This window comes from Varanus komodoensis, unplaced genomic scaffold (assembly GCF_004798865.1).
Source record: "Varanus komodoensis strain SLA01 unplaced genomic scaffold, ASM479886v1 scaffold1, whole genome shotgun sequence".
In the NCBI taxonomy this organism is placed as follows: domain Eukaryota; kingdom Metazoa; phylum Chordata; class Lepidosauria; order Squamata; family Varanidae; genus Varanus; species Varanus komodoensis.
This window is the reverse complement of record NW_025335268.1, coordinates 128,005,653-128,113,878: the sequence shown is the minus strand read 5'-3', so window position 1 is coordinate 128,113,878 and position 108,226 is coordinate 128,005,653. Positions and strand designations below refer to the sequence as shown.

The window sequence follows — 108,226 nt, the reverse complement described above, 5'->3', positions numbered from 1 at the left end:
AACAGGCATAGGATTCACCCTACGTCAATCTGTCTATCTCAGCACTGTCTGCTCTGGACAATACATTCAAGTTCCGGGCCAATTCAGTTAGGCTAAGCGCTCTCGCTCTCGCTCTCGCTCTCCCTCTCCCTCTCCCCCTCCCTCCCTCCCTCCCTCCCTCCCTCCCTCTCTCTCTCTCTCTCTCTCTCTGTGAGTGTGTGTGTGTGTGTGAGAGAGAGAGAGAGAGAGAGAGCCCACTGGATGCTTCCCATGCCTCTTTATATCATGTAAAAATTCTCACCCAAAGGTTATTGAGGCCATCGCAATAGAAGCAACCCAGCTGACCTTAGGAGGAGGTCACTTTTCCATTGCCGCACGTAGTTCACAACATTCTTACGTTGAAAGACCTTTGTGCCTGCCCCGTTGTGGTGGCCTTTAACCTGTTCTAACAAAACTGGAGTTTGGGAAAAATCCCTCCTCGCAACTATACCGCCCAAGGCAGTCTGTGGGAAAATCATTAAGAGTCCATTTGAAAGAACGAGAAACCTCTTGCTGTCGCCCACAGAAATGAAAGCTTGCCTTCACTGAAAGTGGGAACTTTCATTGTTTCCTTTCCATAAGACTGTCCTAATATCTGGATCAGCTCCTTAAGTGTCTGTGGTGGTTTACATGGCCAGCTCCTGTTAACTTTGTGCCAACTACAAATAAAACAGAAAACGCTGCCTTGTTATTCACAGCTCCGTGTTAAGCTGCCTACCTGAAAACCATGGTTTCCGTGGCATTGTTCTTCTGGTGCATCAGTGGGAAACTTTCTGGGAAACCGAGACTCTAATGCCTGGACTGAAGAAACAACACCCTCCCACACACACTTCCTTCCCAGGGAAATGGATCTGTTTGGATATGCTGCTCCCAAGCCTGCCTAGGTGGAGGCTCCCCAAAAGAACCATGTATTGTAGTCTAACTGATATTCTGCACAATGCTCATCTCTGCAGAATCTTGAGCTGGAGTTTCAAGATGCCTTACTGTCTGGCACCTGGGTGGTTGACCAGTCAATGGGTTTGCTAAAAGCAAGTGCCTGGCCTTGGAGGACCTCAGGCAGGGCATTTCCATTGCAATGCCAGCATCCAGCATGTAGCAACTAGCATCTTTTCTGTTTTTAGCAGACAGCTGCATTTGATTGTAAAATGGAGATTTCTTCTTAGATCCTGTATTACTCAGCTCTTCTGGAAGAATAAAAAGGAGGTTATTGAGGCTCAACAGGTAGTGTAGTAAACTTTCACAGTGTCTGAAAGCTGAAATCATGTCTTGCCAATGCCTCCTGGCCTTGAGTTTGTAAAAATAGCACCATGATAACCCTTGAAGTTGCCTTCCCCAGTCATTCTGCAAATAAGGCCTGCTTTTACATTAAGAGCAAAGCTATTTGCCTTACTGAAACAGATCATTCCCAGGGAGGGAGGGAGCCCAGGTGCATTCTGACAGGCTCTACCATAGTAGGACAGAGGAACTTTGTAAAATCTGGGGCAAGAGGCATTGGCTTTCATTCTCAGGCTGGGATGGAGGAATTGGTGCATCATTTCCCAGGCACATTTGGTGGCTCATGGAACATCCCTGGCCTTTTCAGGGGACCAATCAGCCACGGAGAAGGGACGTATGAGCTTCATCACATCTCATTTCAGGAAGCTTACTTGGCACCGACAATTTCACATGTTTGGTACCAGGCATGGATGTACTTATGCCCCATGAATTTTGACGTTAGCTATAGCCAACTATTGTGAGCAACCTATATGATGTTTATTCTAGGAGTGGGCAGAGCTTTTGTGTATTTCAGATGAACACATTTCATGTTGTTTTATGCTTATGCTTTATGGTATGTATACATATTTGTATTATCGTACTGGTTGTAGTTTATATTGATTTCATTTTTCTGCTTTATTAGTAGTGGCTTTTATTATTGCATGTTCAAATTGCCTGGAGATGGCTTTTTGCACTAGGAACATCAGTCTCTCCTGGCAAATATATCATCTTGAGGTATACTGAGATTAGGAGAAATGTCAGTTATGAAATGGCTCCAGGGATGGCTTTTGTGAAAACTGTACAGGGATAATCAGGGCTGGTTCAAGCCATTTTGCTGCCTGTGTTGCACGATGCCCTCCACCATCCCATGTACAAAAGCCAAGAACCCTGGAGGCTGGATCTTACTGTAGCCTCGGTGGTGTCTTCCACAGCAAATGAAGGCAGCAGAGTAGCCTCAGGCTGGCCATATGGCACATACAGGCTTGTTTCTCCTCTCCTCTCCTCACCTCACCACTGCTCCTGGACCCGTCACATCTGCCACCTGAGACAGCCCCTTTAGTCCATCTAAGATAGGAGCAGCCTTGATTTTGCACTGATAGTATAGAATGCACATATCCAGGGAAAGTCACTGTTTTCAACACCCAAACATTTTTTAAAATAAATCAGGGCTAAATAACTGAGAACCCTCCAGATGCTTTAGACAACACTACCCATGTTTTCTTAACAGTGGCCTTGTGGGTTGGTGTTGTTGGAAGTTGTCTGGGATGTCCCTGGGATAAAACTTGAATGGGGAAAGTACCACAAGTACAAAGTACCAGAAGTGCAAAGTGCTTAAAGATATTTTGAAGCAAAAATACTAGAGCAGGTTCATACGGAGAAGTATGACAAGAAGAAATCCATGCCACTGCCTGATTTTACCTCCTTCTTAGTTCTGGTCAGAATTAATACAGAATTTCTAGGCAGAGATTTCTGCTCAAATGTTGAGAAACTGCAATCCTATTGATTTCCATCTTCATTACAGCTAGGGATAAGACCAACAGTGCCCACATTCTAAATATAAGACATAGAAATTCCCCGAGCCTCCCAAAACACTATTAAATGAAAACAGCAACATGACCTACTTAGAAGTATTTTTAAATATATTCTGCAATGTGCCTAAGAGGGATTTTGATTTGCCTCACTGAGCTACGTACATGGAATAAATGGTGTGCATGTAGTATAGTGTGTTTGCACAAACACACATCAGTGGGCTCCAACCAAGCTGCCCTGTGCCAGGAAGCAAGGTCAAGTTTTATACCTCAAAGATGTCCCCTCCCCTCCTGATTGGCAAGATTTATTACCTCCTTCCCATGAATTAAAACTGTGCAGAGACCCAAGTCAGGCTCAGAAAGTTTCCCTATAAAAACTCAGTGGACTTGGCCTCTCTTTTTATGCAAGAAGAAAACACAGCTCCAGAAGGAAGCTCCCCATACCAAAAGCAGAGGTACAATGCAGCAGTACTGGGCCTTTGCAGCGGTTATCTGTTTCTTGTGTTTTTCCAGTGATGCCTTCCAAAGGTAAGGCCATTCTTTTGAGTCAAAACCAAGAAGGTGTACATTGGAGAACTCTCTTGTGCTCATGCTAAGTGCTGCATAGCAGCACCTAGGCAATTAAAGCCCCTGAAAAGGGGAATAAGAAGGAAGGAAATTGTTTTCTTTTTCATTTTAAGGCCACTGTTGTATATGAATGATGTTAGGCAGATTGCTGGCTATAGAGCAACATACATAGGAGAAAAAGTTAACCTCTCTATCGATATTGAGGCTTGTATCTTTTCAATGGGCTCAGGTTTTATTTCTTCTTATTTCCAGAGGGCAGCTGCCTTTGCCTATTGCAACAAAAGCAACAAAGAATATTTTGGCCTCTTAGAGATTTACTAATTTATTCTGGCATAAGCGTTGGTGGACCATAGAAAATTCGCATCTTCAGATACTGTCAGTTCTGTCACATCCTCACCTGGAAGAATAGACACCCAAATCCAATGTATCTACATTGATCTATCATCTGAGATGTTTTCAATAAGTTTTGAATATGTATTACAATAGGGTTTGTAATACATATTGTTGGTCTTGTGGTGACTACTGAAATCAGGTTGGCCCACGCAGTTACGGGTGGCAATTCAAGCACTGGTGTATTTTTGAGGAGCTACCCTGTCTCCTCTTAGCATCACTCTCCATGCAACACTCAAAGTGTAGCTTGTACTTGACTTTCTCCAAGTATCTGCTGCTGTCTAGAGCAACTGAGTGGCCTGCGCAAAGCCTGTGGATCAGCTTGTTGCAAAAAGATTGCCTCATGATCGTAGCAGTGCTGCCAAGTGGCCCTGCTTGGTCTTTCTGATCAACGCAGCATTAGCAGAGTCAGTTCTTACAGCAGTGGCCACTGAGCTCAGTAAGGATTGTTGGAAGAAGGGGCAAATAACACCTCCCGATGTGTTAGAGTTATGTAACAGCCTGTGACAAAATGGGTGTTTGGCACACAATTCTCAGTATGTTTGCTGTTCTCAATTTCAAAGCAGATTATGTTACACAGTGGGCTGGTTCAAAGTTAATGTTGAACAGGGCTGGCCATACCATTAAAGAGAAGCAGTGGTTTTAGTGGCAAATGCCAGAGTTAGCCTTCGGTCAGGCAGCCCACTCTAGTTAGCCTGCCACCTTCAGGGCCAGCATAGAATGCTATCCCAACACCAGTATTTAAAAACAGATCCATCTGCCAATCCAGTCAGGTTGTACATAGAGTGGGAATGGGCGCCGTTTTGCCTTTTGCCTCAGAGCGCAAAACGTTTCAGGCCAGCCTTGATGCGAAACCAGAGTTTATTATAAGAATGAGCCTTGGGATCAAACACTATCCACCTCCACCCCAGGTGGCTACAAGGGGGAGTTTGAAAGGGTCCGCTTCTATTTTAGAACAGCCAGAGCTTGCAGTGTTATCGAAACCTGGATTAACTGTGGTTTAGAGTAACTCTGGTTAATGGAAACAAAGCTAGTGAAGAATTAAGCACAGCTTGTGATCATGATAATCCCACCCCGCAACAACTGCACCAGAGGAGGAGTATACAGGAATCCAAGATTTGCTGCAGTTTGTCCTCAGAACGCCAAACCTTGGTTTAGTGTTATGCAGACAGAGTGCCACTGTGAGAACGGGGTTGTGAAAAGGATTAGGAACATAGGAAGCTGCCTTGCACAGAGTCAGGCCAACTGGGCCAGCACTGTTGACTCTGCCTGGCAGCTGCTTCCAAGGGTTTCAACTGGGATACCTTTCCCACCAGAGTGGAGATATTTCTGCAAACAAAGCACATGCTCTACCACCAAGTTAAGAGACCTTCATCCTATCTCTATCTCAAACTCATATTCTGGGATTCACAAACTATGGCTTGGCTTGATAGCTAGTTCTTGTTTCTAGTAGCCCTCAAACTTTGGCCACTGGGTGGTATAGAAAAGGAGTAAATAAATGAATAGACCTTCAGGCTACCTCTAAGAGGCACAATGTCTCTCCTTTCCACCACTTTCCTGGTTCTGTTTACAGGAGAGCAGCAGTAGCTGGTTTGGTGGGGGGTACAGAAGTAGCAACCCATCACATAGCTGCTCATTCCAGAATGAAATGCCATGTATTCTGAAAAAGATGCTGTTTGCTCCTCCGTATTTCCAGCATCTTTCAAAATATGTTTTCCCTATGCTGGAGTCTTTCCCTGATGGCCACTAATAATAGTGGCACCCGATGTCAACCTGGTATTTGAATGTCTGCACAAATGGGAGGCATGACTAAGTCTGATAAACAGCTTTGTTTTATCGTTCTCTCTCTCTCTCTCACTCTCTCTCTCTCTCTCTTCATACCTTTCAGGATTTCCCTCAAAAAAATGCCCTCAATCCGAGAAACTCTGCAGGGGATGGGCCTGAAGGTGTCCGACGTCCTCACTTCCTTGCAGCATGGCACCTACTATCTTGGTGAAGGGACCCATAACAGAACAGCACCAACCATCCTCACAAACTACCTGGATGTGAGTTTGACATGCTCCTGAGCAACATAATCTGAAAATCGGTGCAAACCTAGCAGTTTCTATAGATACGAACGCATGGACCTGGCTTTGCATGAAGTGGAATAGCCTTTAATATGATACATAGAAATAGCCAAGCAAAGTTACACAGAACTGGACAGATTATGTCCACCCTGTCTGAGTGCAGGCATGTCTGCTACCACCCCTTAGCTTGGCTCCAGCCATGGTGTACCCCTATAGTTCCTAAGGAAGACATCTGCTCATGTTATTCCCCTGGGAAATCTGTCTGTCTGTCTGTCTATGTACTTCTCAGCCTATTAATCTCTCCTGGCTTCAAACTGGCTTAACTGCAATGTTATGCACTAGTTAGGAAAGTCTTCCTCTAGTGATGGAAAATGTTACTATGGTCATCTTTAAATGAAAGGAGAGCAGTCAATGTGTTTTATAAACAAAGTAGCCCAAATCTCACATCCCTAACGTCCCTTTGGTATGCCTGCCAAATTTCAGTTGTCTAAGTGTCATGGTGATTTGTGCTATGGCACTGATAGATGGACAAGTGCACACGCACACACCCCCTTCCCATATTATAGTGTCATGAAATGAGTTGTGAGGTAAAGTTTTAGGAGTCAGCAGTCCCACCATGTTCTTCTCTCACAATGTGTCTTCCAGATGCAGTATTACGGTGAAATCAGCATTGGCACCCCAGCTCAGATCTTCAAAGTCGTCTTTGACACAGGTTCAGCCAACCTTTGGGTGCCATCCCACCAATGCTCGCCGCTATTCAGTGCCTGCAGTAAGTTTTTAAACCTATAGCACATACTCACAGAATCACATGCCAGCAACATCACATAGAGGTTTCTAGCTTCACACTTTTTCGGGATCTACGACTTCTAATTGTTCTGAATGTAACAGAGGTTGTCATGCTGCTTCCTGCTCCTTCTCAAAATCAAAATTAACAAATAAGAAGTTGGGAGGAATCCTCATGCGTGTGCACAGGCTGCCAAGTATGGTTTTGTACAGATGTTCCACATGGGATTTTGGATGCCGTTGTGAGGTGGTGTGCTGCCTGCCTTAGTACAGGCATTTTCATTCCTGGTACAGCAGATTTGCACCCAGAAATCAACTTTTCTTTGTTGTTTGTGCGCATCGACAATTTTTAGCAACTTGCAGCCATGAAGTGTAGGAGTGTTAGAAGATAGCAGTCCTAAAAATTGCCGACGTGCCTGCTGGATAGTTATCAGTCATACATTAGATGTGAAAAGGTAATATTTAGCATGAAAGTTCAACAGGAAGCAATGGAATTCACTGCCAGGAAGCAATATAATGGAGTAATGAAATTAATCTAATGAAATTAACAATCCAGAGCAGTTTGACCTTTGGATATTTTCTAGTTGGATACTACATTGTTAATTGCTCATTCAAAGATCTTCAGAGTGCTAAAGATTGAGATGAGGCTGTCAATCATATGAAGAAGAAGAAACACCAAATTGTAGGTAGAGCAATCCTATGGCAGAGGGAGGAGGAAGAACCATGGCAGAAAAATGGCCTTTTCCACTGCCCTGCTAAGATAAGGGCATGCAGCTTTTTCCTGTTTGTTTACCTGTTTCTGGCTATTTTCTTTGAGTTTTTTTTTCTTTCTTCACTTCCCGATTCCAATTCCAGGACTGGTCTCTTGTTCTCTTCAGGCATTTTTCAAGGCATGGGAGGGCTTTGTATCCCATGGATCCACAACCTCTCATGTTAATGTGTCCTTTTTGTGATCTCCAACTGTGAGTTTCTGACCATGGGAATGGATTGCCTGCAGACATTTCCCACAGAGGAGGTCTGGGAGGTTGCGCCTCCCTCCCATAGAAAAAAATCCTATGGCTATTAGAATGCCTTCCCAGGCACCACAGCATTTCTGCCCTAATCAACAGCTGTGTGACTAATTAATACTTTAATCAACTGCACTGAAATAAAAGTGCATATTGCCAACATTTCGGTATAGTTTTGATTACTTTGAGGATCTGAATTGGAAATTCCATAATCAGTGTGTGTGTGTGTATTCATTCATTCATTCCCTAATAGAGCCAGGAATCCAAAGTCTGTGTGTGGGATTCTTCTCCCATTTTTGATGTCTGGAGAACAGGGGAGCCTCTCCTGGTGCACCCCTAAGAAACACTCCCCTTTTGCCCATTGGAGCAGTGACAGAAGAACAGCCAACATTTTAATTTATTACAGCATTTATATTGCACCTTTTATCCCATTTGCAAAATACCAAGTCTTTCTCCACCACCTCCATTTACATTTTCAGAGCAACCCTTTGAGGTAGATCAGGCTGAGAGTAAGTTATTGGCTCAAAATCACTCAGTGGGCTTCATGGTCAGGATGGACTTAAAGCCTGGGTCTTTTGAGTCCTAACCCAACACTTTAAACATCACACCGCACTAGCATGTTGTTCCAGGTCAAGGGAAGACCTCTGGAGTGAACCTCCTTCTCCACAGGTGGACCACTCTCTCTCTCTGCCTACAGAGGGGAAGGGCAACCCTTCCAGGGTGTGTGCAACTGCACCACCCTAGTGGCAAACCTATGCATTCTTTCTTGGGAATGAATCCCACTGAATGTAGTGGGATTTATGTAGCAAACTGCACTACAATTAAGGCACTCATTCATTGTGGGGTGTGAGCTGTTTCTACAACATTGATCTTACCTATATGGCAGTAGTACAAGTCTTTCTTTCTTTTAGTTTCCCACAACCGCTATGACTCCTCCAAATCAAGCACATACAAGCCAAACGGAACGGAAATTGTGGTCCAGTATGCCCAAGGATACATTAAGGGTTTCCTTAGCCAAGACATTGTCAGAGTAAGTACTGCTAGGGGATGACTTTCTCCCTTCCTTCGTACCTTCCTGTTATTGTGGCCTGGCAGGTACCAGGCTGGATTCTTTCATACAGAATCAGTGGCTGAGGGTTACAGCCCTTTGAATGCAAACATGGACATTCTCAACAGGCTGAGCTGCCTTGCATATGGATGTCAATAGCTCACGACTATTATGCTCTCCAGTGTCTCCCAGTGATGAGAAGTTCCAGGGGCACAGCCTTTACCCAGGTCTGGTTTCCATTGGAAGGAGACCACTGGCAGCTCCCTGCCTTTTGCAAGATTTGTGTCCATTCTGAATATACGAGTTGAGCATAGGCAGAAGCACAGCACCAAACCCCCTTCCACCTGTAGAAAAAACTGGGTTCCTCAATTTCAGAGGAGTTGTCAGGAGCAGCATTCCAGGTAGAGCCAAAGGAGAGGCCCAATACCAAAACTGCCAGCATATTTTCTCTAGAAGCTCTTACTTCCAATAACTAAGACTCAGGAGAGGCAATTCAGCCTTTACAAAGGAGGAAGACATGTGCAGTCAGCAGTTGGGGGCAAAGAAGTGGGTGTGGCCAAAGAGCTCCAAGGTAGGCTGGATTGCAAAGTTTTAAATTCCTGGTTTAAACACTAGAAGAGACAGCAAACATGTTGTTCCCAAATCAGTTCTCTAGGGAAGCAGTCGACACCCTAAGATAGAGTTTCAGTTTTTTACCTGGTTCACAGGTAACACCAACCATGGTATCTGGCATGGGGAAAGGAGGTGCAGGTGAGCAATGGGAAGGGATAGCACTGCCTGCCCCCTCCCCTCACCTGGTGGAGCCAGCACTCAGCTGAGTACCAGTTGTCCATGTGATAGGAGGGATGGAGGAGCAAACTGCCTTGCACCCCCCTTTCCCCATGGGGTGAATGGTGGTGGATGCCAAGCCAGCCTGCTTGCCTCTCAAGAAGGGCAAGCAGTGGGCTGTTCTAGCCCGCCACTGCAACAGAGGTGGCAGGGGGTGGGATTCAGCCGCTCAGCCGCACATTCGCTCAAGCAAGCAAAGCTGGATGGCTGGTTCTCCCACAGCATATCCCCTTCCCAGGCCCCAAACGTGACAGAGCCTGGCTGTTTCTTCCATGCTCCTGCAGTTGCAGCAGGAAAAATAGGATTGCTTGTGAGCAATCCAGCTAGTCTACCATCAGCAAAGAGCAGGAAGGAACTGATACCAGCCAAGCAAAGTGCTGCTTTTTGGTGTTCTTTAGTCTTTTGGCTTGACTGTGATTTGGCAGGTCATCTGGGCTTAGAGAGCATGCCAAGTCGCAGGGGGTTTCCTAATCCCCACTACAAGCCATGCCTAGTTGGGACAGTTTCTAAGATACTGCAGGGTAGCCTACAAACCACCCCCAGAAAGCCTGGCTGTGGGGCTCAGATGACATGCTAAGCCAGTTCCCTGTTATTTAGTGTGCCACGTGAACCCAGGCACTGTTGTTCTTGAATTGTGAGTTGCTGTTACATACAATCCCTGAACTATGAACTATGGTTTCACTGTTAATCATAAATAACCCAGAATTCACAACCCAAAACCAAACCATGGCTTCCCTGCACTGTTCATAGTTGCTTTGGATGGGTTGCCTTTTGGCTCCTTTCAAAATTATATCCCAGCCATTGAGAAAATAAAACAGTTCTAATGGGAACAGTTCACTGGGCTCTGAATTCCTCTGGTTCTCTTCAGCAACTGTTTCCTGCCAGGGCTCCCCATGATTTCTTGACGTGGATATATGCATTCATGGCTGTGTATGCCCCTGAGAGGAAACCGTGAGGTACCTTGCCAAAACAAACAAGCAAACAAAAAACCCTTTAAAGGGAGCCAAGGGTTTGACAGCGCCTTTTAAAAGTGACGCATGCTTTCCCAGGATCCCAAGCACCTAAAGGCTCAGGAGCAGCTGAAAAGTGAGCTCACCCTTACGGCAGCCTAGTGCAAAAACAAGCAAACAAAAGAACCTCAGGAGAATCTTGTGGTAAAGTGGGTGTAAATCTGACCACCCCTTTGGGAGCAAAGATCACTCACATCTTTGGTTTCTCTTGATAACTTGTATTTTGAGGGCTGAAAGCCAAAAGGAAGAAAAAAGGCTCTTTCCTTCAGTGTCCAGGGTTGGTACATGTGTGCTATGCCAGCTGAATCACCCAGCTAAGGCTTCCAGTTGCTGCAGCTTTGGGAGTGTGCACTTCCACAGTTGGGTTTTTACAGAAAACTAACATTTTTTAAAAGAGAAATTTTAAAAAGTTTCTCAAAAACTGACATCACCTCCAATGGGCATTTTATAAGGACTTCCAGTATGTATGTATGTATGTATTAGATTTCTTTCTCACCCCTTAACTGGAATGGTTCTCTGGCCAGGTTGCAGAATATAATAGTATAATAACAAAATACATAATAAAACATCAATGCATTACAAGAATAAAATTGCAACATCTAATACAGAAGCAATACAAAAATCCCCGCAATAAACCACAAAATGCACACAATCCTCAAACCATTAAGAACAGTAGTGGTTAACAAAAAATCACAAAAGCTAAGTATCAGGCTGGCTTTCTTGTTCTCCAGTGGGAGAAAAGTTACAGGGAGGAGAAGTTGCAGTGAGCTGAAAACAAATTGTCCAGGGGAAGGAGAGAGGAGTCAGTCCTGCTGCAGGTTCCCTGAGAACTTGGTGGGAGGAACAAGGGGAGAGAAGGAGACAGAGGTGGCTAACACGCCACGGTGAGCCCAATTGTCTGTTGGGTGTCCTGGGAACAACCAGCCCACTGTGGTTTATTTCCAAGTGGGTCTCATGACATGTGAATGTCCCTGGTCTGTCTGGCAAAGACAAAGTATAGTTTGTCCTATAGTATGGTTTACTGAAACAAGCCAACCTCAAAATATCCCTTCTGATTGTAGGGTTTTTTTTCAGTTCAGACTAATTGTAGTTCCCAGTTTAGAGATAATAAACTGACCTTTGCTGGATCAAAAAGATGCTTCCAATCTCCTTGGTTTTGCACAGAGCAGTGGAAGGGAAGTGTTTGAGTAGGTTCATTTGCATACATTTAAATATGTCCAAATTTGGCTAATGTTTAACAGCTTTTGGGCTTGTGCTTTTACTAGGGGGCTGCAGGTAGGCAAATACACCAGTGGGTGGACAATGGATACTATTAGATTTCTCCCATTGATGCATATGTTTTGTTCAAATTAGTGATAGTGAATGGCCACATGTATACTGATTGAGTAGCTAGTGGGACTGATGTAGGAATGACTCGAACTATCCAAAGTGTGTGCATGTATTTGTACACACGAGTGAGTGAGTGAGTGAGTGAGTGACAGACAGTTTGAGCATGCATACATGTGTGAAAGAGATACCTTATTTCAGTTGCCTTGGTAATATTGAATGGTAGTGATTCAGTGTGAAAAAAGCACTGCTTTTTTATTCTTTACCAGTTATTCTTCTTGTGTTCTTCCCTCCAGGTAGCTGAGATTCCTATTGTCCAGGTGTTTACAGAAGCCACAGTACTAAGTACCAAACCTTTCATCTATGCCATGTTTGATGGGGTACTTGGGATGGGGTATCCCAGCCAGGCCATCGACGGTGTTATGCCAGTGTTCGATAAGATAATATCGGAAAAGGTCTTGACAGCAAAAGTCTTCTCTGTTTACTACAGCAGGTGGGTGATGATAGGGACAGAAAGTGTATATGCCAGACAACCAGAAGCAATACCTAGCTCAGCCAGGCATGTGTGCTCTGGAGCCAGTGACAGAGGTTGAGACACTCAGAAGGACTGTTTCAATTCCCTCTGTTTCCACCTCATAATTTAGCCAATGCAGAATAAATATGTGGGTTAATTTGAGCTGAAGTTTGTTGCAGCTTGGCCCTAAATTCTCTCTTGAATTGTAGTACTCATGATGAATGTTGCAAAGATCAGGAAATGAGAATGTCTGTGTACATACAGAGTGCATTTTTCTCAACAAGTAACCACAGCAGCACACCTGAGATTTGAGGGGCAACGGAAAAGCACTTTTTGTTTTGGATGTCTCAGCCCACCAAGGACTTTGATATCATCGATCCCCAACTGCAACTTGATTCTAGAATAGATTTTCAGTGCCAGAGCTCATTCTGGGAAAAAGTAAAGCCAACGTAGTTTGCTTTGGCAGCATTTGGTGTCTTTATAGTACTTTCCTTACAAGGTGGGGAAAAAACATCCCCAGATGGTGTTGGACTATAAATCCAATCATTCCCAGACAGCATAGTCAGTAGGGGATTATGGGAATTGTCATTCAGCGACATGTGGAGAGCCACACATACCCCTCCATGCCCTGCATGAGCCACAGATTTCCTATAGAGTACGAAAGTGCCAGCATCATTATCCCTATATTACAAAAAGGAAGCTGTACAAATCTAAGGCAATAAAGGTGAAATCTGAACTCACAGGGCTGGATGTCTACCCAGCAATCATCCTCTTTCTGATCAGCTTTACCACTGCAGACAAAGTGATTCAGTGAGAAGAAAAGTACAATGTTTCTTGAATTGTCACTTCACAGCAATCTCTCCCTTGTACCCTGAGACAAAGTGGTAAATTCTGCTGGAAGTTGCTTAGCATCCCTGTCTTTATTAATATATAAACGTCCAGCCTCACTCGGCACAGTTGTGTATGCCCATCTCTCTCCTATTAGGTTGAGCTCCTTCTAGCACACTGGAATAGGAAAACCAGGGCTCACAGGGCTGAAGATCTGGGATATTGCAATTAGCAGGACAACAACATCATTTGCAAAGCCCCACCCCATCAGTCTTTCCTGATCCTTCTGAGCTTAGTTGCAATTCTCACAGTACTTGTGGGAGGAATGAAATTTCTCAGCAAGAGTAGATTGTTGTGAACTATCCCTGTTAACAAGGTGTGTGTGTGGGGGGGGGGGGCACCCTAGAATGGGTAAGAAAAACCCATCACCTTTGCAGAACTCCAGGTTTGCAGGATAAAATGGAGCGGAAAAAACTTATACACCACCTTGGGTTCCTTGTAAAAGGAAAAAAGACAGGATATAAATGTAATGTAGTAATAATAAAAATGCAGAATATGTTGCCATTGAACTGTGAGATACTGTTGGATTATGGGTTGCTGTTACATGCAAAACCTGCACTATGGTTGACCATGGGCAGTTATCATGAGCAGCTAGGAGGGTTCACAACCCAACAACAAACCATAAATTCTCTTTCTGGGTTCTTTGTGGTTGACATGTAACAGTGACCGAGAAATAAACTGGCCATGACTCAACAGCAATGTAGACACAAGCAAGGCCATAATGTAACAGCTGCCTGCATTCTGGATTATCCCCGGGGACATAGGTATGGGGGCTGTTATGGAGACCACTGGAATTTCAAATCAGACTGCCATGCTGCTGAATATTGCCAAGCATACAAATTTCCTCGCTTTTGCTGACCAGAATCTGACAGGATGTGGAGTATATTATCTTCCCCCTGTGGGCTTCTCCTTTTGAGGCATGGGAGTGGGCAGAAAGGAGAATGTGATTCTGTTTGTGATTTTTCTCCTAGAAATGCTGAGTTGAACATGGGTGGAGAGATTATCTTGGGAGGCAGTGACCCATCTTACTACATCGGTGACTTTCACTATGTCAGCATTAGCAGGGAAGGCTATTGGCACATTGGTCTTAAAGGGTAAGTGCTATGTAAAAATGGAGCGATAAAACAGGATGGGATGCAAACAAACCCACTCTCTGGAATCAACTAAACATCTATACAAATATTTAATTAGCATTTTGATATCCTGGGTGGATTTTCTGGGAAGAAAAGAAAAGAAGGAAAAGGTAATGGGAGGACATGAGATGGTCACAAACAATCCCCACCATAAAAATTCTGTGTGAACGAAGCAGGGTGATTGCACACTGAAAGCCTCATCTGGAAGTACCAATATGTCAAATTAGAACTCTTTACCGTTCCTTGTGCTACTATAGATGGGCTAGTAACAGTCAGTTTCACCGTTTCTTGAAATGTTGCTGCCAGTCCCTCACTGGCTGAAGGCGCCTTTATTTGCTTTTCCCTTCTTACCCTTGGCTCTTGCATCTTGCTTGCCAGCAGCTGTCTTTTCCTAGGCCTCCTCATTCCATCAGCTCCTTTCCCTGCCCCCTCAACAACCTCCTCTTTGCCAATATCTCACTCTCCCCTTCTCCCCACCCTTTTCACAGCTCATACTCCAAAGTCCTCAGGTACAGTGCATGCAAATACCATGCAGGCCCCGCCTTCCAGGACTCCATTTTGTCTCATTGTTCTCAAAACCTGGCATGAATCAACCCTCCATCAATGCCAGCATCAAGCATTGTGTGAAACTCCTACCAACCATGCATTTATTGAACTTGAGTTTCTTAGAGAAAAAAATTCCCAACTCTTACTGGGCTTTAAAATGGCATCCTTTAAAAATGGTTATGAACAATACTGAAAGCATTACTTCGTTATTACCCATGATTCATTATAAAATAATCCCAGAGCAGGGTACAAACAAATAAAACACAATACAGTCATGCAACACTGACCAACACACACACACAAAGAGAGGACAGAAGGAAAAGACAGAGGCAAAGGAATGAATGATTTTTCATATATTAACTTAAAACATTTCATTTAGTTAGTCTATGATGCTACCCTAAAACATATACTGATTGAAAATCCTTCTGATGCCATTATCGTCTGGTGTTCTTTGCACAAACCTCACCAGCCATCAAATGCCAAGTTTTAGCCTCACATGAGATAGCTCTATTCACTATTTAGGAAACTACTGCATGCACTAACATATATATCAATATGGCACAGATCAAGGGTACTTGTCCTTAACTGTTGCATAACCTGTCTGCAATTAAACTTATATGAGCTACTGAAGCATGAAAGGATCTCAGGAGGTTCAAAAAGTAGTAACACCGAAGGACAGCATGCTTTGGACACATAACAGGTTGATGAGGGTATGTGGAAAGGAGCATGGGAGTTTGTCTGAAGCCTGAAATGTTGTTTTGCTTTCTTTACAGGGTATCTGTAGGGAGTGAGATGCTGTTCTGTCATGAAGGCTGCACAGCTGCTATTGATACAGGGGCTTCCTTTATCACTGGCCCAGCCAGTTCAGTGGCTGTTCTGATGAGAGCCATAGGGGCTACTCTGGTTGAAGAAAAAGATGTAAGTAATATGACCACGTCCTTCTAAAGCTTGCCTTCTCCTCTGGGGGCAGGCAAGAGAATGGCAATCCAAAAAGTCATTAAAAAAAAAAGGCAGTGGAATCTCAAACCTGACTGCCATGTGGGCAAAGCACCTCTTGGCACCCTAGAGCTACTAAAGCTCTAGGTGTTATCTTTGAATGCAAAACTTGCAACCCCAGCCCTGTCCACTTTATCTGGTTTACTGAAAAAGTGAAAGCCCTGACTTATGTCACTTTTACTGGAAGATGGCTTATGGGAAACAGATTAATATATAGGCAGGAGGGCAGGATTCACTGAGAGTGGTAGGCCAGGGGTGCAGAATCGCAGGGGCCAAATCCTCTCTTCCAGGTTTCCCCAGAGAGATGCTTCCTTTTCCCTCCCCCCGCCCCCCAACACCAACTGTTTGGTGGTTGCTTACTTTTTGTGCAGATTTCCCCTCATTCTAAATGGTTGAAATACCCCTCCTGCAGCTTCAGTACTAGCTGCAAGAACTTTAAGCTAGAACATACCAGCATTTTTGGCCTTCCCCTTTTGCCTTCAGCCCCAACCATCCTCTCAAAATGTGTTCCCCAAGAACTTTCTGGAGATGCAGGTTCTTTTCTTCTGATTCTTGTCTTCTCTCACAGTATGTCATTGAATGTAAGAAAATCCATTTGCTGCCTGATATCTCCTTCCATCTTGGAGACAGAGCCTACACACTCAGCGGTTCTGCCTATGTGCTCCAGGTAAGATGCTAGATAATGGCACCAACAATGGGGAGCTGGTGGCAGGGGGGTGGGTGGGGGGAAGGAGCTGGAAGAGGCACACTCAGGGTGCAATTCTATGTGGATTTAGACAGTTCAATTCCTACAATTCCCAGTCGGTATGCTCCCCAGTATCCTGGGGAGTCTTGTAGTGGGTTTTCCTTTCTAAACATAGGGTTGCATACATGTGTGTGTGCATAATTATTAAAAATGGGGGATTACAAACAAAAAACCATACTCATTTGTGATGCCTAAGCACAACCAAAATGTTTGAAATGAAATTAATATGTTATATCTTAATATAAGCAGCCCATGCATATAAATAAGTATCCAAATGAAAATGGTGACTAACATAAATGCTCAACTGGAGCCAGAACAGCAGGATCTTCACTCCCTTGGATAATATGTGGTGGGGTTCATCTTTTTAGGCTTGGAATATGTTTATTTGCAACTATTTGGGCTCTCAGAATACATTTTTGCTGTCCCTCTGTTAAACCTATGTTATAGGAAAACAATCTAAATTTACCTGGGTATCTGGCATTATCTAAGATTTTTCAAAAACAAAAAGAGACCACTGCCCACTCATATGCCTCAGCAAAACGTTATCCACAATTTTCTTAAACAACACCTACGACAGCCAATATTATCCTTACACATTATATAATACACACAAAACATCAATCAGCCTCAATTTTAAAACTATAGAAAGCATGCAAGTTGAAGCAATGGCTTGATTAGGCTGTAGTTACTCCTTACAGGTAATGTAAAGAATGTCACACTGTAATCCTAATCCCTTAATTAGAAGGCCACATAAAATGCATTGGCTGTACTTCCAGGTTTACAATGTGATTCTTTGTCAAGCAGAGGAAGTCAGTTATCTGGGTGCCCTTCATCTAGGGGACTTTTGATGAAGGGATACAATGGCAGTGAACGTTCTCAAGATGCAGCCAGTGCTGTCTCCAGCTTTTTGAGGGCCCTTAGGCAAGAAACCCTTAACAGCTCTCCTCCCACATCCTCACTACCATTGCTGCAAGTTGTTATTGCTTCTCATCTTTGTTACCACTTACTTTCTTGACAGACCACTTCCCAACACCACAATTGCCTGAGTTAGAGCAAAAAGCAGCTGGAGAAAAGTAGAAAAAAGGTTAAAGGAGGAGCAAGTCTGGGGGGCCTTGCTGGGGGGCCCTTGATGCCAGCCATAACTTCTTTCACTTCAGCTACTTTCCAAAAAACAAAATGGCATGTGTGCTATTCAGACCTACATGCCCTCTGGCAGCCTCCCTCAAACTGGTGTCTTTCCAGATTTGTTGGGCTGCAACCCCTCCAATTCCCAGGCAGTATTGCCATTGGCTAACAGATCTGGAGGGCTCCAGGCCGGGGAAGGCTGCCTTACGGTGCAGAATCTGAGAAAAGGGAACACAAGCCAAAAGAGGGCTATGAAAGACAGCGGTGAGAGAACCAATTCTGGAAGGGAGACTTTTGAGAATGGCTACTTAGGGCAAGGCTCATTAAGCCATGAAATAGGGAAGTTGCTCATGGCACAACACTAAATGGTAAGATCCAAGGCAAGAAACTGTCTTGCTGACTCGCATTTCTTATTGGCTGGACCATTCTCTCTGCAGCATGCAAGCTATGGGAAAGAGCTCTGCGTCGTGGCCTTCTCCGCGCTTGACATCCCTCCTCCCCTGGGTCCTCTCTGGCTTCTGGGTGCTACTTTCATTGGGCAGTACTACACCGAATTTGATCGGCAGAACAACCGGATCGGCTTTGCCACAGCTCTCTGACACCATGAGAGTCCTATTTTGCAGAAGGGACTACTGAAACTGTGAAAGAGAATGGCTTAATAATATATTGTTTTCAAAGCAGAAAGTACTTGTGTCTACATATATGCAAAACTCACATTTTTCTGTTGCATCAACATGGGCTATACAGCAGTGATCACTTCTTCAGTCCAATAAACCTTGGACTTCCATCTCCTCTTCATATATCGTCCACTGAAGCTGGAGAGTTGAAAGTTTGAGATTTCCATTTTAAAACCAAGATACTTATCTTTCCATCTTAAATGATCTTCTATAAAGTAGATTGTTTTCATTGAAGAATTTATCTGTGTAACACAGAAAATGGCTATCTTTTGTGGTTACTTGCTTCCTTTCACTTTTGAGGGTTGTGACATCCATGCAAAAAGGGATGTTCCAGACTTGGCAAGTCTCCCCCATTTTCAGCTGAAGTATGACCAAGCAAAATATTGTGTTAAAAGCTAATGAATCAAGGTGAGAAAGGGAGTTTTGAAAGATGTGAAAGAAATCTTATCTATATTACATATTTAAACAGGTTTGAAACACATTTTCTTTATCATAATGATCTAGGTTTTACCCGAATTCACACAGTCTTGTGAAGGCATAGACAACAGAGATTGGCTTTTACAGCACTTTATTTTTAGAATCCATTGAATTGGAAGCACAAAAGGACAGAGTGCCCCAAACCTAAGAAGAATAGGACTTATTCTTATTTAACACCCATATTCTCATCTGGTGCAGTTTTCAATTAATATTTAAATCTGCAAGCTAGCCTTCCAAAATTTGGGACCCTCCATATGCACTTGACTACAGTTTCCATGATCTCCTCCCATTGGTTATTCTGGCTGTGGATTATGGATGGTGCAATCCAACACATCTGGAGGACATGGAATTAAGGAAGGCTTTTGGAATAGAGTATTACTGAGTCACTCAGTACAGTTGTCTGATAAAATCTGGATAACATCTACAAGTCCTAGCAATCTTGGTCAGGGTTAATGGGAGTTCAGCAACATCTGGAACATCACAGGATTCCCTCCTCTCCTCAAATTTTGCACTTCTGTAACTTGTCTGTCTTCCATCATGGCTCTAGATGCAGTTTCGAGATTATTGCCCACCTAAGCATTAGCTAGCCTCAGACCTGCTTAGATTTAGCAGGTGGTTAAACCATGCATCTGCAAACTATGCCCCAAGAAAATTTTTAACATCCAACAATGTGCTAAACTGTGGGGATGCCAAGTTAGGGTGGCATTAACTTCCTGTAAATGTCAGAATCAAGTCTTCCATTTATCAGAATAACCATGGTATTCATCCATTTCTTCCTTCCATGATTCTGTCTCTGCAATTCTGAAGTAAGGAATGGGCAAGGCAAAGAGCAACTGAGTGTGCATCACTTTTGCATCTAAAGAACTGAATGTCTTCTTGTAGTCTTACATACTGAACAGGAATAAAATTAGGTGCAAACTAGGGCTTGCTCTTTTTGCATGATGCTCCTTTAGGATGATCTAAGTGGAAGGGAAAAGAAGTTTATTGTAATATGAGATGTGCAGCACAGATGCCTTTACTTCCATGTTAACAATGAATTCCACAGTGCAGAGCACATAACCCCTGAAGGGCCCCTAGTCATCTGTCTCAACTATGCATACAATGAAAACTGAAGATTGTAAAGTAGGTGGATTAGACGCACTTTGACTTTTCTCAAAAGCAGACTTTCAGACTTCAAAGTCAGGGCGTCCTCTCTGAAGCTCTTATAGAAATATAGATGCTACTGCATCATTTGCAACCCTACACATAATTGCTCACGAACCAAACAAAGCAGAATCACTAAAAAACAAACAAACACACCCTACTCACTGTAATATATACACGAGTTTGACTAATGACTAAAAAACAATAGCTGTACGTACAGCAATGACCCCAACCAAGAAGCATCCTGGTTCTTCCTGGGTGGCCTTCAACAACCGAGAGAGAAGATGGACATCAGTCCGAATTACACATGGCACTTTTGATAACCCCAGGCAATGTAGGATTTAATTCTTCACCAAAATGAAATCACCACTGAATGTTTCTGCCACTTGTTCTCTTCAGCTAAAGCATCCAAAAGACTCTTAGCCCAGCCTATTATCACCTCTGTCAATAAGTGACAGGATAATTTCCTGGCTTCCTTTGTGAAGAAGTTGAAGAAGATTTTGGATGAGAGCCGCAACCCAGAAATATTAACACTTCTGACTGTAGCCAGCAAGGCAATTAGGCTAAACTGAACCCCACAAAGAGCTAGGACAATTATAACCACTCTGATTTAAATAATTAGTCATTCTAGTTCATCAGAAAAAGGAAAAGGAAAATGAGCTTGAATTATAAGGTGGATATTTGAGAAAAGAATATTCTGTCCCCTTTTAGAAACTGGCACACTTCATTTTGAAAAGAAGGGTACAATCCGACACAAGTTCAGCAGAAAAAAGCCTTTCTTCTGTCTAAATTTATGTAGGTTTGTGCCTTAAATCAAATTTAATTTAGTCCTTCTCTTCAGTTTGCTCACCTGAAGGTTTTTCAAGATATGATTTATTAAAGTTTAATAATCACAAACAGTGAATAATGAGATATACCTGATTACTGACTTCGTGACTGCAGCGTGAAGTGGGTACTAACATGAGTTAATGCCCCACCATATAAAAAACTAAAAGAATGCTGCACACAGCAATCTAACAGGCCTGAGAAAAGGTTCTAGCTAGTGTTGCCATGTACACATCTCCAAAACAGAGGACAAATATTTAAGGTGCACATATGCTAATTTATAAGTAAGGATGTAAACTTAGGAACATTTAAATAGATCTCACCTTATTTAACTTCTATACTGCACAAGTAGAAGGAAGCAAGAAACAGACTGCCTCAGCCAGGTATCTCAGCAGGTAAGCAAGCCCTCTGCGGGCTGTATCTTAGTGGGGAAGATTATGCCCAGGTGACCTGTATACCTGCTCAATCAGCTGTCTAGGATGGATGGACAAGAAGGCAGTCTGCCTTCTTATGTTTCTTTATCTTTAAACAAAACTTGAACTCAATAGACCTCAAATAGAGGATATCTTAGAAGAGCCCTCTAGAAAACAAGAACCATGGACAGTTCTTTGCAGAACAAGAGGTATAGCCATTTGGTTTCTAGCCTTTGATCCTCCTTAACATGCTTGTTTGGTTTTAAAAATATATTCCTTGTGTTTGTTTGGGTTTTTGTATTCCCCTTTTCATCCAGATACAAGTTTAGCACTTAGTCTGCTCTTTGTAAAAATAATTCAGTCTGTGTTTGATGAAAGAGAGAGAAAAATTCAAAATACCTTTAGGTTTCTGCTCATGTATCTTAAAGTAAGTGGGTTTGGAATTTGCAACTCCTATGCAAGCACCATAAAGGGAAAGGCACTTGGTATCATATCATGCTTCTAAGCTTTCAGAGATACCTAACAGTGGACACTGAGAGAAGGCGAACTCCCCACATTATTGCTTTCATGCCAAATAACTATACTAGAAGTGTGCAGTCCAAAGGTTACAATCCAAAACACACTTAGTAGGGAATAACCCACTGAACATGGAGGAACTTGCTTGAGTAAACACCTCTAGGGACTGAGTTCTTATTCCTGTAGGTTGAAAGCATCAGTTTCACAAATGGTAGGATCTAATGGAGTCAATTGTGTCTTGCCTTAGGGACTTGTATAAGCTGCAGACATTGAAGGGCAAATGTGAAGAACACTTAAATATTTCATGTACATCTGCCTTGCAGTATGAGGACCATCACTGTTGTTTACAGAGGTTCTTTGCCTTTAATGGGATGTAAGGAGAAAAAAAAACTCAACAAAGCAGCTTTTCCATCACCACATCTCCATGTGAAGAATATCTTCATCTGTTAGATTTCAGCTTGCCATGCAGCTGACTTTAAAGGCACAAAGTCATATTGGAAACAACTAGTAACTGAAGAAAGTGATTGCTGAGTTACAGAGCATTCTGCTGTTTTAACCCAGGGTAGGCAACCTGGTGCCTTCCAGATATATTGAAGTACAATCTCCATTGGCCGTGCCGCTGCGTGAGCTGAAGTCCAAAATGCCTAAAGGATACCACACTGTCTACCCAGCAGAATGAACTGCATTACATTCAAATGGCCTTTTTATTCTCACGTGTCTATTCCACAAGACAGCATACAGTCTCCTTATCTTTATCCTCACAACAACCCTGCAAAGCAGGCTAGGGTGAGCAATAAATCATCCAGTTAGCTTCCAGGCTGAGCAGAGATATGAACCTGGGTCTCAGTAGCTGTAGCCTAAGCCACACTAATCACTATGCCTCACTTACCTCAATCACTACTAGTACATCTCTCTCACCCCACCCTTGAACAGACCTTTCACATTTAACCACTGTGTGATAAATGGAAATTACTCTTCTGGCTTTCCATTTTATCCACCATATTGGGATAAGCTCAGTGTGCCTCTGCAGCTGATGGGGAAGCAGGTGCTATTACACCCAAGTCTTACTTGTGGTTTTCCCACCGGCAACTGGGCATCCACTGCATAAACCAGATGCTGGACCAGAGAGGAGCTTGATCCGAACCAGCATGGTTCTTAAGCCACACCTTGTCTGTCACACACCTTTTGGGCTGCCTGGTCCTAACTGCGTTCCCTCAAAAGCCAGAGGGTTTTACTTGCAGACACTCTCCGAAGACTGGCAGGCAGACAGCCCCAGGCAGGGCTGATGCTAACCCGAACCCGAACCCTTGCCTACCAGGACGCGCAGCAAGCCTCCTCGAGCCGCCTGCTAAGCGCAAGGGGCGGCTCTTTCCGTGGAGCAACGCTGGCGTGCATCTCGTTTGCCTTGAATCCCTCGCCTTTGCCGCCAGCTCGCTGTTGCTGCCGCCAGGAGCTGTACCGAAGTACACCTCACCTGGCTGGCTGGCTGGCTGGCTGGCGGCGGCATCAGCACGGGCGGCGGCACCCTTTGAGCTGCCTGAGCAGCCCTCGCGCGCGCGGCGGCGGCGCTTCTTGCCGGCCCGGCAAGGAGAGGCGAGGCGAGGCCGGCCGCGGCGAACGCTTCCTCCCGCTGACATCACAATCCGGGCAGCGCTGGATGTTCCAATGAGATTCGTCTGGGCGGGGCGGGGCACGGCGGGGATGGCGGAGTGACTCATGGATTCCTCTCGGCCCTGGCTCCTCCCCTCGCAGCCGCTTCCCGGCCCCTCCACATGGGCTCCCGAGCCGCCCTCCTCCTCCAGCCGCTGAGGGGGTGGAGTTGCCGCTGGCCCCTAAGGGTGCGCTGCCCTTCCTTCCGTTTCCCGAACTCTGCCGCCCCGCACCTGAAGAGAGCCGCGTGGTGGTCGGGCTGCCTATGGGGCATGGAGGAAGACGACGAGGAGGAGAGTCGACGCGTCCCCACGAGCTGCTACCCGGCCATCCAGCGTGTCAGCATTGCGGTGGATGAGAAGAACGTCCTGCCGGGGGCTCTGCAGCTGATCCGAAAGCTGAGACCACAATGGGAGACCGAGCGAGTTAAAAGCAAGGTACAAAACACAGAAGAGCAGCACGGAGTTGGCTGGTTGCAGGCGGTGGCCGAAACAACAAAACCTCCCCAAACACTCTCCCTCTCGCTCGCTGGGACGAGGATCGGGTTGGTTGTAGGAGGGCAGTCGACGGCAGTGAATGAGGAGGGGCGTGGGAAGGGGGGAATGATTAGGGGAAGGACGTGTAATTCACCTCCCAGCCTTTTTAGTGCATTCAACAAGTCTAGGTTGGGTTTTTGATACTAGGGTGGAATAGTTCTCTATTGAGGTGGACCCAACACATTATTAATGCCTTATTTTAGTCTCCATGGGCATTTCTTGAGCGAGATAATTTCATAATGATTATTCACCCCACTTCACAGCATCCTTTAATCACGTACAGTTGGATCCATGCTTCGAATGGTTGCTTTGAAATGAATGAAGCCCCACTGATTTCAGTGCATCTACACCAAGTATGAGTAAATTTGGATCTAACCCCTTGTCATATTGGGATGGTTTGAGGATGGCTCTTTCCCACTGTTCCCCTTCATAGATATGGGCCAAGTAGGAATCTGGATATGTGACCATAGTTTGAAGTATAATACAAGGTGATGAACTCACATCACAACCTTCCCCAATGTGGTACTGTCCAGATGTTTCTAACTACAACTCCTGTTATCATTGCCTAGCTGCTTAGGGCTGATGGGAGTTGTTGTTCAAAGCATCTGGAGAGCAATATGATGGGGAGGCGGATTATTACAAGGGTGCCGTCCTGAAAATGTGGTGTACCACTCACCCACTCCGTCCCTCATAATTTCTTAATAATGTTACTCTGCTTCCCCCCACCACCACCCAAAGAAGGTATTTCAGTGGTTATAAGCAATTGATTTACAAATGAATAGATTACATATTGTATATGTCTCGTTAAGGTTTCTCATTCTCCTCCCCTTTTAAGCATGGAGATCAATTACAAGGGAGTTCATGTGCAAGCCAGTGTAATCCAGTGTTCAGAACAGGATTTGACATTCACTGCCTGCTTGAAGCCAGTCGGTGTAATTTCTGTTTTCTGTGACTCAGTGTTCACATCTGCAAAACAGAATGGAAGGAACATATATCTTTCCCCATTAATCTTAGGGAATGGCACCAACGAATTGTCTTCAAGCCTGGAGTACATTCATTTTACCAATCTGGGACATGCAGTCTGTGCTAGGCACTGATCTCCCATACAGATTTACTCAATTGGCTGCATGCAGTCATATACAATAACAAGCTATCTAAGTCAGAGCTATCCACACACTGAACAACATCTCTGAGTGATTTGCTACATGATGTTGCTCTGTGCTATACCTTACTGTTTTTTTCCAGATCCTGCTGCCCACACTTCCAAATGCATCCAAGCTTTAAACCAGAATTGTTCAGGAAGCAACCATGTAGCCAAGTCTTTTGACAACTTTGAAATCCCCAAATGTTACAGTTTTGGGGAGAATCCACTTGTTGTTCATATCAGCCTATACGACAGTGAAACAGGAAGGGACCTTGCTGTAAACACTGCATGTGATTTCTTCTCCTGCACAGGTTCTGTACAGTTTCCTTTTCCATTGTACAGTCCATGGAAAAATGGAAAATGTTCTGTTTCACTACACCTATTTATACTAGTGCAGTGTTCATTTGTAATCTATGGCATGAAAGACCCATTTCATTAAATGCAACACACACATAGGCATTGTAGTTTATTTCATCCTTTCTTTCCCTTTAATCACTTTAGGTTTTTTTGTAGCACAAAGTAAATAAGCAAACACACATGCACACACCCCGTACCTGAATCAGAAGATTTAATAGCATATTTTTGTGTCATGTCAGTGAATGTAACTTGGTTCATATGAGAATAGATGTTCAGTAGTTCTGCATACAAGCTGCCTGAATAAAACTGGGATGCTGAACAACCTGCTCTAGGTAAGATGGGAAAGGCACACTAGGTTTACTTATAAAAGGAGTGGTACCCTGCTCAGATAGTGGATCTAATCATCTGATTTTAACATCTTGATCTCTTAAAGCAGGGTGGGGAATGTGGCCTACTTCCCATAGGCACTGTGGCCAGTGTCAGGGATAATGGGAGCTGTGGTTCAACATCAGCTGAAGGGCCACAGGTTCCTCAGCACTGACTTGAAGGTACATCTCTTACATACTTGAAGCTTATTTTTTACACCTAGTAGTTTATTCTCATATTTGTAGTCTAGTTCCATATTATCAAAATGATGCTGAAGTTAATGCCTACTTCAACAAGGCATGAAGGATCACTGCTTTTTGCTGTAAAGAAAATAATATAATATTCAATATTCCTTTTTGTTGAGTAAGGGTACTTTTATTGCATCATTGCACTGCCTCAAATATGGAATTTTACAGAGTCTAGATGATACTGTCTTTTACTTGTAACAGTCCTGTGTTTTCCTAGCTGCTTCATCTGTTATCTTACCATAGAAAATGATAAAGGCATCCAAAGAACCTGTTGGCTATGGGGTGGTATAGAAGTGCAATAAATAAAATAAAACAACAAATAAAAATCTGTCAAGAAAAATGAAATAGTTTCACAGTGCCTTCTAAGTGGCTAGGTGCCCTCCATCAGGAAGCACCCTAAGGGAGTTTGGAGGATGCTACCTTTGAAATGATGATCTGTGCTGAACTGTTTTGTCCATGTGCAAAGCAGTAGCTACACTGTACCCCAGGACTATCCTCACTTCTTTCAAGTAGCAATGGACAAATTCGATTTAGTAATGGGCAGAGAAAATGGAAGTGTTTTCCCCTAAAAGTGAAAAGAGGAGGTTGTTTTTCTGAACCATTTCCCGGAATTTAACAGACTGGATCTAAGGGAATGCTTCCTTCCTTAGGTGCTTCCATGAACTTTTCCTCCTCACCACACATTCATGAGCTCGTGAATCCCACCTGCATTGCCATTGCCCCTGTCAGGTGGTAATAAACAGTTTAGTTGTAGGTTTCTCAGGGAAGCCTCAGTTCCTCCATTTCCCAAAACCTGGGTGCTGTTTTTGCTTTGTTCGGAGTGCCATGGAAGTGGGGAGGCACATGCCCACTTCCATTGGTCCAAACCAATTAATTGTTGGAGGCTGTGTAATTTCGTAAGTAGAGTGAGCATCAGAAGTCAAACAAATTGCTTTCCTGAACTAGGTCATTGTGAGCTTGTGTGATATCACTACTTTTGAGCATCTGAGTGGAAAGAGTGCTGCTCTAACTACCTGCCCTAAGATAACAACAAACTTTAACTGGTCGCATTTATTTATTAAAAATATTTGTATCTCACTTTTCCAGTAGAATATTGCATGAGACAGCTAACACTAAAGATACTTTTGAGATGTGGATTTTGGGTTTTTTTATTGTCAACACAGCTACATTTGCTTTTTGCATAACGATACAATATTATGTTTTCAGTGGTTTTATAACTCTGGTGCAAAAGTATTTGAATATAAGTTTCCTTCTCCATGTCCTTTAAAAGGAAGGGAGCCAACACCACCTGTGGGGACAGTGTTGTTTTGAAAGGACAAGAGTTGCATTACTTATGTTTGTTCCTGTGCCCAATTTGGCTGGATGCTCTCAGCAAACAAACTCCCAGCAAGCATGGGGAGTTAGTGTCAGAAGGATCATTATGAATTTATAAATTGTCACATATAATCAAAGAGAGAGAGCAGTGTGGAGATGACTGGTAAAGGTCATTTTCAGAGAACCAGGGAAGAAGACACTGAAGTCTAGCCTGTAAGCTCATTGGGGCAGAGATTCTGTCCATGTCTGACATACCTGTTTAAGCAGTGCTCAAATGACAAAAGAGGGCTTTTGTAACTGTTTACTCAACTGCTATTTTAGAAGGTTACAGGTAGAGCCTCATTCGGCTAAAATTTGGCACATGGATGTTGTCAACTCATCCTCTTTTCCCCCATAAATCAAGCCCTGTCCTATATTTGCCAGGATGGAGAAGCTGTGAAGGGGAAAGCAGTTGAGGAGTGAAGGTAGGCAAGATGGGTGCAGCAGAGGAGATGGGAGATACCAAAACAGGAAAAAGACCCCCCCCCATAAACACTTCACTCTACCCCCATAAGATTACATGGGTCCAAACAATTTGGCTGCTAAGGTGGAGTGGACAAGGCTACCCCATTAGGAGTAATTGTGTATTTCACATACATGCTGAGTCTCATTAAGGCTTATTTAAACTACAGTGAGCCAATGCACCTGCTGAGCACAATTTGAATATGCAGACCCCCAGTTGAGGTTGTCATGTTGTGCGAAACAAACCATCAGAGCTTATGTAAGGCCAAGAGTGATGTGAAGATTGCTTAACCTTTGCATATATCCTGACAGCCAAACCTGGACAGCACGGCAAGCCTTCCTCTGCCATCAGGGCTAATATATTCAAAATGGCGTCTGACACATGCTATATTTTGCTGGGGTCAAATAGCCTAACTGTTACACTGGCAGCTGAGCTGGCTCATTGTCTCCTGTAGCATCCAGGAAGCTTGTTTCACAACAGATCAAGAAAGGGGAAAGGCTGGATTTCTGGATCATTGCAACTGCTACATCAGAGGACTTTGGAAGATTCTCTAGTTGCTAGTTGCTGAATCCCAAAATAACTGAAGCTATAATCCTACACAAACTTACCCAGAAATAGGTCCCACTGAACTCAATAGGACTGGCTTATGTCTAGGCACAAAATTGCACTGTAAGGCTCTGATATCTCTAAGTTGCTTTAGCCTGCCCATCCCCTATCTGTTTCCTTTCAGATGCTTTGGATTACACCTCCCAACATTCCTGACCATTGGCCATGCCACCTGGGGCTGCTGGGAGTTGAAACTCAAAACAACTAAAGGGCACCACATTGGGGAAGGCTGCTTTTGCAGGTTGAATCCTGATGCTGGATCTGGCTGTGATTACTGGACGAGGCCAAGCAGGCGTCATTATTATATTATATAACATTTATTTTTATATATTCATATAACTATATGAATGCTATGTTATTAATGCTCTGTTATCAGTGTGCATGACCCTTTACAGAGTTCAGGAGGACAAGTCCGTGCCCTTGTGACCTTACAATCAGAAATGGGTAGCGAGGGGAACAACACAGTAGAAGATGCAGGGATAAGAAGAGAACGAATATGTGGTTGTTTCAGTGGCACGTGCTTAGGCTTAGCTGCTGAGTTACTCTAGGGCACAGGAGCAGTTGCAGCAGGCAAAGATGGCATATGGAAACCACAAGAGAGAAACTTGAATTGAGGGTAGTGATTATGCATGAAGTACCATGTCTCGTGGGAGTTGTACAAGGTGCCTTGTTTTGGTGTCTGAAAATGTTGCAGTAATTGATAGTGCATTTTTGGCATAAGCATGCATCCTGAGAAAATACGTTTTTTTTTCCTGTTTCCTTTCTTTTTCTTTTTGCAAATGGAGAATTCTGCCTTGGCAGAAATTACTGGATTTGGGATTATAATAGGTATGATGCAGTTTGTGACTGTACAGCAACCTAGATCAGCCTTTCCTCCAGCTGATAAATGCTGGATGTTGTAAGCTGTTTTATAAGTAGTCAAGCATTTAGCAGTGGACTGTTAAAAGCATAGTGGGGCAGAATATAGAAAGAGAAACTGCAGGCAATATTAACTGAAAAAATTATCTTTGAAAGGCTAAATATTTTCCAACAGGATAGAAGGAGTGCAAGTTATACAGGAAAGAAAATAATATTTGTACAAGGCAATTAAGGATTGATAGTTAAGCTGCCAAAAATAATGTCATGGAATGCACTGGGAGGATAATTGGCAATAATCCTATTAAGGCATGGAGGGGGGAACCCTCAATAAGCTTTATAGCAAAGAATGGTTGAAAACAAAGCCAGAGTTCAGATCCTCATCGAGGGGGTATCAGTGGGAACATAAGAAGAGTCATGCCCTTCATCTTTCACAAGAACTGATACACCTAGGCACAGTGCCTCTGATACTAGAGGTAGCAAACAGCCATCAGGACTAGTAGCCATGGATTGCCTTAGCCTCCATGGATTTGTCAAATCCCATTTAAAGACTCCATCATTACATCTTCTGGTAGCACATTCCCTAGTTTATGCAGTGTGAGAAGGTGTACTTCTTTTTATCTCTCCTGAACCCCACACCATTTAGCTTCATGAGATGTAAGAGGAAGAACAATTTATCCATTGTCTGCACACCTTGCATTGTTTTGTATTCCTGTATTATGTCTTCCTGTAGTCACTTTTTTAATATTTCCAGATGTAACTTTTCCTCATAGGGGAGTTGCTCTCAATGTTTCTACCATTGCAGAAATGCATGGAAAGAAAACTATTTAAGCAATGCTTCTACCAATGAACTGTTGCCTTCTTCTCTCCCATTCCCACCTGGTTCTTTTGGGAGGTGAGCTGGCATTGCTCTGACATTTCTAAGAGATCAGTGGATTGGTCTCTTCTATACTTAGCCCCATACTCTTCTGTTGTCTGGGATTCTGCCCATTTTTTGGTCATGCTGGAGTGTGTCAAATATCCCAGCAAAGAGATCAAGAGAGACAGTATTCACCCACATAGGCAATGAAAACAGATTGGATCTTGGTGCAGCTGGCTCACCCCAGTACTGCTTTACGAGCTATAATAGTTACTTCTGTATTGTCCTCAAAATACAGATTGGGGAGATTGGGACTGATGGTATGAGGATGTGCTGAATGTACTAGCAGTCCATGCTCAGTTTCCCAACGTGTGAGTAGAATCACTATATTATAATATGGAAGACAATGGGCATTCTCAGATTAGTTTTTGTTTTACAGAGTCCTGTTTTCTGGACCTGTTCTGGTTAGATGCCAATTGATTCAATTGCAGGGTGATTTTGTGGCCTTCTGGACAATATCTGGAGCACCATAGGATCATTCAAATTTTCAGCTCTAAGGGCTGGGCAACAGCTGTACTAGGTCACAAGAGCAACCTCAGAGGGGGCTTAGGGGGCATTCCAGACCAGCACTGCCAAGATATCTCATCCTGGGGCACCTCAGTTTCTTTCACTTCCTCTCCAAAGTGCTGCAGTTGGCTGCCCAGAATCAAGTGCAAGAGCCGTGTGAAAGAACCTTTGCCTCTGTGCTTCTTGCACCCCGCACCAGATGCTTGTAATCCTGTAAATTCAGAGGAATATGGGAGTCTTTATATGTTAGTTCTGGTACCAATCGTGAATTCTTTGGCTATGCATGTTCTAGTGTATGTTCACCCCGAGCCACTATTTTGTACTTAGCTCAGGTTGGACCTCAGGATTCCAGTAAAACAGCAACAACAAGCTAGATCCCATAAGCCTGGAGTCAACCCACCTCTCTCTGTCTTAGAAAAATGCCTAAGGATCTAATACTGCCCTGAGAAAGGTGGTATTCTGTGCATGCTTGAGTATACAGAGACAGCCTGGATGTTGAAGTCCAATCCAGTCACTTGTTTTTAAGCAAGGGAAAAATGAGAATCCTGTATGCTCAGGCAAGCAGCCAAGTGAGGGAGAGGATAGAACAAAACCATCTATCCAGCTGTGAGATGCAGGGAAAACAATGCTGGCATCCTCATCCGAGACGTCTCCGTTGATCTAGGACTTCAGTGCCACTCATTCCATTTGTGTCTCTGGATCCTACCTTTTTGTTGTTGTGCATTGCCAAATTCAGGAATGTTTCTCTGCATTAGGGAGTGTTTGTCAAGTACTCCTCTGGTTATGAGTACTATTGACTGGTTTCCTCCACTCCCACCCCAGCACTAGAATCTTCCTTTTCAATTTAAAATGACCACAAAGGCACCTTACACTTAAGAAAGGAAGTAGGGGGGAGATGCCCCAAGCAGCCCTCTCCTTCATTACTCTTGAGTACTATACCCTCTCACAAGTTCTCAGTCTTTAAAAATTGATTTTATTGTGAATTTCAAAAGTCCTTTGTGCCGGGCTCTGATTGGTGGGACTTCAAGTTTTAGGAAAAGGACGTGTGAACATAAGAGGGACTGCACCAGATCAAACCAGTGGCCCAGCTTGTGTAGCATTCTGCTCACACAGTGGCCAACCAGCTGCCCACAGTTTCGCTCTCGCAGGACATGGATGCAACAGTGCCATGCTGCCCAAGTTTCTCAGCAACTTGTTTATGCAGACAAACTGCCAAGAGGTTCCCAAAATCTTCCCTCCCTTGCATTAATATGTTTTGCATTCCTACCCTGATTTCACGGTGCTTGGATTCAAATGGAAGTTTGTAATACTTGCTTTTCTGTGCTTCTGCACAAACCTCCCTCTTGCAGATGGAACAGAAGAATGCATAACTCCAGTTTGTACTTGTCCTGAGCTGAATTGCTCAGCTCCAGCAAGACGCAGTCTGGGGAAAGGGACTGCCCACATGCAGGGGGATTTTCCCTTCCCAGCCATGAAATCTATCTGAAATGCTGCCTGAATGTATTAAGTCACCCTTCCCCAAGTTGGCATCTTCCACACAGTTTCAGCTGCAGCTCTCACCATTCCTGGCACACTGTGCCTGGGGAAGGTGGGAGTTGTGGTCTGGTATTTCTGGAGGGCACCATCCTTGGTGTGTTCTGAGGCCAGGCTGGGTTATAATTCTTCATGAGTCTAGCTTCTCATTTTATAGATCCATGCTGTTCTAATATTAGAACTAGACTGGCATCATCTTGTCATTAGGAGAGGACAAGAGCTAATCAGAGTGATATTGTGCTGCCCGTCCTTTTGCTTAGCCTGTGCAGCAACACTGCAGAAGTGTTTGCCTTCAGCATCCTGTTTTTCTCCTTGTCTTAGAGTTGGCGCTTGCTGACTCTCATGGTTTACATTTCAGATTTGCATTCAGAGAGTTCTGGATAGCCTGTGTAGTTTTCCCTCCCTGCAAATTATAACCTCACATCTACTCTGTGAAGTTGGTTAAGATGAGAGAACCTCGTGGCCATGAACACCACTGCTGAGGAGGAGTTCGAACCCCGATTTCCCTGTGGTTCATCCAGAAGCCTAAGCCCTGCACCATGTTGGCTTTCAGTGCATAACGCCAAAAGATATCTACTAATGAACAATGCAAATGGATTGTCCCAAGCATTTGTTACCATGGTTTCCAGTTGGGTCATTTTCCTACTGTACCTTTCCAGACTTTCAAGTTCTCTAGTATTATTTTTCACTGGAAGTGAAGTGCTCAGCACTTGCACATTTTTGAGGCATTTTAGCTGGTCCTAATAGAGATAATGCCCAACTGTGGGTTAAGGATTTGTTCCCACATGGACTGAGTATCTTTGTTTTTATGTCATTTCTTAAGATATCCTCTGATCACCTTGCCCCATAGCAAGCTCAAGTGGGAATAACTCATTAAATAAGTGGGTTGTGGCCAATGATTCCCCTATTTCGAGTAGATCTGTTGAAATAAAGAAGACTTAATTTAGTCTCACATTGGATACAGCCCAGCATAATTGCTTCTCCCCATCCTCAGCCTCAGTCCTGATAGTACTGCCACAGCATGAGCTAACATTCACCCTGTCTTCATTCCTCACCAAGCTCTTCACTGAAGGCATCACCAACAAGCTTGTGGCTTGCTTCACAGAGGAGAACATGGGGGATGCCGTCCTGGTGCGGGTCTATGGCAGGAAGACGGAACTTATCGTGGACCGAGCTAATGAGCTGAGGAACTTCCAAGTGCTTCAGGACCATGGCTGTGCCCCCAGCCTCTACTGCACCTTTGAGAACGGCTATTGCTATGAGTTCATGCCGGGAAAGGCACTGGGACCAGAACATATCCGGCAGCCAAATATATTCAGGTGTGTGTGGCGTGGAGGGACAGGGAGATCATTTTGCAAAGGGTCCACAATATTTGCTTTCAGCATTTATTGCATTTATTTAACTTTTATATCGCCCAACAGCTGAAGTTGTCTGGGTGGTTTCCAACAGTTCCTAACTGGATTGTGATGCAATTAAAAACATTGCTGTAATACGTTTTTTAAAAGTCTAAAATGTTTTAAATTGGTTAATAGCTAAACAATAATATACCAGTTAAAAACACCATGTGTGTATACCCCCATCAAAGCATTGGATAATCTGCACATGAACTTACCTGCATCTAGTTTGGCTTTAATCTAATCAGGTGTTGTTGAAACACCCCTTCTCTCTCATGTGGTACAACAACCTTCCCTAACCTTGCGATGTTTCGGACTACAGCTCTCAGGTTTCCTGACCATTGGCCGTTCTGACTGGGGCTGATGGAAGTCCAAAATACCTGAAAGGCAACAGAGACTGATACAGGACTGAAGAAATGCAGAGCAGCATTGCTGCTTGGAGGTTACAAAGAATACTTCCCACACAGTGGCTTTGTCATCTTCCTTCTCTTCTTCGGAGGCATAAGTCTCAGTCCTGAATCATTTGCAGGGACTGAATGCCCTCAACTGATTACATTCAGTCCTTAGATAAATATTCTGATGTGTCCTTGTGAGAACAAACCCAATTTTGACTGACGAAGACAAGGATGGCGATAGTAGGAAGGCGTGTATAAGGACAGTAAAGTGGAAATGCCATGATGGGATGGTTTCTTTTTCATAATGATATTATGAAATTAATTTGCATTAACAAAGCTATTCAGAATTACAATTTTAAATGTCCAGAAGTTGGCGCAACTTCCATTGATATCAGAATGTGTACTCACTGAATTGCTGTGTCTCTGTGATTTATTTTAGGTTAGTTGCCCAGGAAATGGCAAAAATGCACAGGATTCACACCAATGGGAGTCTCCCAAAGCCCTGCCTGTGGCACAGACTGTTCAAGTACTTTAACATTGTGAAAACTGAATTTTCCAGAAAAGCATCACATTCCAGGTAAAGAACCTGAAAGCCAATCTCTAGTAAGCACATTAGTTACTAGCAGTTCTTGTCTACTCTGCTGCATGTATTTTAAGCATAGGGTGAAAGCATAGGGTGCCAAGTAATGAACTGGAGAAAGAGAACTTGTTAGAGTCAATTAAAGCAAAACACTTCACACAGCAGAATGGCAAAGTCATTATTGGATGCTAGACTTTGCCACCAAAATGTCATAATAAAAAGGACAAACTTTTCGATGTGCTTGGTGGTTTTTCCAGCTTTAAGTTGCTCCATGTACACAGTTCATTTTCTTGTTGCCAAAATTCATGGTTATTCCCCCCCCCTTTAAACAGTTGCCTTTTTAGATAGATGATTTTGACTAATGAGAACTTATATTTACCTATTTTAGAAAGAAGAATTGCATCCTCTGGAACTGATTCCAGAAGGTTGTTGTGCATCTCCTCTCTTCCCTGAAATAGATTTCTGTCTCTATAATGCCTCTGACATTCGAGGTATCTCCAGACACTTTAACAGAGACTCAGGAGTGCACCCCATCTTTTCGAAGGTGTTGAAGCTTTGTTTTAGCATTTTCTATTCAGAAGTAGATTCTCAAACAATACCTAAACGTTTAGACTGGTCATGCAGCATGATGTATTCATGCCTGGATATAACCCACATGGTTTACCAGCTTTCTCAGTGCTGTTTCTTACGGTTGCATCCTGCCTCCATGGGTGTAGATGGGGGAAAGGGCAAGAGGTCCCAGCACAGCGCCTTCCAGATTGCATCTTACATACATTGAGCATGGCCAAGAAATATGCAGCTGCAGTCAGGCCTGATAGTGTACAAACTGGCCCATTGAACATTAATGACTGGTCCATCGTAGCTTCAGTGACATAGTGAATTGTGCCAGCAGCACTTTAAATGATTCTTTGCAGGCTCAGATCATTGTTACACAATCAGAGAAACTTGGAATTGTTCATTCAGCGGCTGGTTATATGGAATCCACAACTTCTGCTTCCACAGAAAAGGTGCCTAGGGTATTTCAGGGGTGCCACCTTGCCAGCAATCAGGTCAGTGTCAGGTTGCATTGAATCCCAAACCTTGCCATATGGAGAGCAGTGGTACTGCTGCTGTTTTCAGTTATCCCAGTATGAAATTAAAGGGAGACAACAGCCCTTAACATCCAGCGCCTTTTCTTTTCCTTAATTTTTGATGTTACTAATCTCTTGATCAGTTCAAGACTGACATGCCAAATTCATAAAACTGGGCTGGGGAATCTCAAGGCCAGGGACCAAATTTGGTGCTCCTGGGATTCCCAGACAGCCGCACCCCTTCCCCTGGTCCCTTTTTCTTGCCCCCAACCACTGATTATTTAATGGTTTCCTAGCTTTTGTGTGAGTTCCTGCCCTTCCCCCTGCCATATCCTTTAGAAGGTTGAAATGCCTCCCCTAAGGCTTAGTTATCGGCATCAAGCATTTTAAGCTATAGATATTTTTTGTCTGCTGTGCTGCAATGCAGCCCTCCAAGAGTTTCTCCAAAATTACGTTCTTCCTTGCCATAAAAGAACATTCTTTTGAGGAAGCCGATGAGGCATTTCAGAGACAAGATTTGATCCCTTAGATACTCACTTTAGTAAATAGTGGTTCAGAAGTTAAAAACAGAGACATTTTAATCCTTTAAAATGACTCCTCAAATAAGGGGGAGACACACAGGGTCATTGACTCATTTTATCTCCATTGATGTGGTCATTTGGGGGTTCGAACAGCTCCAGAACAGGCAAAATTCAAATCCAAGCAGATCCCGGCATTGTTGTTTTAAACTGTTTTGTATTGAAAGTTAACTTTCATGGGATTTAACTCTCATGGGATAATCCAGGCACAGTGTGTCCTGGGAGCCGTCTTTCTCCAGTGTGTGAAACCTCCCTTACAAATTTTACTAATCTTAGAAAATCCATCTCTCACACTAAGAAAGGTTTAATGTCTGCACGTGGACGTGGCATCACTTTGTCTTCCTTCCCAAGCCTCCATCAGGAAGTGCACATTCCCAGCCTAGAGGTGCTAGAAGAAGAGATTTGCTGGATGAAAGAACACCTCTCCCAGCTCCGCTCTCCAATAGTCTTTTGCCACAATGACCTTTTGAGCAAGAACATCATCTACAATGAGACAGAAGGTTTGTTGCCTTCCTATCACAAATGCATGAATCTTTGCAAAAACCTCCAAGGTACAAAAATCAGAGAAGTAATCCTCTTGTCTCTTCCAGGCAGGTTGAGAGAACCTGCCCCGGTCTCAATTATTGCTGTCTTTATTTGTTCAGGTCATGTCCGTTTCATAGATTATGAATACACCGGTTACAACTATCAAGCGTATGACATTGGAAATCATTTTAATGAATTTGCAGGTGAGTTGAAATCTCCTCTTCTTTCCCTCCTCTTGCTCTTCCTGGAAGCAGGAAATACTGTTTCAGATCCTTTATATCTTATCTGACGGAGACACGAACTGAATGTACGCCCTTCTTATTCCCAGAACACTGCCTGATAATGTGAGTTCTTCAGGGAGACAGAAGGTTCCTAGAATCTTAATTTTATCCTGGAACAACTGTAATGCGAGTACTGATATTATTACCATTACCTGCCACGGTTTCTGCTTTTTAGTCAGCTGCCCCATGTTTGCAAAGCACCACCTACCAGCAAAGGCACAAGGACTACCTTTCTCTCTGTACCCGGAGAGTACTTTTCCTCGGTACCTTGGCCATGCCATCAGCCACTGGTGCTATCATATTTCTTGCCAACAAGTTCAGGAAAGCATGGAAGGCACAACTTGAATACGTTGATGCTCAGTGTGGGATTTTGGATGGTTATGCTTTTTCAAAAAATCACAGACTGCTGACAAACAAGGATACTACATGTTAAACTTACGGTTTTTGCAGTAAACAGTGATTTTAGATTGTAGTAAGATTGTTTTCCTCCTTTCTCCACCCTCCCCCTGCTCTCGTATTCCTGACTCAAAGGATGGATTAGAGGCAAGCTCCTTTTGAAGGACTTGCATGTAATTATCCAGGTCTCTATATTAATTCTCTGTTGAGCTTTTATAATACAGGAAATCATTGTATGGCTAATTATGTCTGCTACCATCTCAGCATGTGCTCAGTTCCATGAGAATCATAAAAGCTAAGCAGGGTCAAACTGGAAGATTTTCTGGAGGGACCCACAAGAAGTATAGAAGATTGGTACAGAAGATTCAGTCAGTATTTCTTGAGAACTAGTACAGAGTGGAAAACCAGCTCATTTGTAACTTGGGGTGCTTCCAGATGAGACTTTCTTTGTATAAGTGCCCTGTTTCATTCATGCAATTTTACACAGGGTCCATTTGCAAGTCTCCTCTGTTTTCCTACCACGTCTTCTATCATTTTTTCTTAGCAAGAAAACCTATTAAGGGGAGAAAGATGGAGTAACTCAGCCTTCCCCACCCTAGCATCCTCCAGATGTGTTGGACATGGCTAGAATAGCTGCACTGTGTCTCTTGAATAGCACCTCTAGGAACCCTTCATTTGGAAACACCCTGAGTCATTGTTTGTGCCCAGTGAAAGGGAGAAAAACATTAGGGAGACAGGAAAGCAAGAGCATAAGGACTAGCCAGTTAGTTTCCTTCACGCAAAGCCTTTGCTGATTAGATATCTTTTACTCCAGTCCAAGGAGGCCCACACAAGTCTGTTCTTGGCAAGACGTGCAAGGAAGTGAGGTTGCTCTCTTGGACTGCCCCTTCCACATGTTTCCCCTTCTAAATCCCCAGGTTCTCCACTTACCTCCATTGGTCTTGATTCATGTTTGCATCACATGAGAGGTGTCTCTTTGTTCAACTCTGTTTTGCTTCTTCCATTTTAATGGTAACATTTGCAGCAATGCAACTTGAACAGTGGGTGGTATTTCGCTAGCATGGCAGCCTCGCACAGCAAGCACACCTCGAAACTGGTGCTGTGCAAAATGCCCTGAGGCTTCCGTTTTCAGCAGTTTGTGGTGGGTGCAGGCAAAATTAAGACACCAAAGAAAAAGGCTGGGGAGGGGAAGACTTTTGTCAAGCATTATAATGGGGAGTGAGAATGCAAGGTTCCCATTACCTAATTGTAAAAGGTGGCCAGGGGTTTTTTTTCCCATTCCCAAAATGTCATAGGACTGGACTCCTCACACAGAGGCTTTTAGCCAGCAACCCTTCCTGGAATGACCTAGGAGAACACCCGATGTCTCCAGAGTATTTAGGAACTGCTGATGGCTGAAATTCTCTGTTCTGAGTCTCAACCTGCTCTAGGCAAGAAGGGGGCTTTTATAGATTAGGGAGGGGAAGCTGGAAAATTAAAAAAGAGCTTTCCTAAAGGTCTAAAAGCCCATTCTGGCTTGCAGTTCCTGAATGCTCAGGAGACTATACAATGTCATGTGTTCTCCTGGGCATTCCAGGAAGTGTTCCTGGGCTAAAACGCTACATGAGGAGCCACAGTGCTGTGACAGCATCCAAGCCAGTGTGTGTGTGTGTGTGTGTGTGTGTGAGAGAGAGAGAGAGAGAGAGAGCGAGAGAGAGAGAGAGAGAGAGAGCGAGCGAGAGAGAGAGAGAGAGAGAGAGAGAGAGAGGAGGGGGGGGGACGGGGGGGGAGGGCGGGAGGGAAGAAGAAAGATGGTTTCGTCACTTCTTGCATTTGCATGGTCAAGGGAACCCCTGTCTACCCTTCCATTTCTTCGCTATGAAAAAGGCAACAAAAACACAGTCTCTTTTGCAGGGCATGGGTCCACAAAAGTAGCAGGAAGAGTTCAGCTGTCCTAATACTTAACATCAAGACAAGGCCTTCCAGTAGTTTTGCTGTGCCTGAGATCCCATCCTGTCTTGGCACAAGCTGCCCATCCCATCTCATATTTTATCCATTGCCAACTTCTGTTCCCAGGGCTGAATGAGGTGGATTACAGCCTGTATCCCTGCAAGGAGGTCCAGCTGCAGTGGCTGAGATATTACCTGCAGGCCTACAAGAAGCTAAGCCAGGAAGACCAGGGAGGAGGTGGAGGAAGCAAAAGCAGAGGATGGAGTGGAGGTGTGACTGAAGAAGAACTGGAGAGCCTCTATGGACAAGTGAACCAGTTTGCTTTAGTGAGTATGTGCATTGGGAAGAAAGGCCCACTAAAAAGGAAGATATGTGGTCCCTGCTGGAGGCGATGGGTGGGCAACTTGCATCGCTCTAAGGGCTAGTTTTCTGTCTTACTGACTCAAGAGGACCACATTACTGTATCCACCAGAGAAATTTTTTTTTCTCCTTTTTGTTTTGCTTACCATTCTAATTGTGTTTGCTTTTTAATTGCATTTTCCCTTCATTCCCTTTTTGCTAGCCGAACTCCATAATTTCTTTCTGCATGTCACAGACCTTTCTGAACATCTCTCTCAATTCAGTGTCCTTACTTTTTACTCGCTTTCATCTTTCCCTCTCTCTCCCTACACCTCATCCTTGTTTCTCTTCTCTTAATTGTTTTTAGTCTACCCAGTAACAAAAGGTTTTCTGGACACATTACATGAGAAAAGAGTTAAAATGCTACATAATTAAAATGATAATAAGCACCACAGGAAATAACAGTAAAAACTAGACAGAAGTAGCCATTCCAACACTGCATGGGCAAATCTAAACAATAAAAACGGAAATACCAGGCAGAAAAGAAATGCCTCCTTCTGACTCTGAAAAGAATGTGGGTACCAGGCTGGCCTTCTTGGCAAGAACATTTTGTTGTTATTATTTACTCACCTACAGCTCCATCACTTCCTTCTCCTCTTTGCAACCTGTAGCTCTCCTTTCTATCTCTTTTCATTAATACTGGTCTCGGTGTAACTCCAGTTACTTTATCACATTTTCCCCTTACTCACAGATTTCTGCTTTCTTCTTTCTCTATCAGTTTTGTTCGGTGCTGCGGTCAGATAATTTTAGGTTCAAGGTGCACCAAGGGTACCTTGCTCTCTCCCAGACCCTACTATGGCACCTCAACCCCCAAATGGTCGGACAGTTTGCATGCCCCTGTCTAGCATGGATTGCATCTTGAGATGGTAATACATGTTAGTGGCAATGGTCTCATTGGGGGTGGGGGGTTAGACGCTCATGTGTATGGCTTCACTTATTCCAAAATGTGACTGGACACACTCGCTACTGCACAAGGCCCTGGACATCTTGTTCTGCCTCGGCGACTCTAACTGCATCTGCCCCTTATGCACACATAGCACATACAGTCAATCTAGCCACATACCATACTATGTCCAGTAATAGTGAAGACTGTTTCTCTACATTTCACACAACAGAGAAGTCTCAGACAACATGTTGTGGCCTCAGGAGGGAGAAGGAACTAGTGGCGGTTAGGGCCTGCTGGGTCCTGAGCTAAATTGCCAAATGCACCCTTTGTTTCTCCCCTCATGTTCTCATGCTTCATGTGGGTGGCCTGTTTCGAAAATAAGCCAGTTAAAATTTGTATATTTATGGTCAACTTCATATCATTTTTAAAAAATGCAAACCCTTTAAAATACCTTCAGAATAGCTCAGTGACTGCAGGGGGAGACTGGGTTAGCACAGCCAAAGCCAAAGGCGTAGGATTCTCCCTGGTTTAAACTAAACCATGTTTTCTACTCCCAGAATCATATTTCCAGAGGTCAGTTTAGGACGGGAGAAATATATGCATTCATTGAATGCAGTGAGAGCATTTTCGCTCCACTGATCTTAAGTTGTCTGTCTTCACCTGAATTTTCACTCAGTTCTTGCTCACATAGTGCACATATGTGTCCTTGATAGTTTGTTTTATTTTGTGTCCCTAGGCCTCTCATTTCCTGTGGGCTTGCTGGGGCCTCATTCAAGCCCAGTTCTCTACCATAGACTTTAATTTTGCCAGGTGAGTGCATCTTTATGCATCAGCAAAGGAAGGTTAAGGCTGAGGGAGAGAAACCTGTGAGCGTTGCTTCTTTCTAGCACACAGATTCTGAAGTGGAAGGCCAGACATCCTTTCTATCATTTTGATTTGTGGGCCTGCTATCAGGATAAAATCTTAAATCAACAACCCTATACAGGCTTAGCTGGCAGCAGGTTCAGCTGAATGCATTGGGATTGCCTTCTGAGTAGACACACAGAGGCTTTCACTTTTCTGAAAGTGGCATTAATTTTTTTCTTAGAAACAAGGTCACTTTAGGGCCTTGGTAGCCATACTGTTGTCAGTTCCTCTAGCGATACAGCCTAACTTCTAGCTGGGCCTGAGCCTTAGAAGCTTTCATTCTAAACAGTAAGCATCACTCAGAACTTTAGACTGTTAATGGCAATCAGGCATTTGTGTCAAATACTTTGTGCCACTGAAAAATCTGCCTTTCAATCTCAGCCAAAATTAGTTCTCTGTAAAATGAGGACAGCAGTCATCTGTGGGCCTTGCAATTCTTTGAGGTTGTATAGGCTGGGAGAGGGCAGCTGAACAAGGCCATGAGTGAGCTAAGTCAGTATTTGAATGTAGGTCTCCACCAGCCCAGTGTGATACTCTACCTCAAGGTGGGCAACTTGTGATTTTATCAGTCCTAGCCAACGTACAATGAAGAGGGGTGATGAGAATCGGTAGGCCAAAACAGCTACAAGGGCACAAGTTACTCAAGCTTTGTTGTGTGTGAGTAGAGGTTTGGAGGGGCATGTGTATGAGTGTAATCGGGGGGCTGAAATGGATGTGTGAGAAAAAGAATGCGAAGTGTAAATGGCTATATGCATCATGTGTGAGGATGCAGTAAGTGGATGCATATGGTATAGAAATACAGGCACACACAAACAAGATGCATACCTCTACATTTTGCAGGGCGTCACCTATATAAGCTAAACTGCTGTGTGTAAGATATTCTGTGGAAGAACTAGATATACGAAATGCCTGTCTGTCTCTCTTTCTCTGTTGCTGTGCAGGTACGCAGACATAAGATTTAAACAGTACTTTAAAACAAAACCCGTGGTGACATCCCTCAAAATGTCAAAGTGAGGTTAAAGTCCAAAGAGTCTTCTGGTCCTCAAGATTCCATACTTATTTTCTCTGGTGTAGAGCACCTGCCACCCTGTCCTCCTGCAGCTGCTGAGCGGTCAGACATCATGAAACGGATGGAAAAGGAAAGTGCGCCTCCTATGAAGCCAAAAAAATTAAACCAGGCCCCTGGGACATGGCTGTGCCATCCATGGATTATCTGCCACATGTTGCTTCCAGAAGGTGATATTAGGACATGGCTGCTGACAAAAGATTCCATTCACAGAGTCTGGGGTATTAAGGAATGCTTCGAGGTTTAAAGTGTGAGAGACAAAGAGTGTTGGGGAGGGGCTGGCTTTGAAATTTATGCAGCCTTGAAGGTCAGCGTTGGATGGAACACTTTGTTCCTTGGTTGGGAGAAAAGTCTGACAAGTACAGAGTGTTCGTTTTTTGTCACAATCCATGGAATTCTCTTCTTTTGATCCTGAGTTAAATTGAGGAGTGCTTGCATCTCTTTACCAGACTGATAGGAACTAAGAGGAGCTTGAGTTCCTCTTAGATCTAGTCCTCTGCCCACACTTAGAGGCAGGATTCTCCCCATGACTGCTTCTTTCGAGCAATTCAAACAGAGAATCTGGAACAATGTTGTCTTGCCCATCAGTGATCTTTGGTACGGATGATATAAAAAGTGAAAAAGCACCCAAATGTATAAAGAATTACTTAGTGCTTAGTCAAATTGTGAGGTAATGCAGCAGGAGGTGTCTGCCCTGGACGTTTTTCTACAGGTTATTGGTGCTTTCAGCATTTGTAGCATGACCGCTTGAGAAGTGGCACAGGGCGGCTGCCATTAGAACTGTGTGCATATAGTTTAAGCTGTGCAGCTTTGAAGAGGACAGACATTGCTGCCTAAAACCTGATAAGGCAGGGAAATGCATAGCAGGTATGTCTTTAGTACATTGGCATGGATATACCAAGTTTACCTGATGCCCTGTCTTCAGGGTAGCCATGCATGGGGCAAGTTCAGCTGTCTGTCATCCCCCCCACCCCCACCCCCACCCATTGTTTCTTTAGGCCCCGAAAATGATCACTTTGCCACTTGGAATTGGTATCTTCAGTTTGTGTCATTTAGTAGTTCTAGAATGTGAGAATGCATATCCCTACATGAAATTGGATTGTGCTTTTTTCTAACATGTTTACATGAATAACAAGCAAGATGAAATTCGTTTCAATATAGTGGAGGAGAATTGCACCAGTAGCTTCACAATGGAATTTTTGACCCAGGAATGGCTACCTGTCATTTTAGCAGCACAGAGAAGAGGAGATGGATTCAACGGCAGTGCTGGCACTGTAGTGTACAGTAGCATGAAGAAGCTTCTGAGCTCCCGGTCCCCTCTGCAGCCCTCTCAGCAACTAGCCTTATTGTGTATGTAAATAGACTTTATATTATCCCTAGATAGTGATCAACTGGAACCAACTTGAAACATTCCTTATGAACTGTGAACAGCTGAACATGGTGCTTTCCCTCCCAAGAAGGCCGGTTGGGTTCCTCTGGCAAGAGGGCCAAACCTACACACGCCTCCCGTGGGTTCTCTAGTTTGAGTAAGGAGAACACGATATATCACAAATTCAGGTCCTGCTTTTTCCCCAAAGAAGGAGAAAAGTGATTGGGAGAGAAAAATGCCTGGGAATCCGGATTCTAGCATCCAGCCAGTCTTTAGATGCATGTACCGAGTACCATTTTACTACTTGCGTTTATTTTTCCCTGATGGGCTTTTATTTTGTGTAGTGAACCGTTAATACAGTCAAGAAAACATCATCTTTCCCTTTGTTATGATGTCTCCACTGCTTAGTTGAGGACTTAAATATCCCCTATGATCAAATTTTCACTGAATATGTATTTTGGAGCAAAGATAGAAACAGTAAGCCTCCTGCAGTCTTTTAATTGCTGTGCTCTTATAATTAACTTCCTACCTACAGGCTGCAGCTCCCAGGATCTGATTTCCTGTGGTTTGCCTGTCCTGGTATAAACTGGTATATAATAGTTGTTAAGAAAGGCCATTAAGTACCCCGTAGAAATCGCCTCTGTCCAAATAGGGAGCAGTCCCCTTTAGTCATGCAAGCAGAAGGATGGGAAGAAAAGCAGAGACTGATGATAGTGCTAGGATTTGCTGCTCTACTCTATGGAGGGGCCTGAGCTACTTAAAAATCCGCCCTTAGTGCAAAAGAAATGGGATTACATTTGGCCTATGGAAGCAAGTTGATGGCTCCCAAAATACCTGTTGTGGTCTGCACGGAGGTTCTCGTTTAGAAATGCCCCCCTTGCCCCACAATAGATGCAGAATATGATCTTGTGAAGGTGGCAAGAAAATACAGCAACAAAAGGCCTGCTCATTTTATGCAAAAGTGGGAATGGCTCATGCACATGAACGCAATGTGCTGGGTGAAGAAGAAACTTCCAGGATCTTGCCCATGATCAGATCAGATGCATGATCAGCAATTCTGGCAATCATAATTCTGCTCAGAGGCAAGTTCTATGAATCTGTCTTCGATGATGTCCTGTTCTCAGACAAATGGTCGCAGGGATGACTGCAACTTTAGGCAAAACCTCCGCATGGGGAAGGAAGAATTCTTGACTTCATGAAATGACTGAGCAGGTCTTGTGAAAGTACGTTGGGCCTTCTCTGTGCAACCTATTAGGAAAAAGCAGTGCTTCAAAAGCAGGGAGTATCATTTTCCCCAACTGCTTCCCCTGCAGCACACTCATGCTGCCAAAGCCTACCTAGTAGTTTCAAAAACCAGCTCAGTGCATATCTTCAGAGGATTAAATTCCATGTATCATTCTGCATCATTCTGGGGGCATTGCAGAGAGGTGGCTACGCAGCTCTAGTCATTCCAAGTATCTGAGGGATAATTGTGGATGCATTTTGTTTGTTACGCACCTGCTTATTATAGTGGCATTTCCCTGGACATCCCGCATCAGGGATTAGAGGGGCAATGCTTTGCCCAGCTGCAGAGAAGGGACACAGCCCTCTATGCTGTGTGTGTGAATGTGTGTATTTGCTGTTATGCGTCCCATCACTTTGCATCCTCTGAGGCTGCCTGCACTTCCTGAACGGAAAATCTGCTCTGAAAAAGCCTTGTGGGAGGAATTTCGGCTTGCTGCCTTCCCTGGGCTTTTGCTGAGGAGGCTACAGACCAGCAGAGAGACAGGATTCTGATACACACTCCTTGACCACCTTATATGTAAGATAAGCAGAAGAACCCTCAAGCCAGCCCATGACCTTTTCTCTGAAATGTTCTTCTCCTTTGAATTTCTATTCAAAAGCCATTTCTTTGCTATCAGATTGAGAGAGACTGATAAAAAAAAAAGTGTGGAAGAAATTTTTGGCATGCCGTTCGTTTAGACGGTGTGAACGCAGCAGCCGCTCACCTGTGGAACGTGCACTTACCATGCTGTGCTGCATGTCGTCTTCTCTCGTGGATCAAATGTAGGGGAAATGGATCCCTCCGTTGGAACCTGAAGGGGATGTGCAGAGCACTGATTGGCTAAGCATCCGCAACATCATCAAGTGCCCCCTTGCCAGAGCAATTTTACAGTATAAACAAACCACTGAAGTTTTTTTTTTTTTTCCATTGGTACCCTTTTGCCTAAAAAAGTAATGTGCTGTGTGATTGTTTTCATGGATAATTTTGTGAACATCCTTTAAACTGGTTTTTCCCAAGCTAGCACCCTCCAGCTCTGTTGGGATGCAGCTCCCATAATTCCCAGCCAGCAATGGCCGTGCGGTTCAGCATAGCTGGAGGACACCAGGGTGGGCAAAGCCACTTTAGACAAAGAGCAATGAAGACAGACACTGGGCTTGCCCCACAGGGGCCAAAGACAGCAACACCCCGCACACCATGCTGACTCGTGTTTTTGTGTATGTCCTTTCATGCCTGCTGTTTGATTTTAATGCCTCTGGACAGTTCTGTAGAATCCTGGAAAAAATTGTGCCACAGCCGGCATCTGAACACAAAAATGAAGACTGATGTGTAGGTGTCCATGTGTATTACTGTACTATGTACTTGAGAGATAAGCCTTAGTGTGTAATTGTGTAATGTAGAAAGGACTCCTTGAAATATGACTCCTTTAAAACTCTGGAGCTCTTCAGAGCTATTGTTTGTGTGTGTGTGATTTTTTTTGTTTTTGTTTAGTTGAGGTTGTTTTTAGGGTAAAACAGCCAAGTGGCTCGAAGTAACAGGGCTAAATGAGGACATGCCAACAAAGAAGCGGTCAGCAAATGAGCAGCACTTTCCTGGTCCAGCTGAAAGCCATCAGTCAATGAACTGGGAAAAGGTAATTTCCTGAGGATTAGAATTGCATCTCTTTACCTGAAGTCCAATATTCACTTTACTGGGAGGAAGTTCCATTGAGCTCAGTGGGGCTTACTTCTGAGTCAATGTGATTAACTGTGCTGTTCACCCATAACCGAGGCCAGTTCCGCTTGTCGTGACACACTTTCCTGTGAGGTGCTGATGTCGGCATGACCTTTTGAGATGTGGCATAACCACTTTTCTCATTAGCAGCCTATGTATTCAGTTCTGTGTATATGAAAATACAATATTTCTCTGTATGATGTCGTAGATGCTGACAATATCAAATCAATTGTGTATTCTCACAGGAGAAAGTGAAAATCAGTGGCATTTATTCCCTGAAAAAAAGGGAAGAAAGGAACCTTTTAAAACACAGTGTGTCTCTTTTTATCTATAAAGCCAGCGTGATGAAATTAAAAACTGGAGGGGAGATGCTTTTTTCCTAAGCCGTCTGGTATTTTTACATGTCATGTGTTTCACCGCAAGACTGATAGGCATTAGTTTGTTCTTGTTTCCAAGAATAACAACAAACAGTTTGTCCAATTTTACCTATGAAACAGAGAAAGGAGAAGCTTCTCTGATAGGATACAAATAATAAAACCATGTCTCTTGTGTTTCTGTTGAGCAAAAAGCAAATAATTAAGAGCCTGAATATGCTTCCTTTTGATAGAGAAGTAATGCATTCCAAACAGTGGCTTAAAGTGAGGGACACATGAAGAGCCAAATCGGGTCATTCCAAAGTCCTGTTGTTAACACAATGGCTAGCTAGATGCCCTTGGGAATCCCGTAAGCAGTATATGAGCATAATGGTACTCTCCTGCTTGTATTCTTAAATGTAAATGGGACTAAATTTGTTGTTATGCACCACCGATTCTTCTCCAACTAATGGCAACTCCATGCATGAAAGCCCTTCAAGATGTCCTGGCCAAAACAGCCCCACTCTGCTTGAGGACTCACATTAGTAATGATTTATTTACCTCATTAGTTTCAATGGGTTTAGTCTAAGCATGAGTACGTCTGGATCTAATGCAGTGCTACAAGGTTCCTTAAGACAAATGCTACATTCTGAAAATAATAATGCCCATTATTTGTGTCTCACCAAAATTACCACTACGACTTAGACGGCCATTCCATGGCCTTCATGCTGCTTCAGAATAGAATATTTCCTCATTCTTTGGCTAGTTCTGGGAGAGGAGAGCAGAAAACAACCCTTATCCTGTCCCCTTGGAAACAAGCCAACATGCATGGGTCCCTGACCAAGAGAAGACCATGGGAATCCTCAACACCCCCTCAGCCCCCTGACAAATTGCAAGAGTCATTCACCTGCCCAAGGTCATTTCCAACAGCAGGTTGCTATCCTTGAAAGCAGTCAGAAAACAATTCCATTACATCAACACTGTGTGGTGTGTTCCCACTCTGAACTTGTACAGACATTCTTATTAGGAGCTATGCACTAATGATGGAGGAGAACAAAGCCAACTTTCCCTGGTATGTTAGTATTTGAAGAATTGCCAGCGTATTCACATAGCTTTGAGTTGTTAATGCTTAAGGTTCCTAGCCACATTTTTTTTTTGATGGGTTGTGATTTTTGACTGGCAAGGGAATTGCCACTGAAACACTATCTCTGGCCTTTACTGTTACAAAGAAAATACTATTGCTAGATGTACCCGTCCAGGTGGAACCAAGGCAGGTAGGTTCTCAGGAGTCCAAAACCGCATACTGAAAGCATCCCATCTATTCCTTCAAATTGACCATTGGTGTAAGGTTTAAAAAACAAACAACCAAACCCTTAATTATCTGAAGTGGGGAGAGGGCAGGGGGAAGGATTATTTCAAAGTGAGATAAAATGTAATTTAGATGATTAAACCAGGCTGTTGTGTCCACTAGAAAATGAAGTGAGATCTATCCCTCCCCAGTTTAAGGATTTAGCTAAACTATAAGAGAGATTTCCACTATATGGGAAGCAGGAGTCTGGAAACTTAACTTCCTCACATAGAGATGAAGGCTGGAGAAAGCCAATGTTCCCCACCCGCCTTCCACTATCTGAATGCACTTTAAAGAATATTGCTACTCATGGTGTGTATACCCAGACCATATTTGCTTCTGAAGGTGTTCTGGTTTTTAAGAACCTGTTTGATGTGAGCCACTTCAATTCAAAAGGAACATCCTTAGACATGTGCTTTTTTCATCCACATGTTGGTGCATGTAGCAAGGGTGAGTATGAGATTTTTTTTTTAAGCGGAAAATAACTGAGCATGGATAATTAGTCAGGGCATCAGTTGTGTGTATGTGTGATCTCATGAAAAGCTTCAATCCTAAACTTGGTGTTCCACGCTAGGCTTTTATTGCATCATTCCTCAGCCTCAGTTACAGAATTTTGCAAAGCATCTAGAAGATGTCATCTTTCACTTATAGTCCACCTGCCTTTTCTGCTGGCTGCTTCCACCTTCTTGCTGCAAGACATTATTTATGGAGTGGGGGGGGGGCACGACACTTAATTGTAAAATGCCTTCTAACTAGTAGTGCTAAAAGACCAGTAAATTCCCACACTTACTAAAGAATAAGCCCACTGAACACAGTGGAACTGTCATTGGAGCCACCCAGCACCAGATTTTGTTCATTTTCTAGCCTTCTCCCCTGCTTTCTCACACTCTCACAGTACTGTAAGTAAACAATCACAAGTAAACACACACAGGGATCAGGCTGCATAACTCACACCTATAGCCTCCTAATCAGCTCTATTTTCAGTTTTGTCCAGTGTACATCCTTGAGTTTTGAGAACACTCAGGACACGTATCTTGTCTCTGGAGGCATATGCACATTCAAACAGGGACAAGGTCTTAGGACAGTCTTCCCCAAGCTTCTGCCTTCCAGACACATTTGAACTGTGTCACCCAGAAATCCCAGTCAATGGTCCTAGGTGGGAATTCTGGGAGTTGTGATCCAAATGTCTCTGAAGGCCAGCGTGTTGGGGGAAGGCTGTGCTAGGATGTCAGTCAAGTTGCACAACACTAAAAAGGACACAGATGTCTGCTCCAAAACATTGTCTTTATTATACCAAGAAAAAAGAAAATTCATTATAAACAAGTATGTTGAAATATACAGGTTAAATTACTAGTCTTATTAACAAAATAAAGCTCTATCTATATGTACAAATATTTGAAAAAACAAACCCAAAACAAGAAAACAGCAGCCAGTTGCTGGAGCACACCAAGAAAGGTTGGGGGAATGGACAAGTCTGTAAAAACAGGAAGGGGTAAAGCCCATTCCCAAGATCTTTCTGCCCAAGAAATGCAACAGCTCATTTTCCCTGCATGAGCCTGTTATATGCCCAGCTTTGCTCTTGCAAAGCTGTCTTAACATAAATGGGAGCTGGGGTGAATAAATAACTGGAGCAGTGCAAGCTTATCTAAGCCAGTCAGTGGAGCAAAAGCAGCCAACACATCCTATGAATGCTGGCAAGATGATTGAAAGGTTGTCATAGCAGGCTTAGAGGACACACGGGTTCAGAAGCTTGACAGGAACTTCATCTCCTTCAAATAGGAACAGAGCAGCCTCGGGAAATGCTCGCCTCTACCCAGGGACAACTAAATCTAATCACCCCTAGTAACACTAGACTCGCCATCACCAACTTGCCCTGCAACTCTGTTAAGACTACATCACCTATCATTCACATGCTGGAGGAACTCCTTTCTAGTATGGCATCCCTGAAGGAAAGCAAGGTAGGGAAGGCTGCACTAGGTTGTATGCACTCTCAAGATTGACCCAATCTGTTTCAGAACGCAGCTGGAAAGCTTGTCAACATGCTTCTCCCTGAAACAGGAAATGCAGAGTCAGCTCGAAGGGAAACAGAAATCCTGCACCTTCTCCTGGGACGACAACTCCCACTGCACGTTTCCTTATCGACACCTGTAATGGGATTGTGCTATTAGCCTCTGCTCTTTCATTGCTTTATATTTTTCACAAAAATGAAAAATAGCAGAAGCAGCTATGGGGGAACTATGGGAGGTTTACAGCTGGGTGATATCTTCAGGAACCCCTGTAAACGTGTGAATAAGGCATAAAAATGGCATTAAAAGCCTTGTCTGAATGTGCCTCAGTGTATTCATGGCGAAACACATTTTTGTGAACTGGACCCCACATCATCAGTTGCAAATGTCACTTTGCCTGCGATGGTTCCCCGGATTGGGTCATAGGAAAATAAAGCCTGATTTCTAAATAGGATTCTTAATTTTTTCAAGCAAAGAATTCTTTACAATGGCTTTTCATATGATCTTGGGTTTTCTTGAAAAGGCTTTATTGCTCCTATTGAAATTTGGTGGCAAGTCTGGAATGAGAAGCCACCATTAGGAGTCCATTCTCCACTCAAACCTCCTTCTATTTCTTCTTCTTCACAGGAGCTTACCCAGAACCCCCCTTGCCACCTTAATTGTCCACTGGAGTATCACAAGATCACAGTGGATGGAAAAGGTTAATCCTCTAGCTCAGGGGTCTCAAACTCAACTTACCTGGGGGCCGCTGGAAGTAGAGTCTGGCTGAGGCTGGGCCACATCAAGTATTCCACCACCGCGGTGGTGGTGGTGGGCCGCTCATCCCGTGTCTGGCCCGGGCGCCGCCGGCGCTTTGAAGGCCGCAGGGCCCCTCCCCCGTGCCCCGCCTGTCCCGGCAACTGGCCCGCGGGCCGCGAGTTTGAGACCCCTGCTCTAGCTCTACCAATTTGGCTTTTGGATGCCATTCCATATTCTGCCAGCAGAGAGCAAAAGCTCTCCACATTATTGGGCCTGTTTGCGATTGTATACTAGCCACCTCAGCCCAAGGACTCAATTCCATTTTGGAAAATTGTTCAGGGGCCACATTCCAGTGGTGGGCCAGATGCAAAAGTGGCTGAGTCAAAAATACTAGTCTATTTTAGCATAAAGCGCTTACTATCAGTCGCCAAACCTTAAGACAGCTGTGTAGTTTTTTCAGAATGAAGGGTAAAGCTGCACCAAAGCTGGGAAATCACCAACTGATGTGTGTCTGGGGAAAGAGGTAGAGCCCAGGGAAGGTAGCATGGCCTTTTAGGGAATGACAGAGGATTGGATTAGGACCCACAGACAGCCAAACTAGGATCACAGGCTTGGGATTCTGTATGCTTGGTCTAGTTAATTTGAAATAGCACCAGGGACATGCATTTTTTGTTAATCCCACAAAAAGAGGGAGTGGGCATAGGTGGGATGCAGGAGGAATTACCTGCATACATCACACACTCAGATTTGGGAGAATGTGTATGAAAAGCAAGTGACAACTTCTGCTCCTACTATGTCACCTGTTGCTGGACAGGGATTGGGGCAGGTGAATTTTCAAAGACATCCGCTGAGGCTCTTACGACAGGTTTACATAAGCAGTGTGATGTATCCAGAATCATGCATTAAAGATACAATCCTATACGTGTTTAGACAGAAGGAAAGGCTGACACCTCCCAGCATGCATATTTGTCTCCCATACAGCACACAGGTGTGCTGGATGGAAGCTATGCTGGCTGGGCCATGCCAGGAATTGCAGTACCCTTTTTGGCTAAACTTGCATAGGGTTACGGTGCAAGAGTCTCAGTCCAGCAGAATTCTCATCATCTCATGCAGATGCCCTGGAGGCTGTTTGCTCTGTGCTTGAAAAATGTGGCTAGGTTTCTGCTGCTGCTCCCATCGCTGTTGTAGGGCATCCTCTCCTGTTATGTATACTAAGAGTTGGCAAGCAAACATGCAGGAGGGAAACCGGCAGTGGTTTAATTTACAAGCTGGGCCAGGACTGCCAAGAGTAAAGAGGGCCCCTCCGAGACCTCGGTTGTTATTCATTCAAGTCCAGAGCTAAAAATGGCTCCATGGGAATTTACTGGCAGGGGCCAGTAGGAGTAGAAAGAAACAAACACAGGACAAAGTGAAGCTGGGTCCAGGAGAAGAGGCAGAATTGGCTGACATCTGAACAAAGCAGAAACAAGTATTCCACCTGACACTGCGTGTTCGCAACATGAAGAAGGAGAGCTCAGCTGAAGGGTGGCAACTCCATGGCTAGCATAAGCTTGTAAACAGTTGAGGCCTCTGTTCTGCTGGCTCTACAGCAGCTTTCAGGAGAAAGAGCCCGGGAGAGGGAGAGCATGCCTAAGCTATAGACACAATGGCCATCCAGCCCCTAAACACTCCCTGCTTATCTCCAGCACAACTCAATGCTGCACGGAAGACAAACACACATTGAGATGGAAGAGTGATCCTTCACCAGTCCTCCTGTCACTCCCAAAAACATGGCCCTCCACATGCTGTCAAAATTCTGTTCCTATGATCTTTTACCATTGGGTAGGCTGGCTCGCCTCTTTATGGATCACTACCTTGCAGTGGTGAAGGGGCATGTGTAGCACAATGAAGCTACGAACTCTGCTGTGCAAGGGCACCCAAGACAGTCAGGTCATAGCAGAGAGCTCTGACAAAGGGAGAAGGAAATGGCAACCCACTTGCCATGAAAATCCCATGGACAGTACCAAAAGGCAAAGCGATACGATGCCGGAAGATGAGCCCCTCAGGTCGGAAGGTGTCCAATGTGCTACTGGGGAAGAGCAGAGGACATCATAGTACTAGTAGCGCCAGAAAGAATGAAGCGACTGGGTCAAAGCCAAAAGGACTTTCAGTTGCAGATGTATCTGGTGTTGAAAGGAAAGTCTGATGCTGCAAAGATCTATACGCCATAGGAACCTGGAATGGGAGATCCATGAATCAAGGCAAGCTGGATGTGGTCAAACATGAGATGACAAGACTGAACATTGACATCTTGAGAATCAGTGAACTAAAATGGACAGGAGTGGGTGAATTTAATTCAGATGACCATCAGGTATACTACTGCAGGCAAGAATCCCTCAGAAGAAATGGAGTAGCCTTCATAGTCAATAAAAGAGTAGGAAAAGCAGTACTGGAATACAATCTCCAAAATGACAGAATGATCTCAGTTCGAATCCAAGGCAAACCATTCAACATCACAATAGTCCAAGTCTATGCCCCAACCACTGGTGCTGAAGAGGCTGAAGTTGACCGGTTCTATGAAGGCCTACAACACCTTCTAGAATTAACACCAAAAGATGATGTCCTTATCATCATGGGGGATTTGAATGCTAAAGTAGGAAGCCAAAAGATAACTGGAATAACAGACAAGTTTGGCCTTGGAGTACAAAATGAAGCAGGGGACAGGCAGGCAGAATTTTGTCAAGAGAACACGCTGGTCATAGCAAACACTCTTTTCCAACAACCCAGAAGACGACTCTACACATGGACATCACCAGACAGTCAATCTGATTTCGGCGTTGACCATGTGCTCTGCAGCCAAAAATGGAGAAGCTCTATACAGTCAGTAAAAACTAGACCAGGAGCTGACTGTGGCTCAGATCATGAGCTTCTTGTTGCAAAATTTAGGCTTAAATTGAAGAAAGTAGGGAAAAGCACTAGGCCACTCAGGTATGACCTCAATCATATTCCTTATGAATATACAGTAGAGGTGACAAATAAGATTTAAGGAATTAGATCTGATAGAGTGCCTGAAGAACTATGGACGGAGGTTCGCAACATTGTACAAGAGGTAGCATCTAAAACCATCCCAAAGAAAAAGAAATGCAAAGAAGTAAAATGATTGTCTGAGGAAGCTTTACAAATAGCTGAGGAAAGAAGGGAAGGGAAAGGCAAGGGGAAAAGAGAAAGGCACACCCAATTGAATGCAGAATTCCAGAGAATAGCTAGAAGAGATAAGAATGCCTTCTTAAATGAACAGTGCAAAGAAATAGAAGAAAACAATAGAATAGGGAGGACCAGAGATCTCTTCAAGAAAATTGGAGATATGAAAGGAACATTTCATGCAAAGATGGGCACAATAAAGGACCAAAATGGCAGGGACCTAACAGAGGCAGAGGAGATTAAGAAGAGGTGGCAAGATTATACAGAAGAACTATACAAGAAAAAGCTTAATGTTCCTGATAACCATGATGAGGGTGGTCGCTGACCTTGAACCAGGTATCCTGGAATGTGAAATCAAAAGGGTCTTAGGAAGTCTTAGCAACAACAAAGCTAGTGGAGGAGATAGTATTCCAGCTGAGCTATTCAAAATCCTAAAAGACGATGCAGTAAAAGTGCTACACTCAATATGTCAGCAAATTTGGAAAACTCAACAGTGGCCACAGGATTGGAAAAGGTCAGTTTACATTCCAATTCCAAAGAAGGGCAATGCCAAAGAATGTTCAAACTACTGCACCATTGCACTCATTTCACATGCTAGCAAAGTTATGCTCAAAATCCTACAAGCTAGGCTCCAGCAGTATGTGGACCAAGAACTACCAGAAGTACAGGCAGTTTCAGACAGGGAGAGGAACTAGAGATCAAATTGCCAACATACGCTGGATCATGGAGAAAGCTAGGGAGTTCCAGAAAAACATCTACTTCTGCTTCATTGACTATGCTAAATCCTTTGATTGTTGGATCACAACAAATTGTGGCAAGTTCTTAAAGAGATGGGAGTACCAGACCATCTTATTTGTCTCTTGAGAAACCTGTATGCAGGTCAAGAAGCAACAGTGAGAACTGGACATGGAACCACTGGTTGGTTCAAAATTGAGAAAGGAGTTCGGCAAGGCTGTATACTGTCACCCTGCCTATTTAACTCATACGCAGAGCACATCATGAGAAAGGTGGGGCTAGATGAATCACCAGTTGGAATTAAGATTGCTGGGAGAAATATCAACAACCTCAGATATGCAGATGATACCACTCTCATGGCAGAAAGTGAAGAGGAACTAAGGAGCCTCTTGATGTAGGTGAGCGAGGAGAACACAAAAGTTGGCTTGAAACCCAACATTAAGAAAACTAAGATCATGACATTGGGTCCTCTCACTTCCTGGCAAATAGATGGGGAAGAAATGGAGGTAGTGAAAGATTTGATTTTCCTGGGCTCCAAGATCACTGCAGATGGTGACTGCAGCCAAGAAATTAAAAGACGCTTGCTCCTGGGGAGGAAAGCTATGGCAAATCTAGACAGCATACTAAAAAGCAGAGACATCACCCTGCCAACAAAAGTGCGTATAGTCAAGGCTATGGTTTTTCCAGTTGCAATGTATGGCTGTGGAAGTTGGACCATAAGGACGGCTGAGCGCCGAAGAATTGAAGTCTTTGAATTGTGGTGCTGGAGGAGACTCCTGCAAGTCCCTTGGACTGCAAGGCGATCAAACCAGTCAGTCCTAGAGGAGATCAACTCTGACTGCTTTTTAGAAGGCCAGACCCTGAAGATGAAACTCAATACTTTGGCCACCTAATGAGAAGGAAGGACTCACTGGAGAAGAGCCTAATTCTGGGAATGATTGACGGCAAAAGAAAGGGACAGCAGAGGATGAGGTGGCTGGATGGAGTCACTGGAGCAGTCAGTGAGGGCTTGGGTGGACTCTGGGGGATGGTGGAGGATAGGAGAGCCTGGAGGAGTGCTGTCCATGGGGTCACAATGGGTCGGGCATGACTTTGTGAATAACATAACATAAGGCTGTCTTGGGCCAATGGGAGCTGCAGTCCAGTGACATCCCCACACATGGCCCACCTTTGGCATAAAGTTTGGCATCAAGCCAATTGGAAGAAAGACAGCTTGGCGCACTGCACTACCTTCCAACTCACCCTCTCCCCCCCCCCCCCCCCCCCCCCCCCCCCCCCCCCCCTTGAGATTTCCCCCTGCCTTTTTTAAGTTCAAAGCAGCTTTGGGTCTAAGCCCAGTGATTGCAGGAACTCTGTCCTTTAGCAGGGAAGGGAGGGGGAGCAATGTTCTAATGCCAGCTGCAGTACAAGATTCTCATTGAGTTATCTCATCTAGCCTGACCTGACCCCGGTGCATCCTCCTTTCCTTTCCCGAGGGAAGATGAATGAGCAAGAAGCCCTGCCAACACCATGGACACTGACACAGGCTAGATACTCGCTTTGGCTGCTCCATGCCCAAACAAATTAAAGAACAAAACATGAAGCTACCTTAATCCAAGTTGGGTCATCGATTCATCAAAGCCAGTCAGGCCTATTTGATTGCCAGTGGCTTTTCAGGGCAAGATCCTTTCTGCAGAAGATGCTGGGGATCGGCACAGGACCTTCTGCATGCAATGCACGTGATCGGCCTCTCAGCTATAGCCCCTCTCCTTAGATCAGCTTGGTACCACCATCCCAGTCTGATTGCTGCCTTTCCCAGTCCTCCGCCAGCACCCTGCAGAAAAGCCTACACGGCTCTCCCACCTGGCCAGGCCAGACAGCTTGAATGAAACCCTCCCTTGCCACCTTCCAAGCCAACTCATGGTTTGGGCACAGAGGGCAATGGCTGGTGGAGTCCTCCATTACCACACATGCATTCGCCTCACACCACTGGCTTAGTCTGTGAGAACCACCAGTTCACCATCGCTCTTCTCCTCGCCCCCCGAATCTTCGTCTTCGCTGTAGTGACACATTTCCCCGTCGGGCACCGAATGACTGTCCTCAGTCCCATCCCCTTCCTCTGGCTTCAGGCTGCGTGTGTTGACTATGACTGGCATGTTTGGCTCCATGCCACGGGGCAAGTAGTGATCCATCAGGGGTGGAGCCAGCTGAATCCCAACTGATCGCTGGTACATGAGATCTGAAGAGGAAGGTGGCATCTGGCTGCCCTGGGGCCTAGAAAAGACAGTATACTGTAAGAAGTGTAGCTTCCTCCCTTTGGTGCCCCCCCCCCCCCGCCGCCTTATCTCCAGCAATACAAACCCCACCTCCCCACATGGAAATAGATAAAACAGTGCACTGGCCAGGGTGGTTGAGCAATGCTGCCCTCTAGTGGATGGCTGAGGCACTGGAAAAGATTAGCTGCTGGCCATGACCCTTGATTCACTGAATGGGTTGAGAAATGCATTTCTTCCTAAGGTGAAGGGCCCCTTTTGCAAAGCACATGCAGTGCTGTCTTCCCAGACTAGGTGCATTTCAGCAACCAGAACCTTCTGGTACAAAGAGCTGAGCTTGGAAGAAAATGGGGGAAGGGGACAGGGATGCCCGACGTAATCAGGTAGACCTGCCTGGCATCCTGGCGCCGGTTCCTCATCAGTGCCTTGTATTCCCCAACGCGGAGCCGCTTCCCTTCCACAATGCAGGTGCGCTTGGGGCGGGGCTTGTATTTGTAATTGGGATACTTCTCCAAGTGCTGGCGGCTGAGCCGTGCCTGCTCCTCATAGTAGGGTTGCTTCTCCTGGTTTGACATTGATTTCCACCGGGAACCTGCAAAGAAGGGCAAGAGGCAAGTGAAGAGATTCCACCATGGTTTCCTTTCTACAGCAACATGGCACTCATTAGTCTGACCCTGTTCTTTGGGTCCCCCTGTTCAAAAAGGAACAGGGGGACCCAAAACCAAGTGGGTATCAGCTCGTCATTCATGTATTTTAAGTACGAAATGGGAAATATAGATAAGTTATCATTCCTCCAAGTCTGGAACAATCTCCCTAAAAAAGATAATGATGAGAAAGTGTTGAATCTCTTAAAAGACTTGAGCTGGATACAAGACCAGCCATAAGGTAGGACTCCTATGTTGTCACATCACAAACAGTAAGCATTTCAGGAACTGTTCTCCTTCCCAGGTGGAAATGCCAAGAATACATCAGATTCATGAATTAATTATTTACTTAGTACATTTTAAGTAAACCAAGTCAGGACAATTCATAAACAAATAAAAGATTAAAAAGTGTTAAAAACATTAAAAGCCATCCATAACAGTTTTTAAAACAATGTTAGAAAGCTATGCCCTGAACCCCTTCCTGAATGCAGAGAGAGTAGGGACCAGTTGCAATTCTAGATGGACTGTGTTAAAGAGTTTGGGAGCCTTTTCCTACAGGCCCAAGAAGCAGGCTTCTGCAAGCAAGGCTGCTTCCTCCAAAGGGCTTTTCCTGTTGATCTCAGTTGCTGAGCAGGTTCATGTTTCTATATTTCAATTCTCACTATCGAGCAAGAGAGGAGTGTGCTATATTTCTCATGCTCTTGTGCATTTTTGCACTTAGGCTGGGCCTGTACAACTTGTGCCCCATCAAGTCAAGCATGGCCATGCACAGGCGCCTACCAGGGGCTTGACATACCTCCTATTCGAATTTCAGGAACAGATTGATAAACTCCTGGCAAACCAGCATATACAGTTAATGGGTTTTGATGTGTTTTGTGCATCACAAATTCCACAGACGTTGCTCAGGCAACTTATAGACCAGATGGAGCTCACATAGTGGATCAGCCACTTTTTTTAGAAAAAGAAACCTACCCTTTCCTTGCTTCACAAATAGCAAGAGAGTGTGCATGGGTGCTTTTAAGTTAGTGAAGGTCTCTGTCAAATATTTTCACTCCACTCTAGCCAGAAGGAAGGACCACAGTTTTCTCCACATGCTTCCTACCACATCAGCTGTGAACATCAACCCTGACATGATGCAATCTTGCTCTGAGTAAATACCATGGAGAAAATTTTCATTTGAGGTGAACAGCTATTGTCAAACAGGAAACACAGACTAAAAACTTAATTTGTATATGTTACCATGTATAAAGAGGGGGACTATATATACCCAACTCTGCATTAATTTTACTTTTTGGAGGAGGGACAAGAGGTAGAGAAGACCCAAAGGCCACAGCAGGCAAATGGGAATGTGAAATGCCAAAGAACTAAACAGCCTTTCCTTGACTCTTCTCTCCCTGTATATGGAAGGCCCGAAAATTGGGATTAACCAGTGAGCCCACCTATGGCCAATTAGAACCCCTCCCTCCAGTTGACCTTTTCTGTCACCTTCTGATGCTGCTCTCAGAATTCTTTCAAGCGCAAGGTATGGTGAGCAGGTGCAACAGCTAAAATAGGCTGCCTGCTGTGTGATTTGAATTCCCTGGGCTGAGTGACCTTTACTTTCATTCCCACCAGAGTGTGCATGAAGAATGCAGACTGGAGAGATAGGGAAAGTTTCATTCAGGCAAGTCTGATCAGGGAAGAGAAACAGAGGAAGGGGACCAGTTGGCAACTGCCTTAGTGGGGAGAATTTCCTTTTTAAAAAGAAAAACTGCACCTCCACAAAGATACATTGCCGTGGGCTCTCAGATGGGAAATTGCAGCCAATGAGGTGCCCAAATTAGCTCTCTGACAGTTAAGTTCAAAGAAAAGCAAGCCCACATCTCCTTTTTCTCTTGACAGAGGTCAGATCTACAGACACTACAGAAAGAAGTGGTAAAGACTGTACCACTTCAGGTAGCAAATACCGTTTTTGAATTCTGCCCTACCTTGTTTGTTTTAATCCTTCCTGCAAGTAGAAACCAGCATAACAAAGAGTAAGGCTTTCTCCCTGGTGTGCTAGTTTACTACTTGCAAGATGGATGTTTGTTTAACTTAATGGAACGTTCAAAAATGGTACCACCACCTGTAGTCAGAAGGGATTCAAGCTGTATTATCATTCTGCTTCCTGTTTAGATCCAACCAATGCTACATCCATTAACAGGTGAAGTACTTGGCTACTGAAAATGACACAAATTTATGTTTCTAATGACACGTGAGAAATCTTATCAAGCTGGTTACTATTCAGACAAAGCCATGCCGCTAAGTTCCTGCATGCAGTCTAATATAGTAAGTAGCTCACACCCAAACACGATTCCATCCAACGGTTAAGAAAACCCTCACAAGGTCCCCTGAAGGTCTTGGCCAATGTGGGTTGCAGTTAGCACCCGATCAAAACCTCCAGCCCCCGAACAAGGGACCCCAAGTTGAGAAGCAATGCATGAGTTCAAATTAAACATGGTGCGAGCAACCCACAAAACCCTGAGGCTGAACATGTGATGCATGTTCACTCCCAGGAGCATGGTTGAGTTCTTGAGAAACCACATTGATCTCTTTAAATAGCCAGCTGAGCTAGACTAGCTGATGAGCCAGTAGCATAGCACTAGGCCACAATGTGGGAAATCCAGGGCCGAGAGAAGGTAGACAACCACTGGGGAGGATTATTTTTATGTCACAGAATGCTACTTCCATATTAGGCACCACTGTTGTTACATTTAATGCTCTATACTTGTGGTGTACAAAGAAATTACACATAACGTGCAAAGAACTGGACATAGCCCTTAGTGAGGTTTTTAAAGCAGCACTCTATAGCTGCTTACCTGGAAGTGAGCCCCATTGAACAGAATGAAAGTGATGGATAAAAGATTGTTCTGAGAGACTCTCACAAAGTGCTTTCCCCCTTTTAACACCCCCTGCTTAGGTTTGAGCACAGGTGTAAGCTACTATCCAAAGTTCACAGACTTCTACATAATTTCTGAGTTATGCTTTCAGTGAGAAGAGATAATATAACTTCTCAAAATGTGGTTATTGGCATAGACTTTCAAGTGCACTTTAAACAGAATATTCATGATTTAGGTTGTCCTCGAAATCAGTGCTTGCAAAGGTATAGATGAATTATAGCTGGGTTCTTTGTCTATTACTGCCCATAACATGAGCTGATTACAAGTCTGATGTGGCTGTCATGCAGACAGCAGCTTTTAATGTAAAATTTCCTCTCCCAAGAATATTATTTAGCAGAGTTTACTTTATGCAACCAAACAGGGTGTTTCTCCATTCACTTTGCTCTTTTGATTGGCTTCTATGAATGTCTGCATAGTTCTAGTTCTCTATATGAAGGACTCTATTGGGCCCCCCTCCCAAAAGACAAAGTCAATCACACGAAGAAAAAATCCCAACCCCAAAACTCAGAATAAAAGCGACAATGAATATGACATACCCCCTGTTGCAAACCCTCTTATTTTCCCCCACCACCTTATGACTTTGACTTTATGACCCTGACCCAGTCCTCCGCCCCCCTTTTCTCCTCCTATTCTACCCATTCACCCTGCAACCTGCTTAGTTTAACATCTTGTCTAATAAAGAGGTTTGGAAACCTTGAACGCCTGCATATTTTCTCTGAACTACGCACATGCCTATTAAAGGTATTACACTTGTTTGCTTAAACTTCATTCAGTACCTAAAAGTAACTAACAAATTTCCTATGTGGAGTCTTTTGGGACTTCAACCTGAATTCCAAGAAATTTAGGGGCTATCAAATGTCCCACACTGCTGCTGCTGCTGCTGCCGCTTTCATCATGGTGAAATGTTTGAAATACCAAAAGGCCCAGATCCAGAAAGCACACAGCACATGAACTGGATGTTTGTTTGAACATGCTTGAAGCCCCCATCGTTGCATATATGGCACCCAGCAACATTTCTGAATCTCCAAACATTTGCTATTCTTATATTCCAATAGAAACAATAAAAACAACCCTTTTTTGCACCACATAGGCAAAACTTCAACATAAACTGGCATGAACTGGGAATAAAACATTTTGGAATAGGAATTTGGGGCAATTTTTCTGTAATGTGTATAAAACTGCTTCTGGTGAGGCAATTGTCCCCTATGAACGTCCATTCCCTCTTACAATCAGCATAACTATTGATTCCAGGTTTCAGCTCCTCCAGTTTTGAGTGAAGAAGGGGGCTTGCTCCTCTTCTTGGTACTCAAAACAGACTACGATGACCTGAAATAATGTCAGAAGAGCATGGGACATGTTGTTTTTTTCCCCAATACATTTACGTCATATGGGTGCCAAAAGAACCCCAGGGGCAAATAGCGAGAGATTTTTAAGTGACTCTATGTCTCAGGCATGTTTTGGTTTATAGAAAGAACACTGTGAATCTGGGAACACTGTTTACTACCATGTAAATGACAGTACCTTAGGAGGACTAGGGTGTCTGTGTACATATGTGTAGATTGAAGAACCAAACATGAGCTTGGCAGAAAGCAGTGCCTCAGGAAGCTTGGGCACTATCCCATGTCTGTTTAGGCTGAAAAGGGCACTATAGCTCTCAGAACGTGCATAGAATCAGGCCCTGCATAGTTAGAGAAGTGCCATGAACAAGAACAACCACAGCAACGACAACGAACCGGCTTCTGCACTGAATGCTCACCGAAGCATCATCCACCTGGGCAGCTTGCAAAGCCAGATTTGAAATTTGTGGAGGAAGACCTGCCTTATTACTATTTTTTGTTTGGACATTTCTAGCAAACCCCTGGGGTCTATAAGCTTGCTAACAGGGATAATTGCCATGTGCTGGATCTTCTGCTGAATGGCAAGTGCAAGGCAATCGCACTCATAAAAGTGGTTCAGCTCACTGTGGCCACTGCAAAAATCCTATGCTACTGTGTCAATTCAAATGTTGCGTGTTGCCATGGTGATATACTTTGCCAGACTTGGATGTTGCCTTTTAGATTATCATTTTTAGGCTAGATAATCTGCTTTATTATATACACACGTGTGTTGCATCGCTCAGTATTGGTATATAGTTTACAGATTATCACATTTGTTTCTGACAGCAAAAAAGCAGTTATGGCTTTTGTCAGAAACAATAAAACTGACTGATTGAGTGCAACTAACTACTTGCCTCTGCTGTTAAAAAATTGTCATCTATTTGTGGTGCTTATTCTGTGATGCAGAATATTAGAAACATAATTAGGGGAAACAACACCATGGCACTTTGTGTGATACAGAAAAGGGAAACGATTTGTTCTGCTTTGGAAGCATATGGCAATCTGACTAACCCATCCTGTAACAGGCACAAGACTGTGCAACACACCTAGTTAAGGGAGCTGCTGCACCCCTTCTGACAATTCTGTAGAGTAGTTTAGAGACTGTTTTCAGTTTTGTGCTTCAGGCTTCAGTGAATGTACTCGGGCATCTTTTTTCATTCATTTTTGTGGAACTTGATCCCAAACTGAATGTGCTTTTGAATTCTAGAGCATACCCTGTCCACACAAGAGGTCGGGTGCCTGACCTTTTCCTAATGGGCTTTGGGCTGCGAGTTTCAGTACTACACAAAAGCCTTTGTTTCAAGGGAGTATTTTGTGTGCGTTGCTAAGATTAGACCTCATACAGGAGAAGAAATGGGCTTAATCACAAGGAATTGGCCCAGGAGGGATTGGTTTGGCAAGAAGTCAAAGCTAGCACTAGTGGAACCCCCATCCTGGAATCCCAGTCTTGCCTTCTGGGGTTTCCTACATGGCCACATCCTCCCACTTTCCAGCCCTTTCCCCCAGTCAAGGACTGTTTGATGACTCCACCGCATTTGTGCAGTTCCACTGTGCTGCTCCTGCATTCTACACGGCTGAAATGCCTCTCCTAAGGCTTACTTGCAGGCAGTAAGAGCTTTAAGCTAAAGTATGTTAGTAATGTTGGCCCTGAGCCTTTTCCCTTCAGCCATCCCACCAGTGAAATGCAGTCCCAGAGTGCTTCTCTGAAATGAAATTCAGCCCTTGCCCTGAAACAGGTTCTGCACCCTGCCTTGGTGCAACATAGCTGATAACAGAAATATTCTTGGCTACATATACTTTAACAGAGAGGTCGGTCTAGATGATCAAATGCCTGCCGTTAAGATTCTAAGAAGGACCTCCAGAGCAGCCTTCATCGACCTTGTGCACCCTCCAGATGCGTTGGGCTACTTGTCCCATCAGCACCAGCTAGCATGCCCAGTGGTCAGCAATTCTGGTAGCTCTAGTCCAAAACACCTGGAGGGCATCCAGTTGGGTAAGACTGCCCTAGAGAATTTGAAGTAGGTTGTCCAGCATTCCCCACCAAGATGAATTTCCACTCACCTCTCCTGAAGCTGTTCCTATACTGAATCCCCACCTCCTTGACATACCCACGAACCTTCTTCCCTTTATCGCGTAGACACATCTGCCTTGGAGATGAGCCATTCTTTTTGCCTAATTAGGCAGGGTTCTCTGCCAGTCCTAGAACCTAGGCTTGATAAGAATGAATGCAAGCATTCTACAGATTGCAGACATCTGTGCCTCCCGATTAGGATCTTGCTGGATCCCTAGTGTGAACCACTATGTATTCCACCTGGTAGGCATGTTCATTACTGAATGGCAAGTGGAAGGAAGAGTCTGCCCTCCTGGAAGTCTTTCTTCTAAGTTCTAGGTTTTCCAGCACTGGCTCCTTGGACTGATGCAGACCAGACTTCACATCCTACCACAGCAAGCTCAGCACTTTGCTCCTGCACTGGAAATCTTATTTCCCCCTTCCTCCAGTAGCAAACAAAGCCTCTTAAACAACCAGGACTTGCAGCTTATGCCTGAGCCTTGCTACTCAGTGGAGGGGTTACCTCTGTGAAAGCGGAGACTGGCTGGGACAAGTAGTGTGACTGACAGACGAGACTGAGAACACATTCACTGGATGAGTGATAAGTCTGCAATTCATGTCACTGACTTGAGAAAAGGCCCACAACCACAGCTGTATATGTAGCTCTCTGAGAAAGGGTTGGTTTTGGTTTCCTCTCTGCTTATGTGGGCTCTCTTCTTTTTTAAGGCTGCTTTCACAACTGTTTGACATGCTCAGGTGACAGCTCTGAAGACTCAGACAATTGTGACAGACAGTCGCCAGAGAGGAGGAGGAGAATTTTCTTGTTTGCTTTTATCACAGCAATGCATAGGCTGTGAGAACCTGCCTGAGCTGAGCAGTAATTCCCTGCCTCAGGGTGCACAGGGGCCAAAATCGTGCCTTAGAAAAACACCCAAAGCCACTGGGGGGCAGAACTACAGAAAGGACACTGTGTGGGCACCCCTCCTTACCTAGAATCTTACTGATGCTTGAATTGTGCATGTCTGGGAAGGCCTGCAAGATCTTGCGCCTCTCATCCTTGGCCCACACCATGAAGGCATTCATAGGACGCTTGATGTGATTGTTGTTTCTGGATTCAGGGAAATGCCGTGAGCCTGTGAGGAAAGGATCAAGGAACAACCTGTAAGAAGATACTCCAGAGGGGAGCTGAACAACACTGATTAGGTATGAGAGAGATGGTGAATTACAGCAGCAACCTGGGAAGTTTCCCTTGTTATTTCTTCAATACCTCCTTATCCTGATTGCCCCATCACCTCTTTGACATGCACATTTGTGCCTCCCCCCCCCCATATTTTAGAATTCCTTTTCTACTAAATGTATTCTATCCTGTATGGCTCCTCCATTTAGTAGCTCCAAAGAAAGGCAAGTTGATTACCTGTAACTGTCATTCTTTGAGTGGTCATCTGTGCATTCTCATATGTGGGCAGGATTGGAAAGAAACTTTCATAGCAAAATGTCATGAAGTGGGTAGGAGCCCCCACCCCTTCAGGTCCCTGGATGAGGGGGGCGGTCCCACCCACTTCCTCAGTTGCCTTGGAGACTATGTCATCTCCAGGCATCTGAATCAAGGACGTGATGTCCAGCCCTGCTGAGCACCTGGGACAGGGATGAGAGGCCCAGCAACTGATGGCAGCCAGTGGGGTGAAGGGTGGGTTGTGTGAACGCAGAGATGACCACTCAAAGAACTACAGTTACAGGTAAACAACTTGCCTTTCTTCATCATGGTCTCTGTGCATCACACATGTGGGTGACTAGCAAGCTTCCCCTCAGCAGGCTGTGGGGCTGGGATCATGGCAGGACAGCTGATAGGACTGTTTGGCCAAGGGTGCAGTCTTGTCTTACACAAACATCCTGTCTGTAGCGCCGGACAAAGGTCGATGGCATGGACCATGTAGCAGCTTTGCTTACATCATGGAGAGGGATGCCAGTCAGGAGAGCAGGGGATGTTGCCTGTGCATGCATAGAGTGTGCGCAGGAACATGAGGGAAGGTCAAGTCCAGTAATATCGTATGCCAGGGAGATGGTGTTGGAGACTCATTTGGATAATCTCTGGAACAAGACAGGATCCCCTTGGCCTGCTGTTGTAGCACACAAAGAGGCAGTTCATGCAGCAAAAACCCTCTGTACGTGACTTATAAAAGGCGAGGGCTCTGAGGACATCCAGCAGGTGGAGGAAGGCCTCCATGGGGGTGGAAGGGCTTGGGAAGATGTCCTGACTGATGTGGAAATGTGATGTGACCACGAGACAAAACTGTGGGTTTGGACTGAGGGCCGTCTTGTCCTTGTGGAAGGTGAGATAAGGGGGAGTGGAAGGAGCCTAGGCCCCCTGACATGGAATAGCGTGTGAACGCGCTCCATTTAGCCAGGTAGGACTTATGGGGTGGGGAGGGCTTAAGAGCAGCATGAAGGATAGAGGGAACTGCGCAGGGGTGGGGTAAGGACGGATAGGGGTCTACTGCCCACAAATCATCCAGGTGGTCAGGTTCAGGGTCCTGATGCCCAGGTGGAGGACAGGGCCCCCTTCCTGGGAGAGGAGATTATGAATCTCTGAGAGGCAGAGGAACATCCTGTTGGATAGGTGGAGGTGGTGCAGGAGCCATGGCTATTGCAGTCACCAGGGGCTGGTGAGGGTTAGGGGTAGGGTTAACCCTACCCCTAACCCTTCTGGATTTTGGCAATCACCTTGGTGATCAGGGGGAGCAGGGGAAGTGTAGAAAAGTGCCCCATCCCATTTCAGAAGGAAGGCTTCACCTAGGGGGGCCTCTCTGGGATCCCAACTCTGGAGCAGAAAAGGTGGCACTTGGCATTCTGGGAAGTGGTGAAGAGGTCCACCTCTGAGGTGCCCCACCTGGTGAAGAGATTGTGGAGGACCAGGTCATTGAGCTCCCATTCATGGGGTGTTGAGGTGGCACAGCTCAGGGCGTCTGCCAGGGTGTTTTGGTGGCCAGCCACATGGATGGCTGGGATGAAGAGCTCTCTCCAGGCACCACTGCCAGATGGTGGATGCAAGGTTGGATGGGCAGGCTGAGTGAGGGCCACCCTGCTTGTTCAGGTAATACTTAGTTGTTGTATCATCTGGTGATTTGGATGTGGCAGCCCTTCAAGGAGTCCTGAAAGGAGACCAGGGCTTTGTGAGTGGCCAGCATCTCCAAGAGGTTGGTATGGCTTCGGGTTTCTTGGGCAGTCCAGAGGCCCAAGAGATCTCCACAGTGAGTGCCCATCCTGTCTTTGAGGCATCTGTCATGAGTGTGACCTCCAGCTGTGGTGGGGAGAAAGGGACCCCAGATGAGAGGTTGGCTAAGTTTCTGACCCTGGTGGGGAGGAGGGGACTATGGAATGAAGATCCTTGTCTGTAGTGAAGACTTTCATGAACCAGAGCTGGAGGGATCTCCAGGGAAAAGGAGGCATACCACTGACAGTGGGGCAGCCACAAAGCCCAGCAACCTCCGCATAGTGTGGGCGGTGGAGTAAGCCATGGTCCAGATGGATATGGTAAGGGAGAGGAAGGGAAGGACAAAGAAGGAAACAATAGACAGAAGGTAAGTGACAAAGTTCAAACTGAAAAGGAGATGCAGCAAGATGTGCAGTCACTAACAAGCTGAGGAAGTTGGTGGGCACCCCCTCCCCCTTATCCTGGGGCCTGGAAGCAGGGGTGGCTCCACATATGTGTGATGCACAGAGGCCACGACAAAGAACTGTTGTTCAGTTCTCACACTTGCAGTTATGACATTCAGTGCAAGGCAAGGCTATTGGGCCTTTAAACTGGGACACAAAGGAAAGTCTTGCTGCAGAAACTTTCCCTCAGTATTGCAGTATGAAAGATGCAATATTCACCCTTCTACTCACACAGCACACCAGTGTTGACCTATAATGAATCTGACATCCCAATCTGTTTCCAAGACCTCTCCCTGGCCCTCACAGTGGAGTGTACAGATGGTGCAGGATTACTTGAGATCACTGTGGGAAAACACTGAGACTGGACATTTACAGAGGCCTGGAATGCTTTACTTTTTAAGAAAAACAGACCTTCAGGGTTCTCTCAAAACTATATCCCCAGTGCCCCCACCCCAAAGGAGCATGTCTCATTGCTTGAGAACTTATGGACTAGATCAGAAGTAGGCAAACAGGCGCCCCCAACAAGTTTTGAACTACAAATTCCCAGTTAGCATGGCCAATGATCATAGGCTGTCAGAGCTGCAGCCAAAAAAATCTGAAGGGCTGCATAACCCTGAATAAGATAATTTGAAGACTCATTCCAACAGGAGAAAATCTCCATTTCTAGAAACCACAACAAGTGAGGTACTACAATGTGGATTTCACAGTTCAGCAGTATGAGAAACTCCATAGAAGCTGAGAAGCAGTGTTCATCAACATTACGGGCTCTCTACACCACCAAAACTGAACTAATTTTACAGGTGTTTTGCCCAGAGCTTCAAAGTCAGGCAAGATGTTGACGGAAGCAGCAGCTGTGAGAAAATCAGCAAAGGCCAAAGTTCTGCTCAGAAGACATGAAGGACAACTCTCTTTACCATCCCCATCACAGGTTAACATGGATTCATCCAGCCTCTGCAAAGAAGTCTCCTCCACCTGTTCTTTTGTAGGAGAAGAATCCATGCTGGCATGGTCCTGAAAACACATGGGAAGATGCTTTATTACATATTACCAGGACAAGCTAGAAGCAACTAGCAATGAAATATTCAAGCAAAGCATTGCATTGCATCTAGTCTATGTTTGACAAGACAAGATTTTTTCATCCCATGCTAGTCAAGAAGTCACCAGAGAAGACCTCCATTTTACCACTGAGAATAAGGAGTCACATGCAGGACTGCACAGCCCCAAAGCTGCTCCTTAGGTGGGCTGCAAAGGAGAATATAAAAACAGGGTGCAACAAGTGCAGGACAAGAAGTTCCTAAAAGGGAGGAATAGCAAAATTACTCCAATTAAGTAGAAGGTACCACTGAAAGCACAAGACAGACTGCAAATGGGAATTAGGTTAAAATATTCTGTTTTATTTAGTGATGGCATCTGAAATTCAAAATTAGTGAACTTCTAAGTATAAAACTGTCCCAAATCTCTTCAAAGTCCAGCTTCAATTCATAATTAGCTAGTTCTAGCCTCCCCAGTGGCATGTCCCATCCCTTAGACAACCGAGCTCTGGTGGTAAGCAAGGAAAAGAACCATTGCTGCAACCTGTAGCAGTACTGTGGGTGTCAAGGCTTCCTGGAAAATAGACCGGTGGGTGTCAAGACCTTCTGGAGCTTCCCATTAACAGTTCTTAAATATCTTGATGTCCGAGATACTGTCCCTGCATCTCAGGTATGGCAGCAACCCTTCTTGTTGCACCTGTCAGGAATTCTCTGGGCGTTAGTGGAGACACAGGTTTTGAAATGTAGTTGGGGAGGCTTCAAGCCCTCCTTGTGTTCTTCGGAGGTGAGAAAGAAGTAGTAAGAGGCCTATAAATCTTGCTATGCTCCTAATGGCCTGAAGCTCCTAATGAGCCTAAGTTGAGAATTAACTAATTCAAGCCCAGTCCAAATCATTCCCAGTTAGTTCATTTTTAACGAACCCAGCCTGAGCTGAGCTTTGGGAAGTCCATTCATTGCTATTTCTATCATGCAGGAAGGCTTTGAAAAAACCTAGATACCAGTTCCTTTCTTTACAGATGAAGTTATCGCACTGAATTCCTCACTACAGTTACACACAGCCACTTCCCTCAACACCTTAATTTTCACTCAAGTCCTTTTACCAGAGAAGGCATTCTTATCATACTGCCCTTGTAAACCCAGATCAAAAGTGATATCTGTAATTGCACTACCACTTACTTTCCTGTAGAGATGATTTGGAGATCCATCTATTGCTCTGCTTTGACTGTGTAGGAGCTGTCGGGCGTCCTGGATTGCTTTGGTTATAGCATCTCCCTCTCCAAGGAACCCTACAATTGTTTTTTAAAAAATGGTGTCACATGACCCTGTGGCAACCACTACCATCCCTGCCAAGATCCTCAGATCTCAAGAAGTCAGTCAAGAAAGCAAGTTGCCTCTGTGCAGGCAGGTCTCTAGGTCCATCCATTACCTTCTAAAGTACTCAGTGAATCTGCTTTTTAAACCACCAAGTTTTCTTCTCAGATTTCTGGGGCAATCTTAGGAGCCATGGGATACAGTGGACCTCCCCCATACAGGAGGACAGGGAGCTCCACCCCCACAGTGGGTCTTTCCACCACTATGGCTGCCTGCTGACATTACTTCCTTGGCAATAAGTGCAGGGGCGGCATTTCTGAGGGCATATTAAGGGCAAATCAGTGGTGGCTTGGATCCACCAGTTGGAAATGATACCATTGCTGGAGCTGGTACAGGGGATTCTGCCCCTCCCCCGCAGGAGACAGTGGGAGATCTATTGTCTACAAACCAAAAAGTGCTTCTGGGAGTGGGGGCAGAAGCAGTTGGAGGCACGACTCACTTCATTTTGCTCTGGTCAATAGGGCTTAAGTGGTAGTATTTTTCTCACTACGGACTCTCCCTCCCCTACCCTGAAAGGATTATTCTTCTCGTTATCCTGTGCTTTCCCTTATCTGCAGTTATCATGGAACTGCACCTCTAATATAAAACAGATTAGATCTCATCCATGTTCTCTGCATCAGATTATTGGAAAATACTAACACCTGCTTTGCTTGTGCCATTATTTCTGCAGACTGGACCCCACTTCCTCCCTATGCATGCATGTGAAAGGAAAAATCCATCTTCTCTGTCTGATTTTGTGTATAGCGGCATGACTAAATGGGAGACAATTGCCATTAAGGTGCAACCCTACACGTATTTATATTGGTTTTTGTCTGAACATGCACAGGATTGCACCCTTAGTGATCCTAGAGACACAGAGAGAATCACCGTCTCATGCCAGCCTCCTGTTCAGAAACAGAATGTAATACGCATACAATGAACATGTTGACATCTTGGCACAAGTCAGACCACTGGTCCATCTAGCACAGTATTGGCTCTCCCAGCATTTCAGACCTGGCTTTTCCCAAGCTAACTCAGGGATGTGGGGAACTGAACCCAAGACCTCTTGCTTACAAAGCTTGTGTTCGGCTACTAAGGCACAACATCTGCTCCTTTAACTCTGGTGCAAAAATACCATACAGGAAAACAATCCCAAATAAACTCAAGCACATCTTGAGAAATGTGATATTCAGGTCCTTCCTGAATCCAGGAACGCCTGATTCCCCCCCCCCCCCCCCCCCCGGCACTCAAATAAAATCAGGAGTAAGCTAACAAATTGTGGATAGTTTGGGCAGTATCCAGTGGTACCATTGTACTAATGGGAATTCCCATTAGTGCAACAGGAAGCTAGCACCTGCTGTAGCGATTGGAAACTAGCCTAAATGGCAATTTCAGGAAGGAGCTCTGCTGACTTGCTCCATTCTAGAATGTTAATTTGAGCTAGTCACTAGTTTTCAATTGCAGTTGGGGCAATTCCAATTAGAAAACCTGATGAGCCTCACTACTGTTTTTTGTAATAAGTGTACACTTTTAAGGGATCAGAATGAAGAACTGCTTCAGTGCCAGCTCAGAGCCAGAACAAAGCACATTTCATGCACTTACCCAAAGGGAGACTGGGAGGACTGGCCTGCAGCTCCCGGGAAACTCCGTGGCTGGAACTGAGGGACTGACAGCTGCTGATCTTTAAGCTAGGTGAGCTGGAGGCATTGGGGAGTTCAGAGCCTTTAGACTTTGCTGTTAAGTTAAGTGGCTGTGAAGGTTCCTGAAAAAAAAGACAGACAGACAGACAGTAGAAAAGTATCCTCATGGGGAATTTGGAAGCCAACAAAGAAACCTCTTTGGGAGTTTCACCTGGATCTGCAGGTGTCCTGAGCTTGCAGGTCTCTTGAGTGCTGAAGGAGGGGGGCTGTGCAGAAGCTGCATGGGGTACTCTACTATAAAGATACAGAAACAAGAGAATCAGAGATGAAGGACAGAGTCAAGCCGAAACACAAATTGCTCTCCCAGCAACAAATCTCAAGGGATTAAGATTTTTGCATCAAGAACTAAGAAATTCCAAATAGGCCTCTCCAGGATAGGCAAATCAAAAAGATTTGTATAAAACTAAATTTGTTCAGTAGCCAATCATTGTTCCCCAGTCTGAATGTATGGGGACATCCACACTGCCTTTATACATTCCATGTTTTTCACAGCATACTGTAATGGATCCATAAGCAGACATACTCCAACCCAAGTGCCCCTAGCTTTCTCATAAACTTTCAGTAAATGCAACTGCACAGGTCCTGCAACTGGACACCTCCTTGATCATGGTAAACATACTCAACCAAACACACTTACGAGTCCCCACACAGACCTGTGCGCTCAATTCACGAAGGTCTGTGAGTTAGGTGCAGGTGCAGGGCACCTGGGGCAGGATGGGCATGTAGCAGGCCAATGTTTGCATAGAGCGCAAGGTATTTTCCGTTAGAATCAATGGGATTTCATGCAGCCCTGGCTAACTTTTCAAACTGAATGAAACTTCACGTGGATGCATCCCATTCAGTGAAAGTGCCCTGACTCATCTTTTCACTAATCACATGGTTGTAATTCTGAGTAAATCATTTTCCCGTCCCAAGATGCCAGAATTAAAGCATCCAGGACATCCATGACCCAAATTCCATTTTTCTTAGCCTCTCCATACCTGGTTTACATGGGATTGGCTGGATTGGGAGTGCCATCTGAGGATCTGGGGTGACAGGAAGAGGTTGGTGGTTGGGAGGAAATGCTGGAATCATTACGTAGGGCATGTTGACCTGCTGGAGAGAAAGGAACAAGGGAAGTGGGGGACAAAGAGAGAGACTGGGCCAAATACGAATTTACCATCAGCAAACAACAATACCCATCCAGACAAGTCTGAGAACACCTGGAGGGAGCTATTTTATTAATTAAACTTATATTCTGCTAATTTGGCCCAAGGACTCTCTACTGGATTACAATATAGAGGGATCAATGATCATGATCTTCCTTCTTTGCACTGTGGCTTTGGGTCTGCTGTAGTATCAAACGGTTACGCAACTATTTTATGTACTCTTGCAATGCATCCAAAGAGAACAGAGTGGTGTTATTTACACTGCAATGAAGGCAAACTGGAGTGTCAATCTAAGCTAATGCATTATAGATGCACAAATACATTCCCAATGTTTTTTTCCACTTTCCCCCGTTTTGCTAAAAGCAGCCACTAGGGTTTGAATTGAGGCTACAGCGCATGAAAGGGAGTGGGGGATTCAGTCTGTCCCCTGACTCCATGACCCACATCTAAATTGCCCTTCCTCACAGAAGGATAGGCTGCAGTTCAGTGGTGGAGCATCTTTTGCATGCAGGGGGTCCAAAATTCAATCCCTGGCATTGCCAGCTAAGATATCAAGTAACAGCTCATGGGAAAGACCTTTGCAGTGTCACCACCAGTCCCAGACAGGATTGGGACAGAAGATAAATAGCCCGATGCAATGCAAGGCAGCTTCTTGTGATCCTGTCAACTGCTATTAACTGTACTGTTGTCATTCCCCTCCATAGATATTAGCTGATCATTTGGCCTGAAGTTTCAGCTTTCCCTCCCAGTCATGTGAATAAGTTGCCCCTCAGAATATCCAAAGCAGCACATGTGTGAGGTGAGGTAAATTTAACCCCCTGGGGACATGGAACTTAACACAGATCGCTTCATTTGGATATAACTCTCCTAGTTTTCCTCTTTAGCAGTCATGGTTTTGGCACAAGGGCAGGCAATATCCAGGGGTCAGGGGACTGGACTGCTCCCCTAGAACCAAGCAAGTCCCCCACACCAACCAAAAGTGCTGCTGTTGCTGATTTTGCATTCCCCTTGTTTTTGCAAGGAAACAAGACATACAGAGTCTGTCTGAAAGCAGATTCACCCTCTTTTTGCTGCCTCTGCAGTCCCAACAGCAGAAAATTTGGCAGCAGGAAGAACAGGCTGGGAGGGGGCTGCCAAAGCAGCCAGGGGGCTACACGAGTTGCACAGGCTGTTCACCTCTGCTTTAATGTAAGGAAACCTTTAAAGGAAGGAGCACCTGTTATGTGAAGGGGTTAGCTAACAAGGCACCACCTCGCAAGACCAGAGTTCTCAGAGATTTCTCAGTTGCCGGGCGGGGGGGGGGGGGATCTCACAATTACACTAATGCCAAACCAATTTACATTCATAGATGTACCATAAAAATGCCAATTTTAAATGGCTTCAGATAAGCACACTCAAATGTTAGAAGAACACGTGAGTGGCTCACAGGACCAGATGGTGTTAACCTGTCCCTGCTCTGCACGCATGCATGTGTTCAGCATGCAGCAGAAAGACATGTGGACATATACACATAACCCCGCCAGGCCCTTTACCTGTAGCTGGTAGGGCCATGACTACTGTGTACAAAGCCAACCTCTGGACATGTGCAGAATTGGCTTGAACACCTTTTGCTTAACCGAACTCCATTTCAGTAAGGCCTGTGCATGATGGCGTGCTGTATGACTCATGCCCCAAGCCATACGCACATTTACTTTTTTTAAAAAGGCCCCACTGACTTCAATGGAACCAGCTTTCATTGAACTCAAGGGGCTGAGGGTTGCAATGACAGGCATCTCTCTCCTTTTAAAATCATGTTGAATCCACCAACACTCTAAACTGCTTCTTTGTTAATTTTTGCACACCTTGAAACAACTCTCCCCTAGTTATGTGGAGAAGCTGCAACAGAACAAGGCACAAAGGCCATATCCCTCATTGTTCAGGATAATAACCTTTATTGAATCAGCCCCGCTTGCTATGCCTAGAGGGGGGGAAGCTCCCCTTTTACCTGGATCTGCTGCTGCAGGAGGTTGATCTTGTGTTGTTGCTGGATGAGCTGTTGCTGTTGCTTGGCAATCTGTAAGAAGGAAAGGTGCTGAAGGACCAAGGTGCTTACTAAAGAAGCTTTCTCTTTTAACTGGGAATGACCTTGGCAGAATGGCTCTATCAAACTAAGAGAAGGTCCCAACTGGTACTGGCAAAACATGGCAGTTCATCTCAGAAGAAGGCAACACACATATGTAGCCAATAATAATTGCTGTAAAAGAAACCAGGTGCTAAAACCATCAGTTCAAGCACACGTTTCCTATTCTAATTTTCAAGTTCTTCCCCATCTTGATTACTACAGATAACTTCCCAATCTCCCTGTGAGGTAGGGCAGAGCTATTGCCAACCTACAGAAGGAGAATTTCCATGGTGAAATCAACAAGCTGAGTATTTGTGATTAATGAAATGATCCAGATATGTGCACTTTCATTTGCCTATGATCAGTGCCCAGACAGGTAAATAATCAAGGGCAAGCAATTAAACATACTGTGTGTACAAGCAGTGCATCAGAACTGGTCCTGAGAAATTCATTTGATGGTTCCAGAGAAGGTATGCAATCTAATTTTATCCTAAACCAGGTCAGCAACATGGTTCCCCCCATAAACTAGTCTAATAGATACCATAAACCTCCACCATGGGGTCAAAGTGAAAGCTGTAATCCAAAACATCTGAAGGACATCAGGTTGCCTACCCACTCCTAAAACCCTTTTGGCTTAAGCTCAAAGGTGTGCAATTCCCTCTCTTAAATTCAGGGGCATTAAAAAGTCTTTGTCTTTGCTGCAACAGAATGGCACAGCAACTTTTTTGCAATCTCATATTCATAAGTATGTCCAGTTACATATTATTCTTGAAACAGCAAGTCCTGAAGTATATTCCAGGAACAAGTAATTTGTTCACTATGAAGGGCAGCTTCCCCAACTTGGTATCCTCCAGATGTAATTGACTGCAGAGCTTTGCTGTAGCCCAGCCAGCATAGCCTACAGTTCAACATAGTTGAAAGGCAAATGCCACCCTTGGATGTATAACCAGAAGGGTGGCTTCCAGATTGAGAGAGGTGCTGGTACTGCTCTAGAAGACTCTGTGCACCCACAACTGGAATAGTGGGTCCAATTCTGGGCTCCACATTATAACAGGGACATAGCTAGGTTAGAATCAGTGCAGGGTCACAACGATGGTAGCCTGAATGGGAAGTTGCCACATGAGCGGAGATTGAAGGAGCTGGGTCTTTTCTGCCTGGAGAAGAGGAGACTCAAAGGGGATCTTATAGTGACATATAGGTATGTGAAGCGGCATCATACAGTAGAAGGTTGTGACCTGTCCTCCCCTGTGGTGGAGGAAAGGGTGCAATCCAATGGGGCAAAGCTCAAGGGACCAGGTTTCAGATTGAATGTCAGGAAGTACTTCCTTATGGTTAAGAGCCCAGGATATGGAATCAGCTTCCACAGGAGGTGGTGGGGGCCCCATCAGAGAGGGTGTTCAAGGAAAGATTGGACAAATACATGCTGGATATTACATGAGCGGAGCCGGCTGGAGCCAGGGGGTCAGACTAGATAGTCTGGGAGACCCCTTCTGACTTGCTAAGTTTCTGAAGGGTACCACTGTGAAGAATATGCTATACGTCCATGTCAGAAATATGACAGACATAAAGCACAAACATAAAGTACAATGTACATGCTGCACTTATTTTTCCATGTAACTGCTCTGAAATGTTGACTTTTAAAAATTGGGAAAATCTTAATTTACAGATTTGGAAATTCTACTGATAGAATCGCCTCCCCCCCTCCCTCCCTATTTCATATCTTTTCACAATTTTCTAAATATTCTCATATACTATGAGAGCTAGATTAATATTGGGATCTAAGAATTTTGGGGAATTATGCAGAGATCTCTAAAACGCAGGTAGAGAAAGATGGATCAGCATAGATCACTGAAAAATGGTCATAATTGCATTTGATTAATTATACTTCCATAGATATTGATTACAGTTATAATGCATGGGGTCCTTCTTTAATAGTTTGTGCATTGTGATTGTGTGGATCTCCATGTGGGTGGCCTCTGTACTTTACAGCTCCTAAACCACAGCATGGATAACTACACTATTTCCAAACTGCCTTTTCATTATCATGTGAGGCAAGAACAGTGCAATTAAGCATGCTTAGCTCTATTAGAGCCAACAGGACCATGTTTCTAGGTTAGGCAAGGTCTTGAACTTTCCAGCACTGCTATTCCAGCCATCTTCTGAAGATTCCAAAGGCTGAAAAGTCCCCAAATAGTGTTCTACCGCCTACCTGTTCCTGTTGCTGCCTGGCCAGTTCCATCTGCTGCTGTTGCTTCTCAAACAACATAGCTGCCATGTTCTTCTGCTCTGAATGGGCTGTCAGCAGCTGGTCCCGCAGGATGGACAGCTGGTTAATCATGACCAGCAGCTGCAACTCCTTCTCTGCCAGGCTTTCTTGAGTTCCTGGGATAAGCAAGAGCCCAAAGAGAAGAGAGAAGAAGGCATACTTAAATATAGATCTATGCACTAGTAAGACTGTCATCCTGGAGCACCTGCGAAGCCATTCCAGGGGTTGTAGGATTTTTCAGATCTCTGTCTCCAAGACTGGATAGAGATCTACCCACCCTCAAAACAAGCAACACTGCCTCGCAAGCCTCCTTCATGAGCTAGAGCTTGTCCTACTATCAGAAAGCACAAATGGAAGGCTACTAGCATAAGCTGTGGCTCCACTGATTCCAAAGCCCTTCCATGCTCTCAAAACCCCTGAAATGGGAAAACAATGCCAACTATACAGGTTGGTATAGTTAATTCCCTTACAGCTGAAGTCAATGGGGGAGGGGGAGAGACACCAGAAAGAAGAAAAACGGCTGGACGAAGCAGATAAAGGGAGGGGGACCTTCTTTCTGCTCCTATAGCTCCCGTCCTGCAGCCCCACTGAAAGAACAAGTCCTTCTGCATCAGCTCCTCCCTCTCCCTTAAGATATTATGTTAATCATTTAGTTTAGTTGATTAGAAATCTTTTGACTTGCTTGAAAGGGTGCCTTCAATAAATTAGGAGACACATTTTAGGAACATGATGCATTTAAGGAAGGGTTCAAGCTTTTAAGGTACAAGATGCAGGGGTGGTAGGCAGCATCTTAGAAGAGGCGTTCCTTCTTCCCTCTCACATGGGAGGTTGATGGGTTCCTATAGTGACTTTTGTTCTGCACATAGATGTGTGCAGTCTTAACTGATAAATTAATAAAATACATTCAGACTCAAGACCATGAATCAATTAAGATTTCTTTATTGGGTGACAACGCTAATGAAATCATGCATGAATAGTTTTGTGAATTATAGGCCTATTATGCTAGACGAGTGAGTTCCCACCAAAGACGTAGACCACAAATTTTGCAAGATACATGAGCTTATGGGTGGAGGCTATATCTTATATTTTAGTGCTTTTGCATCCTCTATAGTATGTCAAATCTCTTTGCACTCTGATTATATTAATTTGATGACATATGGGCACCTGACTTGACTTAACGGATGTGAGGAAGGCGGGGGCTATGGGTGCAAGATTTGCCCTCTCTATCCATTACATCAAAAGATGTCTACTTCTATGGTGGGGGTTTTAAAACAGTCACAGCCAAAAAGTCAACTGCTCACCTTTCACCTCTTTGGATTCCATGGCACTCTTCCCCAGAAGTCTCTCTTTCCAATCGCTGGAGAGTAATTTCTCAATGGTTGGCATTACTGTTGCAATAAGAATGTTAGTGCACAATATGAAGGTAGTTTTGTTGTTTGAAAAGAGCATGTTTCAAAGATAATGTGAAACTTTGCGTTCATAACACAGAATAACAAACAATACTAGATTGGTTCAAAGAGGATAAATCTCCCAAGGACAAAATCCTTCAGTGGTCAAGGAAATGCATCAGTTCTTAGACTTCAATCGACAAAAGGTAATACTGACCATACATTCCCTTTGCTTCCATAGACCTAATTATTATTCACTCTTTAAGTCATGATACTTGGCTGCTTGTTTTGATCTAGTATGAAAGTTCTAAAATTATTGCATGTTTTCCAGTAACACTACATCCAGCTAAGGGTCTGTGGCAGCTAAGGGTCTGCTTCAATGAAGAAAAGGTAAAAGGATACATATATCACTACCTTTCACAAGGTCAATTCAATTATCTGCCAAGCCCAGGTCCATCCATTCCCAATGCTAGTACCTACACTACACGAGATGCCTCAAGCAGTCCTGCAACTTGAGAGCCTTTAACTAAAGATGCCAGGGACTGAACCTTGGATCCCATGAATGCAACACCTGTGTTTCAATACACAATGATGCCCTCTTCTCAGAAAGAATTGAAAGGAAATCTGAAGCAGGGGTGGGAGACAGAGACTATGGTGAACACAATGGCTATGAAACATCCTTCCTACCTTCTTTAAAGTTTCTATTGAAATCCAATTTTTCCCGATTGGTAAGTGCCGGTTCGAATGCAGGGTTCCTGGAATCTATTGCCTTGTCTGCTAGAGATGTAGATTCCTGAAAGACAGTGAGCCACTGTCAATCACCAACAGCTTTCAGGAAATTAAAAAGGGAAGGATAACAGAAATCTTCTGTTATCTTCTCCGAGTCTTCCTTTTATGCAAGATGTGTCAGAGCATCCTGTAGTGAGTGAGCTAGAGACCTGTGGGATGAGTCAGGGGCTCATTTGATAGATGGGGAAAGGGTCAAAGCATTCCATCTTCCTCTACCCCACAAGACAAACACTTTAAAAGCACTGCATACAGAAATAATTAAATTGTTGCAATGGGCTGCATATCAGTCCTTAAATTAGTGGTGCAGGAAGGAAAGCACCTAAATTAGTTTGGTCATGTCATCAGGAGGCAAAAGCCCAACTGGGAATAAAAATGAGTAGACAACCTATACCTGTTCCCTTTTTTGGTTCTTCCTCTAATAGAACTTGCCTTCTGGTGTGTTTGAGTTGCACAAAATATATACTGAGGCCATTGGTTCTGGGGCACCCATGATTTTATAGCTGCTATATCAACAATGACCTGTCCAACACATGTAAGTTGTTATCTCTTTCCCAGGCAGGGTGCTCAGGCAAGGGGCAGCTGATCAACTCCAGGTAATCTTGGATGCCACTGATTTCCTAGATCCATTTCAATCTGGTTCCAGGCCTAGCTTTGGAGCAGAAACTGCCTAGGTAAATGGAAGAGACGGCATGGCTTCCTCTGAGGATCAGCAACACACGCTGGGGATATTCTCAGATCCATCAATCACTGGAGACACAGATGCCCTTTGGTGGCTCTTATCACCCTTCATCAGCTTAGGCTGGTATGCTAACTGCACTATTCCCTGGACAGAGATAATGTTGCCAACAGGCATGCATGCTCTTGAACCTTGAACCCTCCTGTTTGCATTTATTGTAAGTGGAGCTGCTTTTCAAAATGGTCAGGAAACTCCAGCTAATCCAAAACTGGCCACTTTGCCTATTAATGGGGACTGGTTGCTACAATCACATTATGCCAGCCCATTTTCAAGTCCACTTCAAAGTGCTGGGGGTATTATTATTTTTGCATTTATATCCCACCTATCATCCTCTTGCAAGAAACCTGAGATAGTGAACATGGTTCTCCTCCTCAACCCCTTTTTCCACAACTCCATGAGGTAGGTTAGGCTGAGAGCCAGCGACTGGCTCAAAGTCACCCAGTCAGCTTCATGGCTAAGTGGGGACCAGAAACTGAGTCACCAACTCCCAGCCCAGCACTCTCAGCACCACCTCACACTGCCACTCGATCTTTAAAGCACCTGGGGCCAGGTGACCTGATGGAGCATCTCTTCCCATGTTTGGCCAGACCTGAAGGACCTCTGCAAATTGCCCCTCCTGGAGAGACCAAGTAAAGTGTCTACTGGTCTTCAGTGGTGCTGTCCCACGTGTGGAATGCCATCCCCAGTGAAGCTTGGCTGACATTCACATTACCGTCCTTTCAATGCTAGGGAAAAAAAACCCTTTCATTTATTTAGGCATTTTAGGAACTACCATTTTGATCTTGGCTGTGCTTTTTCCCTACTGCCCATTTTCCTTCTGGTTTTATTATGTGTCGCACTGTTTATTCCTGCTGCTGATTACAGCTTACTTTTACCTTGGCTTCATCTTGTGCTGTTTTATTGCAATTGTTCCACTGTTATCCTGTATTTTATGTCTCTAATTTATCTGTACACTGCCCAGAGGACTTTGTTTGTTGGGAAGTTTGGAGTTGTAATATACAAATGTTTTTCCAGACTGGATTTTGAAAGGAAAGATAAATGTGGGAGAACAGGACAGACCAAAATTTGTTCATTAGCATCTTCTCTGACAAGCAGTAGCCCTCCAAGACCTCAGGCAGGAGATCTGTATTGTTCAGGCCTGCAACCCATTCATTGGAACCACCCACAACTGGGTCTCGGGTTTTTTCCAGGCAACGTACATACCTTACAAATCATCTATGGCCCCTCTCCTTTGATGGAAATTAAACTTTCCATTCCTTCTTACTTTTTACTGATATGGGTAAAAAATGTCAGCAAACATGCAGTGGTCACTAGGAACATCATTCTGTACCACAGAACTGAAAGCATTCAGATGTCACTTTTTCTTGCCCAGGAGCCCAACTGTTTTTACTTCAGAATAGTCACGGAGGTGCTCTGAATTTCGCCGGAGCAGCGCTGCTGCAGGAAGGCTGAGGTGCTTTCAGCAAAGCCGCCATTCGCGCCCCTCCTCTGTGGACAGATATAAGCCAGGTAGGCTAATCAGTGGTTGTGGGTATGGGTGATTTAGACTGGAAGAGGGGCAGATTGGAAACAGTTTTTTTTAAGTGCCAGTGCACTGCTGTTACTCTGATCCAAACTGGACTTCCTTGTAGTCCCTTTCAATCAAAAGAGCAGGTGATTGGCCTCAGATCGGCATTCATGTATGCAAATACAACACCAACTCAGGGCCAGCCCTGCCCTTAGGCAGAGCGAGGCTGATTTTGGGTGTCACAAATGGGCAGCACAACTGTTAACTTATGTACTATTCTTGTATTTTTAGTGGCAGGTGTGTGTGTGTGTGTGTGTGTGTGTGTGTGTGTGTGTGTTAGACGAGAGAAAAACAGGGAAGAGAGGAAAGAGCAAGGCTAGCTGAGCGGAGAAGTTCCGATCTTTGAGTGAGTGTGTGTGCATTCAAAGAGGAACTGAGGGACTAGGCGGGATCCCCACCACCTTATCTGGACTTCCGGATAAGGTGGGGGGGGCTTCCTCCCACTCCATTCCACTGAGCTTTGGAAGTTTTCTCTCTGATTCAGGCCCTGTGCTGCACAGCAAAGCCCATTCGTATGATTGCACAGGGACCTCGAAGAAGAAGGAAGGAGTGTGTGCAGGGTTGTGGCTGTGCCTTGAGCAGCACAATGTCTTGGGCTGGGGCCAAGTGAGGTTCTCCCTCTTGCAGCCAGCCCCAAGTCCCTCAAGACCACAAGAAGTGCCTAGCCCTGCCTCAAAGGAAGGAGGCTGGAAGGAGCCCAAGTGACTGTGCCCACCTGTGGAAGGACCGGGGGATCGATAATGTCACCCAGCAGTGACGGTGATGTGTGTGCTTTGTCAGAACCAGGCGGAGTACTAGCTGTCTCTTCCTGTGCAGGCTTGTAGCGGCTCTCGTTCTTCTCTTCTGTTTTAATAGCACAGTTCACCATGTTCCCAGCTCCATTGAGCTCCAGCTGAGGAGAGGCAGGGCTCCTCATGGACATCCTGTGGGGAGCGTGAGAGACATAAAAATTACCATGGGAGGTGGGGATAGAGGAGGTGAGCCAGTCATTCATTCACTTAGAAAAGTATCAGCTTTCCAAAAGCCAAACAATGTATAACATGGGTCCTACAAAGGACAAGCTGCACGGATAATTAGATAGCCTCTTCCTCATTGGAACATTTCAAGTCACATTCCGCACTGTGCAAATCCAATGTGAACTTTGGCAACTCCCAAAAGATATGCGTGTATGTATGTATGTATTTAAACCTGGGAATGCTGATTCGCCATTATTTATTATTTATTTTTATTTCAAACATTTCTATCCCGTCCTTTTATACCCCATTAAAGAAAGGGGTACAAAAGTTATAAACGGAACACAACAAGCTGCCTTATTGTATGCTCAAAGTGGCTAACTGTCAATTCAAGTAACAACAACATTACAAAACAAACAAATGACAAGCAAATTACAAGCCTAAGAATAACTCAAACATCAAATCTAAAGCAGAATAAAACAAAGCCACAAAAGCTAAGCTACAGATACATGCTTTCTGTTTTTCCTTCTGAAAGTTAAAAGAGAGCTCTTCTAATACATCTCTTCAAAGAGTTCTAAAGCCTTGGGGCTACCACAGATAAGTCGTTCCTGCTTCCCACCATCAGTAATATCTCTCAAAGGGCACAAACTTAGGCATGCCCACTTGGAACTAAGCCTAACTGAGATCTATGGGAATTACTCCTTGGTCGTAAGCGTGTCTTGGATTTCATCCTAAGAGGAAAGGAGCGGACCCAAGCCTAAGTAAGTGAACTACGAGGGCTTGAATAGGAGAAGTAATTTCCAGTATATGCAAAGTCAAAGGCTATGGGAAATTGAGTACCAGTACCTTAAATTCAGCCTCCAAATTAATTATCAGCTAATAATTGTAGCAGAAATGGTTACATATGTTTGAACTGCACACTGTTTGTTAAAAAGCAAGCGAAGCACATTGCCCAAGCTGCATAAGAAGCCTCTTCAGAGATTGCTTGAGAACAATGTGTTCAGCAACTGAAGCACAATAATGGAAGAAAGGCAGAATTATAAGCGAATGAAATAAATGGACTAAAATTAGAATGGACGTTCCCAGTGCAAGACACCTGCGTATCTTTCCTGCCCCTTCCCCTTGCAACTTCTTAAAACAAACTCTTTCAGAGAGGATAGGAATGCCACAGGGCTCCAGCCATGCGCCATCTTGATTTCTGCAGAGTGTCTCTACAGAAATTAAGATGGAAAGGGGCTGGACTTGAACTGGCACAACGCTCTGCAGTACCCTCAGCTGCCATGGAACCTCCTCCCACTGATGCTTGGTAAGCTATGGGGACAAGGGCTTGCAACCGTGGGCCAAGTAAGCAGATCTATTTTGGAAGAGTAAGCAGCGCAGGGGAGAAGAACAGGAGAGAATGACCTATGTGCATGTGGTATGTATGAATGTAGTATGGGCAACACATTGTCTTTCCTGTAGGCACTTTACCTGCGGAGCTCTACCCCTTTCACCACAGTGCAGGGGTCACTGCCCAGCTAACACTGGGAAAGGAGATGGACAACAAGGATGTCTCTCCCCACCATCTTTCTCCCCATCACAGCCACACTGACCTCAACCCTGCAGCTGTTTGGTTGCCTGGAGCAGCATAATCTAAATTTGAGGGGCAGAATTAATTTTAGAGGAATTTCTTTCTAGCTGATTTGAGGGAATTAATTTGCACAATATCTGTGAAATGGGAGATCTTCTGGACTAGGAAATGATGTGTTCAATGGAATGTTTCTGCATTTTGGTGCTCAGATACCACTTCCAGTTTGTATTCAATCGCTCTGGGAAATTGCTTGCATCTGAGCCTTACCAGTTTGGTTTCTGTGAAGTGGGTGCTTAATCAAAGATACAGTCTGCTATTTGGGGCCCAAGTCCAACCTCTGCTTTTTACTCAGCTTCTCAGGAAGATCACCTGTTATTTGTGACCACCCCGCATGCAAAACAGCTACTTTGTGATTGGCCACAACCTGTAGCAGTCATTTCGTTGAGGTTCCATGACAATTTCTCGATTTCCAGATGTGTCCATGGGCCCAAAAAGGTTGGAGATCCCTGCTCAGAAGAAATATCACATTGCTGCACTTAACCAAATAATTACAAAAATATACACCGTATGGAGTCATGAGCCGAAGTTCATGTAAGACCAATTTCCTGAATCAGGTAGAGGACATAGCTTCAGAGTGAAACATCCAAGTATATTTTCTTTATGGATAGTCATATGCATATGTGGTACATGTTTTTTCCTGCACAAAAGTGATGGCAATGTAGAGAAAATGTTACAGACAAACTGGCTATCAGAGGCAACTTTCCTTGGGCCTCCCAGGCCTCTCTGAACAAGAACCAACACAATGCAACGACACAGCAATCTTTTGGTTATGCCAAGGCAAAACAAGAGCACAAGCACAAAGGATTTGGGGCAAGAGCAGCCATTATAACTGGCCAAGTGGAGCTCTGGAAAAGCTCAGGGCAGTAATTACATAACAAACAAAGCCTGTCTCAAGCTGTGAATTAATCAAACTGCTGAAAATAAAACCTTCCTCTCAGGAACTTCAGACAAAAGAAACGAAAACAACAGGGTTGGCTGGGTAATGAAAAGCCAGCACACTGAATAGGGGACAAAAGGAAGTGGAACAATAGGGTGTTGGACAAAAGCAATAAAGTAAAGGGAAGTGTGACAGCTGAACAATGGGGCACTGTGCACGCCAGAGTTTCTGATCTTAGCAGGGCTTTTTTATCTCGGTTCCCTGCCCTTCTCTGAACAAATCATTGTGCTTTTCAGGCTATTGGGTTTCCTTTGCCACTTGCTTTTTGGCTCCTGCAGCCTTTTCAGTCTGAAACCTGCATCTTTCCATTTGCAGTCCTGGTCCAGTCCTATCCCTGCCACAGCCCACCAGAGACCGAATAGATTCATCTTCTGGAGACAAAAGCCATCCATGTGTTGGGGAGGAGCACCGATAAGTGACAGGAACTCATCCCCCACTCCAAGAAGACATGCCAACTGCATTGTGTAGTCTTTGGCTCTCACATCAGATGGCAACAAAGCAAGTCTCTCTGCCACTGGCATGACACTGCCAGAGGAAGGATTCTTTGGTCTCTATTTGCCCCGGCTGCTCCGTGTTGTGTTCAAAGCACTTGGCTAAGGTGTACAAGAATCATGTTGGACAATTGCTAAAAAAAATCCCTGTCAGTGAAAATTAAGGACACTTCAAGGCAAGGAGGGGGAAAAAATAGGCGTCATGGAGGCTGTTTCGGTATATTCAAAACCACAAGAATTTTACTGATCCTCATGAAGCCCAAAACAGCAAAAAAAGAGTGTGGGGGGTTATCAGGGTTAGCATATCTTTTAGAACAACCACAACAACAACAATAATGAGGAGGAGGAGGAGGAGGAGCAGGACAATGACAGCTATTAACATGTAGTATACGAAGCACTTCACATTTATTATCTCTGAAAAAGAGATTTCATGTTTTCCTATAAAGAAATCTCACAGTGCTCAGTGAAGCTCGCTCCCAGTTAATTTTACATAGCATTGCAACTTCGGCATTTAGTACTAGTTCAGTATTATTGTACCCAGTTTGAAGCTGGGAGATATAGAAGGAAATTCATGGCAAAAGATGGGATATGAGGAAGGGACTCTCTGGCTCACAGCTCAGTTACTTCACCATTATAGTGACTTCTCCGACCTCCGGTTGTTAGGGCTACAACTCCCAGCATTCCTGAACATTGACCATGCTAGTTGGGGTGTTGAGAGCTGAAATCCAGCATGTCTGATCACCAAGTTGAGTAAGGCTGCACTATAGCATTATTTAAACCTATTTATTGGAAATATTTGCATCCTGCCATTCCCAGGCATTCAAGATGGCTATAAGTAATTCTCAACAGGCAGCAAGAAATTTCCAAAGGGGAATGAAACAAAACCAAACAGAAAACCAGGACTGCTCTGCAACCAGCTGCACAGCTCTGCACTTTTCAAAAGGCAGTGCGTGCCACACTTCCAACCCAGCATTAACCGGAGAACCACCAGCAGTGCAGGAAACAACCATCTAGGCAAGCCCAATGACAGATTACATGGGCTGGGAGATTTCTGCAAGTAACACAATAAGCCTCATAAGGAAATTATGGGCCATTCTGTATTCACAGAGAACATGCAAAAGCTTTCAGTGTGTGCTTGGACTCCCCATTCTCTCCAATGATGTGTGATAACTTGCTATGGCTCTAAGTTACCCATTGTACAAGGACATGGAAAAGATGACATCATGTCCGCCCTGTAGGATTTACTGCACTGTGGGTTTTATTCCCTTGCCATATTCACATGTATCCATGGAATGTGGGTTGACTATCTCTTAGGAACACATTTCTACTTAAGAAAACATAATATCTGGATTCTTGCAAATGCCACCCAAAAGCACATATTAATCTGGCTGTAGATTCAAAGGGTAGGCAGTCAAGTTTTTGCATACAGAATATAGGAGTCCTGGTATGTAGAATATATAGATCATTCTGTTGTTTTTCATCTGCCTTGGGAAAGGAAGATAGCTGTTGAAAATAATCATAGCCATATGGAATAATGCATATTGCCTTGGAGCCTATGTGTGCAAGTTCTAAATTAATCTATTAGGAAGATCCATATCCAGCCCAAGCATCCACCTTAGCTCTGATCTCCGGAGCTACATAATCTGCATTGGGAAGTGGACAGCACATGTGGCCTCTTCTGTCTGTTTTTGTGGCCATCGCTGAATCTGCTGCCACAATGGCAGCAGAAGCAGCACTTTTTCAAGGAAACAAAGAGTGCCAGGAGTACTCCTTTAAAAACTGGAAGCATGATTCAGTTTTTAAATAAGGTGTGTATGGCCACCATTCTTTGCTTGCTTGAAAAATCACTTTTGCACTGCTGAAATTTGGTCTCCATCTGGGGTACATACCTTAATGTGGGGAGGGAGTTTAAGAATGTCAGAGAAGCTGGGGGTGATGCTGCCAGAACTCCAGACTGGTTCACTGCACTGGTCTCCTAGCAGCGTCACTCAAACTGAAATGGTCAAAGTGGAGACACTGGACTAGGAGACATCCAACCTCTTCAGGAGAACAGTTACATTAGCACAAAAGAATGGATGTCTCTAATGCTGATGGAGGCAGAGAAACTCCTGAAGGCAGCTACTGGGCAGCAGCAGTAGCTGAAGGTGATACTGTGGAGGATTTTTCACTGATAATGGCAGTGATGCTCAAGCTATTTTTGGTTAGTGCTGTGCAGAAGGCAGCAATGGTAAACCACTTCTGAATATTCTTACCTTGAAAACCCCATGATGAAACAATCCAAAAAGAAACAAGTGATAGTGCCAGAAGGTAAGACCTCCAGGTTTGAAGGCACTCAACAAACTACTGGAGAAGAGCAAAGTACAATTACGAATACTGCCAATGAAAGGGAGTTAAGTGGCTGATACGCATAGAGGTAAAAGGAAAGTCCAATGCTACCCAACACATACAACTGGAATGCAGAATGTGAGAAGTATGAACCAAGACAAACTGGAAACCATAAAGCAGGAAATGGAACAGTTAAAATTTACAGTATTTGGTGTGAAAGAACTAAAGTGGACTGGAATGGAACATTTTTAGTCAAACACAAAGTATTTTACTACAGAAATTAAAAACTCAGAAGGAATGGAGTAGCTCTCATACTGAGGCAAGATGTAGCACAGGGGCTAAAACACAAAATCCAGTTGAATAATATGTATCAGAATGTATTGAAAACCTATAATCATTCAAGTCTATGCTCCAACAACAGAGGGAGAACTAAAAACTTTTATGCAAGCATCCAAAAGGAAATTGATAACACACCAAAAGACTTGCTGCTAATGTTTGGTGACTGGAATGCAAAAGCAAGAAACAAAACAGAATCAAATGTTATTGGGTGATTTGGCCAGAGAATGACTCATAGAATCTGTGAAGATGACTGTCAAATAGATATTTCAAGCAACCCCCCAGAAGACTATATACATGGCCATCACCAAATGGCCAATACAGAAATCAAATCAACTATGTAATTGGATACAGAAGATGAAGAATCTGTATTAGCACTGCCAAGACAAGGCCAGGAGCAGATTGCAGAAGTGACTGTGAATTCTTGTTATCTAAAATCCAAATGAAGCTGAAAAAGATCACCAAGAGAAATATAGCGCCAAGATACAACTTCAACAATAACAACCCCAAGAAACTTAAAGTATGCATGAAGTACAGATTTGCATTACTCAACTTAATTGACCATGAGACAGTAGAACTGTGGACTGAAACCAAGACATTATTTGGGAAGAATGCCAAATAATAATTTCTTTCTATGTAGCTGACAGAGGACTGGCACAATACAACCAGTCCTCGTTAACAGGCAGGTCCTGCTTTGAATCAGTTGCAGTTGCTGGACAGTTTTCAAAGGCAGCCCCATGTAGAGAAGGTTACAATAGTCCAGATGAGGGGTTTCCAGAGCATGGATAACTGTGGCCAGGCTCTGCCTGTTCAGATAAGTCTGCACTTGGTGGCTAGGAGCAGCTTTTATCAGCTACAGCTGATTCACCAAGACTGCTTGAGACTCCAGTGATACTTCTGGGTTCAGTATCACCCTCAAACTATGACCTTGTCCTATAGTGGGGATGCAACTCTGTCCAGGACAAGTTGAGCGTCTTCCTGTTGGACAGATGATCCTTCTCAGTCCTGTCTGGACTGAGTCTCAGTTTGTTGGCCCTCATTCAATCCATTACCAAACTCAGGCACTGATTTAAAATGGTCACTTTTCAGAATGGTCTGATGAAAAAGAGAGGTAGAGCTAAGTGTCATCTGCGTATTGATGACATCTCAGCCCATACCTCTGGATGACCTCTTCCAGAAGTTTCATGTAGATGTTGAAAACTATGGGGGATATGGAGTGAGGAATGTCTGGATTTCAAAAAGGAAGAGGCACTAGAGATCGTATTATAAATATACAAATAAATGTTGGCTCCTGGAGCACCAAAGAATTTCAGAAAAAGATCAGACTGTCCTTTATAGATTACAGCAAAGCCTTTGCATGGATCACAAGAAGCTATGGATGGCCCTGGAAGAAATGGGTGTGCCTCAGTACCCGATGAGTAGAATGGTTTCCCATAGGCAAAGGTGTAATGCCTATCTCCCTGTGTGTTCAATCTGTAAGCAGCACAGATCATAAGGAAAGCTGCATTGGAATCAGAGGAAGGAGTGAAAATTGGCAGAAGACACGTAGTAATTTAAGATAGGTAAATGATATCATACTACTGGCAGAAAGTGGCAATGAAATGACTCCTGAAACGTGAAAGAAGAAAATACAAAAACAGGACTGCAGCTAAAGATTAAGAAAGTCCCCCGCTCAAAAAAAAAACCCCACATAACTACAGAAGAATTACAGAACTTTATTTTTAACAATTAAAAAATCAAAATTGTGAATTTTTTTCCATACCTCAGCTCAGTCATCAATTCAAAGGGAGACTGCAGCCATGAAATTCAGAGAAGACTGAGACTTGGAAGGGCAGCTATGAAGGAACTGGAAAAGATCATCAGATGTAAGGGTATTATTTAATTATTGCATTTATCTACCACCCCACTAGCCCAAAGAGATCTCTGGGTGGTTTACATTTCACTGGAGACCAAGGCCAAGATCATTTTATTTATTTATTTATTTATTTATTTATTTATTTATTTATTTATTTATTAAAACATTTCTATGCCGCCCCATTCGCTGAAGCCTCGGGGCAGCTCACAATATAATATAATACAAAATAACAATATAAAACTAACAATATAAAATAAATAACAATATAAAAGAAGTCACCCTGGCCAGATAAATAAGCAAATGCTGTTAACAATTAAAATGACACTTAAATAAAAAGGTCTTCGCCTGGCGCCGAAAAACAAATAACAACAGCGCCAGGTGGACCTCTCTGGGGAGCGCATTCCATAGATTGGGCACCACCTCTGAGGAAGCCCTCCTCCGAGTACCTACCCTCCTAATTTCTTTCACGGAGGGTTCCCGGAGAAGGGCCTCTCCCACAGATCTCAAGGGGCGGCCGGGCTTATATGGATGTAAGCGCTCCTTCAGGTAACCAGGACCCAAGCCATTTAGGGCTTTATAGGTCATCACCAACACCTTGAATTGGGCCCGCACTTCAATGGGAAGCCAGTGAAGCTGACGGAGGACTGGAGTCATGTGAACATAACGCCCAGTCCCTGTCAGCAGCCTGGCAGCTCTTCAATACCAATTGAAGTATCCGGACCGTCGTCAAGGGAAGCCCCACGTAAAGCGCGTTACAGAAGTCCAGACGGGAAGTCACCAGCGCGTGTGTCACTGTCGCCAGGCAGTTGAAGTCCAGGTAGGGGAGCAGCTGATGAATCAGCCGAAGCTGAAGGAAAGCGCTCCTCGCCACCGCTGTCACCTGAGCTTCCAATGAAAGCTCCAGGTCGAGTAGCACTCCCAAGCTGTGGACCTTGTCCCTAAGAGGGAGTGCAACCCCATTCAGGACTAGGTTAAGTCCCCCCTCTCCGAAGCCCGAACCACCAACCAACAGGACCTCCGTCTTGTCTGGATTGAGCTTCAGTTTATTGGCCCTCATCCAGCCCATTACCTCGGCCAGGCACCGGTTCAGCACAGCCACTGCCTCACCTGGATTGGTGGAAAACGAGAGGTAGAGCTGGGTATCATCAGCGTACTGATGATTCCGCAGCCCACGCCTCCTGATGACCTCTCCCAGCGGTTTCATGTAGATGTTAAACAGCAAAGGGGACAAAATGGATCCCTGCGGTACTCCATGGCATAGCTGCCATGGTGCAGAGCCATAGTCCGCCAGCACCACCTTCTGGAATTGACCATTGAGATAGGAGTGGAACCACTGCAAAGCAGTGCCTCTGACCCCCAATCCCGCTAGCCTATCCAGAAGGATACCATGGTTGATGGTATCGAAAGCCGCCAAGAGGTCCAGGAGAACCAACAGGGACGCACTCCCCCTGTCCTTCTCCCTGCACAGGTCATCGTACAGGGCGACCAAGGCAGATTCAGTACCATACCCGGGTCTGAAGCCGGACTGAAATGGGTCTAGATAATCAGTTTCATCCAAGAGTGCTTGGAGTTGTCCCGCCACCACCTGCTCCAACACCTTGCCCAGAAACGGGATGTTGGCCACTGGTCTATAGTTAGTGGCCATCTCTGGATCCAGTGACGCTTTCTTCAGGACCGGTCGGACTACTGCCTCCTTTAAAGGGGCAGGCACCCGACCCTCCCTCAGAGAAGCGTTAACCACTTCCAAGATCCAGATCCCAATCCCGTGCTTGGAATTATTTATTAACCAAGACGGGCAAGGGTCCAATAGGCAAGTGGTGCGACATACTCGTCCAAGCACCTTGTCCACATCATCGGGCCGCAATAACTGAAATTCATCCAATAATTCTGGACCAGACGGCAGCATTGGCGTCTCCCCAGAAACCTCTGATTCACTAGTGGAGTCCAGCTCGTGACGAATCTGAGCAATTTTCTCCCTGAAATGCCTGGCAAAGTTGTCACAGCGGGCCTTTGAGGGTGGAACCTGATCTTCCTTAGGACCCAGACGAACCAGGCCTTGCACCACTCGAAAAAGCTCAGCCGGACGGCATTGTGAGGAGGCAATGGAAGCGGGAAAAAACCTATTTTTTGTCGCCCTCACCGCCACAGCATAGGCCCGATAGTGGGCTCTCAAGTGTGTTCGGTCAGATTCATCCCGTGATCTCCTCCACCTATGCTCTAGCCGTCTCCCAACCTGCTTCATCGCCCACAATTCAGGTGTATACCAAGGGGAAGAGCGGGCTCTTCCATACTATTGTATTCTCAATCACAACATATGGATATGAAAGCTGGACAGTGAAGAAAACTGGCAGGAAAAGAACTGATGTGTTTGAAACATGGTGCTGGAGGAGAGCTTTGCAAATACCCTTGATGGACAGAAAGCCAAACAAGTGAGTCATAAAACAAATCAAGCTTCTAGAGCTTTTCCTAGAAAACCAAAATTACAAAACTAAGGCTGTCATACTTGGGACACATCATGAAAACACAAGACTCCCTGGAGTCATACTGCAGAAAGTCAGAAGAAGAAAAGGAAGACCAAATATGAGATGGACTGGCTCCATAAAGGAAGCCACCCTCTTGAGCTTAGAAGAGCTGAGTGGGGCTGGCATGGACAGGTCATTTTAGAGGGCTTTCATTCATGAAGTTACCATAAGTCAGAGACAAAATTTTATGGCACCTAACAAGAAGAACAGATTTGGGGTGGGTTGAAGCTTCTGGTGGATTCTGGGGCAATACAGTGCTGCAAACACTGGCCATCATCCATACCCAGTCAACATGGAAACCCTTATTCATGGGTACCAAATTTGCTAATGCTGCTTGCTCAAAACCTAAAAGGAAATAATAAATCTCTACCTAGATGTGCCAGTGCTGTGTTGGCTCAGAATGATAGGAGTTATAATGCCATCTCTCATGGAACTTAGCATGACTTCTATGGCAGAGTGTAAAGATGATATGGGAAGTAGCTATGGGAACTCCAGCTGGATGGCACTGCCTCTAACTGTCATGAGTCCCTCCTCCTTCATTAGCTTGCCTTGGCAAAGCAAACTGGACCCCGTTTTGCCCTTTCTGCTTGACAAGAAAGAAATCTGAAGTGTTTTCATGAACAGGTGCAGAGATGGCTACACATTTCTGTGGGTGTCAAGGTTTTTCAGGTGTTAAGTAGAGTCCCACTGCTCCCAGAGGCTGAGATCAAGACTAATAAACTACATAGGATCACACAAGCGCAAACCTCAGAGTTTGTAACTGGCAGACAAGATGAAGGCTCTGGAGGTAATCCCAGTATAAATACCACAAGCCTGAATTCCTGCTTTTGCTAACTAACAGCAAATGCCTACTTCACTTCAAGCCCCAGCAACCAATCGCAAGGAGTTTGGGCTGCTGAACTCACCCTCCAGGTCCAGCTTTGTTGTACAGCCACCCCTAATCTGAGCCCAGCCTATGACATAGACATAATTTCTCAATCTCAGTTTTAGGAGGGACAAGGGCCAGGGGCAGATGTTTCCGCTGTTGATTTCCCATTAGTTTCTTTTTTATCCTTTTTAGACCAGCGTGGTGGTAGTGGTGTCAGATAATGAGACAGGGCCAAAGTACACTTTAAGAGAAACATGCTTTTTAAAAAGTGGATTCGATAGGGTTGTCTTGCTAAAAGACAGGACAGAAGAGAACACAGATGTATGCACTATTTGCACGTGCTAGTTTATATACAGAAATTTAGAATAAATTACAATAATAAAAATAGAAACACGGTATATTTCATCTAGCAGGGAAGATGGTGACCAGAGTGCCCGCTCAGTTTGTTTTCTAAGTGCCAAATACTGATGGGCAACTTCAAACCCAGGTTGTTCCTTTCATTGTTTCTCTATCTTTAAACCACACTTGCAGTAGACAGCCTTTCAAAGAGACCACTGTCCTCTCAAAAGTACAGCACATGAAACCTCAATTTAAACTGGCCATTAAGAAAATAAAGAGAAAAGCTTCTGTTGGCACTCCCATTAGAGTGTGCTTCTGATTTATACGCACACGAACAGCTGGTATTGCCCAGCACCTTTGCTCCGGAGATCCCAACATCAGTCGTCCCATGGGTACTATACATCAGGGTAAACTCTCCACTGGGAAGAACCAAAGCTTGTAGTAAACTGGGGTCCCTAAACCAGTCTGGCTACATCTGCAAGTACACCATATTTGTCCACCTTACTGCTTGCAGCATACAAGCCTCTAAGCAAAGTTCAGCTTCAGGAGTTTTTCTGTATACAAGGGACACTGGAAGAGAAACAGCTCTTGTTGAAGCGAATTGTGTGTGGAGGGCCTGAGGCCATCTTTCTTGAGTTATCATACAATTCGTTTTACAGAAGAGCTCAAAGAAACTGCAGAAGGTCACAGTAAGAGAAATTTTAAAAGGATCTTCAGGGCACCCTGTCCTGCAAAGATACAATGAGCAGAGATGAAAATGAACTGCGCATAAAGAAACCCATGCTTTCCTTCCAGTCCTTATTACTTCAGAAACCCTGTTGAATGCATAACCCTATTATGCCAAGGGGGAAAGAAAGCCATATTCGTGTTGCAGGTCTCGCTTGCTCACTGGTATGTAGCCATGTAAGAGGGCTGCATTGTCATCCAGACAATGAGGAAATCAAGAACAATCAGTTGGTGGTGAGCTGAAAATGTATTCATTTTAAAAGAGCACATAAAAAGGAAAGTTCCAATCCTCCAGCGGGTCAGATTCCTATTGTACTTAACCTTTTGGTACCACTGGAAGTTTACTCTCAAAATGGGTCTGCTACTTTAATAGGTATCTGTTTGAAAGGCAACCGATTGTATTTTTATTACATGGTTTGCTGAACAAAAATGCAGCCAGTTATACTTGTTACAAGGCTTGCTGCAGTGGTGGGCCCATTCCCCATTCTAACAGTCTTAGGTAGTAACCTCAAGGGGGTGGGGTGCCTTGAACAGCAAACAATGGGAACAGGAACAATTGGCCTGGTACATGGAAACGGTCTTCCTGTAATAGGACTTTTCTTATAATGTTTCCTGCTCTTGCAGTGGGTGTGAAGGCGAAGCAAAACTTGCCTTCTTCTAATTTCCCAGAGAAAGAGAGGCAATAATGAATGAGACCAATAAATTTAGCAAGATGAAAAGAGAAATTAACTTCTAAATGAAACACCCCCAATAGTAAAATACTTTGACTATAAAGCACTGGCTTTTTATATTATTAAATAATTTGTTAGCATTGATAATTAAGGATCTATGCTTCAAAATGCTTTATGATATGCAGTATTTTCTCAACCCTGTGACTTGACCTATTATTATTCCCTATCAGCATCCCTATTAGATTGGATGCTGATAACTAGGAGCCAGGGACTTCCCAGACTAAACACACGAAGCTGTCTTATACTAGGTCAGGCCATTGCTTCATTCAGCCCCAGAACAGGCTGCTCCAACTGGGCACAGCTTTCCCGTCAAGTCTCAAACAGGTGCCTGCTCTAAAACTTTTAAGGGAAGATTAAAATCCCTTAAATTTGAATATGGGGCTTTCTGCATCCAAAGTATGTATGCTTTGGTCCCAAGATATGGCCCTTTCCCCAATCCAATCCACAGCTAAGCAGCTTTAAATCCAAGTGTCACATCTCCAACTCCGATATTCTTTTCACTAAACAAGGCTAGCTCTAGGAACAAAGGTACATCACTCTCTTAGCATCAGGAAATAAATATGAGCAATCTGGATAAAGCATCGGCTCACTTGGAATGCACATCAGCTGCATTCTGAAGTCACTGCTTCTCATCATGGTCTAAGGCTACATTCAAAAAACTGACTGTTCATTTTACTTGCATTTCAGGGCTGAATGGATCAAATGATCAGAGACCTAGTCATTCTGATATGAAAGGGACAGGGTCGGGACTCAATATGGTAAATTGACCCACCCAAAGCAGCCCTGAGCTGTAAGCAAAACGAACTCTGAAAATATGATGCTGACCATTTCCGAGACAAGATGGTGGGCTGAGCAAGGATGCCGGATGCCCTAATGCTGCTTGGTAACAGCCCTATAGAGGGAAATCAGCCAATGCTTCACTGAGGGGTAATGCTATTATCAATGTCTAACCCAACACCTAACATTATGCCTTCCTTACACATCACTGGGATCTTTTTCTCAAAGGACCTTGTCCTCAGAGGTGGATATACACATCCGGTTGGAACCACAGAGAATAATCAAAGTTGGGTCAATTTATCTGTAAGCCCCAAAACTGAAATCCCGTGATGGCGCCAATCTTTCTCAACAGTAGGTCTGCAACTTTTTCCCCCTCAATTGTTATTTCTTTTGTGGCACACATCCTGCTATTCTCTCTCTCTGCACTGCCACCCTTCCTGGCTAAACCTGACTCTATCTCTCCTGTTTAATCTGCAGGAGTGGTTCCAGTGCCAGCAGCAAAAATAGCTGCCCTAGAACTGCCCCCATGTGAAAATACGTAGACCTGAAATCAGGAAATGGCACCTGCTTGGACTGGGTAAAATCTTCAGCAAACTAAGCACAGCCTTATATGGATTCTAAACCAAAGAGGCAGGATGCCTGCAACCATGAACTATTGTGACCAATGAAAACAAGCCCTCGGATTGTGCTGGCTTCTGGGCTGCAATCAATGGCATCTTAAATCTGGACAGGGCAAAATCTAAGGGTCAGAGAAAACTATTTCAGTGAAGAATCTGTATGCAATTATTGTCCCCTTCTATGATTGTCCTCCCCTTATGATTATATTTGACAGACTATTGCTACAAGTATTGTGCATCAACAATACTGGCTTTTATGTGTTTTGGACAACATAAACCCCTGATGAATAAGGCAAAATTGCAAATTTGTAAACTTCAAAGGTTTGGAGATAGCCAAAGGGACTTTAGACCTACAGAAATAACCAAGGGAGCTTCATTTACAGTTTTCTGTACTACTGTGGGGTAGGAAGAGCTGGATGATTAGGTAATTGAGGCTGAATTCTCCACACAGGTGCATAGACAGGTAAGTAGAATAGAATTTGATGATGCACTGCCACCTTGACCATATTGGGCCACACACAAGACAAGTCTCAGGCAGAGACATTGGTCCCATTATTTCAAAGATCTTAGAAAGAAGATAGTGCACAGATTGTTCAACAGTGGAAGAACATGATATGGTGACCTCTCACTTAAGTAGGTACTAATAAATGTAGACCCCATGTCCAATCCTTAGCTGGGGCAGAACAACCTCCTTCCTCCAGCTCTTGAGGGATGCATTTGACCATGACTGCATTATTGGTCTGGGTTGCTAAATCATACAGAGGAACAGTTCCCAGCTGCAGAGTACATATTATCAAACTCTGCCCTTGCCAAATGAAAACCTTTGGTTCTTCCTCAAATGGGTGTCTTCAAAAAGTGTTGGATTACAATTCAAATCACCCTCCTGACCATTGGCGGGGAGGTCAGGCAATTGGTCCAGAATGCATCTCAAAATCAAGGATCGAGGAGGCCCCAAACTATGAACTTGCTCCTTGCAGTTCTAGCTCCAGCTCTAGGTGGGGCTGGATTGTTCCCTTTCTTCCATTATAGTGCATCCTGTACACTTTACTTGCACATGTACCTTGCCTTCCAATCAATATTCTCCAACATGGTTAACTTGATCTATTAATAGAATCAAATAATCATAGAATAGTAGAGTTGGAAGGGGCCAGAGGGCCATCGGGGCCAAGCCCTGCCCGATGCAGGACTCCCAGTTAAGCCATTCTTCTCTGATGGCTGTCCAGTTGCATCTTTAATGCCTCTAGTATGGAATTGCCCACAGCCTCCCACAACTTGGTTCCACTGTCACACAGTTCTAACAGTCCTAAAAATTCCTAACAGTCAGGAATTTTTTCCTGATATCTAGCCGGAGTCTCGCTTCCTGCAACTTATTCTGTGTCCTGCACTCTGGGGTGATCCAGAAAAGATCCTGGCCTAACCCTTTGTGACAACCTTTCAAGTACTTGAAGAGTGCAATGATCTCTCCCTTCATTCTTCTCTTCTAGAGGCTAAACATGGCCAGCTCTTTCAATCTCCTCTAGAGCTTTGCCTCCAGTCTCTGGATCATCCTCGTTGCCCTCCTCTGAACCCTTTCCAGCTTGTCTGCGGTCTTTCTTAAACTGTGGTTCCTACACCTGTAATCCCTTGAGGGAAAGCATGGTTATGCTGATTTGAAGTTCATGGACTGAGGCATAGTTAAGATGACTGCAGGTCAACAGAACAAAGTATTGTTATGCTGACAGTGCCTTGAGACAGTCTGAAATTACCTTTACTAGCTGCAACCTGAAATCCATTGTCATGCTGATTCTAGCCCCTTGCGGGGTGGGGGGGGTGCGGGGGGAGATTCAGTGAAATAATGGCCTTTCATAGGGAGATTAGTCCTTGCCAGGAGCAGTTTTGTTTCTGGTGTACAAAAACACCCCAGAAACAGCCTTAAAAGTAATATAATAATCAAAAAACAAACCAATTTTTTAAAACACTCAGTGGAGCCCACTTAGTAGCCACAATAATCAGAAGAGCAGAAACAGGAATTAAAGGTAATGAGCATAACTCAAAAGCTCTCCAGAATGCACCCAAACCCAGTAAGAAAAGAGCAAGGTAACCTTTCCTTTTTGTGCATGTCAAATGAGGGGTCAGGGTGATGTATACCTAACCATTGCATTTCCCTTCCTGTCCCCTTTCAGATGCCTGCATCTTCCTAAATGTGGTCCAGGGCACTGACAACAAAAAGAAAAAGAAAAAACTGTACAAGTGGATTGGACTATAGGGCGTGAGGTATCCTATCTGTGGTGCAGCCAAACACCATGAGGTGTGGCTGAATGATGTGAAGGACAGGTCACTGTGGCGGAACAGCCGCTTTGCCTTTCTCCCAGGCATGGAGACAGGGAGGTGATGGATGATTTGGAGCAGAATAGCTGTGCTCACCAGCTTTTTCCACTTCAACACCAGCTGCTTTCTCAGTCCGCAAGAGGGGGAAGCTGAGCGTGGGAAGCTGTGTCCACACAGACAAGGCTGTCTCCCCAGAAAATGTCTTTTCCTCGGCCTTTTAGGCTGCAGTACAACAGAGCGTGGGCCAAGGCTACAGCTGAAATGGTGGCAGTCTCCCACGAAAAGAAGTAAATTGCCTAAGTAAAAAGCAAACCATGTCACGCTGGCTCAGAGGTAAGTGAAGGCATCATCCTATTGCCTGCTCACTCTGGCAATACTGGGGAATTTTTGAGTTGGGCACCACACAAATTATCCCCCTGTGCTAACTTTGGCTATGTTACCTGTGGAGGGAGGGCAAAATTATTGTTGTCATTCTTTTATTTCTGTACTACCCAATAGCCAAAGTTCTCTGGGTGCTGTAAAACCATTAATAAAACACAATATAAACTATAAATACCATAAAAGCATACGATTTCATGAACAATTGGATTTTAACAACTGATCCACTAAGGCAGATTCAAACAGCTTAGCCTCCTAAATGCAGCTGACAGTTCCGCCCTGACCCCTGTGCTATAGCAAGCTTTTAAATGCCTCTGCGTAGAGGGCAGTCTTTGTCTGGCACCAAAAGGATAGTAAAGCTGCGCCTCAGTGAGGAAATAATTCCATAATTTGGGGGCTACCACAAAGAAGGTCCTCCTCCTTGTTGCTATCAACTGAGCTTTCCTCAGAGGTTGCAGTTGCAGGAAGATGCTGAATGTTTATCATAGTGTCGAGGTAAATTGTAGGTGGGAGAAACATTGGGGGTACTATACCCTAGACCTTTATTAGATTGCAGTAGGGGGCACTGTACCCCTCACCTTTGAAAGAATTCAACAAATCCAGCAATATTCCATATGCCAATGTGTCATCAGAACCATTAGGGACATTTTTTTTAAACAGAAAAAAACCTGACACCTCGGAGATGGCATTATCAGACATTTTTCCTATCCAAACATGCATTGGACTGTATCTTAAGTGGGTAAAGTTTGCTGTTTTTCCAAGCAGAAATAACCACATCACTTTATACAGTTACCAATGATCTATGAAAAGGGAATGTTATTCTTATGCAGAAACTGCAAGCATTTACTCAGTCCATGTGGATAGCACAATATGAGAAATATAATACATGCAAACTGTTCAGTGCTTATAGCAAAATACAGTCCTAGGTGAAAGCAAATGATAGGTCAAAGCATGTCCAAGCAAGCTTCCAAAATCTGCCTTTTTGTTTATTTTTGTTCACTGGGGCCTAGATAATTTCCAATTCACAACACAGCTCATTCATCATCAGTACGAATATTAAAAACTGGAGACAAAACCAAATTTAAAAATAAATCTTTAAAGCAGTTGCGGGGGAAACCTAGCCTAGGTTTCAAAGCAAAAAAAAAAAAAAAACCTTCAAATTTTTAAAGGAGATTAAATATATGCAAAGTAAGTATTCAAATATGGAGACATTTGCTCTGAAGGAGGAAGAATAATCAGAATCATTCATGAAAAAGCACCATTCAGTAATGTCGACAATTTAATCAGCAATGCACTTAAATTAAACTGGGGGGAGGGGGCTTTTTAGAATCTTGGGTTGTCTTATTTCATATATCAGACTTGGGTCCTAAATAATAAATGCTGCCATCCTCAAGCAGAAATGACTTCAAATCTCAAGAAGAAACACCAGCAAAAGCAGAAATGCCTTTTTACTGGGCTATTTGGAATGACTGGTTTGTTGAAAGTAACATTTAAAACATCAGCCTCAGGGCAGAAACCTTTTTCCTATATAAGCATTGTACCACTAAACCATCTTTTAACCTCCAAATGTGTGGATCTGAATACAGCAGAACCCATTCACAGCAAATGTAGGACAAATGCAGGCTACTTACAATATCCACATTGTAAGCAGAGGCTTCAGCTTATAAGGTTTTGCCTTAACAAAGATGGGTGCACTATAAAATATTTTTTTTCCTGAAAAACCAACAGACAACCCCAACACTGTTGTGCGCTCGCTCTCGCTCTGTGTGTGTGCGTGTGTGTGCGCGCGCGCGAACCCCTGCGCGCATGCATGTGTGAGTTTAAAGCTTGGATTTGTATTTCTTCCTCAAAAGACTATCAACACATGAACATGTCAGATCATCAACAAGCAGAAATGAAGACAACACTGGCCCACTGCAGACAATCATCTGATGGCATTGTGCAATAGCAAACAAAATAGCCGGGGAGACAATCCCTGTTTTACTGTTGAGACTTGCTTTCTTGGTTTGTTTCCCACACCCTAACATGCAACAGGTTAGCAGTCCTGCTAGAATGTGGTAACAGTTTTTACTTAGTTGTACATTCACAGCTAAACTTACATCTGACTCAAGTAATTTAGAACATACACACACACACACACAGGAAAATGCTTTATTTATAAAGAGATTGAGAATATTTGACCCCTATGGCTTCCCTGTACTATTAGAAAGCAATTAAGTGAAGCTTGATTGCCATACCCCTTAATACACAAATGCTGTAAGATACATGTCAGTAAAATTCCTATAACACATCTCCTATTATATTGGTTCAATTCTAAAGCAACCAGGAGGTAACAAAGAGTGTGAACAAGAAGTTTGACAATAAGAGTCCCTAGTCCATTTCCAGATGCCTGGTTAAAGACATGTTCTGGAACAGGACTATGTAAACTGTCATGCATCAGAAAATGTAACATTACAAAGAACATAAATTCTGCATGAACAAAATCTGAAATCCTGTGAACTGCACACACACACAATATGTTAACTGCTTTTCATTTATTGCTGCAATTCATTGAACAGAAGACTGTTCAGAACTTTCACTGAGTTTGAAATGTGACTGTAAGACCTCTGACTGGTGATTAGTGTCCTAATTCTTGAAGCTTTTCAGTGGTTCTCATTCTATTTCCAAGCACAACATTCCTGGTGCTTCTCTTTAAAGCAATAGGAGGCTTGGGATGTTGCTACCTGAAAGAGGTAAGTGCTGACTTTCACATCAAACTGCTCATGCACTGGGATCATTATTGAAGTCTATTTTCAAAGGTAAGGGCTAAAACTTACTCTGTAATAAATAAATAAGAGCCAACTTGCTTGCTCAGGATGCTAAATTCTGCAACTAATGCCATGCTATAAACTCACAGAAAAACAATTACGGAAGTCCTGAGTATACACTTTTCTTCTGAGTATTGTCCAAATGCAGTTACAGATTATTTTGAGCAAAAAGGATTCTATAACACAAGTCAAAGGAAATGAACTTTTCGTTTGGGTACACTTTGGCTCCTTCTTTTAGCTGCCCAACAGTCATTTCAATCATTGCCACCCACTGCCTTCCATTGGCCATAGCTGCTTACGGAGTCTTTGGGCTTGCTCCCCCGTTGTTTTGATCTTATGGCTAAAGGTACCAAAGAAGCGGCAAGAAGGAAAGGCACTTGCATGTCCCAAAACAGAAAATATTCTCAGGTGCCTGAAAAAAAACTTGTATTATGTCCAAATTTTGGAAAGGGGCACTTGACCTTCTCTAAACATGCCAGGAAGAATCTTTCTGATATTTCTTCTGTCTTAAATTGCTCCACTACCAGTTGCATACATGAGCTTTATTTACAGGTTGTAGTCTGGGTTCTTTCTGGTTCTATAACATGGGGATAGTGGATCAGTACAGACTGAAAGACATTAGATAGCCTTCTGCAACCTGGCCTCCTCCATATGGGTTAGACCACCATTCCTGCAATCCCCATACAGCAGAATCATGGGGGTTGATAGCTGCAGTTTATGGTGTTTGTAGTCTAAAACATCTGGAGAGCAGCAGGTTAGGAAAGCTGAGCTACACCGATTCTGGCAAATTATAAGGAGGCTGGTTCACTTCAACATGCCCAACACTTGATTATGCAAAACATGCTATTTGTAGCAGAATGTCTGAACTGACTCCACTGCAGAGCATTTTGAGATGATTTGAAAGGTCTGTCTGCAGTGCAGGAGCTGAAGAGGGGCACTGCTAGCAGTGGCCCTGGGTACCATTCATGGTGACAAACCTTTCCTGACAGCAGCGCTGCCTGCAGAAGAGGGGTGTGGCTGGTGGCTGTACTGGGCAGCACTCCCAGGGAGCCCTGCAACCAACCTTCTTCCATGCTTACTGCAGCTGGTGGCAGCAGCACTGAGCACAGAATAGGGATGCCGCTTGTGCAGTACATGGGCCCAATGGGAGCACTCACCAAGAACTCAGATGCAGGGCTGCTGCAAAGTCCAAGGAGCCAAACCCGGGGAAATCTGACAGATCCCCAGCCCTGAACAGGTTCTTCACACATCTCTAACAAGAACTACAAAAGAAATGAGAGAATGCTGAGAGTTTCTTGGAGTAAAACATATTGTAGGACTAGGACAAAAGCCATGACTTGGATCTATAACAGAATATTCCAGTGCAACATCATCTGTGAATAGGGATGCTCCTGTCTGGGGTTCCAACCAAACAATCGAATAAATCTTCTTTAAGGACAAGGTGTTTGGAGTTCAAGCAGGGATTCCATTTTCTTCATGCTTCCTTTCCAGGTAGCACTCACTGTTCTGCAGCTACCAGGCATGTTGGATCTTTTTGTGGACTGTTTGATAGAGGTTTCCTTGGGGTTTTCCAGAACATGCCATACTTTGTTTTCTCTTTAGTGCTGCTTTGGCTCTAAACCTATCAACACCTGTATTTGTACTTAAAGGAAGCAATGACATTTGCAGAGCAATCAACACTGACTTAAAATTTACCTTTCCCCATACAGAAAGTCTTGCTTTGAACCAGCTGTTATTGCTCATTAAAATCTGTCATTTTGGGTCAAGAAGTCTCACAACAATCAACTCAGGAAAAGAGGAAGCTGCCGTAGGCTGTTTATTGCCAACGCTGACCGGCACTAGCTCTCCAGTGCTTCAGTCAGAATATTTCCAGCCTACCTGGAGAGGCAGGGAACTGGCTCTAGAACCTTTGATCACTGAACCACAGCTCCTTTCCAAACTTCATTGTGGCCACAGCATCCTTATCAGGCAGGGACAGATGGTATGTTGCGGGGAAAGGACCACTGCCTTTCATAAAGCAAACATAACCTGAATGGACTCCAGGAGCCTACTCAAAAGATGCTTGCCTGCATTTCCACACATCTTACCAACATCTTTTTTGCACTTTTTAGCCACCCTGCCCATTGCAAATCACTGTGCAAAGAATGTAAAAGCAGCCCTGCTGGATCAGACAATCAGTCCATTTATTCCAGTGTTTTGTTCCTATAGTGGTCCACCAGCACAACATGAGTACATCAGCGCCCTCTAAACTCTGTTCCACAGCAACTGGTGTATGCAGGCATGCTGCCTCTGATACTGGAAGTAGCAAGCAGTCATTGCAACTAGTAGCCATTGATAGCCTCATTCCCCATCCACCTTTTAAAGGCTTCCAAATCAGCAGCCATCACTACACCTTGGGAGTTAATTCCATTGTTTAGTTTTGTGCTGTGTGAAGTCAGAGACATACTCCTCTATTAGAACCTAGAAGTAGAAGAACTTAAGCACCAAGCTCATCCCAAGAGCTGTAATCCTTAGGATGCCATTGCCCTTCAATTTAATTGGCTATCAATATTGGTGCTCCAGGCACTGAGTCTGTTTCAAAAACAAGTTGGATCTGTAACAGAATATTAGTGGCAGTGGCAAAGCATCTCCACACTGTATTTTCAGAAATCACGGGTGTCTATCCTAAGGCAACAAGAACTGATTCAGAGTGGAAGATGTTCTCTGTCATCTTTGCAGTGAAAACCAAAGACTAACTTCAAATTAAGGCCCCTTCCAATTTGTATTTGTTTACTGGTTCATTCAATATTCCACCAAAGAGCTCAGGATGGCATATGTGGAGATATTCCCCGTTTCTCTACCCAATCCCTGTGAGATAGATCAGGTTGAGAATTAGTAACTTTTGGTCAAATCAACTGAATTGTTTCATTCAATGTAACTCTTGATTGTTACTGCGTAGCTACATGTTGTTTCTGACGCTCTTGTTCTATGATTCAGAGTGCTTTGTTTGTTTTGTTAAAAATAAATAAATATATTTTTAAAAATCTTGATGGACCTCGTGGCTGGCCTGGGTCTTAAGCTTAGATCTTCTCAGCAGCAGCAGCCCCAATACCACGCTGATTAGGAAACCAGAAAGGAGGCGACTGTGAATCAGGACTTTCTCTTCCCAGCCCCCAGCTAATGTTTCCATCTGCTTCCAAATAAGATAGACAGTTCTTTGTGCTGATGACACATCCATCATGCCTCCTCAATCTCTGCGCTAAATCAGTGCATCATATCAGTGTTTGCAATATGAATCCACCTGCTCAATTGTAAGCTATCAAGGCTCTTTATCAGAGTAGGCAAACTGATTTAAAGAGTTCCAATTTTAGTCTGAAATTTGATATGGACACACTCAGAACAGGGCTACAAAAATGGCTATTCAAGCTTAAGCTTTTACGAATCCTTTTCCTATTCTGTTTGAACCCCTACTCAATCTCAGTCTCACACCCAACAGGTGAATGTTGTTTAGTTTCCTGTGACACGCAACTGTTACAAGGTACACACTGCCTTCAGTGTCACTGGAAGCACATGCACAGAACTATTTAGCACTACAATAACTGCACAACATCTGGTGGAGTCAAGTGGGACCTGCAACAAAATGTTGCAGCATGGAGGAAATCTGTGCAGTGTTCCAGTCAGTCACCCAAGTCCTCTTGCAGAATATTCCATTTCTTTACTCCTTGCACTCAGCTTCCCATTCCCTGTCCCTCCATCAGACAGCGTTCTATGGCCTTGGACCATGCTAATTTTTCATTGATTTGATTTTGGGTTTCCCCCTTTCCTGTCCCTAAGAAATGTTGTACTTCTGCAAATGCTGGGGATTACTTGAGCCCATTCGTATCTCCATCCTGGGTCTGAATTGTGTCATTTTGGCTACTTTAAGCAGCAACACTCATCTCTGAACACTGGAAATGCTCATGCCACTTCACCTGCAGTTTGTGGCACATGAGCTAAAGTTTTTTTTAATTCATTCATCCATTAGATGTATATCCCACCTTTTTCTTTTTTTTTAAAGAACTCAAAGCAGGATACACCATTCTTCTCCTGCTCTCAATCTTATTCCCACAACGGCCCTGTGAGGTAGATTGGGCTGAGAATCTGCAGCTGGCCCAAAGTCACCCAATTGGCTCCATGACTGAGAGGGACTAGAACCTAGATCTCCTGAGTGCCAGCCTTGCGATCTTAACCACTACACTATACTGGCTCTCATTAGCAATATGCATTAAAAGGGTACTTCCTAGAAACACAAATACATGCACAGTTCCCTTGGCTGCTATCACAGTTTTAGTTCAGTTCAATGCTAGTTCATTCCCTATATCAAGCCTGCTGCAAGTTCATGGACTTAGCATTGCTTGGAATCAGGTCCTTGAACATGTGCTTTCAAGTGAACTGCACCCTTTTTCAGAGCTTGCAAACACCATTAAGTAGAAATGCTTGTTAGTGTTCAAAGAGGGATGGGGTGGGTATTGTGGGTGAAGTTCACACTATTTAGATTTGGTGGGGTTTTTTCAAAGTTAGAAAATCTTTGTTCCCCCTGACTGTATGGGGTCAATGTTACTTCGAGACAGTTTTCAATCTGTATAAACAATTGGAGTCATTCCCACTTACACACACACACACACACACGGATGTACAAACACAGAGGCAGACACACACTTACAAAAGATAAGTAAATGAAGTAGGTTGAATAGGGAGGGGAAAGTAAATCAGTGGCTTTTGACTATTGGGACATATCTCTGCCCCACACCAGTTACTATATATAGGGATGAAAATCAGGTGTTTGCATATTTTTCCCTAAGTATACCTAAATACTCTTTTTGGGGGGTGGGGGTATTATTATTATTATTATTATTATTATTACTACTACTACTACTACTACTACTACTACTACTACTATAACATTTCTATGCTGCCCCTTGCCAAAGCCTCGGGGCAGCTTACAACACAATAAAATACATTGAAATACAATAGAACATAATAAATTACCGTTAAATACAAAAATACAAAAAATACACTGAGTTACGAACATAATAATAAAATTAAAATTATCAGTATAAAATAAGTAAATAAATAATATAGGAGGAGAAAAGAGAAGGAAGAAGAAGTTGCCCTGGCCAGATCATATGTTTTAACAATTAAAATGATGTTTAAATAAAAAGGTCTTTAC

General features: G+C 44.2%; 3 protein-coding genes across 5 annotated transcripts; 2 read left to right on the top strand and 1 right to left on the bottom strand.

The window, feature by feature from the left end:
• Positions 1–3,151: 3,151 nt before the first annotated feature.
• On the top strand, positions 3,152–19,848 carry REN (renin). Its single transcript, XM_044445476.1, has 9 exons — positions 3,152–3,329; positions 5,647–5,803; positions 6,470–6,593; positions 8,526–8,644; positions 12,123–12,319; positions 14,200–14,322; positions 15,681–15,825; positions 16,472–16,570; positions 18,211–19,848. The coding sequence occupies exons 1-9, from the start codon at positions 3,262–3,264 to the stop codon at positions 18,370–18,372; spliced, it is 1,194 nt and encodes a 397-aa protein (XP_044301411.1). The 5' UTR covers positions 3,152–3,261; the 3' UTR covers positions 18,373–19,848.
• A 3,828-nt stretch (positions 19,849–23,676) lies between these two features.
• ETNK2 (ethanolamine kinase 2) lies at positions 23,677–47,476 on the top strand. Of its 3 annotated transcripts, none has more exons than XM_044445455.1 (9): positions 23,677–23,911; positions 33,421–33,680; positions 34,590–34,727; positions 35,645–35,779; positions 36,730–36,878; positions 37,023–37,106; positions 39,636–39,835; positions 41,531–41,604; positions 42,775–47,476. In XM_044445455.1, exons 1-9 carry the CDS (start codon positions 23,747–23,749, stop codon positions 42,806–42,808), a joined length of 1,239 nt encoding a protein of 412 aa, XP_044301390.1. In that variant the 5' UTR covers positions 23,677–23,746; the 3' UTR covers positions 42,809–47,476. The 3 variants fall into 3 exon arrangements, with proteins under 3 accessions (XP_044301390.1, XP_044301382.1, XP_044301399.1); XM_044445447.1 differs by having other exon boundaries at positions 42,642–47,476; XM_044445464.1 differs by lacking the exon at positions 35,645–35,779 and having other exon boundaries at positions 42,642–47,476.
• Positions 47,477–56,839: 9,363 nt separating this feature from the next.
• On the bottom strand, positions 56,840–90,898 carry SOX13 (SRY-box transcription factor 13). The gene is made up of 14 exons (XM_044445434.1): positions 90,874–90,898; positions 83,155–83,362; positions 80,035–80,140; positions 79,261–79,347; positions 77,903–78,075; positions 75,577–75,645; positions 73,425–73,539; positions 72,596–72,678; positions 72,347–72,506; positions 70,571–70,680; positions 69,278–69,374; positions 65,699–65,842; positions 58,097–58,313; positions 56,840–57,722 (listed from the first exon to the last, which is right to left on the bottom strand). Exons 1-14 carry the CDS (start codon positions 90,885–90,887, stop codon positions 57,443–57,445), a joined length of 1,863 nt encoding a protein of 620 aa, XP_044301369.1. The 5' UTR covers positions 90,888–90,898; the 3' UTR covers positions 56,840–57,442.
• Between the last annotated feature and the right edge of the window lie 17,328 nt (positions 90,899–108,226).

Coding starts and splice junctions, on each gene's coding strand:
- REN (XM_044445476.1), top strand. CDS start 3,262: ATGCAGCAGTACTGGGCCTTTGCAGCGGTTATCTGTTTCTTGTGTTTT. Junction 6,594..8,525: donor GCCGCTATTCAGTGCCTGCA/GTAAGTTTTTAA, acceptor TCTTTCTTTTAG/TTTCCCACAACCGCTATGAC. Junction 12,320..14,199: donor TTCTCTGTTTACTACAGCAG/GTGGGTGATGAT, acceptor TTTTTCTCCTAG/AAATGCTGAGTTGAACATGG.
- ETNK2 (XM_044445447.1), top strand. CDS start 23,747: ATGGAGGAAGACGACGAGGAGGAGAGTCGACGCGTCCCCACGAGCTGC. Junction 36,879..37,022: donor CATCTACAATGAGACAGAAG/GTTTGTTGCCTT, acceptor TTATTTGTTCAG/GTCATGTCCGTTTCATAGAT. Junction 41,605..42,641: donor ATAGACTTTAATTTTGCCAG/GTGAGTGCATCT, acceptor GTTGCTGTGCAG/GTACGCAGACATAAGATTTA.
- SOX13 (XM_044445434.1), bottom strand. Junction 80,141..83,154: donor ATCCCCCGGTCCTTCCACAG/GTGGGCACAGTC, acceptor ACTGTCTTTCAG/GAATCTACATCTCTAGCAGA. Junction 78,076..79,260: donor GGAATCCAAAGAGGTGAAAG/GTGAGCAGTTGA, acceptor TGCTTATCCCAG/GAACTCAAGAAAGCCTGGCA.